Source organism: Rhinoraja longicauda, chromosome 32 (assembly GCF_053455715.1).
Source record: "Rhinoraja longicauda isolate Sanriku21f chromosome 32, sRhiLon1.1, whole genome shotgun sequence".
Taxonomy (NCBI): Eukaryota; Metazoa; Chordata; class Chondrichthyes; order Rajiformes; family Arhynchobatidae; genus Rhinoraja; species Rhinoraja longicauda.
The window spans coordinates 442381-586559 of record NC_135984.1 but is presented as its reverse complement, the minus strand read 5'-3'; the positions used below and the strand labels follow the sequence as shown (position 1 = coordinate 586559).

The following is a 144179-nucleotide window of genomic DNA, read 5'->3' as shown; positions in this document are numbered from 1 at the left end:
CACAGATGGAGCAGCAGGACACCAGGCGCTTTGGCAGGGGCTACGGACTATAACTAGCTACAGGTCCAGCACCCCCTCAACCGGAAGTGCCGGCTCCTCCTTAGCTGATGACCTGAACTCTTTTTATGCACGGTTTGAGACGGGTAACACCACCAGCTCATCGCTGTCTAAAAACAGCACCGAAGGGGCGCTGGCTAGCGAGGCTGGAGGGGGATCCACCCCCGGGGATGTGCACACATTCTCGGTGTCCGAGCATGAGGTGAGGTGGGCTCTGACGCGTGTGAACACGAGGAAAGCTGGAGGCCCAGATGGTATATCTGGGCGAGTACTAAAGTCTTGTGCTACTCAGCTTGCTCCAGTGCTCACCACAATATTCAACCTCTCCTTGGTAAAGTCCGTGGTCCCTGCATGCTTCAAAAGATCCATCATTGTACCGGTGCCAAAGAATGCCTCTCCAGCGTGTTTAAATGACTACCGACCGGTGGCCCTCACCTCGGTTGTCATGAAATGCTTTGAGAGGCTAGTCAAGAAGCACATCTGCGCCCTCCTTCCTCGCAACATGGACCCACTACAGTTCGCATACCGTCCGAACAGGTCCACGGATGATGCGGTCTCCCAGGTTCTACACACCGCTCTCTCTCATCTGGACAGCCAGGGGGGCTATGTGAGGATGCTGTTCATTGACTTTAGTTCAGCATTCAACACAATAGTCCTCAGCAGACTGGTTGAGAAGCTGCTGGAACTGGGGCTTAGCACCCCTCTGTGTGCCTGGGTCCTGGACTTTCTCACTGCCAGGCACCAAGTGGTCAGGATGGGGGAACACACATCTAGCTCCCTCACCCTGAACATAGGATCCCCCCAGGGCTGCGTCCTTAGCCCCCTACTGTACTCCCTGTACACACATGACTGTGGAACCAGGTTCAGCTCAAACTCCATCATCAAGTTTGCTGATGACACTGTGGTGGTGGGCCGGATCTCCAACAACGATGAGGCCTACCGGGAGGAGGTGGCTGATCTGGCACTCTGGTGTCAGGACAATAGCCTCCTCTTGAATGTCACTAAAACAAAGGAGCTGATTGTGGACTTCAGAAGGGCTAAACATCCAAGGACGTACACGCCACTGGAGATAAATGGGTCTACTGTGGATAGGGTGAGCAGTTTTAAATACTTGGGAGTCCGCATCACAGAGGATCTGACGTGGGCAACGCACATTGCCGCACTGGTGGGTAAGGCTAAGCAGATCCAGAGCAAGCAAGATCATGAGGGACCCCTGCCACCCCAGTAACGGACTGTTCCAGATGCTACGATCAGGCAAACGCCTCCGCTGTCACGCTGCGAAAACGGAGAGGATGAGACGGAGTTTCTTCCCACAGGCCATCAGGACTGTCAACTTTTATAACCCCAGAGACAAAATTTTTGTCGACACTAATAGTAACTTATTAACTTTATTTATATGCTGTAACTGTAATTCTTTTTTGTGCACAACCCGCAGGCATTGCCAATTTCATTTCACTGCACATCGTGTATGTGTATGTGACAAATAAATTTGACTTGACTTGATTTTGTAGGGTTTTTTTTGCTTTATGCGGCGAGTTCCCCTCATCTCTCCCCAACACTTTAAGCTGCCGGCGAAGGTTCACCGGAGAGCAGATCGCCACCGACCCAGAGCCAGGACAAGGCGAGAGATCGCAGCGCCCCCTCGCAAACAACAAACTCGAGGAAACGTCCCTCCTCGCCGCCGCCAATCACCCCGGGGATGCAGGGCTTCCGAACTACAACTACAACACTTGTGTCTGTTCTTATTTTGCTGCATTAGAGGGAGACGGGGCTGGAGAAGAGAGTGGAGGAGTGGCGCAGATTTCGCTGACGCTGGGAGAGAGAATGAGAGGGAGAGAGGGAGGGAGCAGCCCCCGCAAGTGGTGGCGTTCCTTCACCGGACCCTCTAACAGCCTCTCCCTCCCCGCGCTCCAGCTCTCACCCTCTGCTCCCTCTACCCCAACTCTCCTCCTCCCACTCTCTCTCTCTACCCCCTCTCTCTCTCCTCCACTCTCTTCTCCGGCCCCTCTCCCTCTAACACTGCAAAATAAGAACAAACACAAATGTTGTAGTTGTTGTTCAGAAGCCCCGCATCCCCGCGGTGATTGGCGGTGGCGAGGAGGGAAGTTTCCTTGGGTTTGTTGTTTGTGAGGGGGCACTGCGATCTCTCACCTTGTCCCGGCTCTGGGTCGTGGCGATCCGCTCTCCGGTGAACCTTCGCTGGCAGCTTCTGGCTCCAGTCCCTGCCGCGGTTCCACGCCTCTGGGTCAAGATAAACTATCCAATTTATTGGTGATATATTTCAAAGTTTTATTCATTTAATGAAAATGCATGCCTAGTTTTATTACAGTTAATTTGCCTAATTTGTGATTTTCTGTGGTAAATGTTTATGGCCCCAAATTTGTATTTCCAGGCTTACAATAAACTGGGAAAATATGAGGACGCAATCACTGATTGTGAATGGGCCTTAAAGGTGAGGATAATTCTATCTGAAGATGGGATTATGATTCTTTGTGCTTCAATTGTCATAGTATTGATTAGACATTTCAATTTTTGCCACTTCTGTAACTTCTTTTCACAATTTGGCGATAATTTTGGTGAATGTACATTGGATCCAGTATTCAGGATCTTTCTGTTGCTAAGCCATGAGAGGGTGAAGGTTAACATTTAGAGACACAAGAGATTGCAGATGCTGGAATCTGGAGTAACAAACAAACTGCTGCAGGAACTCAGTAGGTCGAGCATCATCTATGTGGAGATCCTGCATCTGAGCTGAGAATGGAGAGAGACGATGGCCAGTATAAAGAGAAGAGTGGGAGGGTTCAGGAGGTGACAGATGGACAGAGGAGGGATTAAAGATAATGGGCAGATATAGCTCATCTTCTTGAGATGGGCTTCGTGGTGGATGAGAGGATGATGGGGAAGTGTTGCTGGAAGATAATATGCAAGGACACAAAGGATTCCAGTGCTGGAATCTGACAAATAAAGGTGACATGTCCCTTGCAATAAATATGGGAACTCTCCCCTGTCTCTCACATCCTCTGTCCCCTTCATGGACTGTTCTTGTCCAGTAATTATTTCTCGGTGTGACGCACCCAATGCTGTTATTCATGTTAATTAATCTACTTTGTAATTCTTGTGCAGGTGACCTGATCAGGAGTTAGTGCTTAAATTGAACTATATTTTAATGCACCATAAATAGTGCAATCCAATTTCTAAGCAGGGCAAGGAAGAATCATGTTGCCTTTTCAGTATGACCATGGAAACGTTCATGTCTACAGCACCGTTTCAACTTGTGAACGAGGCTGTATTTGATGGAATCACAGACGGCACAGTGCTGGGGGATCAGTCTCATTTTTGGCTTTCAAAATATGCTGCAACCTACAAGCTAATGGATGACAGGCAATCAAACTGATTCAAGTGGAGTACAGTTACATTATTTTTGGTCATTTAACCTGCTACTCTTTATTTTATGATTTCAGTGCAATGAAAATTGTGTGAAGGCCTATGTCCATATGGGAAAAGCCAACGTAGGTTTAAAGAAATATGAGGAGGTAAGATGGCTTCAGTCAGTTACATTTTCAATTACATCTTTGATTTGATAAATTTGTTATCAGTCATCTTTCAAATGTAAGATGTTCAATTAATTAAATGGAAAGTATGATGGCCAATACAAATAATTTGCTGCTGCTTTTGCCATTTTCCTCCTTTGGTCAAGTAGAGATTGAGTTTGTAATAGATTAAAACCAGTTAACCATTTTTTATTTATTTCTACTTTGGGGTATTCCATAACAGTCTAATCGGTTAATATTCAATTAACCTTTTTTGCTTAATTATTTCACTGGCGATGCATTCATAATACTTTGCTGAAGTGTTAAAGCCTAAACTAGAGGGGAAAAAAGTTTGTTTTTAAGGCCGATTTTTAAATGAAATCAGCAGGGAAGCTGTAGGGCAGATAAATCTTTGATTAAAATTACAGGTTTTTAATGATTCGAGATATAATTAAAACTGCACCGAAGCCTAGATGTTTTCATAATTTAAGTTAGCTTTTTATATCACAACTTTTTATAAAAAATGAGAAGGGAAAAATTCTGATCAGTCAAATTCACGCATGGGTAGTGTTTAAGTGATTACAATTAGACTTTAGTATTTAAGTGTAACTTCACCTGAGCAGCAGAATACTTTGCTTTTTTCCTCCTCTGTTCCCTTTTCCCCCCCGGAATAGGCATCCATTTCTCCCACTAGGCCACCCCGCTTTTCTCCTTCCCCTATCTCCTCCATCTATTTCCCTTCCACTGGCTTCACATTTCATGCTTCTCTCCTTATCTCATGACCTTATGCCATCTTCCCATCTCTGGCCTTTGCTCACTCGTCTGCAAATCAAAAACCTTCCTCATTTGTATCCACCTATCACATGCCTGGCTTTGTCAAACTTCCACCTCTCTTCTGGCTTTCTTTCCCCTACTACAGTCAGTCTGAGGAAGGGTCCTGACCCAAAATGTCACCTATCCATATTCTCCAGAGATGCTGCCTGATATGCTGAGTTACTCCAGTCATTGCATTTTCTTGTGTCTGCAGAATACTTTGTCTACAACATGATATAGTATTCCCATTCTTATAAAATAATGTTATTTTATTTGAGAAACAACAGGCTGTTCAACTAATTTCTGAACTTATAAGGAATGTAGGAAAATAACTGCAGATCCTGGTACAAATCGAAGGTATCACAAAATGCTGGAGCAACTCAGCGAGTCAGGCAGCATCTCAGGAGAGAAGGAATGAGTGATGTTTCGGGTCGAGACCCTTCTTCGGTCTGAAGAAAGGTCTTGACCCGAAACGTCACCCATTCCTTCTCTCCTGAGATGCTGCCTGACCCGCTGAGTTACTCCAGCATTTTGTGATACCTTTGATCTGTACTAATAAGGAAGATTTTTCAAGGCTGTTTTGGGGGGGGGGGTTACCGATAACTATCAACCTTGCTGTCACAGTTGCTGAGTTTCAATATGGTGTTTCACTGGAATGATCACTGAAGTGATCAGAGTAAGTAATTATGACTGTTGCAGAAAATCTCTGATTCAAATGGGCTTTTTTTCCCTACCAGGCTCGACGGTGTTATCAGAAGATAATCACAATTGATCCAAGTCGGGAGATGCTAGCTAGAGGTATGAGAAACATTGGATGTAAGAAGGATCAAATAATCACTTAGGTCCAATTAAAAGAATAGTGTGTGCCTATTTATGTGTTAATTAAGCTGTGCTATTTAAACCTGTGGTTTAGAGATGGTAGAGCTTCCCCATGATAAGATGCCTGATGTGGTCCTAACTCAGAGTTGGTTGTTCTTAGGGAGGATGGCATTTGGGATGCTACATTTGGACTTGGGATCTCAGACTATGGATGAGGAAATTAAGCTCTAATCATTATCCAATAATTTTTGTTATTATATTCAATTACATATTTTAAATTCATGAATCCAGATATTCTGTAAGTGAGCCTTTTAAAATTTAGTACATGGGATTTATTATATTCTTTAAAGAAACAGAATAACCCTTAGTTTAATATCTCATTAGAAAGAGTCTATCCTCACTGTGTAGCACTATTTTGATACAGTACAGGTGTGAGCTTTGTTTTTTGTGTTCAAGTCTCTGGCATGGGATTTTATCTTGCACTAAATTTTGTTCACATTCTTCCTTTCATCATGTATTTGTGAGTGTGGATGGCTTGAGTATAATCATGTATTGTCTTTCAGCTGACAGGTTAGCACACAACAAAAGCTTTTCACTGTACCTCTGGACACATGACAATAAACTAAACTCAAAATGAACTTAGGAGTTGCATTAAGATTCTAGTAATGTTTATGATATTTGTTTTTTAAATGCTGACAAATATGTCATTTAAATTTAGAATATATAAATTTACTGGAACTAGCCCAAAAAAAGGAAGAACAAGAGAAAAAAGTAATAGAAGAATTTGAACGAGGGAATTTGAATACTACAACTGCTCATGAAGTACTAAAGAAATTATCCAGTCCTAATAAGATTCCATTCTTCTATCTCGGTGGTGTGAGGGTTCTGACTGAACTGATGAAGGAGAGTAAGTAAATGAAAAAGATTTTTGTTTAGTTGTCAGAGCTACCCAGAGGCATATGTTTTTGCAATGTTGGTTTACTGCAGTTGTGTTATTGTTGAATAAATTATCTATCTATGAACCTATGTTGTGTATGAGCATATTCAATAAACCAGGCAAAACTGGAGCCTCAGGGGAGTTTAGGATGCTGAGCCTCTGTGTTAAACGAAGTGCTAGAATCAACATTTGGTGAGCCAATGTTGAAATATTCTAATTTCCAAATAGTTGGATAGAGGATTATCAGAATGTTGACACAAAATGCTGGAGTAACTCAGTGGGACATCTCTGGAGAGAAGGAATGGGTGATGTTTCTGTTCGAGACCCTTCTTCAGACTGTTATTCAGATTATCAGAGTTATTGTATAACATAGAAACAGATTAATAGGAATAGAGGTTTGGGCACTTTGAGCCCACTCCATTTTTCAATATGATCAAGGCTGGTCCTATCACATGAACATATTCCAGCATCTTCCCTACACTCCTGGAAGCTTTTAGTGTCTAGAAATCTATCACCCTCTTAAATAGATTCAGTGCCTTAGCTTCCACAGTCTTTTGTGGAATAGAACACCACACATTCACCATTTTTGTACCCTTGAAATTGGATTAGAAAAGAATATTAGCTTTTTTTTACATTTGATGAACATACCAGCTGCAATTTTGGGAATAATTGAAATGTTTGTGCTCTCCTGTTGAATCTCTCCCCCTTCAAATCAGGAACTTAGACTGGATGTACACTCCCTCGTACAATTCATGTTGCAAAATTCACAAGAGATTGTCTATATATGATGGATTAATCATCATGCGTGGCACCAACTAAACACTTTCTGATAGAAATTAGATCAAAAGGTCAAGGCTAATATTAACTGACATTCAACAAGATTTATCGCATGTAGGTGGAGTGCAACTTGAATGATTTAAAGTGTCCCCAGGATAATGCTCTTGTGGAACTGTGTGTATATTATATATGAAAGCCTGTTGGAGACAGTCCTTTATACAAGTTGAAGCATCTATCAACTGATAACTGCAATCCATGGCTGCCTTGAACTTGGGCCAGGTGCTTGATGCTGATTGAGCCATCGACCCAGGGACATACAGCACCGAGTAGACCCGTGACCCCCGTCCACATAGACCCCCCCCCCATGCAAATCAGACATTTAATCCTTGATTTTATCCTCTGCATATTGTCCCTCTTGCTCTTCTTTTCTTACTCTATTGTGCTGGGATGATTTTTCTTGGTATTTGGTACCCTTAGATGTCCTACACAAGTGGGTTTATTAATTGGCATCAAAAGAAGATAACGGTGGGAAAACAGCACAGGCAGCAACAGTGGAAACATTGACATTTCGGGTATGAGACCTCTTCATCAGAAGCGAGAAAGAGAGAAACATTAGTTTAGATAGCAGGAATGTTGGGGAGAGTATTGGGTGGAACAAACCCCTGTTAGAGTTAAATATTATAGCCAATAAAAAGCAGCTAGGCCTTTATGTGTGTGTAATGTATTGCTAATGTTGTAAAGTCCATGTCATTTTGTTTATGAATATTTGTCTCTGTTGCATTTGCTCTGATGATGAGACATATCACACAGGCCTCAGAACCATCTCTGACTTTCCCTTTCCACAAAGTTACCTGATCAGCTGAGCTTTCCCGCATTTGCTGTTTTTATTTCAGATTTCCAATGCTTGCATTTTGTTTCTGATTTTCATTGTGAAATTATGTTTACTTAGTGAATTAGCAACACACTTACCTTTAAGTCACCTCTCTTCCTCCAGAAGTGTTTTAAAAGCTACTCAGCATTTCCTTTATTAGCCTAATGGAACAAGTTACTTATCTCCTTGTTTCAGGTGTTGAAAAATTTGAAACATTAATTCAACTTTTATTTACGTGCATTGATAGATCTCCTGAGTATTCATCAATCGGATCCATTTTCATTTGTAGTAAAAGCTGATAGGGTTAGTGTATTTTTAAACTTCAGTATAATTGACCTTAAACATTGTTGCAGGTACTGAACAGACATTATTCAGAACTAATGGTGGATTCAGTGTTGTCAATGACAATGAGATTATAAGAAGGTAAGGTTGCTAGCATCTACATCAGATAATACCAATACTGAAACCAGCTGAAGGTTTGGAAAATATAGATAAAATAGAAACATATTGAAATACATTTGCATCCATTAACCTTTATGGCAGGCCCTTGAATAGGCACCGTAATTCCTGCTGTTTCATAAATGACTGCTCAAATATGCCATGATAGTAATGTGTGTTTTGATTTGCAGCAGTAAAATAAGTATCGGACGAAAGGTCACATTTTGGCATACAGTAGAGATTATTGTGAGCAGTTAAACTCCACACACCTGTCGGGCTCCATGAAAGGAATGAAACTTCCAACCTCCACACATTAGATTCAGCTTGCACTGAAAGATGTACATCACCAGACATGTGACAGAAACTATCTCCTGACCAATGTGTAATTCACATTGTTTATTGCATATGGAGTCACTGTAGAAGTTGTATTTTAATGTATAAAACTGCTGCATTAGATAGCAAACATTTATATTTTTAATAATGTAAAAGTGCATGTGGCTGTATTCTTTATGACATTAAATATTTTTGTCCTTTTGAAAAGTGCCCAGTTTTATAATTTATATCATTTTGGAAGGGCCGGAAATATTATTTTTGACAGTTCATGTCTTTAACAGGAGCCTTGTGAGTTCAGAGAAGGAATCACATGAGGTGGAACTTTGTGCTTCTGTCCTTGCACTGTGGAAGGCTGTCTGCTATGCAAATGGTAATTACATATACCTGTACTGATGGACTGAAAGGTTATTCTTTTATAACTATTTATAACCTTGTTTCCTTTAATCGATGGAATTAGTGGGCTTGGCAGCGAGGAGTGACGGTGGAAAAATAAAGTCTTTAATTGCAAACATTAGATGACATACTGATCATTGGGGACCTTAAAGAATGCAATCTATTAAACAAAAGTTGATTCAGGTGGGACCCACGGGTGGGTTACCAGTTATCACATAAACCCAAAATAATATCTGGTAATTAAGTCAAATAGTAGGCCCTGACAATATCATTTAAAAGTAAGATTACATTTTTAAAATGGTGAATTGCATTAATGGGTCATAGTCAGCGCTTTAAATAAATTAGAAATCGGGAGAGTTTCAGTAACAAGATGGTAAAAAAAGAATTGAGGATAATGGTTGGTTATGGGGCAATGGACAATCAAAGAGGCAGAAAATATGGGCAAATGTATGCATCAGAAATTGAATCTGGAGTAAGTAAGAATGGAATAAAAAATCAAAGTTCGGCTCTTTATTTCAATGCACATGGCACTTGCACCCAGATGGATTGGTTGCAGCACAAACAGTAACATACACGCATGGTTTAATGGCTTTCTTTGTGACATGATTGCAGGATGCCCAGGACTGTGTGCTCAATCTTTTGGGTTATACAATAATCAGCTAGACGAATGAGGAGGTGATGTTATTAATCAAGGAATGATCAGAGCTGTGCTGTGATGTAGATGTGGGTGCAATGTGGATCAGTATAGGTGGAAGTATTGAATGCCTGGGGACAGACGACATGGGCCCTCAAAATAACACCATGTGGCAAACCATAAATGGGGAAATATCAAATGCAGCTGAAGAGAATTGTGGTTATCACAAGATATTTTCATTTGCATATTAATTGGACAAACCAAACCAATTTATGGAATGTCAAAGATTGCTTCTTGGTCCTATTGTACATTGTAGTTCCTATCTAGGGACAGGCTATGGGTCCTGTGGAGCTCCATCAGGCCTTGGCGGACAGTATACAAGTGTTCCACACATCGGTCTCACCGCTGGAATACCCGGTTGCTATCCACTTCCACTCCCATTTACATGCCGACCTTTCTGTCCTTGGCCTTCTCCAGAGTGAGGTCAGGCTCAAAACGGAAGAACAACACTCCATATTCTGCTTGGATACTGAATACAGAACATTGAATTCTCCAATCTCACATAAGCCTCCTGACTCCTCCCCACCTGGTTGGTCTCTTCCACCCCCACTGCACATACTTTTTTCCCCACTACGCCATCACCCAATTTATTTTTGCCGCTCCTTCTGCTCATCTCCCACCTATCACGAGTCCCTCGTGTTTCTTTTAGCCCTCTTTTCCCCTCTTCTCCCCTCTACCCCCCCCCCCCCCCACCCCAGCTTTACATTTCACTCTCCTCCTTATCCGGTACCCTTTCCTCTCGATTCACGTCTAACTTTGTTGCAATCTGCACTCATCTGTTCATCACCCCCCTCTCACCTGAATCCTCCTGTTACAAGCCTGTTTTCACCCCACCCCCTCAACCCCTCTCTACAACTTCCACCCCTCTACCCCATCAATCAGTAGAAAACTCCCAACCTGAAACTGACCATTTCCCTCCACAGATTCTGCCTGACCCACTGAGTTCCTCCAGCACTGTTCTTTGCTTGTGATTATCTCTTGTGACTCTTTAATATCCTTTTAGCTCCTTAGCTCTTTCCTCATAATGTAATGAACTGAATATTCAAATTAAGGCCTCTGGGGGCAAAATTAGATTATAAACTAATTCTTCCAGTTAACAAAGTGTGAGACTAAAACATTGCAAATCCTTTCTGCAGAAAGAAGACGCCGATTATGTATAATAAGGTATAATTATGTATAATAGTTAATGCATAATGTGTAGTAATAATGTATAATAGTTTGTTAATTCATAATAATGTGCAGTAATAATGCATAATTTGGCATTCATTTCAGTGGTTTCTATTTGGATTGATAACTGCCTGGTTACTTTTGTTTCCTTTTTTAAACTTTGTTCTGTTCGTAGAGGAAAACCAGCGAATACTTATCACATCTTCTGATACAAATGAACTATTACTGAATCTGTTGTGCTGCAAGGAGAGTGAGATACATAATGAGTGCCTGGCTCTCCTGTCCTTTTTCCTATTGACTGAATATGGCAGAGGTCTACTGCTATGCAATCTCAATTTAACCAGGTAAGCCCTCTATCACACATGTGGGAACGTAAATACAAGTCTCCCTTTTGTGCTAAAGTCTTTTTTTTTTTAAAGTGAAAAATCCACATTGTGACCAGTTCAGAAAAAACTTCATAGGAAATCAGCCATAAATAATCATGAAATGAGATATATAATTTACGTACACATCTACCATATGACAAATGAATAGATTGATGTTTACATTGGTTCAAGAATCCTCAGCACTGTATAACTAAAGTCGCACATTGATAAAGTTAGTTGACCTTTACTGCTGATCAAGAGTTTTCTTTTAATGGAATCTAATTAATATTATTATTCTATTCACCACCACTGAAAATAAACCTGAATCTCGCCTGCCTTGAAGCAGAATGACGTGTTGGGCAGGGCATGGGGATGTGACCATTGCCACCTGCTTCTAAAGTCGGAAAAGATTAATTTGATCCTCTATTTTATCCATGGTGTCTACTCTTCAGCACGGCACTATTTCCCTAATTAATACATTAGATCTCTTTTTCTTTTCCCAAATTTTCTGAATACATTGTATGCAGGCATATTTCGAGCCTGTTCCTGTCCTTTTTCAAATGCTGGTTTCTCATATTGTCAGAGCATCATAATCACAGCTGATTCTTTGCACCTACAGATCACCAGCTTTAATTCATGCACTTCCTTGCCTACGTACATGTGACACTAGCTGTGTGTTTTGTGTGGGTGGCTGATTGATGAAGAAATATGTTCAAGTAGTTAATGTAAAGGGAATATGCCTGAGTTGTATTCTCAGAACCAAGCAAGGACCTGCTCATGGTGACCCCCGTTAAATCATGCTGCTGCAGAGAATAAAATGCATTGGAAATATTGACTATTCCAAGATTTGTGCACACCTGTTTTGTGGCAACTAAGTGAAATGATTTCTCCAGCAGTGCTGTACAGGGATGGTTTAATTAGGTTGGAATCTGAGTCGCTAGCACAAGGACTTTATGTGATTAGATGAACCTGGTCATACTGTTGAGTAGACGATGGGCCGAATGGCCTAATTCTACTCCTATCACTTATGATTACTGGAGTGGCGTGGTATGATAGAGAGGTCATTGTAGTCGGATTCCACTTGGAACAAATGTCAACACGTGTATGATGCCAAAATGCTGCACATCTGCATTTCTTGTGCACCATATCATTGATTTCATGAGTAGTTTTGGTTAACAGTAAAGCGGAAGTGTATAAGAAGTATGACTGCAACTTTAAAAATATTCTTGGTTTTTAAAGTACATAATGTTTCTAAGTTTCTTATGTAACATCAGTTCTTTTTGTACAGATTGATGAAGATCCTGATAGGATTTGTCAATTACTCTGATGAAACCAGTGGCCGTGCCATGAATATCCTTACCAACTTAATTTCAGAGCAAAAGTAATCTATTTTTTCACTTAATGCTTCACTTAAAGTATTGTATTTTTTTGTACTATGTAGTGTAACTCAGCCATTTTCATCAATTACAACAAAGAAGGAAGCCATTACTCTTTCACCTTAGACATTAGAGATACAACGCGGAAACGGGCACCTTGGCCCACTGAGCTTATGCTGGCTGACCAGCGATCACCCTGCACACCACCATCCCTACACACCACCACCATCCCTACACACCACCACCATCCCTACACACCACCACCATCCCTACACACCACCACCATCCCTACACACCACCACCATCCCTACACACCAGCACCATCCCTACACACCACCACCATCCCTACACACCAGCACCATCCCTACACACCACCACCATCCCTACACACCACCACCATCCCTACACACCACCACCATCCCTACACACCACCACCATCCCTACACACCACCACCATCCCTACACACCACCACCATCCCTACACACCACCACCATCCCTACACACCACCACCATCCCTACACACCACCACCATCCCTACACACCACCACCATCCCTACACACCACCACCATCCCTACACACCAGCACCATCCCTACACACCACCACCATCCCTACACACCACCACCATCCCTACACACCACCACCATCCCTACACACTACCACCATCCCTACACACCACCACCATCCCTACACACCACCACCATCCCTACACACCACCACCATCCCTACACACCACCACCATCCCTACACACCACCACCATCCCTACACACCACCACCATCCCTACACACCACCACCATCCCTACACACCACCACCATCCCTACACACCACCACCATCCCTACACACCACCACCATCCCTACACACCACCACCATCCCTACACACCACCACCATCCCTACACACCACCACCATCCCTACACACCACCACCATCCCTGCACACCACCACCATCCCTACACACCACCACCATCCCTGCACACCACCACCATCCCTGCACACCACCACCATCCCTACACACCACCACCATCCCTACACACCACCACCATCCCTACACACCACCACCATCCCTACACACCAGCACTATCCTATATCCTTACAATTTTACCAAAGCCAATTAACCTACAAATCAGTACATCTTTGGAGTGTGGGAGGGAGTGCGCCACAGGGAGAACGTACACACTCCGTACAGACACCACCCATAGTCAGGATTGAACCGGGTCTCTGGCGCTGTAAGGCAGCAGCTCTACCACTGCGCCACCGTGCTATCCCAAGGAGACCTGTTTTCTCAAGCAATCATATCCAGACTCACTATTAACAGCACCACAGGAATCATTCCAGCATTCATTTGGGTTATTTTCCAAGAGAACAAGAAATGAAGGGAATTCCTATACAGTGCAATTGGCTAATAGTCCCCTGTCAGTAATGTATGAAAAGCAACATAAAGCATATGAAACTAATTTGACTAAAGTCTGCAAGACAGAAGAGAATGGGAACCAAAATGGTTAAACTGGATAGAAGGAATGCGTGATAGACTGAAGAAGGGTCTCGACCCGAAAAATCACCCATTCGTTCTATCCAGAGATGCTGCCTGTTCCACTGAGTTACTCCAGCATTTCCACAAGTGATAGGAGTAGAATTAGGCCATTTGGCCCATCAAGTCTACTCTGCCATTCAATCGTGGCTGATCTATCTCTCCCTCCTAACCCCATTCTCCTGCCTTCTCCCCATAACCCCTGACAGCTGTGTTATGTCTTCTTTGGGTCTATCCTTGGTGTAAACCAGCATCTGCAGTTCCCTCTTAAACAAAATGGTTAAACCCGGTATACTCTGACAGTTCATAAAGACATTTGGCTATTAACTTTATTAAAAATAGTAAGAATGTGGAAAAGGATCTGAAGGTTCTTTCTAAGGTGAGTTTGTTCCTGATTCCTCAAGTTTTGATCATTAAAAGCCTGTCTAGAGTACACTCCTGATCTGACAGACAGTTATTGGCATGGACATCCAACTTTGTTTACTAAGATGGTAATAATGTTTTTAGTTTTTATGACAATAACATCTCATCTTTCCTCCCTATTAGGTTTAGAAAACATTGTCAGAATGATTTTATAATTTACGTAATACCATCATTTGAAATCCTCCTGGTAAGGAACTAATTATTAATAAGGTTTTCTCTGCACATGTGGGAGCGGGTGTATTGAAGGGGACAGATGAGTTTTGCTTTTTATATTCTTGCATGCTCTAAATGTTATCATGAAATCTTAGCATAAAAGCATTTGCTATATTTTTTCTTCAAATATTTGGTTTAATAATGCTAATGCATGTTTTAACTTTGCAGAAAAACTTGAAATTGGTGAATAAACAGATCCTTCCACAATGTATTTCAATCATAGGGAACTTAGCAACTGACAAGACAACTTCGAGGCAAATAGCAGGACGAGATGAATTTTGGGAGTCATGCCTAATTTGTATGGTAAATCTTTTTAGGATATGTAAATGTGCGTGCTTTCCTTTAAATGTACTGATTTCCGATGTCAGAGTATGAATTGTGAGATTAATGCGTATACGTGCTGCATTAAAATCCGTCACACACACATGAGTGTGGGATACTGAATATTCTGAAATACTGAGTGTCAGATTAATGAGAATTGATTAAATATGTATTACTATTTTAGGAGCAATTTAATGTATTTGGTGCAACTCAAAGCCTTTGGGAAAAAAAATCAGGATGGGGTCTGGAGCTGATCTCACAGTTGCAGATTAAGGATAGATAACGATGAGTGATTGTGGATAAAATAGCAAATGAATAACAGGTGGCTGGTTAGTTTATTGGCATTGTGAAATGAATGTCAGCTTTGTCTTCGTGCTCGATTCTTAGTTCTGACACAGGTGTCTTTATCATATCATATCATAATCATATATATACAGCGCGGAAACAGGCCTTTTCGGCCCACCAAGTCCGCGCCGCCCAGCGACCCCCGCACATTAACACTATCCTACACCCACTAGGGACAATTTTTTACATTTACCCAGTCAATTAACCTACATACCTGTACGTCTTTTTTACTCTGATACAGGTGAAAAAATGAGCACGGCAGAACCCAGGCCAATAGTTACTATGTGTAACTGGCTGGGTATTGTATGGTTATCCAGTGTGGTGACATGAAATCATGGCGAGGCTCCCAATGTATGCAAGAAAAATTATCCATTGTGGCAAATCACCAAATCAATTTTGCACTTCTCGGTTTATGTTCTTGGCATAGACCAGCCAAATCAAAGTTCTTTAACGAGAATGCTGGATTGCAACATTCTTCCTAATGTATAATAATAATAATAATAAACATTTATTTTTTATAGCGCTTTTCCAAATGCTCAAAGACGCTTTACAAAAACAGTCAAGACATAAAAACAAACAAACGAACTGTCCTGACGGAGAAGCCCAGCTGCTCCCAATTGCTTCTTTTCTAAGTCTCCAATGCCTAATCCTACTGCCCCCCCCCTTTTGACTTTTCCCCTTTTGACTTTAATACACGATCCTGTGAGTTACCTCTTCTGAAATAACTCCCATCTTTTCTGACACTTGCAAATTGCAAGAATATTATTAATCAGTGTTTTCATGGAATTATTCCAGGATAAACCGTAATACAATTTGTCCAGAAATCCTGATGGTTTGGCCTGTGGTTCAATGGTTGCAGGTTCCCACGTGGGTCTAACAAACACGCGCCACCGTTCTACACTGCTTTTTCAGCTCACTGAGTTTGCTGGAAAATTATACCCTGTGTAACATCTTAAGCATGTATTGGCATATAAATTCCAATATCATCCATCAATCAGTGTGTGTTAGTCTGGCACCACAAGCTGTGAGCTTGCCAGATGAACAGCTGCACTGTAGTTAGGTGTAGTGTGCACCAATGTCTAGCCAAGATCATGAAAGGCTACAATGTTTGGATTCACTTTGAATTTTGTTAGACGAGTTGTTGAAGGCTATAACAGGGTTATATTTTGATGTGGGCTATATAATTAAGGTAAATTGGTGTCACTTTTTTCTATATATAAATTTCTGATTGTTACATCTCAAATATTTGATGATCCCCATCATTTAGTAGGAAAGAGATTGAGAGCCTTGTGTCATGATGTCAGGACAACAACGTAACCCATGACACCAGCAAAATTAGAGTTAGTTATGAAGCAAAGGGGTTAACACAACCCTGTCCTTATCAATGGAGTTACTGTAGAGATGGTCACCAGCTTCCAGTTCTGAGGCAACCAAGTTACCAGCAACCTAACCTGGATTCTTCAGAATGAAACGATGATCAAGAAAGTATATCCGCATATTTGCTTTCTTAGTTATCCAAGAAGATTAGTTTGTCCATGAAGGTTCTCTGGAATCTCTGCAGATGTACCACTGAAAGTATTCTGATGGGATACATCTCAACATAGTATGGCAACTGCTTCATTCTTGACCTCCTGAACCTGCAGAGCGAGTGTGGACACTCTTTCCGTTCCGCTCTTTCCGTCCAGTGCATCGTCATGGTGCAAGGCTGGAGGAGGCATTCATCAAAGCAGCGTGTTACTATCCATTCCCTTTACTCTACCTTCTGGGAGAAGATACAGGAGCTTGAAGGCTGTTCGTCCAGACTTAAGATAAGAACAGCTTCTTCCTCAGACTGTGTAAGAAGGAACTGCAGATTCTAATTCACACCAAAGGTAGACACAAAATGCTGGAGTAACTCAGTAGGTCAGGCAGCATCTCCGGAGAAAAGGAATGGGTGACATTTTGGGTCAAGACCCTTCATCAGTCTGATGAAGGGTCTCGACCCGAAATGTCACTTGTTCCTTTTCTCCAAAGATGCTGCCTGACCCGCTGAGATCTTTCCCATATTCAGATTCCTGAAGCAAATAACTCTTTCACACCCCCTTCCTAGAGCTGCCACACACATTCCTACTATTAATTCTGCCTTATTCAGTTACACTTTTTTGTGGTTGTTGAGATTACGTGACAGTCTTACACGATTGTGCTGTTTTGCACTTTTAGTTGTGTTGTTGTATTAATCATTACTCTATGAGGACCCTGGTGCATTTGACAATAAACTAACCCTGAATATGCACCACCATCTTCCAATTTGCACAGGATGCCACTATGATGCCAATCACCATGGCAGAGTACAGAGAAGTCCTGTACACCCTTCTAGGCCTGATGGTAAACCTATCCATAGACCAATGCACCACCATCCAGGTAGGAGGTCAATGACAGGAACAGCAAGAGATCAACTTTAAGTAATATTTTTGATTTTCATTTTCCTTCTAATTATAGAAAGAGGCCATTCAGCCCTTCACGCCCATTCCTGCTCTCGGACCAATCCCACTGCCCCATTTTTATTATTTGTAACCTATTCTCTCACGCATGCCCGTTAACAGCCCCTTGATGATCTTGCCACCTATGCAAGGTGTAATGATCCTGCCACCCATCTATGCAAGGTGTAATGTACAGTCGTCAATTAACCTTGGAGGAACACAAAGGTAACCTAAGTGCCTGTGGAAGAAAATGCAAATTTACCGTACACAGCAGCAGAGGTCTGCTTTGAAGCTGTGTCACCAGAACTGAGTTAACAGCTTTACTAGCTATGCCTCCATGCTGCTCCACTCTGCTGCCCTGTAGCACCACCAACTTGTCTCTAAAGGTAGCAGCTGTATGACTCTTTTTTTGGCTTCTGTGTTGTTAGGCAGGTGAGCTTGACTAACATTGCAATGCAAGGAAGTCGAGAGTGGCTTGGATGATATCTCCACCTCATATCCACTCATGTAGTTGGAGCGAGTTTCATCAGACAACTATATGATGAGAACATGCTGAGATTATCACATCCATCATTTATTGGAAATTGTATAGACATTCAGTTCCCAGGATAATTGGTGTTCTTTAAAGTTAAAGGTGAGGCTGTTCCCTGCTGCGATACTACGACCTATGCATCTCCCATTGCATAATTACATTTTATCAGCAAACTTTAATTTTATAATTACCACTATGGAAAATCTGTACACATGGGAGAATCTGTACAACTTTATCGATAATCTGTCCATATACTGACAGAGACACTAATTATGGAGCTACAGCCTGATTGAATTAATATATTAATAAGCAATGCTGGAAATATGGAAATCGTCGAGGTCTAGCAGCATCAGTGGAGAGATAAACATAGATATTATGGCAGTTTCATACATTTTTAAAGTGCTTTTTTCAATTTAATGTTCTTAATTATAAAAAAATAGAGCAATTATTTATTCACAAGGCTAGACTGACCACAGCTCAACTGATAGAAGGGATCTTGAATTTTGGATAAAGCTATGTTAATAGTATCTAGATTTTCCAAACTTATTGTCTATTAATGTACTTTTAGGTAAAAACTCCAGCTATTACAGAACGATGCATCTCTCTACTTGCCAGCACAGATGGTGGGATCCTAACAGTAAGTCTGATCACCAACTCAAACTAGATAATTAAACAAGGATTCATGTCAGTGAGGTCAAGGTGATTTAAGTGGCTTAATGAATCAGTTGTTTCATGTTGTTTTTGCATTTTACAGAGAACAGCGGGGCTTCTGAGTCATGTGCTCCCTCAGTCTGAGGAAGCAGTGGAAAAGGCAGTAAAAGCTGGAATGGTGAAGACCATGCTCAGATTTATAAAAGTAAGAAGCACAGATATCCAATGTTTAGTCTACTGTAAGTAGTCTTCAATGCCCCACAAAAGGGATGAGGCTAGAAATCCAGACCGTTGCTCGTTCTACTTGCACAACAGTGCAGTACAGTACTGACTGCGAAGCGACTCTGCAAACTTGAATTTGCAGTTAACCTGAGAGGAATGTGCATGATAGTAGCAGCTGTGCAGTCTGCTGTAATTGCAATCACAGCAAAACACACAGCTGCTGCGAGAATACACATTTGCCACATGCAATTGAGCACTAATTACTGCTATATGAGCTTGTAGTCTGTGTTCCTCCTGACAATGTGAGACATATTAAAACAATTTTAAATTGAGCAACACAAAGGAGAATTCACAATTTTGCTGTTTCTACTAGATAATTTATCTTAACCAGAACAATGAAAATTTTAGTTCTTGCTCTCCTGTTACCCTTGGCCAGGATGTATGTGCTTGGATATTGAGTGGGATTAATGTTGGGTTTGCTGCTGTTGCCTCTACTTCCACAAGCTGCGTACACTGAGTGCTGGCGCCAGTAATACTATACCTGAGCATGAAGGACATCTTTTCTAGGAAGAGGAAACTTAGGAAATGAGAAAATGATGGCTTCATAGGTGATGGGAGCAAAATGAGGCCATTCGGCCCATAAGATCTACTCTGCCATTCAATCATGGCTGATCTATCTCTCCCTCCTCACCCCATTCTCCTGCCTTCTCCCACAACCCCTGACACCTGTACTAATCAAAAACGTACCTATCTCCGCCTTAAAAAAATCCATTGCCTGGTCTCCACAGCCTTCTATGGCTTGTTGAAACTTTCAGCCACCTTATGTGATCCCCAATGTGTGCACGTTTACATTTGCTTTTATATTTGTTTCAGGCAAATGGGAAGACAACTACACGATACGCGGCAAAGATCTTGGCAATCTGTAGTGGTAGAAGTGAAGACGCTCGAGAGCAGATTGTCAGATGTGATAAAAGTATGTGATAATTAGCTTCTGAATTAAGCAATCATTTAGAATTAATTTGTCATTGATCATGAACAGTACAGGCGTCACTCAGTAGAGTGCCGATGCCGCGCAATCTAATTAAATTAATTAATAATTACACACAGTGTAGCTGGAAAATTTTCCATCACTGATCATAGATAGTTCTTCATTATATATATGGCACCAATATTAATGAGTTATTGCCTAATTATGATTTAAAAATAAACTCAAGAAATTAGAAATAAAAACACTATGCAGGAGGAAGAAAAGTGACACCTAAATGATAAACACAGCTTGTTATGAAGCATAATCTTATTTGTTGTGGTTGGAACTGGCAAAATCTACAGATACTCATTCCTTGTGCCCTTGACAACCATTGATGGCATTGCAGGCAAGGCCATTATGGCTGCACTCCATGTACCAATGATGCTGCCACGAGTTTGAATCTGTTATGAAATGCTGGCCAGTGTTGTTCGAGCAGAATAGTATGTGACTGGCAGGTTAATATTTCAGTTATGTTTCCATTATTTTCTCTTGTGGTGCTGACAGACCTCACGTGCATTTGATGTTGTTTATGCTTTTTGTAACGCAATATGTACTTGAAAGTAATAACAACATATATTTAAGCTCACTCCCAAAATTTTGTTACAAAAGCCACATCCACAATTGTTGTCAAAGGCTCAGGATGGTGCTGAGAAACCTCTTGTGCCATATGTCTCACCTTCACTTTGATCGATGTTGATGTTCCCCCCCCCCCTGTTGTTGTGCACTTCAAACAGTGCTGTTCAGAAAACAGTTGGTCATAGGTTTCCTGTATTTTATAATGTCTAAGCAGCAGTTTTCCTCATGACTTGCCTTGTCTTTCGAAATAATTTTAAATCTACTCACCTGTGCTATTGTATATCTGTTAATTCCAGACTGGTGCTGATGGAAAAAATCCTTTGTTTTATCTGACTAATTTGTTGGTAAATTTTGTAAATTCACATTTGCTAATTTTTCAGTTTTCGTCCATTATTCTCTGGCCAGAGTTCGGTGTTCTCAGAAAGCTGCTGACTCTAGATGATGAGCAAGTGGTGGGCAATGCTGCTCTTTACCTTTCACACTGTGTTGAAATCCCAGGAGCTGCTGCATCTCTGCTCAAAACTGACATTGTCAAAGTGTTGTTAAAGCATGCTGGTGGTGATGCAAAGGAAAACTCCCTCCTACAGAATGCAGCAATTGCCCTGGGTAAACTCTGCTTGGCAGAACCCAGGTAAGACTTCATTTTAATTCACAGCAGAACAAGATTATTGGATGTCTGCAGTTATTGCAGCCTGTAGAATGTATGGAATTAATAGGTTGTGACTTTAGAAAATTCTCAGGTACAGGACCTACCTGAACCTTGTATGTTATCTGAGATTTAAAAATGTTGTTTTACCTGCAAATATTAGTGTCAACTATCCTTTAACCAGAAGGTGACATTCTGTATCACTGAAAATTTACTTTGTTTTAATAAATGCAGGAATAGGTCATTGACCCAAATGGTCTTTGCAGATGTTTATTGCCAACAGGTATTACCTCCCATCGTCATCCATATAATAATAACCTCTTTAGTGCTAGCACTCAGAGCATTAGCTCATTATTACCAAGGCCCTCCAGCCCAAACACTTATGCTCTCTGTAACTGTGCTCTGCTGTTCTGGTAACTTGGTGAGAATCTGTGCTCTCTCAGCAGTAAATTGGGTCAGTAAGGAGAGGCTTATGTGAGGGGTGGTGTGGGGCTGTGGGGCTGTGGCGAGAGATGCAGCTACTAGGGCTGAGATGTGGACCTCCGAGCTGCAGCCTGACCAGCAGAGACAATATAGGCCAGGGTCTGGCAGTATCAGCTCTCTGTTAGACATTGCCCTTTGGAATCCCTCATCACCTACTTTTGCATGATGTTTGTAGCTGCTGTCGCTCCTGTTCTTTGTTTGGCCACATGGCTTCCCCCAGTCCAGAACTTTCATTACGGTGGTGGCTGGCCACCATTTCAAATGTCGGATGAAGTTCCTAGGTTAGGAAGAGCTGTGCAGCCAAAGAGAGGTTGAGGCAACAGCTTCTATCACCCCTTTAGCTTGGATTCCATTATGCTGTTGTTCCTGGGCTTGAATCCTGAGTGTTCAATGAGGTACCCGTGCACATGAAGAGAGTACAGATGTTTCCAGTTATGTGTCTGCATTGTTCGAATCATGCATCATCCGAAAACCTAGAGGTTCATCTAATCTCTCTCAAAGAGTATAAAATTCCTGAAGTCTGATTTAAAACAAAGTTGTTGCCTTCTCATGAGAATTAACACTCGTTAAAAATGGCAAAATGAGCTCCCTTTCTGAATGTGTTTCTAACATTTCTCTTACTGTACTCAGGCATAAGATTGAACTCCGTGAACTCCATGGATTGGAAATTCTGTCGTCCTGCATGAAGTACATAAAGTGAGGGTGTAATGCTGTTTGGAGAAGAGGTGTCAGACCCTGTGTTCTGGAACAAACAACAAATCGCTCAAAGATCTCAGCAGGTCAAGCAGCATCTGCGGAGGCAAAGAGATGGTCGACATTGTGATTCTAGACCCTGCAACAGGAATGAAGAGTGTAGAGAGGAGATAACTAAGAACTCGCCTGTCTCACTCCTTCCTCTCACGTCTCCAAACTCACTATCCTCTACACTCTTCAGTCTTCATGCAGTGTCTCAATTTGAAAGGTCAACCATTCCCTGCAATGCTCCCAGCTGTGGCTTAGGGATTATACAGTAATGCCTCATGTGAAATTATCAATAGACCGGTAGTTTTACAGATGTTTACATGTAGTTTTATACAATTTATAAACAATACGTCAATGAAACAAATTTAAAGAAGACCATTAAGCTTCATAATCTTCCTTATTTTTAATATGTTATCATCTCATTTATTATATTCTGGCCTTGTCCTTCATTCCCCTCTCTGTAGAAATGAGTTTAATTATTCATTTAATTATTTGTGTTGTTCATTTCAATGACCTTTCCTTGTAATTTAATTCCACAAGTCTGGCTAAATACTTAATGCTATTTTACTATAAAAGTTAATCCCTTTAAAATAAGATTTACGGTTCCATCAAAAAGAAAATGATAAAAATATGATGCTTTCAGAGGCAGCATGCTTGGATTTGCAACACTGTTTGGTAAAATATAACCAAGTACTGAAGTGCAGATTAGTACAAATAATGGGCCTCCTGCTTGGCATTTCTAACTAGCATTAGGTGGCCAACCTTCAGGATTAATACAGGATATTTTAATATTATAAAATTACTGTAATCTTGTACCTCAGTAGAATAAAAATGTAATTCCTGCAGTTCTTTGCATTTTCACGTTGGAACACTTTTGTAAACTGTTAATATTTTCAATATTAACTGTTAGTATTTTTGCAAGCTGTTCTTTATTATTTTATGGTGGTTTTCATCTCAATTCAACTCAAGACAAAGGACATTATCCGTTTAAATGGCTAGTAATAAATATTTTGGAACAAATTTTATTTTGACTATTTAAGATAATTTGTATTTGCAAAATAAATATGACCCATTGTTTATTTTTCAAAATACCACAGGTGATTAAAGTGTTCCACTGTCATGGTTATTTTAAAAAAGGTAATTACAGTTATTGTGCAGACAAACAACAATGGGTTTTCCACAGCAAAATCCAATAAACCACACATATTATTGAATGTCCAATTATTGTTGGTGATGCTGTTTAAAGGACCATAGTTGGATAGGGCCAGAATATCCCTCATTACTATTCTCAAATCATGTATTTGAGATTTTTTCTCACACCTGTCTGAATTGGCTGTGATGACATCAGTTTGTCATTGGATATGAAGAGCTGCAAACTAGGCAAATAATTCCGTTGTATCACTCCCCCCCCCCACTCCCATTTCCCCACACTTCCACTCCCCCTCCCACTCCCCCTCCCACTCCCCCTAATCCTCCACTCCCCCCCCCCCCAACACTTCCACTCCACCCAAGCACTCCCCCTTCCCTCCCACTCTCCCTCGCCCCCCCCCCCACACTCCCACTCCCCCCCTCCTCCCCTCCCCCCCCCCCCTTCGAGGCAAGTGGGCACAGAGCTTTAAGCAAGCAGCTCAAAATGGATGAACTAGATAGTTTGGCTCAGTGGGCTGTTTGTGTAACTAAGTAAGCTGGTGGGGATGGTGTGTGCACAACAGAAGACACAGAAACGAACATTAGAATTCCAAAGGTCAGTCTGTCCTTGATAGTAAAGAACAATCTGCTAAATTAAATCAAATTATTTGTTGATTGTCTGGAGACCGCCTTGCTGATGTTGAATATGAGCCCAGCACTGATTGCTGCAATCATCGTATCAATTTATTCTCAACAAAACCCAATATGCAATTATGGAATTATATGTATGCCGATTTCACTGGGTTATATAAAACTAAGAAAATTTTCAAATTAAAAATGCATTTTGCATTACAATTATTACATATTATAACTTTATCAAGTTGTATAGCAGTTTATGTTGGTAAATAACACTGGAATCTGCATCAGAATTGGACTGTACATCTTGCCTGTTACAGATGAGTTTGTAATTTCCTTGACAGATGGTTTAGGTTAGGAAAGCTGCGGCCAAATAGTTAGCTCAAAAGTATCTAGTTATTACTTTTCACAATGGATCTGCATCTCTAACCGTTGAGAAATTAATTGCTCCTAACTTGAATATAAAAGTTAAAGAAAAACCTTGTCTTCTGTTTCAATGGATTTCCCTTTCACTTATTTTCTTTGTGGCTCTTTTTCACTCATGATTCCATCTCCTGCCTGCCCGGTTCTGTATGCATTGGGGGTAACAGGCATTTAAAATGTTCCTCAGGAAGAGATGCAGGTCACAGAGTCATAGTTTTGCAGTTATGCAGCACAGAAATGGTCCTTCTTGCCCATGTGCATGCTGACCATCTAGTAACATCTACCTAAACCCATTCCTCAGTGCTTGCTTGGTCTGTCGCCTGGTGATGCAAGTGCACATTGTGAGAGTGCATATCTCCACCACTCCTTTGGTGGTGAATTCCAAATCCCAGCTACCTCTGCATAAAAGAAAAATCCCCCTCCATTTCCTCTAATCCTCTTGATCCTTACGCTGTTATGGGGAACAGTTTCCTATTATCTACCCTATCCATGCTCCTCATAATTGTATGTATCACTATTAGGTCACTGTTGAGCAGTTTCCATTCGTGAGAATGCCAATGGTTTCTATAAGTCTCATAACGGAAACACTATTCCAGTAAATCTGCACTCTCCAATGTAATCCCATCCATCCTATAATGTGTTGACCATAATTGCACATACCACAATCTGTAATATGGTGACTAGAAGTATCATGGACACATTCACCAAGTTATTTTCTTTGTTATTTTACAAGGATGTTTAAAGAAACACCATGTGCTATTAGGGTGGTGTTGGCTCAGGCAGATGTGAATTGGTCATTGTTTTTAAAGTCAATGTTAAATTAACTCCTGGAGTTTGTGATACATGATGTTGGAAGAGTGCTGAATTGTGGGTCTGTGGGTATATTGAGTATACATAGTGTGTGTATTGAGTATACATAGTGTGTGTGTTGACCATGTTACGCTGCGAAAACGGAGAGGATGAGACGGAGCTTCTTCCCACAGGCCATCAGGACTGTCAACTTTTATAACCCCAGAGACTAAATTTTTGTCGACACTAATAGTAACTTATTAACTTTATTTATATGCTGTAACTGTAATTCTTTTTTGTGCACAACCCGCAGGCATTGCCACTTTCATTTCACTGCACAGTATGTGTATGTGACAAATAAATTTGACTTGACTTGACTTGACATACACAGTGTGTGTATTGACCATACACAGTGTGTGTATTGACCATACACAGTGTGTGTATTGACCATACACAGTGTGTGTATTGAGTACACAGTGTGTGTATTGACCATACACAGTGTGTGTATTGAGTACACAGTGTGAGTATTGGGTCTGATAATGACACCTGAGGAAAAGTAAGTTAATGCAAGAGGAGTAATGGGTTCTGATAAGATAAATGTTGGTTCCTATATCTGCAAGGATGGAAAATATTTTGAGGAGAATGAAGGGAAATGTACATGAATGAAGAAGAAAGATGTAAATATGATTTTCCTGAGCATTTCATTGAAGTGTGTCACCAACAAAGAATTGAAACTTCAAGAAAGTAGGAATGATTAAATTCACTTAAAACATAAATTGTGTTACATTAAAGTATATAAAGTTGCCTACAAACCCCTGGTGCAGGAGTAGCTATAAGCTGCTGCTTTACCACAATCGAGTTGGATGAGTACACAAAGACAATAGTGTGGTGGGATATGCTGATAGATTTACCTGAACGATCGTTTCAGTACGATCGTGGCACTACAACTCAGTCAAAACCATTCAAGCAGGAGTATAATTATTAGATCATCAGGCATGACATTTTAATGTTGGTATTTTGCATTTTCTGCAATTTTGTTCAGTCTCCAGTGCGAAGTCTGTCACTTAAAAACCTCAACCTCACAAACCTCAAACTGATAAATATGTTTGTTTTCCATCTCAGGAAGCAGGCTACAATGACACAATTATAATGGAAATTATAGGGTTAAATGCCTCTCAGTGTGGGAGAGAAGCACTATCGATTTTATTGATGCACAACTGGAAGATGTCTAATTTGGAATTATACTTTGTATAATGGCACATTCAGGATATACAGTGCACTCCATAATGTTTGGGACAAAGACCCTCATTTTTTTATTTGCCTCTGTACTCCACAATTTGAGATTTGCAATAGCAAAAAATCACATGTGGTTAAAGTGCACGTTGTCAGATTTTATTAAAGGCCATTTTCATACATTTTAGTTTCACCATGTAGAAATTACAGGTGTGTTTATACATAGTCCCCCAATGTCAGGGCACCATAATGTTTGGGACACAGCAATGTCATGTAAATGAAAGTAGTCATGTTTAGTATTTTGTTGCATATCCTTTGCAAGCATATAGTAAGGCATTTGACAAGGTTTCACATGGAAGGTTGATTAAGAAGGTTAAATCGTTGGGTATTAATAATGAGGCTGCAAGATGGATTCAACAATGGCTGAATGGGAGATACCAGAGGGTAATGGTTGACAACTGTATGTCAGGTTGGAGGCCAGTGTCTAGTGGGGTACCCCAAGGATCTATGTTGGGTCCACTGTTGTTTGTCATTTACATTAATGATCTGGATGATGGTGTGGCAAATTGGATTAGTAAGTATGCAGATGATACTAAGATAGGTGGTGTAGTTAATAATGAAGTAGATTTTCAAAGTCTACAGAGAGACTTGGGCCTTTTGGAAGGGTGGGCTGAAAGATGGCAGATGGAGTTTAATGCTGATAAGTGTGAGGTGCTGCATTTTGGTAGGGCAAATCAAAATAGGACGTACAGGGTAAATGGTAGGGAATTGAGGAATGCAGTGGAACAGAGGGATCTGGGAATAACTGTGCATTGTTCCCTGAAGGTGGAATCTCATGTGGATAGGGTGGTGAAGAAGGCGTTTGGTATGCTTGCCTTTATAAATCAGAGCATCAAATATAGAAGTTGGGATGTAATGTTGAAATTGTACAGGGCATTGGTGAGGCCGAATCTGGAGTATGGTGTGCAGTTCTGGTCGCCAAATTATAGGAAGGATGTCGACAAAATGGAGAGGGTACAGAGGAGATTTACTAGAATGTTGCCTGGGTTTCAGCACTTAAGCTACAGAGAGAGGTTGAACAGGTTGGGTCTTTATTCTTTGGAGCGTAGAAGGTTGAGGGGGGACTTGATAGAGGTTTTTTTAATTTTAAGAGGGACGGACAGAGTTGACGTGGGTAGGCTTTTCCCTTTGAGAGTGGGGAAGATTCCAACAAGGGGACATAACTTCAGAATTAAGGGACAAAAGTTTAGGGGTAACATGAGGGGTAACTTCTTTACTCAGAGGGTGGCGGCTGTGTGGAATGTGCTTCCGGTGGAAGTGGTGGAGACTGGCTCGATTTTATTATTTAAGAGTAAATTGGATAGGTATATGGATGGGAGGGGATAGGAGGGTTATGGTCTGAGAGCAGGTAGATGAGAATAGGTCAGAGAAAGTGGTCGGCGTGGACTGGTAGGGCCGAACGGGCCTGTTTCCGTGCTGTAATTGTTATATGGTTATATGGTTATATAAGCAATGACTGCTTGAAGTCTGCGATTCATGGACATCACTATTTGCTGGGTGTCTTCTCTGATAATGCTCTGCCAGGCCTGTATTGCAGCCATCTTTAGCTTATGCTTGTATTGGGGGCTTTTCAGATTTCTCTTCAGCATATAAAAGGCATACTCAATTGGATTCAGATCGGGTGATTGACTTGGCCACTCAAGAATTGACCGTTTTTTAGCTTTGAAAAACGTCTTTGTTGCTTTGGTAGTATGTTTCATTGTCTTGCTGTAGAATGAACATTGGCCATTATTTCATCATTACGGATTCAAAATCGTGGCAGCATCATTGCTACATGGAGTGCAGCCATAATGGCCTTGCCTGCAAAGCCAACAATGGTTGTCAAGGGCACATGGAATGAGTATCTGTAGATTTTGCCATTTCCAACCACAAATAAGATTATGCTTCATAGCAAGCTGCCTTTATCATTTAGGTGTCACTTTTCTTACTCCTTCATAATGTTTTTATTTCTAATTTCTTGAGTTTATCTTTAAATCATAATTAGGCAGTAACTCATTAATATTGGTGCCATATGTATAATGAAGAACTATCTATGATCAGTGATGGAAATTTTTCCAGCTACACTGTGTAATTATTAATTAATTTAATTAGATTGCGCGGCATCGGCACTCTACTGAGTGACGCCTGTACTGTTCATGATCAATGACAAATTAATTCTAAATGATTGCTTAATTCAGAAGCTAATTATCACATACTTTTATCACATCTGACAATCTGCTCTCGAGCGTCTTCACTTCTACCACTACAGATTGCCAAGATCTTTGCCGCGTATCGTGTGGTTGTCTTCCCATTTGCCTGAAACAAATATAAAAGCAAATGTAAACGTGCACACATTGGGGATCACATAAGGTGGCTGAAAGTTTCAACAAGCCATAGAAGGCTGTGGACAATCCATTGTCCAGGCAATGGATATTTTTAAGGCGGAGATGGGTACGTTCTAGATTAGTACGGGTGTCAGGGGTTATGGGAGAAGGCAGGAGAATGGGGTCAGGAGGGAGATATAGATCAGCCATGATTGAATGGCAGAGTAGATCTTATGGGCCGAATGGCCTAATTCTGCTTCAATCACTTACGAATCCTTAATTTTCTCATTTCCCAATTTTCCACTTCCTAGAAAAGATGTCCTTCATGCTCAGGTATAGTTTTACTGGTGCCAGCACTCCGTGTACACAGCTTGTGGAAGTAGAGGCAACAGCAGCAAACCCAACATTAATCCCACTCAATATCCAAGCACATACATCCTGGCCAAGGGTAACAGGAAAGCAAGAACAGGAATACCACAGACTAACATTTTCATTGTTCTGGTTTAGATAAATTATCTGGTAGAAACAGCAAAATTGTGAATTCTTTTTTGTGTTGCTTAATTTAAAATTGTTTTAATATGTCTCACATTGTCAGAAGGAACACAGACTACAAGCTCATATAGCGGTAATTAGTGCTCAATTGCATGTGGCAAATGTGTATTCTCGCAGCAGCTGTGTGTTTTGCTGTGATTGCAATTACAGCAGACTGCACAGCTGCTACTATCATGCACATTCCTCTCAGGTTAACTGCAAATTGAAGTCTGCAGATTTGCTTCGCAGTCAGTACTGTACTGCACTGTTGTGCAAGTAGAACGAGCAACCAAGTCTGGATTTCTAGCCTCATCCCTTTTGTGGGGCATTGAAGACTACTTACAGTAGACTAAACATTGGATATCTGTGCTTCTTACTTTTATAAATCTGAGCATGGTCTTCACCATTCCAGCTTTTACTGCCTTTTCCACTGCTTCCTCAGACTGAGGGAGCACATGACTCAGAAGCCCTGTTGTTCTCTGTAAAATGCAAAAACAACATGAAACAACCTACAACGGGACCCCACCACTGGCCACATCTCCCCATCCCCTCCCCTTTCTGCGTTCCGCAGAGACCGTTCCCTCCGTAACTCCCTGGCCCACTCGTCCCTTTCTACCCAAACCACCCCATCCCCGGGCACTTTCCCCTGCAACCGCAGGAGATGTAACACCTGTCCCTTTACCTCCCCCCTCAACTCCATCCAAGGATCCAGTCTTTCCAGGTGAGACAGAGATTCACCTGCACCTCCTCCAACCTCATCTATTGTATCCGCTGCTCTAGATGTCAACTTCTTTACATCGGCGAAACCAAACACAGGCTCGGCAATCGCTTTGCTCAACACCTTCGCTCAGTTCGCCGTAACCAACCTGCTCTCCCGGTGGCTGAGCACTTCAACTCCCCCTCCCACTCCCAGTCTGACCTTTCTGTCATGGGCCTCCTCCAGTGCCATAGTGAGGACCACCGGAAATTGGAGGAACAGCACCTCATATTTCGCTTGGGCAGCTTGCAGCCCAGTGGTATGAACATTGACTTCTCCAACTTTAGATAGTTCCTCTGTCCCTCTCTTCTCCTCCCCCTTCCCAGATCTCCCTCTATCTTCCTGTCATGATCTTATACAAGTTAGAGCACCTCTCATGCGTTTAAAATCTAAGGTAAACATCATGGGTTGTTGGGTTGTAAATATTCAGTGGATGTACAGATAATGGATTCTTGGGCTGTGGCCTTGCAAAATTCCGTACATTTCAAAAAAGAGCAGAAAAGGTTACTGGTATCTTTTCTTAATTCCAGATTTACTTAGCTGCTTGCATTTAATTCTCTCGCTGCCAGCTGAGGGGCTGCCAAATCTGTTGCAGCCAAATTTTCTGATGACATGCAAGGGGGACACAAAGAGTTTGCAAAAGGATTTAGAAAGATTATATGAGAGCCGATTTTGGCTAAATGTGGTTAAATGTAAATGAATCAATTTCAGCAGGGAGAATACAATGGCAGTGTATGGTTTAAATGGAAAGAGATTAAAAAGATGTTAAGATGGAAAGGGTGCACAGAAGATTTACGAGTAAGTTGCCAGGGCTCGATGGTCTGCACTACAGGGAGAGGCTGGGCAGGCGAGGAATTTATTCCCTGGAGCGCAGGAGGATGACGTGGGATCTTATAGAGGTGTATAAGATCATGAGAGGAATATAAAGGGAAAATACACTGAGTCTTTTATCCAGAGTAGGGGAATCGAGAACCAGGTCGTAGGTTAAAGGCGAGGGAGGGGCTGGGGGAAGGTATATGGGACGAGCTGCCAGAGGAGGTAGTTAAGGCAGGTACTATCGCAACATTTACAAAACATTTGGGCAGTACATGGGTAGGACAGGTTTAGAGGGATATGGGCCAAATGCGGGCAGGTGGGATTAGACATCTTGCTAACTCTAGATGGGGTACATTGGTGGGACCACATCTGCAGAGGGAGTACCATTGGGGGCAGGTCAGAGAAGGTTATTTATGCTTAACTCTGGGAATTAAGTTGTCTAATGAGTAATAATTAAGCAAGTTGAGGATGTTTACATTAAATTTTATTCGCGTGAGAGGAGTTCTAACTTGCAACAAGATTCTTAAGAGGTATTGGCAGTGTGGATGCTAAGAAATTAGTTCCTTCCATGGTGGAATCTAGAACTAGGGAGCGAAGGAAAATATAATGAATAATTTCTTCATTCAAACCCTTATGAATCTTGGAATTCTCTTCACTAATAACAATCATGGTCATTTAATGTATCCAAACCTGAGATGGCCAGATTTATGAATCACATGAGTAAATGGGATTAGCTGCTTAGTGGAGCTGAGGCCAAGATCAGATCAGCCAAAATCTTAGTGAATACGGAAGTAGGCTCAAGAAATATAAAGAAGTCCTTTGTTCCTCACACTTACATTCTTGTTCTTTGCTGCAGTGAATAGACCTTTGAAAAAGTACTGTGAGATTTCCATTCGTGGAGATGTGAAGATCACCGTACCAATGGAAATTTTTAGATTGTGCAAAAAGTGATGCAAGTTTCTGAGGGGTGTATTGATGAAAGATTGCCACAACTTAGTTTTGCACCCTGATAACTTGAGTAGATAGGCTGCAGCAAGTGAGGGGCCTTGTGATTATCTTGTGATCTGTCAGCTGAAATCATTGCCACTGGTTTGCTTCCCTGTTACGCTGTTCCTAATCTTTAATTGTTTTAAGTGATTGGTAATGGTAAATACAAGTGAGAGTTATCCTGAGTGAGAACATTGGCTCCTTGTATTACCTGGTGCAGGAGGAAATGGATGCTGTGATACTCATTAATATTAAGCTTCTTCTTCAGATACAAGTACTTCTGGTATTAAAATAAATCAATCGGTATTGTGAGGCTTCAGGCATGACAGTATATTGACAGAAGGACTTAGCATGCCTCATTGGACTCAGAAACCCACATTACTTTCAGCATTACTGCCCTCTGCAGCTCCTGTTAATGAAGCCTGCAACAGTTGGTTGATAGAACCACTTTTCAGCTCAGCTAACAACACAGCTTCATCATCTGACCGCAGGCACGCTTGGGATGAGAGAAAAGCATTGCCCAGTCCTTCCTTGAAAAGGATGTTTTCAAAGGATACAGCACAACACAGCATGACACAACACAGCACGGGATTTAACTCTTTACCTGCAAATTTGAATGGAACTATTTTCAAATGTGTACATCAAGTTATTCTGAAGCAAAACAAAGTAAATGACTAGGAAATTGCCAAGATATTTGATGGGTTTTTAACTGCCAGTTTCAGGTGGCAAGTTTATGTAAAAGAAAGTGTAGAATAATCTGTGAAAAATGTAAAAGCTAGTTCTGAAACCTTTTCAATTCATCTTTCACAATTTTTTTTTGTTCAGCAAGACTCCAACAACAAAATTTGTTTCAGTACTTCCCCAAATGGAACACTTGACCTGGCTGAAGAATCTCTGACAGGTGAAGGCTCTAGCAACTCAGCATAAATATTTAATAAGGACAGGGAATAATTAACATTCATGTAACCATCGCTTGCAAATCCCACGTGATGTGGGAAGAAGTTTCAGGCGGTGAATGAAGGGACATAATTCTTCACCATTGAAATGCACTATCTGTAGCAAAATAATAAACACACATTCCAACATCCCTTGGAACTGATTGAAAACATTCCATTATTACACACAATAATATAATTTGGAAAGTGGAAGTTAAGGAGGCTATGACAATATAGATCAAATAACAAATACAGTTATTTTCTTATTAAGGCCGCAAAAAAAGAACTGAATTTGGCTTCTGAGAGCAATTCACTCAGCGACTTGGCAGAAGTTTATTCCAATCAAAATACACCCCCCTCCACAAATGTCTCTAATCAAAATAATATTCAGTTATCCAGTTCTGTTTTATTCCCTTTAACAACATTGACTGGAGTTTCTTCAGAATCAACATTGTTGATTAACCACTTTGTTAAAAATGTGTAACTGCCTCCAATGTTCTCACTTCTATCACTGGTTTAGAAGTCTGACTGAAGTGAACCAATTTCAAGCAGAAGTGATTACATCCTCACACAAAACCATGACTTTAGTCCTGGCCTTTTATTATGGGCCATTCTGTTCCAACAGTCATTGTATTTTTCAAGGGGAAACTCTTGATCTAAGAATGTGCAACTGACAGTAACTTGGGCTTCCTCTTGACTCAGGTACATTGATACTCAGAATACCTTGTGCAGCATCTCCTGAAACAGCACAAGCAATCAAGCTGCAGTTAGTGTATTGTAACTACTTACTCCTATTAACTGAACATATTACCAACGATTTAATATGATCAGTAATGTTTCAGAATCAGAATCAGAATCAGAATAACCTTTATTGTCATCCAAAAAAACAAGTCTTTTGGACGAAATTCCGTTACCCACAGTCCAACAATAAGAGCAATAAAAATATGCAATAACACACGCAATCACAAACCAACACAAAACAAAAAAAGGAAACATCCATCACAGTGCGTCTCCTCCAGTCCCCTCCTCACTGTGATGGAAGGCCAGAATGTCTTTTCTCTTCCCCTGCCGTCTTCTCCAGCGGTCAGGCTGTTGCAGTTGCCACGTTCCAGGCCGCGCCGGATGGTGAAAGGTCCGCAGTGGGCTGACCCAAGCCCCGCGATCTGGGGTGGGCGAAGACGCTGCCGCTGCCGGAGCTCCCGATGTCGGCCCCCACCCAGGGCAGGGTCTGCGAGCTTCCGATATCCACGCGGCCTGTGGCCGAAGCCTCCGAAGGCGTGTCGTAGCTGCTCCCACAACGCCACCACAGCCTCCAAAGGCAGCCAGCTCCGCAGATGGTAAGTCCGGTCCGCAGGCTCTGCGAACCAGAGCCCAGGTGGTCCCAGCTGGAGGCTGCCAGCTCCAGGTGCATGGCCGATGGTAGGTGGAGGCCACCAGCTCCAGGTGCATGGCCGATGGTAGGTGGAGGCCACCAGCTCCAGGTGCATGGCCGATGGTAGGTGGAGGCCGCCAGCTCCAGGTGCATGGCCGATGGTAGGTGGAGGCCACCAGCTCCAGGTGCATGGCCGATGGTAGGTGGAGGCCACCAGCTCCAGGTGCATGGCCGATGGTAGGTGGAGGCCACCAGCTCCAGGTGCATGGCCGATGGTAGGTGGAGGCCGCCAGCTCCAGGTGCATGGCCGATGGTAGGTGGAGGCCACCAGCTCCAGGTGCATGGCCGATGGTAGGTGGAGGCCACCAGCTCCAGGTGCATGACCGATGGTAGGCCGTAGCGGGAACGGAGACACCACCCAGAAACAAAGGTCGCGTCTCCGTTCGGAAGAGACAATTTTACAGTCCCCCCCACATCCTCCCCCCCATATCCTTCCCTCCCCACACATCCTCTCCCCCCCACACCCTCCCCCCCCCCCCCCCCACACACATAGTACACAACCACAAAAAACACTACATCACATCTAAACACTACAATTAAGACAAAAAACAACAAAAAACACAAAAGGCAAACGGACCGCAGGTGGGCCACAGCTGCTGGGCAGAGCTGACCGCAGGTGGGCCACAGCTGCTGGGCAGTGTTGACCGCAGGTGGGCCACAGCTGCTGAGCAGTGCTGACCGCAGGTGGGCCACAGCTGCTGGGCAGAGCTGACCGCAGGTGGGCCACAGCTGCTGGGCAGTGCTGACCGCAGGTGGGCCACAGCTGCTGGGCAGAGCTGACCGCAGGTGGGCCACAGCTGCTGGGCAGTGCTGACCGCAGGTGGGCCACAGCTGCTGGGCAGAGCTGACACTTCCCATTAATTCAAATTCTCTATGAAATCATAGATTGTAGATATTGTAGAATTGTCAAAACTAGGATGGTTTCTAACTATAATTTTGAAAGAATTGGCGACATAAATCACAGAGCAAATATCAAACACACCAACAACAAAAACACCTTTGGCAGGGCTCAATATTCCCTGATTTCAGAACCGTTTTCATCAGATCAATAAACAGGACCATAAATCGTCGGTGGTTGATATTTGTACAATACAAATGAAATACTTAAGTGAACTCCAGTTTGTTCCACACTTGCAGCATTCAATGACAATTAACCAGAAAGCTCTGATGTTGCTGTTGTGCCAGTCTCATTACATTGTTGCTCAATAAGCCTTTAATACATCAGTTATACTTTGACAGTTCAAGGTGAAGATGTCTCACTCAAAGACAAAGTATATTCATAAAACCAGTCAGATCTCAATGAGCAACTAAGTCGCAAACTGCATTTATCAATTAATGAAACTGAAAATATTCAGATACCGTAATCCCAAGATAGAGAAACCTTCCTTGAATCTCACACTGTCGATCTACATTTCATAGGTGGAAGGCATGTAATAAATAAAGGAATGGATCCTCTTGTAAAGAATACTATTGCTCTTTCGATTGCTCAAGATATTAAAGAGACCCTTTTTTCTCAAAGAACAGACAAACTTACATCACAGTAATCTATTGAATAGCCCTACATATGCCAGCAACTTCTTTGCAAACATCTCCAAATTTTGACAGTGCATGTTTCCAAAGTTAAGCCTATTTGTAAAAGAGGGCCAATGAGGTATTTTACAACAGTATAGATATTATTAACATCAACGTTAAATATAAGAATTGTCTGCATCTAATAATTCTTTCCCCTTAGTTGCCACGTTGCCCAATTCCACTATTTCTGAATTGGCGAATAATAGTTCACTTAGTGTCACACCATTGTGCTATGTTATTTTAACAATGGCAGAACGAGTTGAGAAAGATCTCCCGGAAGTTCACAGAAACAGCGAGCCATCCATCCCCAGGTTACCTTCAGCACACATTGCCGCATTAACAGATTACTGAGAACTTGGAAGAGATTTTTCAAGGCAACTGTCTTCCATTTTTCAGACCTACTTCTTCTCTAAATGCATTTCTGTTGATAAGTTATTTTTGCACCATTCTGCTATTTTAAATTCATTGGTGTGTTTACTGTTGTATCTATTACTGCAGCTTACTGATCTATCTATCAGTGTATACTGTTTACTCTGAGCTTCATGTGGTCAAGGAATTTCATTGCACACTGGTGCATATGATGATAAGCTAAGCTGAATCACTAGACAGATCTTTGAGCTTTGTATCATTTGTTTATTTCTCTTTATCGAGCAGTACCTCGTGTGACATGAGGCCCACTTTCAGCACCAAGATTATTTCCAACAGATAGAACGCTCCCTGTATGAAAGTCCCAATCTGGAGAACACTATATCTGAAACTTTTTGTTGAAAGGTGATGTGACCCAGTTTGCTGCAACTTCTTATTTGTCACTAAATAACCTCCAAAGTGGACCTGGAACTAAACTCTGCACAGACAATTGCAGCATTTAAGGTGGATGAGACTGAAGAGGGAACTATTACGAGCAGAGGCGCATCTGATAGTATTTTATCAAGAATTTGAGCAGTGAGAAAAGCAGAAAAAGTCACAATGACCTCCAGGGACTTATTTTTCAAGGGAGGTTGTGTAAATAATAATGTTACAGCAAAAGAGATTTGAGGATAAAAACCCAATCTATAGCTATGATATAAGACAGTCAATCTTTTGGCTGCCTGAACAGAGAATAGCTTTTCTTAAAATTCATAGAAAAGCATGAGTATATTTTCTGCCTGAAACTGTATTTTTTAGAACTTCTCAAATTGATCGAATAATGTGAAATGCTGACCTATTCTGGGTCAAATACACACACTGGAATCACTCCTGTAAATGCACAATGGGCTCAAAGAGATGAACAGACAGATGAACTCACAAAGCGTTGGGGGTTTCTTACGTACAGTCATGGATGTCCAAGACAACTCATTGAAGCAATGAAGCCACTTGGAGCTACCTCTATTCAATCGGCTACACCCACTATCTGCAAAGCTGTAAACAGTGGTGGTGCTGGTTGTCCAATGATCTTTGACCTTCCAGGAATAATGAATTGGTTAGATTTGCAATTTCTCATTATCAACTCTGAATGTGAGCCATTTTGCTTTATTTGCAACTTTGAGACCTCCCAAGTGCCTCTGTTTTTGGACCCATTTAACACCATTAATCCATAGACTGGAGCTGACCAGTCTATGGATTCATGGCAATAGTTTCTTCAGAAGCTAATTCAGTGACTCCAAGAGGCTAGAACTATTCATGTGCCACTACCTGCTAAGGTTCTACCTGTCCCCGGTGTTGCGAAGGATGGGCCTGGTGCAGATGCCATGCAATGTGCCAGTCAGCTGGACATTGCCGCACTATCTGTCGCTCGTGGAAAGGTTCTTCCGGACCAACACCTTTGACCACAAGTCCATCGGGCAGTGGTCAGCACGGAACGTCCTGCAGGCACTGCAGGGGAATGACTCCATGGATCCTGTGGCGTGGTTCCCAGAGCAGACTGCCCAGCTTGTCTGGCAAAATGCCTCATCGCCAGAACTAACCAACAAGCACCAAGACCTGGCTTGGCTGACGGTGAGGGGAGCCCTCCCAGTCAGATCCTTCCTGCACCGCCGGAACCTCACTACCAGCGCATGCTGCCCTCGGGACGGCTGCTACGGAGAGGAGACGGTGGCCCACCTCTTCACAGAGTGTGGATTTGCCAAGAGAGTCTGGAGAGGTCTGCAGGGGTCCCTGTCACGATTTATTCTGAGCAGCTCCGTCACAGAGGACTCTGTGATTTACGGACTGTTCCCAGGGATGCATTCAGAGACTGACATCGAGTGCTGCTGGAAGGTCATCAACTCGGTGAAAGACGCTCTTTGGTCTGCCCGATCCTTGTTGACCTCCCAGCGGAGCGAGCTGTCCGTCAGGGAATGTTGCCGACTGGCCCACTGCAGACTGCAGGAGTACGTGCTGAAGCTTGGTGCCGCCAACGCCAAGGCCCTGTGGGGGACGACCACAGTCTAGGGTCCTTCCGCTGCTGGACATGGGGGGCAGGGTGTGGTGGAGACGCCCCTCAATATAAGGGAGGGATTCTACGCCAGTGGGCCACATGAGTGGCAAGGGTGGGGGGTAATTTTGTGTAATTGGGGTATTGAATGCATGTATTGAATGTATGTATAGCCTCCGAGAATGTTGGATGGAGTTTTGGAAGGAATATGTTTTGTATATATTTATTTATTTCTTGAATAAAGTATTTTTTGATTAAAAAACAAATTTCATGTTAACTTTCAGTGCAGCTTTTAATGTTTGATTTCTTTTGTTAACAGAGAAAATGTTAGGGGAAGATGGAGGATTGCAAAGCACTCTTGATCTCAATGTCATTTTGACGTCCCCCATAATGCAATGTTTTGAGAGGCTAGTTATGGAATGCAGTAAATCCAATCTACCCAGCACCTTGATCCACAGCAGTTTGCCTACTGCCACAACAGGCCTTTGCCCTGGCCCTACACTCATCCCTGGAACACCTGGATAAGAGAGACACCTACGTCAGACTCCTATTCATGGACTACAGCTCTGCCTTTAATACCATTGTACCATCCAAACTCATCACCAAACTCGCGGGACTTGGTGTCAGCACTCATCTCTGTAACCGGATCCTCAACCTCCTGACCAATAGACCCTGATCAGTAACGATAGGGGACAAATCACCCTCTACGATAATCCTCAATGCAGGTGCTCTGCAAGGATGCGTTCTCAGCCCCTTTCTTTACTCCTGGTGCCCCCATGACTGTGCATCCATGTACACATCTATCTCATTCAATTTGCAGAAGCTAATTAACCTACAAGCCTGCACTTGGGAATGTGGGAAGAATTTGGAACATTTAGAGAAACCCCACATGGTCACAGGGAGAACGTACAAACTCCGCACAGACAGCACCCATAGTCAGGATCAAACCCGTGTCTCTGGTAATGTTCGGCAGCAGTATTACCGCTGTGCCACCGTCTTGTCCCCATTGCCTAAGGCCTTTGAATTCAACCATATCAAATACCTTTTTTATACCCTATCTGAACTGAGATGAGGAAAAACTTTTTCTTAGAACTGAGATGAGGAAAAACTTTTTCAGTCAGAGTTGTGAATCTGTGGAATTCTCTGCCTCAGAAGGCAGTGGAGGCCAATTCTCTGAATGCATTCAAGAGAGAGCTAGATAGAGCTCTTAAGGATAGCGGAGTCAGGGGGTATGGGGAGAAGGCAGGAACGGGGTACTGATTGAGAATGATCAGCCATGATCACATTGAATGGCGGTGCTGGCTCGAAGGGCCGAATGGCCCCCTCCTGCACCTATTGTCTATTGTCTATTGTCTATCCATCTTTATCATCATTTTCAATGAGCTATGCACCTGAACATCGTCCTACTGTACATCTATGCACCTAACCATTTACTCTATATCTTCCACCAGAATTTGCCCCTCCAAAGAGCATAACAGACAGAATCAAGCCTGACAAAATAATAGAAGAGACAAAGGAATTGTGTCATCTGCTATTGTTGCGTAAGGGGAGGAGTTGGAAACATCAGTGATCTCCACCTGTGTGGATAGACAATCACCCTTCTCTGACACTTAGACCAACAAAGCAGGCCTTCCGTCTAAGGCACAGAGGGAAGAATCATTTGTCATTCCTTCAACAGTTCAATAACTCCATAATTTATTATATCACCTCCACACTATGCCTTTGAGAATGATTACTGCACTGAATGCTGAAATGTAGCTCCCCAAGTAATGGTATTAATCAAACAGAAATCCAAAAATATATCTGAGGGGAAAAAAATATTCTGTGAAATGTAGTGTGCTTATGGACAGTAACTTGAATTACTGGGTTAGCACGCAGGAATGTGGCTTAGCAGTAATGAGTGAATTAAAACAGCGCTCTCTTCACCTGCTGCTAGCTGATGTTATGTGAATCCTGCCCAGCCAGATTTCTTCTTCTTTGAACTTGCCTGAAAAGAGAGAGAATTTTTAAAGAACTGGTTGCTCATGTGCTTGACACAGTGAATCGAGGGTGGGGCAGAAATTAAATTCAAATTTACTCAAATTTGGAGCAGCATTTGCAGCAAACTCTTGAGCGTGCAGAGAAACTATCTGCCAGTGACATACAGGGAGTAGGTTAGTTATGGCTTTTTAATTGTGTAGAAACAATCCCTGTCCATTATTATCATGGACGTTAGTCAAGATTGATGATGAAATAACCCAATTATTTCCATTCTACCTGGATATATATGTGTCAGTACAGTATAGGACTGTTCTTTAACCAGTAGTAGTACAGAGAAGCCAAGGTACATGCCAGTGTACGGACTGGAGGAAGGAACTCATCTTTTCAAAGGTTCAGAAGTTGTAGGAGCAGAATTGGCCCATCGAGTCTTCTCCGCCATTCCAATCATGGCTGATCTATCTTTCCCTCTCAACCCCATTCTCCTGCCTTCCCGTAACCCCTGACACCCATACTAATCAAGAATCTATCAATCTCCACCTTAAAACTATCCATTGACTTTGCCTCTAGAGCCCTCCATGGCAATGAATTCCACAGATTCACCACCCTCTGAGTAAAATAAATTCCTCCTCATCTCCTTTCTAAAGGTACGTCCTTTAATTCTGAGGCTATGGCTTCTGGTCCTAGACTCTCCCACTAGTGGAAACATCCTCTCCACATCCACTCTATCTAGGCCTTTCACTATTCAGTAAGTTTCAATGAGTTTTAAAGGAGATGTTAAGATAGTCAAAGAGAGAGAAGGGTAAATCTGCAACACAGATTAAATCAGAGAAACAGAAGTGCCACTCAGTTCAATGTTCTTACCCAGGCACTCTGAAGAAACTAGGTTCAAATTAACAAAATGAAAACTAGAACTCTTCTTCATAATTTCTTTTCTCAAGGCATGGAATGGAGTGGAATTTGGAACAGCCCAATCTCCAACCTTCCTTCGAAGATAGACACAAAAAGCTAGAGTAACTCAACGGGTCAGACAACATCTCTGGAGAAAAGGAATAGGTAATGTTTTGGGTTGAAATGTCACCTATTCTTTCTCTCCATAAATGCTGTGTAACCCGTTGAGTTTCTCCAGCTTTTTGTGTCTATCTTTGGTTTAAACAAGCATTTGCAGTTTCAACCTTCTTTCTCTCGAAGTAGTCCTTAAAAATATTTCAGCTTTCTAAATTTATGCCTGTTGGTAGTTTTGAATAATTCCAATTAATGAACTACTTTATGAATGATTGTACCTGTCGTGATTGTGGCAAATACCATCTATCCCTACCTTTACACAGCCATTGATGTGGATGGCAACATGGCCCTCTTCTAAAGCTCTCCGTTGACATTTAATTGAGAGTAACCATGATTGCCTGCGTGTATTTTTATCCCTGACTACAACATTACTCATATCACTGGCATTTTCCCCTCTACATTGTCATCTAAATGCAGACTATTAGTTCTCATGAATATACTGATGGCATCCAGCCCAATTTAACCAAGTATTTTTCTCTCGCAATGTTGTCTGCTTGTATGCTTCACATTCAGAACTGGATATTCAAAAGTTTTCTCTAACTACAATCTCTCTCCCTGATATCTGAAAATAAGCTAGATGATTTGAGTTCTGTATTTGATACCTGAAGTGAATTTAAGATTGTATATCCATAACATTATCTGAACTCCCCTGGTTCCAAAATAAAGATAAATGCTGGGAACACTAAGCTGGCTGGGCAGCATCAGTGGAGATTGGTCCAGAGTTAATTGCACAGATGAGCATAAATTGAGAAAATGGTGAAAGCATGTTAACAAAAACAGCTGTCTGGAAGATGTATAAATGGAGGGAATACTGAGGAAAACCAAACAATGTTTCTCTCCATTAATGCTACCTGGTCCATTGAGTATTTCCAGCATTTTCTGTGCTTATTTTGATCATTCAACATCTGCAGTTCCTTTGGTTCCACTGCCCCAGGACAGGAAAACCAGCATGGGAGTTAAAATGGCTGACAACCAGGAGATCCCGTAGGTCTTGGCGAATTGAGCACGTGTTCAGTGAAAAGGTTGCCACGTCTACGCTTGGTCTCACTGATGTTCTTGACTGATGTGAGGCTCACTGTATTAGCCCAGTTCTCATATACTGGAGAATATCTGAGAAAGGGTCTCGACCCATAACGTCACCCGTTCCTTCTCTCCAGAGATGCTGCCTGTCCCACTGTTCTCCAGCACTTTGTGTCTAACTCATACACTGGACACTCACTCATTCCCAAAACTCTCAAATTCTTTCTATAAGCTTCTCACCTCCCTGATAAAGCATTTGATTATCTGCCTTGAAATTCTTTGTGCATTCTTGTTCAGTTTTGTGTGATAACATAACATTCCTGAGAGGCAGCTTGCTATGTTAAAAGTTGAAATTTAGGGTGTGGTGTACAAGAGTAATGCAGTTGAAAAGCCTACTACTTTGTAACACTTCAATGTTGGGGATTCATCCCAACTAGATAAGTCAAGGTGTTCTCATCTAACCAGTTAGTAGCAACAGGCTGCCTGTGGCTTATACAAATCCAGCAAATTGATTCAGATGCAAGTCAATCTCCAAGGTATGCCGAATCAGTTGGTCTAGCTTTGGCAGTGACTGGTGGAATGTTGACCTTGGCCTCAGTCCATTCAATCCATGGATATTTATTGACTAAGGCAGGGCTCAGTTTTAACTTCATTGCACGATATTGATATGTGGATGCCAAGTGATCATGTGATAGGACTCACTTATTCCCTTCACATGTTGTCAGACTGCTGGTACTGTACAGGTTCAACAGAAATAAACTTAGAGAACACACCCCCAAAAAACTACCAGTCTTTTTAGCATTTAAAAACAAAGCAGACAGGTGAAATTAGGACCCATTTCCATGAAGAATAGATAATGGTTGGCAAATTTTCAAACAATAATTTGTAAACTCTGCGAGTCTCTATGATTTATTGAATGTGCACTTGTATATTCATTTGCACTTCATTTGAACTGTAAAACAATATTTTTTCTGACACTATATTTAATATTTATTTTCTAGCTGCTCTAGTCTAACTATTATAGAAGCAGATTTTAAACTAGATATTTTATCATTCACAGAGTTTCAGAATAAATTGCGTTGCAATCCTCTTACAATGTACCAAAAATGTCATTGACCTCACTGAATTTATTCCAAAGACTACTGGAGCACACTGCATTTTTCCTGCACCAACCTTTGAAATGAATGATAAATGCTTAATAGAAGTTCATCCTGCACTAAATGAAATGTTCAAGTTCATAGATAGCTCATACTTTGGTCCTTATCTCCCCAACAAAGATGTTGAGTGGGATTAATCAGCCTTACATGCTCCCTTTATTTAACTAACAAGCTCTGTTTGAGTAGTTTGGATATTACTGATGGATGGAAAGGATTGTTTTAAAGATTGGAGAAAAAGTAGGAAGTGTCTGGCCAGTTTTGCTCATTTTGCCCACATCACCGTTAGAAAGAATAAACCAGACATTTGTTTATTGTATCTTGCTATACTTGAAGGTGAGTGTTACGTTTGCCTACAAATGGTGTCAGGATTTCAAATTGTGCATAAAACTAAAATGCAGAACATTTTGCCATCCTTGTAAAACACGTGAAGTCAGTGGATTTTTATGACAATTGGCTGTTTTGAAGCAATTTTTATTTCTGTTTCAGTTAATTAAATCTCTAGTTGATGAAAAGGTGAGGTGGTGTATAAAAACAAGTCTCTTTTCCTAAATGGTGTACAGCTCTGCAGCATAATTTGAATATATTCATTTTATGAAGAAAGTCAAAGTGTTTCATTGCCGCAGCCCAACAGGTGATCTTTCCACTTGCTTACACTAGTAATGTCCATATAATCTGGGTGGAATGTCCATATAATCTGGGTGGAATCAGCAGGACCAGTGCAAAGAATCAGGGAATTTAAAACAAAATTAAATCACAAATAAAACGGTGATTATCCACAGTCTTTTACTGGCTCACAGTTCAATTTAATCAAATTGGATCCCAACCATCAAACTGGCCATGTTTCCATTGCAAAATGAGCAGATCGTGCCCAGACCTGTTCTACCACAATAACCCTGCTACTTGTCTCTCTGGAATAGAAATTAAATAACATTGAACCAAAAAATTATGTGTTTATTTCATTTGCTGCACCTGCATCAAATCCCCATACTGTATGTGATTCAAGTCCCATACTGTATGTGATTCAAGTCCCATACTGTATGTGATTCAAGTCCCATACTGTATGTGATTCAAGTCCCCATACTGTATGTGATTCAAGTGCCCATACTGTATGTGATTCAAGTCCCATACTGTATGTGATTCAAGTCCCATACTGTATGTGATTCAAGTCCCATACTGTACGTGATTTGAGTCCCCATACTGTACGTGATTTGAGTTCCCGTACTGTACGTGATTTGAGTCCCCATACTGTACGTGATTCAAGTCCCATACTGTACATGATTCAAGTGCCCATACTTATACTGTACTTGAGTAATTTAAACTGGAAGCTTTTAGACTTGAACAATTTCAGGTCAGAAATGCTGGGGAGGAATGTTGGGCTCATGGAGCAAGCCGACTGGACCATTGATGCTCCCCAGGGCAACCGAGGAATTTGAATTAATCAAAACTGAAATATAAGTTGCAACGAAACCACTGGATTGTCAAAAAATTCACTGACTGCTTGTGTTCATCAAGGAAGGAAATCTGTCATCCTTACCTGGCCTCATAGATGCCTCCAGCTCCACCAATACCATTGATTCTTAACTTCCCCTTCAGTTCAGGGGAAATTAAGGAAGGTCAATAAATGCTGGTCACGTCATGATTTTTTAAGCACTGGGAAATAAAGATTCGAACACTTCAACTGAAGTCTGTGCCTTGATTCTCTGGCCTAAATAAGGCAGGGTGAACAAAGGGCCATTGACACGACGAGCTCAGAAGAAATTAATGTTTCCAATACTTCAATTTTGTAGGTTCACAATTCTCCCGTAGGTTCCAATATGTTGCCAGATGGTTCAAGGGTAATGCTGTGTTCTGGGACCTTGAGGATAATTAATGTCTGAGCCTTGGCAATTGTTGCTGTTTCGTATGAAGGTCAAGGAGGCTTCATTATATGTTCTCAGCCAGACGGCATATAACAGTGTAGGAAAGAACTGCAGATGCTGGTTTAAATTGAAGGTAGACACAAAGTGCTGGAGTAACTCAGTGGGACTGGCGGCATTTCTGGAGAGAAGGAATGTGTGACGTTTCGGGTCGATCAGTCTGAAGGAGGGTCTCGACCCTTCTCTCCTGTCCCGCTGAGTTACTCCAGCATTTTGTGTCTACCTTCATATAACAGTGCCGGAGTGGAGCAACCTGCTTCATTTCCACCCAGCCACAGAACCTGAGGCAAGGCACAGTCCCCAAACTCAGTGGTGGCAGAGTTTGTTGATGCTCGAAAAACTAATGCTTCCACCAGAGATACTGGTGAGAACTGTTGCTGAGAACTGTTCTGCATTCAGTGTGTTCTTGGAGTATTCAACTTCATGTTCTATCTTACAAGACAATTACGTCCTTCTACTTCCAGTGCCCAGAAGGGTTTATGTATCATTGAACCCCTGTGGTTTGTAGAATTGAGATGTTTTACTTGCAGATGTACAGTATGTTAAGCTCATGAAGTCAGGCGAAGGTCCTGTACCAGGCATTCCACAGTTTCACATGTAGCCTTGGGTCTGCAGAATTTCATCTTGCATCGTTATAATTGTGTTATTTTCAAGAGATACTGCCACAGGACATAATTTTATATCCCAAACCTTTCTGGTTTTTTTATGACTTCCAGCATGGCTCTTGTCTTGAGTCAGAAAGCTGTGGGTATGAGTCTCTGAATATTTCAGAAATAATGAAAATTGTACAGTAGTTAACTTAGTGCCGGCCTTTGATGGTGAGTCGTCTTCATCATTACGATGGGTCACAGTAAACCAATCTGAGTGCAATATTACTCAGCATGGCTGGTTGGTGTGCAGGGTGATGTGTATTCAAAGCCACTGTAATTGCATTAGTAGTGCAATGTTATAGCATTATACACCCAGCATAGTCTGAAGAAGGATCCTGACCTGAAACATCGCCAATCCATTCCCTCCACAGATGCCTGACTCACTGAGTTCCTGCACCATGTTGTGTTTTCCTCCAGATTCCTTGCATCAGCACAGTCATTGTGGGTGACAGCATTCCTCTTTTTGTTTTGATTTGCACTCGGCTCTCCGCCCCTGACTGTGAACAGGAAGTACAGGGCCAGTGGATTCTCCTTTCCCCAAAGCTGTCTTCTCCTCGTGCCATGGCAGGTGAACCAGAGGGCTCTCTCCTTCAGCGGTCTACCACCTCTCCAGGTGTGTTTACCGAGGCTGACTTTGTGTCTTTCAACAAGATCGCTTCAGGAAAGTTCGCAAATATCTTCAAAATAAAACACAAACTGTGGAGAGTGAACTTGGCCCTAAAGTGCTGCCATTTGTTACGTGAGGAATCGTCATCATTTGAAAGGTGGGTGTCAGAGATTATAGTTACAGTTAGAGATGCATTCACTTTTCAACAAAATATAAATTGATAATTAAAACTGCAGTAAGCCATTTATAGGAATTAAACTTGGATGAGATGATTTATATCCACCAGTCGATTACTGTGTGATGGAAATTGCTGCAGGCTAGTTTTTGCTTTTTTCTATAATCTGCAAAGATTGAGCATTTGGATGGCACAGTGATGGAGGTGGTAGAACTGCTGCCTCACAGTGCCAGATGACTGGGTTCAATCCTGACCCTGGGTGCTGTCTACCTGGAGTTCTCTCTCTGACCGTGTGGGTTTCCTCTGGGTGAGATGGTTTCCTCCTACATCCCAAAGATGTAGGTTTATTGGCCACTGTAAATTGCACCTGGTTTGTGTGTGGTGGACAGGAAAGTAGGATAACATAGACTAGTGTAAATGGTGATCAATGACCTCGGTAGGCCACGCTCTGTCTTTCAATCAATCAGTTTATATAATTGGTTAGTTCTTGACGTATTGATAAGTACAGTATGCTTTGGGTGGTGGGACCTGATGAGTTATGACAATAGACAACAGACAATAGGTGCAGGAGGAGGCCATTCGGCCCTTCGAGCCAGCACCGCCATTCAATGTGATCATGGCTGATCCATTTCCAGTTCCAGTAAAACGCTCTGCCGTAGTTCATTATAGAAACACATGGAAGACTCTGGCATTCTACACTCAATGGCATGTAGACACAAAATGCTGGAGTAACTCAGCGGGTCAGGCAGCATCTCTGGAGAGAAGGAATGGGTGACGTTTCGGGTCGAGAACCTTCTTCAGAGTCTGAGGAAGGGTCTCGATCCGAAACGTCACCAGAAACGCCAGAGATGCTGTCTGACCTGCTGAGTTACTCCAGCATTTTGTGTCTACCTTCGATTTAAACCAGCATCTGCAGTTCTTTCCTACACAATGCAGTGGCCTAAGTTGTTTAGTAGTCAGGCAGTTCCTCTAGTCGCAGAGAGGAGAACCCATAAAACAGATGGCCAAATGGTGAATACTGATTTACTGTGTGTAAAAAAAACCGAAAGATTAAAACAGCAGATGCTGAAAACATGAAATTAGAAAGATGTTTGAAATGCTCAGCAATCAGGCACTGCCTGTGCAGAGAGGAGCAGACAGAATGGCAGCTCCACAATCTAACAGCTTCTGATTCTGTTGTATTTCTATGTGAGCACCTGTAGTGGTCCTGCCTAGAGAGGGGACTAACATGCTTATTTAGATAAACCAAAGTCAATTAGATATAGACTGAATTCAATTCAATGAGAGGGAAAACGACTTTTTAAAAAACTTTTAATATTTAAATGTTAATAATGAGGTGGCACTGTGGTGCAGCGGTAGAGTTGCTGCCTTACAGCGCCAGAGATCCAGGTTCGATCCTGACTACAGGTGCTGTCCATACGGAGTTTGTACATTCTCCCTGTGACCTGCATGTGTTTTCTCCGGGCGCTCCGGTTTCCTTCCACACTCCAAAGGCGTGCAGATTTGTAGATTAATTAGCTTCGGTAAAGATTGTAAATTGTCCCTGTTGTGCAGGATAGTGCTAATATACAGGGCTCGCTGGTCGGCACGGACTTGGTGGGCTGAAGGGCCTGTTTCCGTGCTGTAACTCTAAACTAAACAAAACTAAATGTTATTTTAAATTTGAGTGTCCTCGATCAATAGATGAAAGGATCTGGGTGAAGTGGGTGGATCTGCGCTGAGGATTGCAGCTGAGCCTATCGGAACCACTGGCTGGTCACCATTCATAAATGTATAGGCCCGAGGAATCTCCCTGTATGGAGACTGTAGATGTTGGAGTTATGGTCTCAGGATAAGGGGCAGGTATTTTAGACTGGAGTAAGGGGAATTTTCTGCAATCAGACGGCTGTGAATCTTTGGAATTCTCTACTCCATTAGGATGTGGATGCACATATACTGTGTACAATTAAATCTGCTCAATAGATTCTTAGGTGCAAGAGCCACAAAGGAATATAGGGCAAAACAAAAACAAATGGAAGTGACATCGATGTTCAGCTGACCTTATTGAAACGTGGAGAATATGAGATGTCAGAGTTTACTCCTGAGTCTATTTCTTACGTTCTTACGTTTGAATGGTCAGGTTAGTATAAAGTACACACACACACACACACACACACACACATATATATCTATATAGGGATATATACATATATATCTGCAGAGAAAGTGCAGATAAAAATTGTGTAAGTACTGTAACAAGATAGATAAGTCTAAAGATTGGAGGAGATAAAAACTAAATCTGCAAAAGAATGTTATGGCAGGTAGTTTGGGACATTACCTTTCTTCTTCAACGTTACAGGGACATGAACTATCTGATGGAGGTGGCAGGGAAGATGCTGAGAGTAAAGTTTCAGCACATTGTGCCAATATATGGAATTTGTACGCGGCCAGCTGGAATTGTAATGGAATACTTGGAAAATGGATCCCTGGATAAATTGCTCATCAAAGATACTTTACCTTGGCCAATGAAATTCCAGATTATTCATGAGATATCTTTGGGAATGAACTTCTTGCATAGTATGAAGCCACCACTACTTCACTTGGAGTTGAAAGCTGGAAACGTGCTCCTGGATGAAAACCTTCACATCAAGGTTGCTGTGTTGATTGTCTGATCAGAACTCTCATAACTGACAGGGTTAAGGCAGCTGGTGTAAGATCGATTAGTTTCCAGCCTTGGTTCAGTGATAGCTCTCATCTCTGCATTGGCTATTTGCGGTTTCAACTTTCATTTCAACGTACAATGCAGTCTGACACCCTAGTGAGTGCAGAACCATCATCAAGATTTAAAAACTAAATCAAATTTTTTTTTGCTAATGTCCAAGAGATAGATTGCATTACAGATTAAAGCAGTATAATGATATTAATTCCATTTATCATAAGAGATAAGCTACAGAATATCATTGCAGCACTGTGCTAAATCAATCAGTTAACAGCACAATCCCTAGCAAGTGGTGAGAGTTCATTAGTTGTACCAGCTGGTGAGACAGTTCATTGTCACTCTGGTGAGGGTACCAACACTGGTCCAACCAAGGTGAAGCCATGAAGTCGTGGTGTACCTCGACTTTCAGAAAGCCTTCGACAAGGTCCCACATAGGAGATTGGTGAGCAAAATTAGAGCACATGGTATTGGAGGTAGGGTACTGACATGGATAGAAAGTTGGTTGACAGACAGAAAGCAAAGAGTGGGGATAAATGGGTCCCTTTCAGAATGGCAGGCAGTGACTAGTGGGGTACCGCAAGGCTCGGTGTTGGGACCGCAGCTATTTACAATATACATCAATGACTTGGATGAAGGGATTAAAAGTACCATTAGCAAATTTGCCGATGATACAAAGCTAGGTGGCAGTGTGAACTGTGAGGAAGATGCTATGAGGTTGCAGGGTGACTTGGACAGGTTGTGTGAGTGGGCGGATGCATGGCAGATGCAGTTTAATGTGGATAAGTGTGAGGTTATCCACTTTGGTGGTAAGAATAGGGTGGCAGATTATTATTTGGATGGTGTCAAGTTAGGAAAAGGGGATGTACAATGTGATCTGGGTGTCTTAGTGCATCAGTCACTGAAAGGAAGCATGCAGGTACAGCAGGCAGTGAAGAAAGCCAATGGAATGTTGGCATTCATAACAAGAGGAGTTGAGTATAGGAGCAAAGAGGTCCTTCTGCAGTTGTACAGGGACCTAGTGAGACCGCACCTGGAGTACTGTGTGCAGTTTTGGTCTCCAAATTTGAGGAAGGATATTCTTGCTATTGAGGGCGTGCAGCGTAGGTTTACTAGGTTAATTCCCGGAATGGCGGGACTGTCATATGTTGAAAGACTGGAGCGACTAGGTTTGTATACACTGGAATTTAGAAGGATGAGAGGGGATCTTATCGAAACGTATAAGATTATTAAGGGGTTGGACATGTTAGAGGCAGGAAACATGTTCCCAATGTTGGGGGAGTCCAGAACCAGGGGCCACAGTTTAAGAATAAGGGGTAGGCCATTTAGAACAGAGATGAGGAAAAACATTTTTAGTCAGAGAGTTGTGAATCTGTGGAATTCTCTGCCTCAGAGGGTAGTGGAGGCCAATTCTCTGAATACATTCAAGAGAGAGCTAGATAGAGCTCTTAAGGATAGCGGAGTCAGGGGGTATGGGGAGAAAGCAGGAACGGGGTACTGATTGAGAATGATCAGCCATGATCACATTGAATGGCGGTGCTGGCTCAAAGGGCCGAATGGCCTACTCCTGCACCTATTGTCTATTGTCTATTGTCTTACTATGAAATGTTGGAAAGACACAGCAGGTCAGGCTACATCTGTGGGAAGAGAAATAGAGTGAAAGTTTCATGTCACTGACTCTTTATTTGAGCAGACAAAGAGAGAATATATGCAGTCAAATGCAGTGGAAATAGGGGGAGGATTATTCGGAAGCACCAAGATCGCGTGGAAGGTAGTTGAGATAAAATGAGCAAAATGGTGATAATGTGAGGTGAAAGGGGTGACAGTCAAACAAGAATATACGGTTGAGAAGATTTATAAATGAGATTAAACAACATCATTATCCCAAACTTTTGAAGTTTGGTGCAATGGGCCCAGTAAAAAGATGAGAAGATAGATTTCTATTGTGTAGTACTTTTCAAAGCTGAACATTGTATTGAAAAGTATTTGGTGAAAATAAGGCAGATACTGTGAAATTCATTTGAGTGTGTGATGTGCCGTGAAGGCCATTCTACAACAGTTATCACACGTATGTATCAAAGTGAAGTGGAAAAAACAAGTCTCTGCAGGAAGGAGTCTTGTCCAAAGTAAGTTAGAGAGCAATTCCTCATGGTCAGGGTGTCTGTTGCTGCAGGCAGCTGAGGAATCTCCTGCAACCTTGAATCTGCAACTCTGCAGGTTAGACAGGCAATACTGGTGAGCTGTTTGTGTGGTGTTGGGCACCATTCCAGTGTTTCTCGTCCACATTGACCTCCAGCACAATGTCTAGCCATCTGTCAAAGATGTGGGAGCCCACTCCTGCTTCCTCCCTGCCAATGCTGCAGAAGGCAAGGCTGGCATTTGGCCATCTGATGTGAGACAGTGCCATCTGTTGAGGATTGCTAGCAGCACTCACCAAGGTGCAAGGGACTCTTGCTAATTCACCTTCCTGCATATCATTTGAAATGACACGCAGTTACCATGTGTAAATGTATTGAAGGTCTGAGAATACCACAGCTTACATACACAATTGTTTATGTGTCAGGCATGTCTCTCTGCCACTGCCCTGGAATAAACTTGCCATGTCCATTATATGTTCCCATTTCTAAGGTCCAGGTGGTGGTCTTTATTGGCTTGCATTGAACGTCATTAAACCAAATAGAGTGGGATAGAGAAGTAATGTGACAGGATCTCTCTTTAAATGGCGTCCAGCATAATGGCTTGCCCAGTGGAGTGTGGCGTCCAGCATAATGGCTTGCCCAGTGGAGTGTGGCGTCCAGCATAATGGCATAATGGCTTGCCCAGTGGAGTGTGGACTCCAGCATAATGGCTTGCCCAGTGGAGTGTGGCGTCCAGCATAATGGCTTGCCCAGTGGAGTGTGGCGTCCAGCATAATGGCTTGCCCAGTGGAGTGTGGACTTCAGTATATCGACCTTTGTGCTACACTTAATTGTTAAACCAATGCATGCACATAACACCATAATGATTTTTAATCATCAAAGAGACACTTGCGTGAAAGAAAATGTTAGTGCTCACTAACAAGCGTATTTTTATATTATATAGATAGCAGATGTCGGATTATCAAAATGGGAAGATATCATGAGTAACATGGAACAAATTGAAAGGTCTGCTATGAAAGGAACTATCATCTACATGCCACCAGAATTGTCAAATAAACCTTCTGGAGTCAAGCATGATGTTTACAGGTCAGATTTCATTGAGTTACATGATCTGGTTATGTCTTCAAGTTTAATTCCAACGACTTTTAGTAGCAGTCTTACCGGTATTATTGAAATGCAGCATAGTCAGAATTGCTGTTGCTTAGATGTGAAGTTAAAGGAGACTCATTGTTAAAGGTTGCTGCATTAATTACTTGCTATGATTTCTACATTACAATGATAGCTGAATTCAAAAGAGCCTCATTGACTATAAATTGCTTCTGGAAATGCTGGGATCGTTTGAGGGGCCACATGGATGCTCTGATGAAGCATCAACAACCTGAACTGTTGCCTAGATCTCGTTCGTGCTGGGATCGTGCCTGTCCTGAGAGGTTCCACATTTTGTTTTTGTTTCAGATTTCCAGCATTCACATTTATTTTGTAATTCTCATTTACTATATGGGTGTGCAATGTTTGTCTTTGTTCTTTGTTCTTTCCACTTTCTTCCAAATGTGCAGTCTGTGGATGTGTGCTTTATGCTGCTTCTTTGGGCCCTTGCTCTTTGGTTGGTCACACCTCCATGAACACAGCACTATCTCTGAATAGAAAACCTAATCTTAGGAAATCATTAGCATGCTACTATCCTGAAAGTTACGCTGTCATGCACTACCTTTTCTGAGATCTGTCAACAGCTGGTAGCTGATGCAATGAGGTGAATGCCAAATGGTCCCTAAGTTCTGAAAACGAAGTTACTTCCTGAAGCAATAGTTTTTCACATCACACTAAAATAAACTGCTGGAAGAACTCAGTAGGCCTGGCAGCATCTGCTGAGAGGAATGGACAGCCATTTTGGGTCTTGCCCTTCTTCAGAAGAAGGGTCCCAACCCAATACATTGTCTCCAAAGATGCTGCCTGGCCTGCTGAGTTCTTCCAGCAGTTTGTTTTTTGCTCTGGGTTCCAGCATCTGCAGTACCCTATGTCCCTAGTTATTCCTCTTGGATTGTTCACTGATTCAAGCCATGTCTGAGATGTTTTATATTGTTTTATATCTAAATATTATTATTACATTGAAAATGATTTGTGATGGAGATGATTGAAGCATTTAACCTCATTGATTACATTTGAATGAAAGTAGATAATAGGAAATCTGCAATTGTCTCAGTGTTCTTGCCTCTTTGATAAGTAACACCTTTCCCATTAGTAACTGCGGGACAGATTTCATATTCAATTTTGAAGAAATTGTTTATTTCAATTTATAACAGCCTTCTATATAGTTCCTGAACTGCATCCCATTTAATTGTCCACCAAGCACCTGAGGAAAGAAATATAGTTATTCCAGCATCTGTGACGTTTTGATGGGACAGAATATTTCTGGGACTGAAGTGATGCGACATAAATTCAATGGAAATTCATGCATTTTTTTATTACTCTATACCACGAGGATAACAAAGTCTATAGCTCCCATATGTCAAGGTGTGTCAATGTACCGCTCACTGAAGTACCACCTGTGAGGCACAGCCATGTAGGTATTGTGTCAGACTCTTTGTGGCCATGAAGATCATACAAACAGACATATGATCAGCCAAATGATCAAATAAGTTTTGGTTGTGTTAATTGAATGATAAATGCTGACTAGGACTGAAGGACAGATTCCTCTGCTCTTTAGATTAACCCTTGAGAAGATCTAATGAAAAGGAACTGCAGATGCTGGTTTATACCAAAGATAGACAAAAAATGCTGGATTAGGGTCAGGCAGCATCTTTGGAGAAAATGAATAGGTGACGTTTCACATTATGCTGGAGTAACTCAACGGGCCAGGCAGCATCTTTGGAGAACATGGATAGGTGACGTTGTGTGACGAGGCCCTTCAGACTGAAGAAGGGTCCCGACCTGAAACTTCACTGATCCATTTTCTCCAGAGATGCTGTCTGATCCACTGAGTTACTCCAGCACTCTGGAAGAAGGCACCTTCAAAGTTGCAGAATCCCTAAAATAGTGTTGTGGAATTCCTGGCCATTTATACGCAAGCCTATGGATATCCCTGCCTTCCAACCCAGGGTCAGAGAGCTTCTCCCTAGCCACAGTAAACACATCAAGGAGTACCTGAATAAATCAGCACCAGGGAAAGGAAGGAAGGAAGGAACCATATGAAAGAGAAAGGAATAAAAGAAAAGATTAATAAAGTTGGATGAAATCGGATTAGGCAATTGGTAACAGCCACCCTCATGCTGATGGATAAAGCGAGTGGGAATAAATATTGATTTCCTCGTTCATCTTTGCTACACGGTCCATGTTTGTTAAACTCCATGCTGGGAACAATAACATTGCCACGACACTAACTTACATAACATTATTATTTGGGGTGAAACAAATCTTAAAAACCTGCAAACAAACAGATTTTGTCACTAATATTCATGGAAACTAGTCATATTTCAATGAATTAGAGCAGCTGTATCATTTAGCAGTCAGAATTTAGCACTAATGGAAATTAATATTAAAGCTTTCAGTGCCCTGTAACCATTTAACGTGATACAAAGGTATGGAACTTGCATCAATACTTGTTTACCCAACATGCCTCTGCTCTGACACCTACATAACCCACTAGTCTGACAACTATTTTATTTTAAAATCTCTATTTTTTTTCCCAAAAAGGTTCTTCCACGGTCCCACTCTTCCCTACCTCTGTAATCTTTAGCTGCTGAGATCTTTGCTGCCCTCCCAATCGATTCACCATCGGTTGTTAAGGAAAGAAAACTGCAGATGCTGGTCTAAATCAGTCTGAAGAAGGGTCTCGACCCGAAATGTCACGCATTCCTTCTCTCCAAGGATGTTGCCTGACCCGCTGAGTTACTCCAGCATCTTGTGTCTTCCCACCATAGGTTGTTATTCCTTCAGCCTCCGAGGTATAAAGGTTTAGAATTCCCTTCTTGCACTACATACTCCTCAATATTCCCCTACATCCTCCACTCTCTATCCCACTCAATATTCCCCTTGAAAGCCTACCTCTACGATACGATAGTGACATTCGAGAGACTTTTGGATAGGCAAATGGATATGCAGGGAATGGAGGAATATGGATTATGTGCAGGTAGGTAAGATAAGGTCTTGGCATCATGTTCAGCACTGACTTTGTGGTCTGAAGGGCCTGTTCTAGTGTACTATGTTCTATAACCAAGATTTTGAGTCTCTTTTAAGATCTCATTTTGTTCAATGTGAACGTTTGTTTCAGAATACTCTTGTAAAGTATACTGAGAGATTTTTGTATTGATGCTTTAGTTGATTTGTACCAGTGTCATTTCTTTGTCCGGTTAAAAAAGACCAGCATTTGAGTTATGCTGGACAACTATGCTGTCGTGAAGAAACTTACTGTGAATGTTTTTTCCAGCTTCTCCATTCTTGTGTGGGAGGTTGTGACGCAGCAGAAGCCTTATGCTGGTAAGACATCACTAACTCCCTGCAAACACACCCCCACAGTCATCGCGGCAACTGCTAATCCCTTTATCAATGGGATTTATCATTTACTTTAAGAAGGATTATCTAAAGTGCGATCTTACAATGATAGATGTATTATTATTATTACAGCATTTAATTATGAGCACTAACATTAATTTTGTTCAAGAGTTTTGTGGTCGATGTAGATGGATGTGTTTGAATACAATTAAGTTATCTGCTTGCTTTTCAACCTCATTGCAGTGGTACTTAGTTATCCCTGTAGAAATCATACAATATTGCTCCTCAGAAAATAATTCAGTTGTTTACCTGATTCATCATGACATTAAATCATTTTACTTCCTCTGAGACTGCACTGGTGAACATGTTTATTGATCTGTTTAGGAAAACTAGTTTAGCAGTTGCATCTTATATTAATGCAAAAGAAACATTAACACAAATGGTACCTGAGCAGTGAAAGCTATATCAAGCAAAACACACTTCTGAATGCATTCTAAATTACTCTGGCCAATGTCATCTGTTTATTCCTGCCTATTTTTCTCAAATTACTGAGAGGTAATGTATTTATAATTAATTCTGCCTTTGTTTATGAAGAGGAGATTTGATATGTGATTCAAGTCACGTTGTGCTCCGGCAGGTTAAAGAGTCAAGCAGTTTCCATTAGCTATGATTCAGAGGCCAAGAGACAGTGGTGATGATCTAGACTGTCTCTAGGGGTAGTTTAGTTTAGTTTAGTTTAGAGATACAACGCTGAAACAGGTTTATCGTCCCACCGAGTCCGTGCCGACCAGCGATCCCTGCAGACTAACGCTATCCGACACACAGTAGGGACAATTTACAATTTTACCAAGCCAATTAGCCTACCAACCTGTACGTCTTTGGAGTGTGGGAGGAAACCGGAGCTCCCAGAGAAAACCCACGCAGGTCACGGGGAAGTCGTACAAACTCCGTGCAGACAGCACCAGTAGTCGGGATCGATCCCAGGTCTCTGCTGCTGTCAGGCAGCAACTTTATCGCTGAGCCATCGTGCGGCAGGTAGTAGAAACAAGGAGTGCTAGAGCTTCCAAAAGGGAAATGGATGGGTAGAAGAGAAATAATGTGCAAGGCTGTGGAGAAAAAAGAGGGAATAGAACTAAATAGATTGCTCTACAGTGAGCAGGCATGGACTCGGTGAGACGAACACTTTCCTTCTCTGTAACAACTCTCTGATTATCATTTAACAACAGTGTGTGTGTGTGTGTGTGTGTGTGTGTGTGTGTGTGTGTGTGTGTGTGTGTGTGTGTGTGTGTGTGTGTGTGTGCGCGCGTGCGATGGGACTCCATCTTGGGTCGTACACAGCTTTAATTAAGACAAGATCTGGTGTATTTCAGTATCTAGATGCTTCTATTTGCCGTTCTATCTATATTTCAGGGACTGATGTACTGGCTGTATATGTGAAAGTTGTGGCAGGAGAGAGACCGTGCCTCAAAATAATCCCAGAAGATGGCCCTCCAGGATGCGCGCAGGTGGTTGAACTGATACAAAGATGTTGGAATCAGGAACCAACGAGACGACCTGTGTTCTCAGGCAAGCTGCTTATTGACGATGGGGCCAACACTTTACATGGAACTGTGGTGCTTGTTTACAGATCGTTCTAAACTAGGTGTTGGCAAAAAGTCTGAAGAAGGGTCCTGACCTAAAACAACATCTTGTTTGGAGAGAGAATCAGAGTTAATGTTTCGGTTTATGGTCTTTCATCAGAGCACCCTGATGAAAGATCACCAACCTAAAATATTAGAGAGTAGAAACAAGGAACTGCAGATGTTGGATTACAAAAAAAGACAAAAAGTGGTGGGGTAACTCATTGGCTCAGGCAGCATCTCTGGAGTACATGAATAGGTGACGTTTAGGGACAGGACCCTTCTTCAGACTGATCAGTCTGAGTTACTCCAGCACTTTGTGTCTTCTTTACTGTAAAGTATTAACTCTCTATCTTCATCCAATGCTACCTGGCCTGCTGAATATTTCCAGTATTATCTGCTTCAATTAAAACCAATAATATTTTTTTTATCATTTTCTTTTCTAGAAATCGTTGTGGAAACTGAGATATTGTGTGGCCTTTTACAGTTTCCAGATATTGACGGCAGTAGGACAATTGAGAAAGCAAGGATGTGTCTGCCTTCACCACGCAGTAGCTTTCACGTATGCTGATCTCCTGTGATAGCCTTTATCTTCAAAACAAATGGTGTTAAATAGAAAAAGAACTAACATTAATCTAGAGAAGCTGCAGAACAGATTGAGAAGGATGGATGGAGTAGGGAGTTGCAAGATCTAGAGGGCATAGGTTCAAGGGAAGGAAAAGAGTTAAATTGGATCCGAGGGTCAAGTTCTTTCACACGGAGGAACTTGTGAAAGAACTGCAGGAGGAAGTGGTTGAGTTGGGTCCAATGACAACATTTTAAAGGCATTTGGACAGGTACAAGCCTTTTCCATGGATTGGAACATTTTAGAGAGATATGGGCCAAACGCAGGCAAATGGGACTAGTATAGACAGGCATCTTGGTCAGTATTGATGGGTTGGGCCCCAGGGTCTGTTTCCATGCTGAGTCACTCTTTGAATCTAACACAAGTACCCCTTTCACAACTCAGATTAAGCCGTAGTAATTTATAGGAGATGAAATAATTTTAAACAGTAGTTTCTCTTTTAATGGATGAAAATGGGCAGTTAATTTGTATACAATATGACCCTCAAAACATATGAGGGCAGTCATTTTTTTGATATGTTGAATGTGGATAAATGTCAGTAATGACAAGATGAACCTCAAAATATGGAAATAGTAATTTCCATATCTGCCTGAGGGACTATTAAAGCAGTTTTCAAATGCCCCTTGTGAATGGTAGCATCTTTAACAATGCAACGCTCCTTATTAGAACAATGAAGTATTCACCAATATGTTTACGCTCAATTATTCACAATGATCTGATTCAGAATCTAGAGTGCCAGTCACAATAATGCAGCCGAGACAAGGATAGGTTGTCTTTACATCTGCAGGTACAATGTGCTGACAGTGAGATGAAATAAAGTAAGAAAGTGTGGCTAATTTACTCATTGATGTTCAAAACATGCATACCCTGGCAAGGCAAGAACTGTTGACCATCTTTAACGGCCCTTGAGGAGGTGGCTTTACCTTGCACTAAACGTTATTCCCTTATCATGTGTCGGTACACTGTAAATGACTCGATTGTAATCATGTATTGTCTTTCCGCTGACTGGATAGCACGCAACAAAAGCTTTTCGCTGTACCTCGATACACGTGACAATAAACTCAACTTAACTGAACTGGTGCTGAGCCACGAGCTCTTCTGACAGACGTACTCTGAGAGTCCTACTTTTGTCGGGAGTTTCAGGATCTACGCTAGCTAAATACTTAGTGGTGCATTGCAAAACCCCTTTTGTGCTGTACATTCTGCCATCATTTTTACCCAAATGAACTTCAGGAATTTAAACGAGACATTGTTCCTCAGGGTTTATTTTGTGCTGCACCCTTATCACAGCATCTCAAAGGAGAAACAATTATAGTTCCCAGTCACTAAAATTTAAAAAATAAAAGTTAAAAAAATCTTTTAATAGCTATAGGCTTTATTGACACCAGTGCAATGATGGTGTATTAAACCATATTATGCAGCCTTCAGTGTTTTTAACATGCAGTAACAAAAATAAACTTATAGCCATTAAAAGAATAAAATATACCTTTGATTCTGTTCTACCTCTGGGGAAATTGACCAGGTAGAGATTGCAGATAGTGGACAGTGTGAATTAGATGGTTGCACACATCAACATTGATGTGTAACTGTGATGTGCAACTTAGACAGCAAACATCCATCACTTACAAAATTACACTGGACTTACTGAGTTGCTACAGAAGGCTGTGGAGACCAAGTCAATAGATATATTTAAGGCAGAGATAGATAGATTCTTAATTAGTACGGGTGTCAGGGGTTATGGGGAGTAGGCAGGAGAATGGGGTTAGGAGGGAGAGATAGATCAGCTGTGATTGAGTGGTGGAGTAAACTTGATGGGCCGAATGGCCTAATTCTGCTCCTATCACTTATGTCTTGTGACCTTATGACTAAGTAGTTTTTGAGAAAATCAAATGAACAAAGATTTAGAATTTCCTGACAACTAATCAGCATTCTTATTTTTTTCCTTTCTGCTAGAATGGAACAATAATTTCAGAGATTGCAAGTTATGAATTGCAGAAGTTAAGTCTGTTGTCAGAGGCTGAAACCAACGGTGAGTGTGTGCATGTTCCCCAGAGTTAGACCGGACCATATTCATAGAAACATAGAAACATAGAAAATAGGTGCAGGAGTAGGCCATTCGGCCCTTCGAGCCTGTACCGCCATTCAATATGATCATGGCTGATCATCCAACTCAGTATCCCGTACCTGCCTTCTCTCCATACCCCCTGATCCCTTTAGCCACAAGGGCCATATCTAACTCAGTGGTGTTTGGAAGCCGTAGAGATACAGGACTGCCCTTCGTTCCAAACACCTGATTTATGAACAACCTACACATATAAACAAGCATTTGAGAGACCGGTGGGATGGAAGTGAATGGATCTGCTGGCTGTTGCGGGTCTGTAGGCATCTTCTGCCGGTGGGAACGAGGCATTTCCCTGAGCTTTCTCTCCGCACAACTCCTCCCTGAGCCCTCCCTCGGGGTTGGGATGAGCAGAGCAGAGTTGTGTGCACTGAATGGACTCACTCACTCACTCACACTCTCACTCACACTCACTCACTCACTCACTCGCTCACTCACTCACTCACTCACTCACTCACTCACTCACTCACTCACTCACTCACTCACTCACTCACTCACTCACTCACTCACTCACTCACTCACTCACTCACTCACTCAGTGACTCAGTGAGGCTGGCTGGCGGCTGATCTCTCTGGACCTGTGCTCTCTCCCATCACCGCTGTCTCTAGCATCCTCTCCCACATTTCCAATCTGTGAACGGTTCGGGTTCTGAAGGGAACGAGAATCCTGTTGTAACCTGGTAACTGTTTGCAATCTAAATGAAGTATGGACAATTGTGGCTGGAATTAACAGGGTAGATAGTGTTTCCTCAGACCGGGGAGTGCAGAATGAGGGGGCTTGCTTTGGAGAGGGGGTCAGATAGATATGGTTGGAGGAGAACATCGAGGGGTTTTTAATCTCCAGGGCTGTGCATGCTGAGTTGTTCAATTCGTTTAAGGCTGAGGTGCCAAAAGAAAAGGATTCTGTAGATTCTGGAAATCTGAGAAAAAAACAGAAATTGTTTAGCAGGTCAGGCAGCATCTGGAGAGAGAGAGAAGCAGAGAGGAATGTTGCAACTAATTCCAGGAACTAATTACCACTGTGTATTTCATGGGTTTATCATTGGTTTCCAGTTGAGTTCTGCTTGACAGATTATCTGTGTTTGCTGGAGCCTTGAGCAAAACACAATCTGTTGGAGGAGCTCAATGGGTCAGGCAGCATCTGGGGAAGAAATGGACAGGCAACATTTCAGGTCAGGAACCTTCTCAAGAGGGTCCCAACCCAAAACATTGCCTTCCCATATTCTACATAGATGTTGCCTGACCTGAGTTCCTCCAACACTCCTTCAAAACTCTGATTTGAAATACAGAGTTTTAGTTTCTTATTCAGAATCTTGTTCACAGATAACAAGAACTGTGGGAAATGATGGAAAATGAAATAAAAATACAGAATGCTGTAAATACTCAGCCAGCCAAGCTGCGTCTCTAGAGGGACAAGCAATTACAGTTTCACCGATGCATGTTCTCCACTGATGTTGCCTGTCCCGTTGAGTTACTCCAGCACTCTGTGAAACGTCACCTATCCATGTTCTCCAGAGATGCTGCCTGACCCGCTGAGTTACTCCAGCACTCTGTGAAACGTCACCTATCCATGTTCTCCACAGATGCTGCCTGTCCTGCTAAGTTACTCCAGCACTCTGTGAAATGTCACCTATCCATGTTCCCCACGGATGGTGTCTGACCTGCTGAGTTATTCCAACACTCTGTGTCTTGCCTTGCTAGTAAGACTTGAACCTGTGTTTTGCTTGTCATCTCTGAGAATCTGGCGAGAATAGATACAAAATGGTTCATGGATTAATGTTGCAAAAATCAGGTCAGTCACTGTTCTCTCATGAAGGGTCATTGACCAGAAATATTTATTCTATTTCCCTCTCCACAGATGCTGTCTGACCTGCTAACTATCCTCAGCATTTTACATCTTTGTGAAAGATCATATTGAATGACGTTCTTATTCATGATGTTGTCTACTTATTGCAGGTGAAGTCTCCATTGATTCTAGAAGGGAACTGTTGAACTCTCTACTAGAAAGTGACCTCAGTAATTTGAAGAGGACATTCACAAAAGAGCATGTTCGCTGGAACTTTGTGGAAGACTACACTTTGATGCACTTGTCCGTTCTGACTGGAGATGTGGAGTTTGTTCAGCTGGTTCTGGAGTCTGGGGGGTGTGTAAATGATCAGACATCCAGAGGGGCTACACCTCTGATACTGGCTGTGCAATACCACTTTGTGCATCTGTGTAAGTTGCTGATCCAGGAGGGAGCCAAAGTCAACCTAGTGGATGAAGACAAATGGGCACCTCTGCATTTTGCATCTCAGAATGGGGATGACCACATTGCCCGGCTGCTCTTGGACAAGGATGCCCAGGTGAATGTGAAGGAGTGCGATGGATGGACACCTCTCCACTTGGCCTCTCAGAACAGCCATGAGAACGTGATCCGAGTGCTGTTCACTCGAGGTGCAGACATCAGCTCACAGGACCATGAACATTCCACCTGTCTCCACCTTGCAGCATATTACGGCTACTACAGCATCACCAAGCTACTGATTACTCAAGGGGCCAATTTAAATGAAGCACAGACTAGCCTAAAGACACCGCTCCATCTCGCGGCTACAAGGGGTTTCTTCAGAGTGGCGAGGTTACTGGTGAACAGTGGAGCCGATGTCAATAGTCAGGACCACTTTCATTACACCCCTCTGCATTTGGCAGCACTGAGTGGCTACACTGGCATCTGCAGGCATCTGTTGAAGCATGGGGCTGATGTCCAGCAAAAGTCCTTGCAGAATTGGACCCCGTTGCACCTTGCTGCTCTGAAAGGTCACACAACAATTGTACGTCTTCTGATTGAACATTTCTCTGATCTTAATGTTGGTGGAGACCTTGAATGGACTTCACTGCACCTGGCAACATGCTACAACCAAGAGGATGTTGTCTCCGAGCTCCTTGAGAGAGGTGCCAATCCCAATGCCAGTGAAGCATCAGGGTGGACACCACTGCATCTGGCTGCCCACAGAGGCAGATTCCGCTGCCTGGTCAAGCTGCTTGACCACAAAGCCAATGTGAACGCTGTCAGTCAGATCGGGTGGACATCACTGCATCTGGCAGCCATAAATGGTGAGGTGAACATCGTGAGGATGTTGATCATGCAGGGAGCTGACCTGAAGGCCCGAGACCAGTATCACAACACTCCCCTACAGTTGGCAACGAAGCATCGGAACCACAACGTGGTCAACATACTCTCAGCTGAAGAAACGGCAAAGCAGGATTCCAGACTTACCTTGTGATGGGCTGTTCGCAAACTCCAAACACTTGATGTTGGGGATTTAAAATCTGTTAAGGACTGGACCTTCCTCATCTGAATTTCTGCTTGAATTGAGACCAGAGTGTTGAATGTAATCTTCCTCAGAATGGCAGCGTGCCCAGAGGAAGAACAATGGAAGACCGGGGGGGGTGGGGGGGGGGAGAACACTGGACCCGGCGTAGGGACCGCCCAGAGGGGGGAGGGGGAGAACCATGGAGGGCGTGGGGACAGGGGGGAGGGGGAGAACCATGGAGGGCGTGGGGACAGGGGGACAATGGACCCGGCGTGTGGGGACCGCAACAAGGGGGGGGGGACAATGGAGCGGCCGTGGGGACCGCAACGAGGGGGGGGGGGGGAACAATGGAGCGGCCGTAGGGACCGCCGCGAGGGGATGGGGGGGAGAACAACGGACCCGGCGCGTGGGGACCGCAACCAGGGGGGAGGGGGGAACAATGGACCGGGTGTGTGGACCGCCGCGAGGGGATGGGGGGGATGAGGGGGGGACGGGGACAATAGAGGATTTCATTAAAAAAAATATATATATTTAAAATCTAATATTTTCCATTTTATCACTCAGTGTTCTTTTACTAAATTATTTTTCTGCTTGATAGACACAAAGTACTGGAGTAACTCAGTGACTCAGTGCATCACTGGAGAACATGGATAGGTGATGTTTTGGATCGGGACTCTTCTTCAGTTTGAATAAAGATCCCGGCCCAGAACTTCACCCATCTCTTTTCTCCAGAGATGCTGACTGACCTGCTGAGTTACTCCAGCATTTTGTGTCTATCTTTGGTGTAAACCAGTATCTGTAGTTTCTTGTTATTACATCTTCTGTGTGCTTAGTTGATGCAGTAATTAGCCCAAAAAACGTTGAGCAATGTGAAATTTGTCATAGAGACAAAGAGTGATACAGCGTGGATCCAGGCCTGTTGGCCCAACTTGCCCACACCGGCCAACAATCTCCCAGCTACACTCGTACCACCTGCCTGTGCTTGGCCCATATCCTTCCAAACCTGTCCTATCCATAAATTTGTCTTTTTACTTGCAGTGTGTTGTAAAGAGTTGCTGATAAATATCAGCTGAGTCTGGGTATCATCCATCTTTGGACTGTCCCCATTACAATAGATTAATCTCCACCAATCCATCAACTGTAGACTGAGTGGGAAAACTGATATGGCTATCAAACAGAAATAGGTCTGTATCTCAATTTTTCAATCTCTTTTGTCTTTCCCGGTAATAAAGAAACTTGGAAAATAAAATAACTGGTTCCAAGGGGTGACAAGGCAGATGAAACTGCCTAGATATATACTCAACAAGTTGAATATGTCTCTCATGAACAAGGCAGTTTGAAAAACAATGTTTAATTTGCCAGCGAGCACCTCTTTGCAGCAAGACCCATCATTGCAGCACTCCAAATGAAGTGAAATATAAGCTAAAAAGATCATTTATGTTGGCATGTTGAACATTTTCACTGAACCTGATCATCAGCTATTGTGGCCAAAGTGGTTTGAGAACAGCTCATCTTATTATTTGTGTCAAAACAGATGCAGATTCTCAAACAGTGGATTGAAGAAGTGTACAAAACATCGAAGTGCACAGTGGCACACCTTTAGATCCATGATGTTGGTATTTCATGAGGGAAACGCCTTTTTTGTAAGAGTCAATGATGCAGAGTTAATGAACCGACAAGAAAGTCCACTGATGTCCATTTGGGAAAACCAGGTCTCTGAGCTTTGTCTGAGGCAAGCACGATGGTTCTCACTCAGTGGGTCTCATCCAACAGTTACCGTTAACCTTCTTTACACTGAGGATTGTTCCATTCTGCTTCTATGCAAAGTATTCTTCTTGTTACTCCAGTAGATTGTTGAATGCTTTCTGAATCATTGGGCTGTGCTATCCCTAAGAAAGAGGACACGTTACAGAATTAAATTGATGGTCATTTAGGCACAAGGAAACAGGTGTAGCTTTTAGCTGCTGTTTATGGGAAATATGAGCTAGAATGGGCCTGATCAGACATGGAACAAGGTAATAATTTCCTTGATCTCTGTCCTCCACAGTCCTTCATGGTCCCAATACTGTTGATTGTCCTACAGTGTAAACATCTGTCTCTGCTTGAGTATATTCAATGACAACACCTACAACCTTCTGTGAAAATAAATTCCTGCTAATCTTAAATGGCTGACCTCTTCCTCCAGCACTGCGTTGAGTTTCTAGTTTCTCCCACCGTAGGAAACACCCTTGCAGTATCGACCCATCACGATTCCTTGCACTCTAATATCTTTCCGTGAAATCAATAAGAAGAATAACGGTGATGCAGCGGGTAAAGCATCTGCTCCCAGACTCAGAGACCGACCGGGGTTCATGGCTGTTTGTGTGTGGACCTTCCACGCTCTCCCTGTGACTGGATGGCATTCCCACACATTTGAAAAGCAAATTGTTTAAGTTAGATACAAAACGCTAGTGTTACTCTGAGGGACTGGCAGGGTATCTTCACCTGATAATGGCTTTTGTAAATTGTCCCTCGTGTTAGGATGTGAAACTGGGCTAACAGAAATGTACGGGTGATTGCTGGCCGGCGTGGACCTGCTGGGCCCAGGGACCTTTTTCCAAACGGTATCTCTAAAAACTAGTCTCTTATTTGGTTCAGGGTCAATTTTGTCTGCTTCCACTTCTGTGATATGCTTTGCAATGTTCCATAATGTTAAAGTTCCACAATGTTCCACAATGTTACAATACAAGTTGTTGCTATTTGCATGAACTTTTCTTGGATTTCATGCATCTGTGAAGTGTGAATTCATGCAAGCACAGCTATTTGTTTTGGATTCACAGACCAATGAAGACAATATTACTGAAGTTCTGAAGATGAGTAGTAATATCACTCCTCAGCAAGTCCAGTGTGTGTGACCTTGTAAATATGTAACTCATGGAGACTGTGTTAGAAAGCTAAATGTTGCTCATTTGATCATGGATAGATGGGGGAAATAAAACTAGGTACATCTGAATTTATCCTTTTATTACTAAAAGATAAAATTTATAGTACTTTATATTAATTCTGTAGACATGTGTCCTTACCTCAATAACACTGTATATCCATTCTCTGAATTCTGAAACCTTTGTGTAGACTCCAGGGTGATTAGCTTCAGCGCAACCGAGACCCCAACTGATCACCCCGATGAGATGCCAGGCGTTCATCCCCTCACACACGAGTGGTCCACCGCTGTCACCCTGTAACCATCCACAGGCTCAGCCTAGCTCTCACACAATGGCATCACCCAGTCCACATGCCCAAGCCTCCACCGCTGTCACCCTGTAACTATCCTTAGCTCAGCCCGGCCCTCACACAATGGCATCACCCAGTCCACATGCCCAAGCCTCCACCGCTGTCACCCTGTAACTATCCTTAGCTCAGCCCGGCCCTCACACAATGGCATCACCCAGTCCACATGCCCAAGCCTCCACCATCTGCCCTCACCTGGCACGCATCCACCTTGCCCTCCCTGTAGCCAGCACACAGCATTCTTGGTGTTAAGGCCCCGTTGTACATACAGCTGCTGTTACATCGCTCGGTGCTGATGAGAGGCACAGATGCCTCCTTTAATATATTTTCTGTATCGTCTGAAAGAAGCAAAGCGTTGGTGAGTTACACGCCTACATCCTCTGCTGCTAACCTCCCGTTATCCCAACGTGCTTCACACTTACAGGCATCTGCACTTGCAAAGCCCCAGCCTGATATCCAGCACTTCCTACCCGGTACGATCTGCTGATTGAATCTGGGCAAACAGATCGCCCTCACCATATCTGGAAAAGAAACGAGTATTTGAAGATGCGTTGAAGTGCTGGGAATGTAAAATGAAGAAAAGAAAGGAAGAGTGATCAGTTGGCACGAGTAGAGGGGAAGGGGGCATGAGTAGAGGGGAAGGGGGCATGAGTAGAGGGGAAGGCATGAGTAGAGGGGAAGGGGGCATGAGTAGAGGGGAAGGGGGCATGAGTAGAGGGGAAGGCAGGAGTAGAGGGGAAGGCATGAGTAGAGGAGAAGGGGGCATGAGTAGAGGGGAAGGGGGCACGAGTAGAGGGGAAGGGGGCATGAGTAGAGGAGATGGCAGGAGTAGAGGGGGGGGCAGACAGACCAGTGCCAGTGAAGCTACAACTGAACACTGACAGCTATCGGTTTCTGGATACAGGCAACTCCTGTGTAAACCTCTCTGCTCCACTAAAAGAATGAAGTTTGTGGGCCATTTGAACGGTTATCTTGTCAGTAGTTCAATTGATTTCATTGGGAAGGCTGAGCAATGGGTGCATGTTAATGACATTGACTGAGGGAAGACCTTTGTCCAGGGTGTGCTGCTCTTGGAAAAGCCCAACCACTGCAAGAGTCTGCATCTTTTGGAATGTGGAGGTAAGGCAGGTCGAGGAGAAATAGGAAGAACGAAAGGAATTTTGCATTTACAGATCTGTCTTCTTTTGCTAGGAATCCATCGTACAGAGTAAAGGAAAAACAGGGATTAAAAATCATCCTCATTTAAAAACTCTGGATCACACACATTTTACTTTACAATTAAAATTAAGTCCCATTGTACAGAAAGCACAGCAGATAGTACATGACATCTTTAGCACTTGTTCAAACAAAGTTCCTACTTGAAAATGTAATTGGTCTTGTCAGCTTCATCAGGGCAATGTCATAGTCGTGGGTTTCGTGGTTGTAGCTGTTGCTGTAGATTATTTTCTCCACCGCGAAAGTGGGATGGCCGGTGAATAGAATGACTTCTCTGTCCAAAATCCCAACATACACCCGCCAGTAGCGTGCCAGTGGTGACCTGAAATGGAAGGAGCTCCTTAACAGTGATCGGTGGATTTGGACGAGGGGATTGAAGGCTGTGTGGCCAAGTTTGCAGATAGGTGGAGGGGCAGGCAGTGTAGAGGTAGCAAGGTACTCTGTAGAAGGACTTGGACAGGTTAGGAGATTGGGCAGAAAAGTGGCAGATCAAATAGTTGTGCGGAGTCACGCATTTTGGTAATACGAATAAAGGTGTAGATTTTTTTCTAAATGGAGAGAGAATCCAGAAATTGGAGGTGCAAAGGGACTTGGGAGCGCTGGTGCAGGATTCCCAAAAAGTTAATCTGCAAGTCGAATCGGTAGTAAGGTAAGCAAATTCAATGCTAGCATTTATTTCAAGAGTGCTTGAATACAAAAACAGGGATGTAATGCTGAGGTTCTATAAGGCTCTGGTCAGGACGTATTTGAAGTACTGTGAGCAAACTTGGGCCCCATATTTGAGGGAGGATGTGTTGGCTCTGGAGAGGGTCCAGAGGAGGTTTACAAGAATGATTCCAGGAATGATTGGGTTAGCATATGATGAGCATTTCAAAGCACTGGGCCTGTACTCGCTGGAGTTTAGAAGGTTGAGGGAGACCTCTTTGAAACTTAAAGAATAATGAAAGGCATAGATAGAGTGAATGTGGAAAGGATGTTTCCATTGGTGGGAGAGTCTAAGACCAGAGGTCACAGCCTCGAAATTAAAGGACACTCTTTTAGAAAGGAGGTGAGGAGGAATTTCTTTAGTCAGAGGGTAGTTAATCTGCAGAACACATTGCCACAGAGGGCTGTGGAGGCCAAGTCAGTGAATATTTTTAAGGCAGAGATAGACAGATACTTGATTCTTGGGTGTCAAGGGTTATGGGGAGAAGGCAGGAAAATGGGATTAGGAGGCAGAGATCAGCCATGATTGAATGGCGGAGTCGACCCGATGGGCCAAATGGCCCAATGCTACTCTTATAACTAGTGAACTTGTGAACACCGGAAGGAATGGAATCATAAGTATTCCACAGGTCATTGAGTTTAGCCTTTGTTCAATAGGTTGTGGTTGATCCTGTAGGCTCTCCTCCCTACACCCACCTCACCTCCATATCTGCTGATCTCCCCGAACCTAGACTGCACCCAGCGCCCAAACATCCATGCCATGTTGGGAGAGAATTCCCAAGATTTGTAACTCTGCATAAATAGAAAACCAGTACTACATGAAAAGCCAGGTCTTAGACAATGTCCCTTGTCCTCGATGCAGCATTTGGAGCAACTGGCTGTTTACGCCCCACACTGTTTACGCCCCACATTGTTTACACCCCACACTGTTTACACCCCACACTGTTTACACCCCACACTGTTTACACCCCACACTGTTTACACCCCACACTGTTTACACCCCACACTGTTTATGCCCCACACTGTTTACACCCCACACTGTTTACACCCCACACTGTTTACACCCCACACTGTTTATGCCCCACATTGTTTACACCCCACACTGTTTATGCCCCACATTGTTTACACCCCACACTGTTTATGCCCCACATTGTTTACGCCCCACACTGTTTACGCCCCACACTGTTTACACCCCACACTCCCACTCCCATTTGGAGCAACTGGCTGTTTACGCCCCACACTGTTTACACCCCACACTGTTTACACCCCACACTGTTTATGCCCCACACTGTTTACGCCCCACACTGTTTACACCCCACACTGTTTATGCCCCACACTGTTTACGCCCCACACTGTTTACACCCCACACTGTTTATGCCCCACACTGTTTACGCCCCACACTGTTTACACCCCACACTGTTTATGCCCCACACTGTTTACGCCCCACACTGTTTACACCCCACACTGTTTATGCCCCACACTGTTTACGCCCCACACTGTTTACGCCCCACACTGTTTACGCCCCACACTGTTTACACCCCACATTGTTTACGCCCCACACTGTTTACGCCCCACACTGTTTACACCCCACATTGTTTACGCCCCACACTGTTTACACCCCACATTGTTTATGCCCCACACTGTTTACACCCCACACTGTTTACGCCCCACACTGTTTACGCCCCACACTGTTTACGCCCCACATTGTTTACACCCCACACTGCCACTCCCTTTCAGAAACCTGTGAGAAAAAACTCTAATTTTCCTCGACCTCCAAGTGGTGAAGCAACAGGTCAATGAGACCAAAACTTCTCATATTGCTCATATTGTTATCATGAGCAGATTCTTATTCTAACAGGATGTAGAGGGAGGAAGGTAGGTCACTGAAAGTTACAGAGAACTGCTTAAACGTGCATGTTGTTGATTGCGTTTGCTCTGCCCTTATGGTGAATATAATCACACTCTGCATGTCTGTGCAAGTCACACACGTCCATCATTCAGTGAACCACCAATGGGTGGATCCCATATTTCTAAGGCAGTTGTCTTAATGAGGTTAAATAAAAATAAAACGATGAGACACAGATTGAGACCCTCATGTCCTGATGCCGAGACAACTTTCTATTGTCTATTGTCTAACAGCCTTTCTCTCAATGTCAGCAAGACAAAGGAGATAGAGATGGGCTTCAGGAGTGAAGCGGTCCACACTCCCCAGTCTGCATTAACGGCGCCAAAGAGGAGATGGTCGCAAACCTCAAATTCCTAGGAGTCAATATCACCAACAACTTCTCCTGGACCACCAGATTGGAGCAAGGACCAAGCTGGCACACCAACGGCACTTCTTCCTTAGAAAGCTTAGGAAATTCGGCATGTCCCCTACAACGCTCACCAAGTTCTACAGATGCACCATGGAAAGCATCTTATCAGGATGCATCACAGCTTGGTTTGGGAACAGCTCCATCCAAGCTGCAAGAAATTGCAGTGAATTGTGGACGCAGCCCAGACCATCAGACAAACCAACCTCCCTTCTATTGACTCCATTTATACCTCACACTTCCTCGGCAAGGCCAGCAGCATAATCAAGGACCAGTCTCACCCCGGTCACTCCCTCTTCTCCTCTTCCATCAGGCAAAAAGTACAGAATTGTGAAAACGCACACCTCCAGATTCAGGGACAGTTTCTTCCCAGCTGTTATCAGGCAACTGAATCATCCCACCACAACCAGAGAGCAGTGCTGAACTACTATCTACCTACCTCTTTGGTGACCCTCGGACTATCCTTGATCAGACTTTGCTGGCTTTACTTTGCACTAAACATTATTCCCTTATCATGCATCTATACACTGTAAATGGCTCAATTGTAATCATGTATTTCTGTCTGACTGGATAGCGCGCAACAAAAGCTTTTCACTGTACCCTGGTACATGTGACAATAAACTAAAATGAACTAAAAAATTCTCTTAGGTCTTGCAATGTCCTTGGAGTAAGCTTGTTTCCGATTCAGTAATTTTCCATTAGAACAAATATGGATGGGTTGTATGCCTGAGTGTGATAATGGAATGTGAATTTGTGGAGAAAAAAAATATTCAGGCATTAAAGCAAAGGTGCATTGCTGAAGTACCATAACCAAACAACTATTACGTTGTGCTAAAACTGAAGAGGTTTGCTAACTGAGACTGAGTGATTGAGAGATTATTCTTATTGTTTCACTCTATGCTCAAGCACTTTGCATTGATGCGAAAGAGAAATAAATAACAGAGGAAATAAATATTGCCAATCAAAATACATGGTATCGATATTTGAATGTGATTGTTTTAGCAGGGATGATGGCATTAGACACCAGCCTCCCCAGAGTTGAATAACGAAAACTGGTTAGCAGCAACAACTAAGGACAAATACTATCCCATGGTGACTACTGACATCACAGTGTTAGCTGACATGTTGAAAGTGAAAATTCACAGCAAGCAATCTATCTGTCCCACTGCAAATGATGCCTGGTAACTCTGTAAAATGGACACTGCAGCAAACCGTCTACAGAGTCCCATTAAAAAAGAGATACAATCAACGAGAGCAATGAGATACAGGATCCTTGAGCCAAGTTAGAACTACTGGTAAAAGTAAAGAGATTTTACCAGAGAAATGTAGAGTATAGGATAGTTACAGGTTACAATTTGTACATCGTGAATCCTCAGTCACTTGTAACAATGCGAGTTCCATGTGTAATTAATGTGATGATCACTTTCACCCCAGCTGAATCTGTCTAAACATTAAACTATCAGATTTGCTCTAGAATAGGTAACGAGGAAATGCTTATCCAGAGAGCTGCGATGTTGCGGATGAAAGGCGGACTGACCTGTACACACAGTGGGCAGCGGTGATGAGCCAGTACTGGTTGAGGATGGAGGCTCCACATGTGTGCTTGTAGTTCTGGTACAGGGTGGCCTGCCAGGGCCAGCTGCCCTTCGCTGCCTCATGCCCTCCAACAATCATGGAGAAGTCATGTTTCTCTCCGCAAACTCCATGTTGAAAGAGAAAGCAGAGTTAAGGTTAGGCAGCCCGCGTAATGATGCTTGACTTAAACTTTGGGTGCACTAGAAGTGAAGAGAAACCAATGCTTTGGTTGTTGGTCTCATGGAATCAATACTCAGGAGTATTGATTCGCAACAGTCAGTATTGTTCCAGTACTTAATACCCACCCAGCATTAGTACTTCAGTGTCCTTTCTCAACAGAGGGGCCGAGTGGGGGAAGGAGAGGGAGGGGTTTGCTTTCTTTGTAAAGGAAGGGGTATCAGACAATGAGCCCGAAGAATACATAGAGTCCTGACACAAAAGGGTACACTTGGCTCAAACTAATCTCTGACAGCATCACATGGTGCAGCAGGTAGAGCTGCTGCTTCACAGCGCCATAGACTCAGGATCAATCCTGACCTGTCTGTGTGGAGTTTGCACGTCGTGCCTATGATGGCATGGATTTCCTCCGGGTGCTCCGGTTTCCTCCCACATCACAAGGACGTGCAGGTTTGTAGGTTTATTGGTCTCTGTAATGTTGCCCCTAGTGTGTGGGGAGTGGATGAGAAAATGGCACGACATAGAACTAATATATGTGTCTCTTTTTGCTAAATGTCATTGCTTAATAATGAGCAGAATGTTATCAGTTTATGCACATGTAGGATTCTTAATGACATGACTGTAAGGCTGACTCTCACTCTGGTGAATGAAGTTAATAGACACAGAATTGTGGGAGGTGGTTACAATGTGGGGTCATTCCAGTATAGTCGGAGCATGCATGGCAGCATGGCAGATGATAGTTCAACAGCTGAAACATTAACCTTACCCGCACACAAACCTGCTTGCAGGTCGCCAAATTGAAAGAGTGATTGTAACGTTGTATTTTGAGCAGATGCACTTACCAGAACACTTCAATGCGATTACGCTTCCAGATTTACAGCTGGTCCTGGCAAGAAAGAAAACAAGGAAGCATTTTCATGCAGATGCCACAAGGAATGGAAATACCTTGCATCAACGACAACTAATGAGTGAGTGGAAAGTGGGTATTATGGATCTGCTTGTTCTAGTGACTTAGGAAGAAGGAAGGCAGGCATTTTTATAAAGTACTCCCACAGGCCTGTGCTTTCCCAATGTGTTTGGCATTGAGTTAGACACTTTGGGCGGATCAGCTCTGTTGTAAAGACGACAACGTGACCACACATGCACAGTGGCGTGATAATAACTGGAGAACCTGTTTTAATGAGAATGTTTTGGAGATAAATATTGGCCATGAGTTGAGAGAGAATTCTACTTCCCTCTCCCTTACGATTGCATGCAGATGAGGCTGAGGTTAGCATTGTATCCCAATCCCAGAGTATCCCGTGATAGACACAGCACTGCCTGACTTCACCGGGCCTGGTTCCACTGGGCGAGTTTGAGACTGACTGGCACTGTCAGTGCCACCAGTACTTTGGGGCATCGAAGATCAACATCTACCTCTAGAGGCTGGTGGGTGATTGCTTCAGACTCCTGTTCAAACTTTTATTATACCGCTAGACTGAAGCAGTTAAAAAGATAAAAGAAATGTTGACGTTATATCATTTATCACAGAGTGTAAAATAGATCGGTTACTAAATATATAAGTGACTAGTAAGAATGTTAGTCATTACTGAAGTTTATTTTAACTTTGGAAAGGCAGCACACTTGGGCAATGGTAGAGCTGCTGCCTCACAGCTCCAGGGACCCGGGTTCCATCCTGTTCTTGGCTGTTGTCTGTGTGGAGTTTGCATGTTTTCCCTGTGACTTGGTAGGTTTCTTCTGGGTTCTCCGGTTTCATCCCACATCCCAAAGATCTGTGGGTTTGTAGGATAATTGGCCTCTGTAAATTGCCCCTACAGTCAAAGGAGTGGATGAGTAAGTGGGATAACATAGAACTAGTGTGAACAGGTGATCAATGATCAGTGTGGACTCGGTGGGCCGAGGGGCCTGTTTCTATGCTGTATCTCCAAAGTGATCTAAATTCTGGTAAATAGACATGCCCTGTCATGGTTTGCTATTATACAACCTCCTAATTACCTCTGGTGTTCCCTCACTGACAGCGACATGCACTGCTGTGTCTACGACATGCACTGCTGTGTCTACGACATGCACTGCTGTGTCTACGACATGCACTGCTGTGTCTAAAGCACATGTGGTTGTGATGGACCTGATGTCGGTCAAAAAAGAATCACATTTTTAGGAAAAGGCACAACAAGACTGTTCGCTTTCAAGCAGTCAATTCCAACACATTGGTTTTCTGAATGTTTCTTATAATTCCCCCTTTCTGCAGACACACGTGTAATTATACAGACGCACGTTAGAGGAAATGTGAACAACCTGTGGCTCCAGATGTTTTCCAAATCGCTGTCCAGCTCATCAGTAATCTCAGCGAAACCCTGTGTGTAATTACTCTCAATCTCACTCACATTAATTACACTCCAGTTCAGGTATCTGTGGAATAAAAGAACAAATGACAGGATTTCCATTTCACTGTTGGTACTGTCAACATATAATCAGGCCCTGCAAACATAAGTGCTGCACATCTTCAAATCCACTTTCTTTTTGCATTTAACACATTGTAAATATGGAAAGTGAATTTCTTTGAAGCTCTCCCAGTGAACATTTTACATTTCTGCTGTGAGATTGTTAAACCGATGTACAAAGTGGGGTCTGCTCATTGCCTCTAGTCGTTGAATACAGTAATACCTTGGACTATTAGTTGTGCCATAGCTGCAAGAGCTGCTGCCTCACAGCACCAAAGACCTGGCCTCGATCCTGACCACAGATGCTGTCTGTGTGAAGTTTGCACATTCTCCCTTTGACTGCGTGGGTTTCTTTAGAATGCTCTGGTTTCCCAAAGATGAGTGGGTTTGTAGGATAATTGACTTCTGCAAAATGCTCCATCCTTGCAGTTGATAAGTAGGTGGGATAATGTGGAACTAGAGTGAGGGGTGATGAATGGTCGGCGTGGACGCGGTAGGTTAAAGGGCCTATTTCCATGCTCTATCTTTCAATCTTTGGGCATTGCTGGCAAGGTTAGCATTTAGCTGCATCCTGGAAGGTGGTGCTGAGCCAGCTTTATCAACTGCTTCAGTTATGGAGGTGCAGGAATTCCCATTAGGTTGTTGGGTTGGAAGTTCCAGCATGGTGAAGAGATGGTCTTATATTTCCTGGTCACAGCAGGCTGTGATGTGGATGGGAAAGTGGTGGTGGTGACATGTTTATACATCCTCTGACCTTGTCCGTTAGTGGGCAGTGGTCATTGGTTTGTGATGTGCTAGTTTTGGTGAGATAGAGCAGCGTTCCCTATCAGTAACCTCACAGTGCACGCACAATGTTCCAGTGTGGGGAGAGGGAATATTTAAGCTGGTGGATTAGGTGCTGGTGAACTAGCCCGCTATCTCATCGCGTGCCTGGCTTCTTGTGTTTATGCTGCGACTTCCTTCCAGAAAAGTGGAAGTATTTCAGGCTGCATCAAAATATTTTGATTTTCTCAATCAAAACCTATTTGTAATATCCATGAGGCTTTGAAGATATGTGGTACGCTTCACAATGTGTGCATAACATCATACAAATTATTAATTGCCCTTCATTATGACATTCTGTAACTGAATGGTATCCCATAAGCACACAGTAGATTTGTATGGTTCTCGTTATGCCGCAGTTATGTTACTAGAATAACAACATTGCGATTGATTCCTGGCCAAGGACAACCTTGTTTCACCTTTTCCAATCTTCACAAAGTGATTGCCATTCTGTCCCAGTGCAAGGCAAAGGATGGCAACACTGGAGTTGTTGACGTTCTGTGGGTTGGTGGTTGGGTCAGTTCCAGCTCGTAACCCTCCACTGGAGACAGGGATCAGGTGTGAGTGGGCAGAGGGGTACGGGCAACCTGACCAGCTCCATATACCTACTACCCTCTGTATGTGTTTAAAACAAATGGAAATGGAGCAGACTTTAGGCACTCTTCTGATGGAGTAGATGCTGGCTAATGGGTGATGGTGGAGTTGTCCTGTGACACAGTGGCACAGTGGTAGTGTTGCTGCCCCCTAGTGCCAGGGACCTGGGTTTGATCCTATCTACGGGTGCTGTCTGTTCTCCCTGTGACCATGTGGGTTTTCTCCAGGTGCTCCAAAGATGTGCAGGTTTGTAGGTTAATTGGCTTTGATAAAATTGTAATTGTCCCTTGTGTGAAGGATAGTGCTAGTGTACGGGGTGATCGCTGCCTGGCATGGACTCAGCCGGCTGATGGCCCTGTTTCCACGCTGTATCTCCAATGTAAAGTTTAAAGAGGGCACCTTATTTAATATAATATTAAAACATTGTACGCTGTTCTTGGGCAAGGATGACTGAGGCGGTTCTAGTTTTGTTATTTTGGTGATGGGGGAGTGAAATTTATGAGAGGAAGAACCTTATTTGTAAAAGCTAGATCCTTTTCTCTCTTTTTCTCTCTCTCTCTCTCTCTCTCTCTCTCTCTCTCTCTCTCTCTCTCTCTCTCTCTCTCTCTCTCTCTCTCTCTCTCTCTCTCTCTCTCTCTCTCTCTCTCTCTCTCTCTCTCTCTCTCTCTCTCTCTCTCTCTCTCTCTCTCTCTCTCTCTCTCTCTCTCTCTCTCTCTCTCTCTCTCTCTCTTGTTTTACATATTATAAGGTAAATGAATGGGGTTATTTAACAATAAGATCAGGGTTCACCCCAAAATAACCACTCCCGTTTAATCTCTAAAACTCAAGTTAGAATGGCAAATTAAAGATGCACACGACCATTGCTGGGGTTTATTTCTAAAGAGGTTAAACTGAAAGTTAAACGTCAGATTGAACCAATACTGGAGATTGATGAGACCCTGTGAAGTGATTATGAATTCCGTGGATGACAGGAAAACAGGTAAATTACAACATAAGAAAGTCTGAGAATCCTTGAGCAATTGCAGTCTTTAAAACGATGTAGGGTTTTAATGGGGGAGAGATTCTCTTCACTGGTCTCTGAAATGGCCCAACAAACTGTTTTGTTCAAAGATAATTTAAGATGCCTGACAACTAAAACAACCGAATACACAAAGAAAAAGCAGGAAACATGTCTGGAAAGAGAATAACGTAGTGGAAAGAAATACTAACAAAGAACAGTTGGACCAAAAATCTAATGTCTGCTGTAAATTTTGTTAAAATCTAGTGTCTGCTGAAATTTCTCTGTAATTTTCTAATGAATTGATTCTGACATTTTGTTAAAAGGTTTAACTCTCCGATGGGAGAATAAGAAGCTCTTAATGAGTAGAGTGAGAATGACAGCATACTCAATATGTCCCATGTATCTGCACATCTGTTTACCCAGCGAGGAATTCCACTTGGTGTCACATGCAGGAAGCCAGCCTTGCCACGATTGGTTATGTATCTCCAATAGCGAATTCACAGAATTAATTCTGAAAGAAACTGAAAGCTAAATATTTACAATCTAGGAAGACATTAGGTCAAAGTTGGTCCACTTTATCAAGGAACATTCTCAGAACATTTTAGCTTTAGGTCCAGACTAATGCAGGTCAATATCAGAAGTACATTCCTGGGGTTCACTGGCTGTAGAGGCAGATTCACTGCAGGGCCAACTAACACCAGGTTAAAGCCAGATGCATGATTTTAGGGCAAATTAAGTCCGGGTGCAGATGAGAACCACACACCAGCACCAGAAACAGATTTACAAAAAACCAAAGAACTGCATGAGCAGATGAATAATTGGAGTCTAGGAACAGAATCTAGTGGCAGAATGTAGAATATCGTTGCAGTCTGACTCCGATGTTTACAAGGACAGAACCTCAATGGCTGAGCTACAGGGAGAGGTTGGGAAGGCTGGAACTCTATTCCTTGCAGCACAGGAGGCTGAGGGGTGATCTTATAGAGGTGTATAATATCATGAGGGGAATAGATCAGGTAAATGCAGAGTCTTTTACTTAGAGTTGGGGAATCAAAAACCTAGGGACATAGGTTTATGGTGAAAGGGGAAAGATTTAATAGGAATCGGAGTGGCAACCTTATCACACAGAGGGTGGTGGGTAAATGGAACGAGCTGTCAGAGGTGGTAGTTGAGGCAGGTACTGTGACAATATTTAAAAGACATTTGAAAAGTACATAGATAGGAATGGTTTAGCGGGATATGGGCCAAACGTGGGCAGGTGGGACTAGTGTAGATGGGGCATCTTGGTTGGCATGGGGAAGTTGGGCCGAAGGGCCTGTTTCCATGCTGCATGACTCCATGATTAAATGACTCTAAAGGTGTAACAAGAAGAATTGATCAAAAACAGAAATTGATTAACTCCAGAGAGAGAGATTAAGTCTAGGATGAGATTAACACCATGAGTCATTTAACTCCAGGAGTAGACTAACTCTGACCGTAGTCCTTCCTGAGATCAATATGGATCAAGTATTGATCCAGTATTGGTTGAGCAATGCCTTGACTGTGTGTTTATAAAGTAAGCTCACGATGTGGACCAGGAGTACAGTGCGTCACCAACCTGTGAGTGGATGGCTGCTGCTGGAGTTTTGCTCAGTAGTGTTGCAGTCCATGGTGGGGTGATTGCCCCCAGTTGGTATCAAGTTTTTCTTTTCAATCGGCCTCTCCAAATGTCTCACTAATGTAAAACAAATAATTAAAGTAAAACTGACTTCCATTTAAGATGTCACCATGTCCATTTCTTTCTGATGCACATGGACCATTGATGGAAAATCGGGAATACAACATGTACAGGAGGATATTGTCAAATCACAAAGATTATATTTTGGATTCTGTAGGGTGTTTGGAACATTCCCCGTGCCTCGGGCAATTATCCTCAAGGAACAGCTACCAATAGCGGGAAACTGGGATCCAGTGGATACTTGTGAGAATTACAGTGTTGTATTGCAATTCCGTGTGGGTTCAGGGGACATGAAGGCAATGGCAATGGAGACAATAAGGTCAATATGGGAATGGGAAGGAGGGCGAGAATGGTTATCAATCGGGAGATCCAACAAAATGGTCATCACGTCTACGCTTGGTCTCGCCAATGTAAAGGATGGCACATTAGGAGCAGGGAATGCAGTGCACTAGGTTTGTAAATGTACACGTGATCCTTTGTCTCACCGGGAAGTGCTGCTGAGTTCCCTGTTTGGAAGTTAAAGAGGAGGTAGGGTGCAGGAGTTGTATCTCCTGATGTTGTTGGGGAAGTAGCTGGCGAGGGAATGGGTTGGGTGAGAAGTGGCGAGTGAATCGAGGGAGTTGTCTTACACAAAGTGGGAAGGGGTGGGAACAGGAAGATGTGACTGGTATGGGAACTCTGTCCTGCTCTGTCTGGGAGGAGGAGGAGCAAGAGCAGAGGTGTGGTGCACACTGGGACATGCAGGAGATATTTGAGCGTTGTTCTTTTAGTGGCCAATTCTCTCCAACAGTCTTGTCACTGCTTTGAACCCTCCAAACAATCTATCAATAATTATCATTTATTTCTCATTTGAAATTTGAAACATGCTTTTCTCCTAGGGCTAAGGATACTATTATAAAATGTTGTAGTAACTTTCAAAGCTTGATGTCTGAAAATAGGTTTAATCAGTTTATAATTATGATAAATTACATTTTATGGTAGACCACATTAGTCACTACTTTACATCAGAATGCAAGTAATTCCTTTTCTACCTGCCCGTGTACGACTGCCTTTCCTGGTGCTGTCCTAAGCCGAACACTTAGAATGTGATGTTAACTTCCTGTCTTTGCCTTGTAATGAGCAACATCACAGACATGAGGGTATCTGGGGCAGCTTCAAACACTCATCTGGGTTGATAGTACGTTTAATAAATAACGTAATTATTCATGCTTAGTCACCAAGAAGGAAGAATTCAGTGTCCATCACACCTGTTTGTGGGCATAAAATAGGTGCCCGTGAAGGAGTTTAAAGGCGGGCTTGATCTGTGAAGGCTTTGCGCTTCTTTCTAAATTGTGGGCCCTTTGAAGTCCTTCCCCTCCTTGAGGGATCAGAGGAACGGCATGGATGTGCTTGGTCTAACAGGAGCCAGCATAAACTCAATGGGCTGAATGGCCTCTGACCTAAAATATTCTTTCATTCAATAAATTATCCTTTGGCTGTTAAATACATAGGGATATCTTGAGATTGTGAATGGCACAAAACATTTTTGTTTTTGTAATTCACCCAGCTGCAGAATTGATATCAGTTTTCTTGACTGAACTAAGGAGTGGTTCCTCCCAGCAGGTTTGGCTTCCAGCACAAAGTACTTTCCTCCCACATGAGTCTGTGCAATTATTGATAGTTCTTTTTGCTTTTGGGCGATGCCTCAATCTTTAATAGTTTGGTGACTGACATCAGGTCAGATTCACTTGAATCACCTTTCCCAACCAAGTTTCAGTATTAGATCAACAATTTCAAAATTCATTCTCTGGGTGCAGGTGTTTATACCAAAGCCAGGCTCTCAGTGCAGAGTGAACAGTGCCAATACCTGCACATTCCCGTTTACAAGGAATCTCTTTCTATGTTCTTGCACATAATTAATTACTGACTATTTAAGGCAAGCAGAGATATCAATGTAAAGGAAATCTTGCACCTTGCTTTTTACATTGCTGAATGGTGTGGACCAGAGGTGTGGACAATGGACCTGGGGACTTGAGTCTGAACCCCTACACACTGGATGCACAATAATGCCACGTGATGAATAACTTGTCCAGGTTCATTGAGTCCATGCTGATCCCTAATGGAACAATCCCGTCAGACCCCACAGAGTGTTTACGACCAACCGCAGGACCTTCGACCATCCCGACACAGGGACTGTGGATGGTTCGACTGCCCCGACTGTGAAGGAATAAAGAGGGAAGAAGGCTGGACTTCCATCACAGTGAGGAATGTGGGGAATCCACTGTCGTGGATGTTTATGGTAACTTTTATGTAGTTGTGTGTCTTGTTGCTTTTGTTTTAGTATGGCTGAATGGTAATTTGAATATCGCTGTACCTTAATTGGTGCACGTGACAATAAAAGACCTATTGAATCATCAGGTCATTCTGAACTGAGATGAGACATTTCTCTCAGAGGGCAAAGAATCTTTAAAATTCCCTTCGCCTGAGGGGTGTGAAGACAGCCGCTGAGGACATTCAAGGTGGATATCAATGGATATTTGGATCTTGAGAGAGTTGAGGGATGGGAAGCTGATGAGGAAAGGAGCACTGAGATTAAAGAACAGCCATGTTATTGAATGATGGAACAGTGGTGCAGCAGGTAGAGCTGCTGCCTCACGGCACCAGAGACCTGGGTTCAATCCTGACCTCAGGTGCTGCTGGTGTGAAGTTTACACGTTCTCCTATGGATGCCAGTGTTGTGGTGGTGTAAACATACATGGGGAGCAAGGGCACTTGGATGTTCAGTATGGGAGGAACCAATGCCCAGTGTGTGCTGATGAAATCATTCACCAGTTATTAGCCATTTTAATGAAATGAAAGATGATAAATTCCTACATGTTGCAGCATTAATGAGACAAGAAGATAGATACAAAATGCTGGAGTAACTCAGCAGGACAGGCAGCATCTCTGGAGAGAAGGAATGGGTGACGTTTCTTCAGGCTGAAGAAGGATCACAACCCAAAATGTCACCCATTCCTTCTCTCCAGAGATGCTGCCTGACCCGCTGAGTTACTCCAGCATTTTGTGTCCATCTTTGGTTTAAACCGGCATCTGCAGTTCCTTCCTGCACATTAATGAGACAAAACTTTAAGTTGCCTTACCAATGAAGTAAATGCCGACCACAATGAAGGAAAGGATGGTGACTGCACACAGGAGGGCCAGGATCCTCTTGGTGGCTCGCGGTGGTCGTCTGCGTGGTCCTGTGGGACAGGAGGCAGAGTGGAGTTACTGATGCCTTCCCTTCTCACTAACCTCTGCTCAACACAACAAGTGGTACGTCTGGAGAGCGCTTTGGGGCAGAACACAGCCCGAGGGGCATTATCAGACTCGATTAGACATCGATCTACAGGAGGAGGAGATCAAACACATGGTCAAAGGCAGACACACAACCTTGGAGTAACTCGGCGGGTCAGGCAGCATCTCTGGACAGAAGGATTGGTGACGTTTTGCATCGAGACCCTTTGTCAAAGAGGTCGGTTTTGAGGAGTGTGTTAAAGGAAGATAGTGAGGGTGTATCTTTATTAGAGCTGATGAGAGGCCATTAGTGAGAGGTGTTGAGTGAAGTCCAAGAGCTCAGGGTCTTGGGCTAAAGATATGGTCACCAATACTAGAGCAACTGAGGAGGCATGATTCTAGCGTGTCTGGAGAAAGCTACCGTTTTGGACCAATGATTTCCTGCGGTTCACATTATGTCCTGTCGTTATATCAAAGGGTTGCCAGCGCAGGGCGTGCTTGCTGGGCCAGTGTCCAGTGCAGGGCAGGCTTGCTGGGCCAGTGTCCAGTGCAGGGCATGCTTGCTGGGCCAGTGTCCAGTGCAGGGCGTGCTTGCTGGGCCAGTGTCCAGTGCAGGGCATGCTTGCTGGGCCAGTGTCCAGTGCAGGGCATGCTTGCTGGGCCAGTGTCCAGTGCAGGGCATGCTTGCTGGGCCAGTGTCCAGTGCAGGGCGTGCTTGCTGGGCCAGTGTCCAGTGCAGGGCGTGCTTGCTGGGCCAGTGTCCAGTGCAGGGCATGCTTGCTGGGCCAGTGTCCAGTGCAGGGCATGCTTGCTGGGCCAGTGTCCAGTGCAGGGTGTGCTTGCTGGGCTTGTTTTCATGTCCAGTGTTTTTTATGTACCCTTTTGTTCAATTTCTTAATCTTAATGAAGAAAGTAGATAAAAGTGTAATGTGGGAAGCATTGTTGGCAAGTTTAGAAGCTGTGGTAGAGTCACTGACTGACCCATTGTGATGGGGACCGTGGGTATCTCGTGGTGTATGGGCTGGCGTGCGCGGTACGGAACACAGTGTTAGCTTTATCCACTTACTGAACCTCCGGCGCCACCGTCTACGACGCACAGACATGGGGGCCGCTGCTCCTGATGCTGTGGGTGTTGTGGCCTCTAACAGAGGTACCACCTCATTGGTTTCAGCAGGTTTGATGCTATGGGGATCATCATCCTTTGAATCTAACAATATTGATTCGGATCCAGGGGTGATGTTTCCTGAGCTAATTTCGGGGGGTGCTTCTACTTTTGTCTCATCGATTGTGTGCAGTTCCACCACTGGAGCCTCAGTGGGTTTGACAATGTGGGGAGAACCATCCTGTGAATCCAACAAGATTGATTCGGAACCCAGGGAGGTATTTTCTAAGTAAACGTCTACAGGTGCCTCTGAACCTGTTCCTTCTAATGTGGACAACTCCAGCCCTTCAGTCTCGGTGGGTTTGACACTGTGGGAATAATCATCGTTTGGATCCATTGGTGTTGATTCAGAAGCCTGGGTGTGATCCGCTGAGGACTGTGCTGTTAATGCTTTAGTCTTTAACTCCAGTAGAGGTCCATCTGCTTGCTCTGGTCTCACAGCCCATGATGTTCCAGAGGACACCAGCTTCAAATCCTGCAGCCAGAAATGAGAACTTCAGAAATTAGCAAGTGCAGTAGACTTTACTAATGATCTATTTGAATGAGAAATATTTCAACAACACCTAGCATTAAGTGTCTGTAAACTACAAACATGTTTCAAGGCATTTCAAAAGAGTGATGTGTATGAAGGAACTGCAGATGCTGGTTTAAACCATAGACACAAAGATAGACATAAGATAAACACAAAGTGCTGGAGTAACTCAGCAGGTCAGGCAGCATCTCTGGAGAGAAGGAATGGGTGTCGTTTCGGGTTGAGACCCTTCTTCAAAACAAACAAACAGAGTCCTAGAGTTAAATAGCCCAAAGCCAGGCATGTTGTACCACCACATCCATGCCGATGATCAGATACCCGTTTATACTTATCCTGTATGCTTTGTCCATGGCCTACAATGCCTTAGCAATTCAAGTACTCATCCAAAGATAGATACAAAAAGCTGGAGTAACTCAGCAGGTCAGGCAGCATGTCTGGAGAGAAGGAATTGGTGACGTTTCGGGCCAAGACCCTTCTTCAAGATCTCTCCAATACTTGATGGTCCATGAAGTCAAATAAAGTCAATCAACAAAAATATAAGGTCTTAAGTATATAAGGTTTTAAGATGGAAAGAATGCATAGAAGACTTACAGGGATGTTACCTGGACCTGCATGGGCTTTCTCAGGCAGCTCCAGTTTCTTCCCACATCCCAAAGATGTGCAGGTTTGTAGATTAATTGGCTTCTCTAAATTGTCCCTCGTGTTAGGATACGAAACCAGGATGACGTAGAACTGGTGAACGGGTGATCGGTGGTCAGCACGAACTTGGTGGGCTGAAGGGCCTGTTGCCACGATGTGTCTTTAAACATAAACATTACATGGTCGGGGAGTCGGGCTGTCGGGGAAGATTTAAACTAATGTGGCAGGGGGATGGGAGCATGAGCAGAGAGACAGAGGGGTGTAAAATGAGGGTAGAAGCAACAGGTAGCAAGGTGAAAAGTAAAAGTGGTAGGCAGACAAATCCAGGGCAAAAATCAAAAAGGACCACTTTTCAACATAATTGTATAAGGGGTAAGAGTGTTGTAAAAACAAGCCTGAAGGCTTTGTGTCTCAATGCAAGGAGTATACGTAATAAGGTGGATGAATTAAATGTGGAGATAGTTATTAATGATTATGATATAGTTGGGATTACGGAGACATGGCTCCAGGGTGACCAAGGCTGGGAGCTCAACATCCAGGGATATTCTATATTCAGGCGGGATAGACAGAAAGATGGCGGCGCGCACGGACGCAGCGGCTCACAGCTCTCCCTTTCGGTGCGTTTTATGTGTGTTATCTGTGTTATGTCTGTTAGTCAAATTTAGTCATTCAAACCAGGAAAATCAGGCAAATCCTACCTACAACCGAAAGGACCTTCTGATCATCGGATTCCAGTGCAATCGGGACCTTGTGCGCGAATTTCCACACCCGCGAAATATACCGGAAGAGATTGCCAGGACACCGGGCGCTCCGTGGATAGTTGTCGGCGCGAACAGGCGTCGCAGACGGAGGAGAAACAGGAAGCAAAAGCGAGGATGCCGGTCCGGTATACTTGCCAAGCTAAAGAGACAGCCACACAAACCACCGCTACCCAGCATGTTCCTCACCAACGCCAGATCCATCATCAACAAAATGGACGAACTTAAACTACAGATATCAGCAAACAAACTCGTGGAGGACTGTTGCATTCTCTTAGTAACAGAGACATGGCTTCATCCACTTATCCCAGACGGAGCCATTGAGCTAGCCGGGCGCACAGCGTTTCGTTGGGACAGAAACATCGACTCCGGTAAGAGCAAGGGGGGGGGGTTATGCATTTATGTGCACAACAGCTGGTGCACTAATATCCAAACCATAGATAGCCACTGTTCTCCTGATCTGGAGTCCCTAACAGTTAAATGCAGGCCTTTTTACCTTCCTCGCGAATTTACAGGGGTTATAGTAACAGCAGTCTACATCCCACCGAATGCTAACGCTAGCACAGCTTTAGGCTACCTGCTAGGTGCAATAAACTCACAACAGAGCACATATCCAGAAGCAGCCCACATCATAGCCGGGGACTTCAACCATGCAGACCTAAAGTCAGTTCTCCCGAAACTTGAACAACACATAAGATGTGCTACCAGGGGGAAAAACACACTAGACAAGGTTTACTCAAATATTAAGAAGGGGTTCAGGTCAGCACCACTACCACACCTGGGGCAGTCAGATCACCTGTCCATATTCCTAACCCCAGCATACACCCCACTCAGGAGGAAAGCTCCAGTCACCATAAAGACTGTGAAGACATGGCCTGAAGGAGCTTCCTCGCAGCTGCAGGATTGCTTCGAAAGGACCAACTGGGATATTTTTGAGGATCAGGACTTGGAGGAGTACACATCAACTGTACTTTGCTACATCAAAAACTGCGTTGACAATGTCACCGTCGACAAACGCATCCGGTTGTACCCCAATCAAAAACCCTGGATGACAAAGGATGTCAGGTCTCTCCTCAAGGACCGTAACACCGCCTTCAGGTCTAGTGACAGAGCTCTATACAGTGCTGCTAGAACCAACCTGAAGAGAGGCATCAAGGATGCCAAAGCGTCCTACAAGAGGAAGATTGAGGACCACTTTTCCAACAATGACCCACGGCGGGTATGGCAAGGCATCCAGCACATCACCAATTACAAGACCAGCAACCGCACGACTGCCGACGGCGACGCCTCGTTGGCTGAGGAACTTAACTGTTTCTTTGCTCGTTTCGAGGTGAAAGCTACAGTGGCAGACATTACACCCTCTCCAGCACCTGAGAGCAACACCTTCACTGTGCAGGAGTATGACGTTAAGCGAGTGCTCAGAGCAATGAATCCCAGGAAAGCTGCAGGCCCCGATGGTGTGACGGGCAGAGTGCTGAGGGAATGTGCAGACCAATTATCTGAGGTCTTCACAAAAATCTTCAACCTGTCCCTTTTAAAATCCACCATCCCTCCCTGCCTGAAGTCCGCCATAATCATCCCACTGCCGAAAAAGCCTGTCATCAGCGGTCTTAACGACTACCGTCCGGTAGCACTCACACCGGTCATCACAAAGTGCTTCGAGAGACTGGTCCTGCAGCACATCAAAGCCAGCCTCCCACCCACCTTCGACCCATACCAGTTTGCCTACAGAGCAAATAGGTCTACAGGGGATGCCATCGACACTGCTCTTCACACTGCACTGACCCACCTTGAACACCAGGGGAGCTATGTGAGGATGCTCTTTCTCGACTTCAGCTCTGCCTTTAACACGGTCATCCCGAGCAGACTGGTCACCAAACTTTCCGACCTTGGATTTTCCCTAACCATCTGCAAATGGATCAAGGACTTCCTGACCAACCGCCCCCAGACAGTCAAAATAGGCCCTCACCTCTCCTCCACCATTACACTGAGCACCGGCTCACCACAGGGCTGTGTGTTGAGCCCCATCCTTTACTCCCTCTACACTCACGACTGCGCCCCCACCCATCCCACCAACACCATCATCAAGTTCGCGGATGACACGACTGTGGTTGGACTTATCTCAGAAGGAGATGAGACAGCCTATAGGGATGAAATCCAAAGGCTGGCAGCATGGTGTTCAGTGAACAATCTGGTCCTGAACTCCTCCAAAACAAAGGAACTTATAATTGACTTTAGAAAAACCAGTGGAGATTACGACCCACTCTACATCAATGGGGTCTGCGTGGAAAGGGTACCAGCTTTCAGGTTCCTGGGTACGCACATCGCAGAGGATCTCACCTGGTCTACCAACACCATCACCACAGTAAAGAAGGCACAGCAGAGACTCCACTTCCTGAGGATCCTCAGGAAAACCAACCTGCAGGAGAAGCTCATGTTGTCCTTCTATCGCTGCTCCATCGAGAGTGTGCTGGCATACTGTATAACCACATGGTATGCCAGCTGCTCAGAAAAGGACAGGAAGGCCCTTCAGAGGGTCATCACGACGGCCCAGAAAATCATCGGCTGCTCACTGCCCTCCCTGGAGCACCTGTTCAGCCTGCGCTGCCTCAGTAGAGCAGGCAAAATAATAAAAGATCCATCCCACCCCGGCCACCGTCTGTTTGTTCATCTGCCCTCTGGTCGACGTTTCAGGTCAATCAAATCCCGAACAAACAGACTTAAGAACAGTTTTTACCCCAGGGCCATACGAGAACTGAACACTACCTGTGCACTAGGCAACACCGTTAAAAAATCTTGTACTTAATTTAATTGTATTTATGTATTTATTTGTTTTTGCATTTATTGCATATATGTTTGTACGCACCGTCAGGATTGGCTGTTTTTTAATTTCGTTGTACTCGTTGCAATGACAATAAATGAATATTATTATTATTATTATTATTATTATTATTATTATTATTAAAGGAAAAGGAGGTGGGGTAGCATTGCTGGTTAGAGAGGAGATTAAAGCAGTGGAAAGGAAGGACATTAGCTTGGAGGATGTGGAATCGATATGGGTAGAGCTGCGAAACACTAAGGGGCAGAAAACGCTAGTGGGAGTTGTGTACAGGCCACCTAACAGCAGTAGTGAGGTTGGGGATGGCATCAAACAGGAAATTAGAAATGCGTGCACTAAAGGTGCAGCAGTTATAATGGGTGACTTCAATCTACATATAGATTGGGTGAACCAAATTGGCAGGGGTGCTGAGAAAGAGGATTTCTTGGAATGTTTGCGAGATGGTTTTCTAAACCAACATGTCGAGGAACCAACGAGAGAGCAGGCCATTCTAGACTGGGTATTGAGTAATGAGGAAGGGTTAGTTAGCAGTCTTGTTGTGCGAGGCCCCTTGGGCAAGAGTGATCATAATATGGTAGAGTTCTTCATTAGGATGGAGAATGGCAAAGTCAATTCAGAAACAAGTGTTCTGAACTTAAAGAAAGGTAACTTTGAGGGCATGAGACGTGAATTGTCCAAGATAGACTGGCAATTTATACTTAAAGGGTTGACGGTGGACATGCAATGGAAGGCATTTAAAGATTGCATGGATGAACTACAACAATTGTTCATCCCAGTTTGGCAAAAGAACAAACCAGGAAAGGTAGTGCATCCGTGGCTAACAAGGGAAATCAAGGATAGTATTAAAACAAAAGATGAAGCATATAAATTAGCCAGAAAAAGTATCATACCAGAGGACTGGGAGAAATTCAGAGTCTAGCAGAGGAGGACAAAGGGCTTAATTAGGAAAGGGAAGATAGATTATGAGAGAAAACTGGCAGGGAACATAAAAACTGACTGCAAAAGCTTTTATAGATATGTGAAGAGAAAAAGACTAGTTAAGACAAATGTAGGTCTCTTGCAGTCGGAAACAGGTGAATTGATCATAGGGAACAAGGAGATGGCAGACCAATTGAACAACTACTTTGGTTCTGTCTTCACTAGGGAAGACATAAACAGTCTGCCGGAAATAGCAGGGGACCGGGGGTCTAACGAGATGGAGGAACTGAAGGTAATCCAGGTTAGTCGGGAAGTGGTGTTAGGTAAATTAAATGGATTAAAGGCAGATAAATCCCCAGGGCCAGATAGGCTGCATCCCAGAGTGCTTAAGGAAGTAGCCTCAGAAATAGTGGATGCATTAGTGATAATTTTTCAAAACTCTTTAGATTCTGGAGTAGTTCCTGAGGATTGGAGGGTAGCTAATGTAACCCCACTTTTTAAAAAGGGAGGGAGAGAGAAAACGGGGAATTATAGACCAGTTAGCCTAACGTCGGTAGTGGGGAAAATGCTAGAGTCCGTTATTAAAGATGTGATAGCATCACATTTGGAAAGTGGTGAAATCATCGGACAAAGTCAGCATGGATTTATGAAAGGCAAATCATGCCTGACGAATCTTATAGAATTTTTCGAGGATGTAACTAGTAGAGTGGATAAGGGAGAACCAGTCGATGTGTTATATCTGGACTTTCAGAAGGCCTTCGACAAGGTCCCACATAGGAGATTGGGGTACAAACTTAAAGCACACGGTATTGGGGGTTCAGTGTTGAGGTGGATAGAGAATTGGTTGGCGGACAGGAAGCAAAGAGTAGGAATAAACGGGTCCTTTTCGGAATGGCAGGCAGCTGGGTGGCAGTGTTAGCTGCGAGGAGGATGCTAGGAGGCTGCAGAGTGACTTGGATAGATTAGGCGAGTGGGCAAATGCATGGCAGATGCAATATAATGTGGATAAATGTGAGGTTATCCACTTTGGCGGCAAGAACAGGAAAGCAGAGTATTACCTGAATGGTGACCGATTGGGAGAAGGGGAGATGCAACGTGACCTGGCTGTCATGGTGCACCAGTCATTGAAAGCAAGCATGCAGGTGCAGCAGGCAGTGAAGAAAGCGAATGGTATGTGGCATTCATAGCAAGAGGATTTGAGTGTAGGAGCAGGGAGGTTCTGCTGTAGTTGTACAGGGCCTTGGTGAGACCGCACCTGGAGTATTGTGTACAGTTTTGGTCTCCTAATCTGAGGAAAGACATTCTAGCCTTAGAGGGAGTACAGAGAAGGTTCACCAGATTGATCCCTGGGATGGCAGGACTTTCTTATGAAGAAAGACTGGATAGACTAGGCTTATACTCGCTGGAATTTAGAAGACTGAGGGGGGATCTTATTGAAACATAAAAAATTCTTAAGGGGTTGGAGAGGCTAGATGCGGGAAGATTGTTCCCGATGTTGGGGAAGTCCAGAACCAGGGGTCACAGCTTAAGGATAAGGGGGAAGTCTTTTAGGACCCAGATGAGAAAACATTTCTTCACACAGAGAGTGGTGAGTCTGTGGAATTCTCTGCCACAGAAGGTAGTTGAGGCCAATTCATTGGCTATATTTAAGAGGGAGTTCGATGTGGACCTTGTGGCTAAAGGGATCAGGGGGTATGGAGAGAAGGCAGGTACAGGTTACTGAGCTGGATGATCAGCCATGATCATATTGAATGGCGGTGCAGGCTCGAAGGGCCGAATGGCCTACTCCTGCACCTATTTTCTATGTTTCTATGTTTCTATGGCTTCTTCAGTTTAATCCATTCTCTGCTTCCTGCAGCTGGCTGCTGCAGTAAATGGCACTGGAAAGAAATGGATTGGATCCTTTGCTTCAGGCAAGTGACAGGGCTTTGCTAATTTGCAAATGGGGAGTGTCTGGTAGTTAAAGTAAATGTTTTCCCAGTGTTGCACATTATGCAAAATGTTGAACATCTTTACCCATCTCAGTGAAGTGCACACCGTACAGCAGCAGCCTTTAATGCAGTGAGACATCCCAGATAACGTACCTTCCCTTTCACGTGAATTAAACACGTTTATGGACTATTCTTTACAAATGGCGCTCTGTCCTGTGGATGTACAAGTGTCCATGCTTCACATAATCCTCCTCCCACACCTTCCCTCGACCAACTTGACCCCTCATGTCTGGCCTAGCTAAATGCTTCTACGTTTTTACACGAGATTCTCCTTCAACAATAAATCCCACATAATAAAATACAACTATAATATTTCATAAGATAAATAAAAGTTATAGTTAGCATATTAGATTGAATGCCCATCACATTTTAGAATATCAGCTGTTTAACCATATTTGAAATGGATCCAAGTATAAAATCATAATCATAATAGTGCTTTATTAGCCAAGTATGTTTTGCAACATACGAGGAATTTGATTTGCCATACAGTCATAGCATTGAGTACTTATGCCCTGGGTTGGTGAGAAACATTCTGACAAATTCCACCAGGGCCGGGTCGTGAGCTGTTTCCTGGGATCTGGCTGGATTTCAGTCACGCCCATACAAATCTAACCCTTATACAATCACGTACAGTAAAACCAATGCTTTGCTGTAAAACATAATTCCATTTATGGAGCACCATTCATGGTCACAGGATCCACCAAACTGTTTTAAACCAACAGAAAGCCTCAAGATAATCTATTTTAATGACAGATTTTGAGAGATATACGTTGCCCAGGTGCTTATTCAAAGTGGCCACAAAGATCACCCCCAGCATCGACTTTACTGATCAGAATGACCCGTATAGCACCACACCGAATGCATTTGAGTAGATTCTGTCCCTAACTCTCTGGAAGGGACATTGGGCTTCAACACACAACCGTTTAAGTCACAAGGACAGGTTTTATTCATTGTAGGCAGCATCTTTGACCTGAACCAAAAGCACTGTACAGTACTGGAAGCACAAAATGCATCCAATGCACCAGCTAAACATTGTGTAAAAAAATCAAACATGGGGTAGCATCTGGTTGAAAAGATGGCTTGTCCAGTCCCTTTCATTAACTATTCTGCAAATCCAGCACTTTATATTTCAGTCACCACAAAAAAAAGTATTTTTGACAAATAATGTAGTTAACATTTCGTAACGTTCTAGTGAGGTTTCTAATTATAGATTCTTACCGACACTGAAGGTTTTCACGGGACGTGGGTCCTGCCAGTCAGCTGCTCATGTGTGGCGGTTACTGAATGAGTTTCTGTTGGTGATTATGAACTAAGTGTCCCGTCCTGTGACACCCTGAGAGATAATGATTTCAGCATTACAATTCAGGATGGGTCTTTGTTTTTATAGAGCAATCACAAGAGTTACTCAGCTGGTAAAACTAGTTTCCAAATATCATGTTGTAGACACATTCCATGCAGCTATAGTTTAACTACTGCTAGGCAACGTTGCTTTTACTTCTGGCATCCAACATAATTTAAAAAAAATTAAAAGTAGTGAAATGGCAATAAAGACGTACAGTACCCAGCATCTACCGTAGATTATAATCCAAGGCGTATGACAAGCTGTGATGGGTTCTAGGAAGGAACTGCAGATGCTGGTTTAAACTGAAGATTTCCCCGACTGAGACTCTAAAGAAGGGTCTCGACCCGAAACGTCAAATATTCCTTTCCTCCAGAGATGCTGTCTGACCCGCTGAGTTACTCCAGCATTTTGTGCCTGAGCAACGATGTATGTTTGAGGTGTCGTCACTGCTGTAATGCAAAGTGAATGATTTGCTTCAGAACTTGGCCATGAAATAAGGGCGTTGGTTGAAATCCACAGATTATAATCACAAAATCTAATTTGCAAATAGGGAGTTTGCTCCAGCATCTGTAGTCCCCCATGTCTCTGTAATCATGTAGCTCACCAGAAGTTACAGTGAACAGTGGAGGATGGGACAAGATTTAACAGAACTGAGAGAGGATTCGATGCAGTACCCAGTGAGTCATCACCTGCCATTTGTTCCACCATTGTGTTTAGCAAATAAACTCCAAAACATTCTTTGCAGGAGTGCTCAGTGGAAGCAATTGTAGAGCTCTAGAGATGAAGTACTGATTGAGAATGATCAGCCATGATCACATTGAATGGTGGTGCTGGCTCGAAAGGCCGAATGGCCTCCTCCTGCACCTATTGTCTATTGTTTAAATAATAGGTGGAGGAGAGCGTGTTATTTGTTTCAAAGAGGTGGGCAGATTGGGGCAATGTCCTTCAGTGGTGTGTAATTTTATAGACCATCTTGGAGCCTAACTAGCCTGACCTCACTACAAGAGAGGATGTAAATGGTTGGCGTTACAACTGCTGCCTGGTTCTGGGATTTGCTCATTATTGCAGCTGCTGCAGGAAGTGTACAAGGATGGAGTGACATAAGGATTGAACAGCACCCTTGCAGCTAAGGGCATGGTCTTCCTGAGGTGAATTCCAATGACCACCAGGATTGAAGTGAACTTGGGAGGATATCTTTTGTTTAATAATCGTGGTAAATTTGTTAACGATTTTACTCATACAACATAGAAGAGTACAGCACAAGAATAGACCTATTGGTTAACAATATCTGTGCTGAACATGATGCCAAAACCAACTCTCATCTGCCTGCATATAATCCATGCCCTCCATAATCCATGCCCTCCATAATCCATGCCCTCCATTTGTAAGATTTGAGAAGTTTTCCCTCATTGAAAAGCAACGCAATACCAAAGAGCTGCAGTTTGGACATTTTAAACGGGAGACTGGGGCTGATAGCGGAGAAAGGCTGCGGTCAGATTAACAAAGGATGTCACAATCTGTGGGTCCTAAAATGGCCGCAGGACCTCGTGACCAGCCACAAAAAGGTAAAAACCTTACATCCCAGTCTCGAGGTTTTCTGCAAAGCCATGGCCAGAACAAAGGATGGGTATTGGCCATGCAGAAACCTACGAAACCAGGTCGGAGTCCAGACACTGGGGCGCTGACATCAGCATACTCACAATGCCCCAAACCGACCTAAATAGTTCATCTCAGTGAGAGGGCACATAGCCCATAGAAAACTACCTGGTAGGTGATGGGAAACCAGTTAACACCCATCACCTCACAATGAAATCCCAATTTACACCTTCTGGCCATCCCCGGTATCCCCGAACATAAGCGCAGATCAGAAGAAAACCTCATACATATCTTTTTGAACAAAGGGATTCCAAGATCTGGCGGGAGATAGGACGGGTCAGAAACAGTATAACTGGGCACTACTTTTGGGTTTTAAACTCAAGAAGAAATACTGGAAGAAGAAGCTGAAGCTAGAAGAAAACCTGCAAGAAACGCAAGCAGGCAAGAAGACGGACAGGAGGCAAGAAGCGCAGAGAAAACCGGGTTCGAAGTCTGAAGTCAAGAAGAAAGTCGGAAAGAAGAACGGATGCGAGAGAGAGGAACAGGCACGCAACTCGAAAAGAAATACTGCAAAACCGAACAGCCAGTAACCCCAGTAATAACCCCATGGTGAGCATGCACTTCAAATCCTACATATCCTGGACATAGTTTAGTGTAGAGAGGAGGGTGGTTGTGAATAAACGTTGGGTGTGTATTAAAAATAGGGTTTGGTCAAGGTTGCGATGCGTCGTGCGTTCCCCATCTGACAGTCGTGTATGTGTCTTGCAGAACTGTGTTTAAGAATTCATAAGTAAAAGGGTATTCGTGTATACGTTTTGTGTAACTGTGTGTGTTTCAAGGATTCAGCGAAGAAGGTATTCGGATATATGTCTCGTGGAACTGTGTGCTTTTAAGTTTTCAGCGAAAAGGGTATTCGGGTATATGTCTTGTGAACTGTGCGTTTTGTGATTAATAAATAAAAGATATTCATGTATTCGGTATGTGTATTATAGATATGTCTTATCGAACTGTATAATAAGTATTTATGGACAATAGTCCCAAGTGCTGAATAAAAGCCCTTTTCATTTAAACCCTGGTTTTAAAATCTGGTCTGGTTGAATTTTTTCTGCACTATAAGAGCTCCTGCACCTAAGCCCAGTGTCTAGAACCGTAAGGGGTGAGTGGGTCGAACCACTCACGGGGAACCAGTGTGCACGGCCTGGTCAAGGGATCAGAGCAAGGCACGGGGACCTTAGGTCGGGCGAAAGCTCGGCGCAGAAACCCCTTACAGATAATGGCGACCACGAAGGGACACTGGCAGCAGGATGATAGTGTACCAGAAAAGGATTTTAAACCTAGGGACATAATGGATGAGCGCATTGCGGACTATGTTTTTAGTAAGGTGAATATCACCAAACAATGGATGTGTGCGTTACTAGATAACAAGCGCCCACTGGATGCAGCAATCCGGTGGACGGCCAGTACAGCCCATAAGAAATCTGTAGAGAAGGCGGTCTGGCTGACCTGCTATAAAAAGCAGGTCCAGCTTTTGGACCGTGTGGTTGTGGCACAGGCAGCCCAGATCAGGGACCTTCAGGAGGAGGTAGAGGAGAAGGCTGCGGGTGGGAACCAGCTGATTGAGGCTCTGGACTCTTTAAACAAAGAGCGCCGGGTCGTGACCAACCGCCACGAAGCTAGGGTAGAACTCATGGAATGTCAGGCTACTGAGGCTATGCTCAGTGAGGGCAGGCTCCGGGAGCAGTGCGCTTCCCTGAGCCACCAGCTGGAGACCCAGGAAGAAAACCTCAAGGGGGTTAGGGCAGCCTACAAAATGATTTTAGAGGACAGGTCGGAAGGGGCTGACCACGGGGCATGCCTGCAGGAGATAGAGGGTCTGCGGAGTGCTTTAAATAAAGCAAGCGGGCTGGTTTGTTTAATGAACCCCTCAGCGGGCCAGTCACTAGCGGGTGTGAAGGTCCCGGTTCCGATCCTTAGAAAGACCATGGTGGTTTCAGCCCCCAAACTCCGCGATCCCCCTAGCTACGAGGCATACTGGGAAAGGGGTAGTGTAGGGGAGAGAGAGAGAGAGGAGCTCCCGGTAGAATACTCGGCACCGGCACCCATGTGCCCGGTCCTGGAAACCAGACGGGGACCCCCCCTGGACAATGGGGACACAGGACCCATTCAGAGCGAGATCGTGGTGCCCCACAACTCCCAGCATTTAAGAGCCATGATCGGGCATGTTACAAAATTGTCCGGATCAGGGGACCCCTCAATACATTTCAGGGAGATCGAGCAAACCGCCGCAATCAACGGTTGCGACGAGGGAGAACGGGCAAAATTGTTGCTGTTCTCCCTAGACAGCTCGATCCTCCAATGCCTCTCAGATGAGAGTAAAAGAGGGACCAGGACCTACGATCTCCTGCGGGACGAGGTCCTGGAAGTCTTGGGGGTGGGGGATGAGGGTCCTTTTGCCCGATTAGGGAAGACCCTCCAGATGGAGGGAGAACCCCCAAGAGTTTTTGCGGCGCGTCTATGGACGGTATATCAGAGTAGTTGCCCGCACGTCCCCGCGCGGGATGACCTGGCCGGGAATGGGAGAGCCCAGTGGCTCCGATGTTTGGTATCAAACAGCCTGGCGGCCGTCAGGGAACAGGCGAAAGCCTGGTTTGATCCCACAAATAGCACGGAGGAGGCGGTTTTGGACCGTCTCACGGTTGGGTATAGGAATACCCGGAGTACGACCACCCGGTTAGTAAAAGGGAAGGTGCACGTAGCGGAGGCTACTGCACCGGCCCAAAAGGGGTGGCGACAGGAGGGTAACCCTACCGCACAGTCCAAGTGTTTTAAGTGCGGTAAGGTGGGGCACTGGCGAAAGGATTGCAGGGTCCACATTAAGGGGGATAGGGTTGGCACCACCCAGCGAGCCGATGTCCCAGTTAAGCCCGAGATCATCGAGACAATGATCGAGGTGATGCGGTCCCTCATGACAGCACAGGGGAAGGTGGCAGTCGCTACCGGCTCCCAGGGTACGGGAGGGACACTGGAGATTCCCCAATGACATCAGCCCGCACAGCCCGCCTATCTGTGTCCTCTCCGCTACGATGCGTGGAAGAGGCCGCTTGTGGAGATGGTAGTGGAGAAGCAAAGGGGCAATTATCTGTTGGACACGGGGGCTTCATGCACCGTGGTCCACACAGAGGAACCCTTTGACTCTCCCCTGTCCACAGGGGTCCCTTTCGCACTGGCGGGGTTCACAGGGAAGGAACAGGCTGGCGCGCGTTCCATCCCGCTGTCCGTTCATTTGGGGACACTCCGCACCACATGGGAGTGTATCCTAATGAAGTGGACAGAAGGGGGTGGAAAGGGAATCATTGGTTCCGATTTTCTAGTAAGCCATGGGATCCTTATGGACTTACGGAACCACTGCCTTTGGGTGGACAAGGGCGGTAAAGGGGAGATAATAGTGATTAGGGGAAAGGAGGGGAAAGGGACTCTGTGCACCATGAAGCCGCCCGAGGGTTACGATCTCGAGCGCATGGTGGCAGAGGTCCCGGCCGAATTACAAGAGTGTGTGGGAAGCAACCTGAACGCGTTTGCGACCCACAAACACGAGTGTGGTAGGGTAGTGGGGTTGGAGGTCAGCATAGACGGGGACCCCATGATCAGACCCCAGAAGCAGTACAATTTCCCCAAGGAGGCAGAACCCGATCTGGAGATAGCCATATCTTCACTGGTGCAGCAGGGCGTACTGAGGCCTATAGCCACACACGTAAACTCTCCATTGTGGCCGGTTAGGAAACCGGATAACTCATGGAGGGCTACGGTGGACTACCGGGTCCTCAACAGTAACATCCCCGCCTGCGCACCCACGGTGGCAGCAGTTGCCGACCTCATCGGAAGTATCCCAGCATCCGCGACCACGTTCACGGTGCTGGATATTTCCAATGGGTTTTGGTCCATTCCGCTGCGGCGGGAGGACCAGTACAAGTTTGCCTTTACTTTTAAAGGGCAACAGTATACCTGGAACTGCTTGCCACAGGGTTTCCACAACAGCCCCAGCATTTTTCATCAGTGTATGGCGGATAGCCTGAGAGAGTTTAGCCAGCGCCACCAGGTCGTGCAGTATGTGGATGACCTCCTTTTGTTCACAGACACAAAGGAGGAGCACGGTCCACTGCTGACCAAGTTGTTGGAGCTGATGGCTAGGAAGGGTTTTAAAATAAATCCGAAAAAGGCACGGATCGGTCTGCCAGAAGTAAAATTCTTGGGTCTGACCATCCGTGCCGGGGAAAGAGCCATAGATCAGGCTAGGAGGGAGTCAGTGCAGGAGTTGCCGATTCCCTATACAGTAACGGGTGTGAGGTCTTTCCTGGGACTAACCGGGTATTGCAGAGACTTCATCGAGGACTACGCGGCCACCGCAGCCCCGCTACTCCGACTCCTACACAAGGGAGTGGAGTGGGCTTGGGATGAGGGTTGCCAGGCCGCGTTCGAGAAGTTAAAAGGAGATCTGCAAACCGCACCAGCCTTAGGAGCCGTAGATGGGGAGAAAGGGTTTTCTCTGGAAGTGGCAGCCAGTGGGGACAGCCTGAGTGCCGTGCTGCTGCAGGAACGGCACGGTAGGCTGCGACCAGTGATGTACTCCTCCAGGGTGCTCACCGATGTGGAGAGGAGTTTCTCCAATTGCGAGAGGCACCTTTTAGCCACGCATTGGGCTGTGAAGAGGGCTTTAATCTTCACAGGTACCTCTCCAATCACTCTCCTCACCCATCACACACCCACCCAGATGCTTCTGGATGGAAGGATCAAGGATGGGACTGTCAGCAGCGCCCGCATCGCGCGCTGGACCCTCCTCCTGTCACAGATGAATCTGAGAATTGAAGGTCTGTGCGAGCCCAAGCTCGCGGCAAATTTAATATATCCCGGAACGGCCCATCGGTGTTCCGTGGAGGGGGTCTGGGACGTCGACATAGGTTTACGGGCTGGGATCCATCCCACAGGCCGGGAGATCTATGTGGACGGCTCCAGCACGGTGTCAGCTGGCGAACGACTCACGGGATGTGGAGTTTATGACCCCAAGGCAGGCATTGCCTTGGCAATTAAGCTCCCCAGTCTCATGAGCGCGCAGCAGGCTGAGCTGTCCGCGGTGGCGTACGTAATTACCCACCCAGAGAGGTTCCCAACCCCGTACACGATCTGCTCGGACAGTATGTTCACATGCAATTCGTGTACAGAGTACCTGGCCATCTGGTCCCGTCGCGGATACACTTCCTCAGACGGGAGGCCTTTAACTGTCAAACCCCTGCTAGAGCAGATTTTAGCAGCAGTAGGGGAGAAAAGGGAGGTTTACATCCATAAGGTGAAGGCTCATTCCGCTACAGAGCCCCGGTGGGAGGGCAACAAGCAGGCGGACGTCCTGGCCAAGGAGGGCGCCCGCAGTGGCATTTTTTGGGACCCCTATGGGCACAGGCAGATAGCAGTGATCCAGGGTAAGGAGGGTAACGTCGGGACCCCAAAGGTCACATTACCTCTGGACCTGAGGACCGTCCAAACTCAGGATCCTGTTTTAAAAGCCGTCCTCAGAGCAGTTAGCGAGGGCAAGCAGGTAGAGGGTCTCTACGGTAAGGAGACCCTCTCTGTAAAAGAAGGCATGCTCTTCCATGCCGAACAGTGGGTTGTGCCACAGCAGCACAGGAGGGAGTTCCTCCAGCTGGCACATGAGGGTCCAGGGGCAGGGCACCCCGGACCGGAGGTTACTTGGCAGCGGGTAGAGCAGGCGGGATGGTGGCCGGGGCTTAGGGACGAGGTCCGTGAGTTCTGTGCCAGCTGCCTCGTCTGTGCTGCCAATAACCCAGACCCCCAGAAAAGGAAAGTGCCCATGGGACACGTCAGGAGGGTGGAGGGACCATGGCAGTCGATCCAGATCGACTACATCGGGCCCTTGCCCACCACCCAAGGAGGTTATAAGTACTGCCTCGTCCTCGTTGACGTGTTCACTAAGTGGGTGGAGGCTTTCCCCTGCAAGGCAGCTACGGCATTGGGTACTGCCAAGATCCTGGTCCGGGAGGTGTTCTCACGGTGGGGGCTCCCTCGTTTTGTGGAGTCCGACCAAGGGAGTCATTTCACAGGGCAGGTAATGCAGAACACCCTCATGCTCCTGGGCATTGAGGGGAAGTGGCACGTAGCCCACAATCCCCAGTCATCAGGGATTGTGGAGCGTATGAACAGGACCCTGAAGGAAAGGCTGAGGAAGGAGGCTACGGGCTCGCCCCAAAAATGGGCGGAGGTCCTGCCCCTAGTCCTCATGGGGATCAGGGCCAGCCAGTCTAAGAGCACGGGGTATTCCCCGTACGAGCTGATGACTGGCAGGGTTATGCGCACTCCCACTCATGTTCTGGCCCCAGTGCTCACGGAGGGTCAGCTCGAAGAGGTTAAGAGGGACAGGTTTGTCCAGAACCTCTTCGAGCATCTAAAACAGGTCCACGGGCAGGCGGCTGGGAACATGGGTAGGCAGCACCTGGGTAACAAGCTGTTGCTGGAGCCGCGCAAGCTGCAGGAGTGGGAGGTAGGAGAACTAGTGATGGTTCGGAACTACGCTAGGGTAGGTAGTTTCGAACCACTCTACACGGGGCCCTACAGCATTGTAGATAAAGCCAGCCCCATGGTTTACGCCGTGAAGATGCCCCGGCGGAGTAAGTGGTTCCATGTCAACCAATGTAAATTGTACAGACCAGGGGCACAGGGGTCAACCACAGGGGCCAGCCCTGTGAGTGGGGACTCAGAGCCAAGAATGAGGCAGGCCACGCAGACAGGTAAGGCTGCCTGCGTGAGGGGGGAGGACATTCTCCAGGAATGGAGGGTCTCCCGTTTTGGGTGGGATTCAGGTGAGGAAGAGCCTGATCAGCTCGACCAGGGGCTGGATCCCATTACAGAGGAAGAGGAGTCGGAGGGGGACGACAGTAACGTCCCCGACTCATGCACCAGGAAGGCGGGGGTAGCGAGCGAAGGCTCACCACCTGTAGGTACAGGTAGAGTGAGACCGGATGCCGCGGGTATACCCAGCACCAAGGGGGCAGAGCTGGATGAGGAAGGGCCAGGGTCGGCAGCTGCGGGGGGTACCCGAGCTGCGGCACGGCAGGAACCGGTCCTCAGCCAGGCTGTCCAGGGGGCAGTGCCTAAGGTGATCCTCCGTAGATCCAGCAGGAAACCCCAACTTAGAAAGTTTTGGCCAGAGGTCGATCACGCCCCGAGGGAAGGGAGCCAAGTAGGGAGGAGGGAGCTTACGTTTCAGCGGAGGTTTAGCCCCCGACAGGCAGCGACAGGCTGCGGTGGATCAAAGGTGGGAGACAGCGTGGTGCAGCCGCAGGAGAAGAACCGCTGCAGCCCTGACAGGGATTAGCGGAGCCGCCCTGGGAAGGCGGCACTGTATTATATTTTAGATAATATAAGAATAGGTATTTTAGATAAGGATAAGCTATTTTAGATAAGTTTTGTGGGGATAGTTAGCGTTTAAATAAAGATGATGCGTCCAGGATGTGTGGGTGTGGGGTGCAGGCTGGGGGTCAAGAGACCCGCCCGCAGAGGCGTTTAACAAAGCCAAGCGCTCCCCAAGAGGCTGGCTATACCATTCTCCTTTATCTGTTTTCTGGAGTGGAAGGAGGCACTCGTGTGGTGGATCTTTGCCACGGCGATCGGATGTGGGTGGACCTATCGGGGCCACACCAAGGACATCATCGTCTACGGCTGCTCCGGGGACACGGCTCCCATCACGACCGATGGGACTGGAAGGAGAGAAGCGGAGGAGACCGCAGTTTACTTCCATGAAGGCCGGTGGCCGGGGTGGCTGGGATCGAACTCTTCAGAGTATTCCAGCGCCCCAGGTTTTGCTTATCGGGACGCTTCATTATTGTGCCCGAGGATCAAGATCATCGCCCAAAAGATCAGCGCCACCGTTGGCAAAAGGATCTGCCTGGTATGCACGGGGAAGGTCCCCGCGAGCAGGCGGTGGTGGCTGAGGAAAACGAGCAGGACAATGGCCAACTCCACTGTTGAGTGGGAGAGACTCAACAACAACACTCACAGAACTATTTCTGGGACTACAGAACAGTTGAGTGTGTGTTGGGACAAATGGTGGGAACCGGATGAGGGGATTTATATGTGTATGTGGGGTTCAAGGTATCGCTGCCCCACGGGCAACAGCATATTTTTCCAGAGACAGTGGCAGGATGACGGTAAGGGGATGAGGTGGGAAGTTAGCTCGCGGGCTTGTGGGGTCCCCCTTTCCCCGATCCCGGTAAACGCCACTGAACTCATCACCAGACCACGCATGACACCTCCCACAGTTCCACTGGCAGTAGCACAGGAGGGTGATTGCCCACAAACCACTAAGGGGCCCGGGAATGGCCTGGTACTGATACCGACTGACCAGGTATTGTACCAGGGGGTGCACTACGCGGTAGCCTCGGTGATCTTAAACCTCACCGAGGTGCGGTTGCCGGGGTGGTGCCCCAGGGAAACTGAAAAACTGTACCAGGTGCTACTAGCCAACATGTTCCGGCAATTTTACGAGTTCGACCTTGCCAGTGTGGACAAGGAGAGCTTGTATAGCCAAGAGCCGGAGGACTGGAGTCAGACGGGGAGGCATAGGAGGGGTGTAGTAAATGATGTATTTACAGGCTTTAACACCGGGACATCTGTGGTCAACGCTCTAGATACCGTGGAGCTGCAGACCCAGATTAACAGGTTAAAGGCGCAGTTAAAAGACATCCTCACAGATGAGAACAAGGTCGTGGGGTCCGAGCTACATGAGGACCAGGCAATGACACTACACCTGCGCGAGATAATTGCCGAGCTGGAAAGGCATGCCGGCACGGTGAACGCACTGATCAGGGAAGATCGGAACGCGTCCGATCAGGCAGCGCAAAATGAGGTGTGTATACTGTACGGGGCATGGTTGCTGGGCGAGGGCCGCAGCAACCTCGAGGACCTAAAGGGAGGATTGGTCCCGTCCTGGATCAGTAACAAGCACCTACAGGCGCTGCTACCCTTTCAGAACGCGCTCACCCCGTGCCAGCTCAGGTTAGCATCGGAGGCATACCCTGTTCCCGTAGATTGTGGCCAGTCAAACCACACAGTCATGGGAATAGTGGTGCGGATGCCAGTGTTGGGCAAGACGACAAGGCCCGCACCAGTGTACAGGGTGGAGAACATTGGAGTCATTCAGGGGGGAGCCCATATTCGCTATGCAGCGGTCCCATCGCACGTCATCCGCTGGGAGCAGTCGATGACGGGCACTGACCTCTCGGGGTGTCGGAGCCGGGGAGCACATATCATATTGTGTCCTCAGCACTTGAATGCTTTTTCAGAACAGCAATGCGGGTTCAGGACTGCTGGCGCGAAGCCTATGAATTGTACCATGGAGGCAATGGCAGAGAGCCATGTGCCCCCACAGGTGGCATACATAGGGGGTGGTACCTATTGTGTTACCACGGCAGCGCAGTACTATCGACACGGACAGCACGGTTCGTGTCCGGTAAGAGACAGCAGCTTCTGTTTTAAACCCAGGGCAGAGGTTCAAGTGGCACAGCAGCGAATTGTCCCCATTCCTGAACCCTCCACGGTTCACCTAACTGTACAGGAAAACTTCACTGACCTGCAGCGATTTGTAGCGCATTTCGGGTACGCCATTCCCCCTCTTCCCGAACATCTCACAACCCTGTTAAAGGCAGTCGCCGTGTCGCAAAGACATTTTTACACCCTGGAGCAAAAGACCGTAGAGATAGGGTCCGAAATATTGGACATCGTGATCCCACCATGGTGGGACCTGTTCACCAATATCGAGGTCCCGTCTTGGGTTAGGATAGCGTCACACGCATTAGTTGTGATACAAGCGGGTATAGTCTTATATTTGATATGCGTAAAATGTAAAAGAGGGCAGCACCTCAATAACCGAGTACATCAAGGGGAATGGAAAGACCGTTACGTGCGGGTGGGCGAGCAGGACCCAGCCGCAAGCTGCTAGGAGGACGTGCCCCCCCCTCCGCACCGAGTAGACTGTGATTTATATTGTCCCCTTTTAAAAATTTGTATAAACTAGGTTTTTGTATTCGAATTTGTGAAGGAATGTAAAAAAAAAATGTATCGTTTTACTGTTGTATTGTTTTCATGTCCTACATTGCAGCTGACACCAGTAGGAGGATGGCGGAGGCATCGGCCTGGGACAAGGTGTAGGTGTATATGTCCGATATGAAAATGTACATGTAATATAGTTTTGCCCGGGACACGGGCAGTAAAGATCAGCCTAAGAGATGGGGACTGTACGTTCGCAATGAAACACTAGTTTAGTTAAAACCTCAGGGGTCTGGATATGGAGAATCGGGAAAACATTGCTCAACCACTTTATTTAATTGATTCAATAAGCTGGGGTTATGCAAATCAACAGGAGGGACTGTAAGATTTGAGAAGTTTTCCCTCATTGAAAAGCAACGCAATACCAAAGAGCTGCAGTTTGGACATTTTAAACGGGAGACTGGGGCTGATAGCGGAGAAAGGCTGCGGTCAGATTAACAAAGGATGTCACAATCTGTGGGTCCTAAAATGGCCGCAGGACCTCGTGACCAGCCACAAAAAGGTAAAAACCTTACATCCCAGTCTCGAGGTTTTCTGCAAAGCCATGGCCAGAACAAAGGATGGGTATTGGCCATGCAGAAACCTACGAAACCAGGTCGGAGTCCAGACACTGGGGCGCTGACATCAGCATACTCACAATGCCCCAAACCGACCTAAATAGTTCATCTCAGTGAGAGGGCACATAGCCCATAGAAAACTACCTGGTAGGTGATGGGAAACCAGTTAACACCCATCACCTCACAATGAAATCCCAATTTACACCTTCTGGCCATCCCCGGTATCCCCGAACATAAGCGCAGATCAGAAGAAAACCTCATACATATCTTTTTGAACAAAGGGATTCCAAGATCTGGCGGGAGATAGGACGGGTCAGAAACAGTATAACTGGGCACTACTTTTGGGTTTTAAACTCAAGAAGAAATACTGGAAGAAGAAGCTGAAGCTAGAAGAAAACCTGCAAGAAACGCAAGCAGGCAAGAAGACGGACAGGAGGCAAGAAGCGCAGAGAAAACCGGGTTCGAAGTCTGAAGTCAAGAAGAAAGTCGGAAAGAAGAACGGATGCGAGAGAGAGGAACAGGCACGCAACTCGAAAAGAAATACTGCAAAACCGAACAGCCAGTAACCCCAGTAATAACCCCATGGTGAGCATGCACTTCAAATCCTACATATCCTGGACATAGTTTAGTGTAGAGAGGAGGGTGGTTGTGAATAAACGTTGGGTGTGTATTAAAAATAGGGTTTGGTCAAGGTTGCGATGCGTCGTGCGTTCCCCATCTGACAGTCGTGTATGTGTCTTGCAGAACTGTGTTTAAGAATTCATAAGTAAAAGGGTATTCGTGTATACGTTTTGTGTAACTGTGTGTGTTTCAAGGATTCAGCGAAGAAGGTATTCGGATATATGTCTCGTGGAACTGTGTGCTTTTAAGTTTTCAGCGAAAAGGGTATTCGGGTATATGTCTTGTGAACTGTGCGTTTTGTGATTAATAAATAAAAGATATTCATGTATTCGGTATGTGTATTATAGATATGTCTTATCGAACTGTATAATAAGTATTTATGGACAATAGTCCCAAGTGCTGAATAAAAGCCTTTTTCATTTAAACCCTGGTTTTAAAATCTGGTCTGGTTGAATTTTTTTCTGCACTATAAGAGCTCCTGCATCTAAGCCCAGTGTCTAGAACCGTAAGGGGTGAGTGGGTCGAACCACTCACGGGGAACCAGTGTGCACGGCCTGGTCAAGGGATCAGAGCAAGGCACGGGGACCTTAGGTCGGGCGAAAGCTCGGCGCAGAAACCCCTTACACATTACTTGCATATACACATGGCTATCCCAAATCCTTCAATGTCACTGTTGTATCTGCCTCAACCACCACCCTCAGCAGAACGTTCCAGGCACCCACCACCCTCTGTGTAAAAACACTGTGACCTGTAGCGCGCTACTGGGGGTGATGATGGAGGCAGATATGTTAGTGACATTTAGGACCTTTGGATAGGGACATGGATATCGAGGGAATGGAGGGATATGGGTTATGTGCAGGTAGATAAGCGATGGTCTTGGCTTCATGTTTGACACAGACATTGTGGGCCGAAGGGCCTGTTCTTGTGCCGTGCTGTTCTACGCTCCTCAAGAGAAAGTATTGAAGAAGTCCCGATATCACTTTCTTTTTTTCACTAGTTAGAACAAAATTGCAGATTGTCTGTTTATCTTTGCGATGTGGGAGAAAACTGGAGCATCCCTAGGAAACCCACACGGTCACAGGGAGAACATGCAAACTCCACACAGACGGCACCGAAGGTCAGGACTAAACACGGGCCTCTCACGCTGTAAGGCAGCTACTCCACCACTACGCCACAGTGCCACATTTCCATCTATGCGATCAACATAATTATTTGCATTTATCATAATAATGTTATTAGTAATTACCATCAATATAATTAGAGTATGGTAGAGGGAGCAGTGACAGAGAGAGATCCCTTCTATGTTTCCAGTGAAGAATGTCTGCTCTTGGATATTGGAAAGTGCAGCTCATCTTAAGCGAGGTTGACAACAGACTCCACAAATGGCAAAGAAAATGAACTGAAAACCAAAGCTATCTGAATCCCTGTGGGACAATATGATCTTTACCATCAGGAAAGATTGAAGCATCTAATCTCCTTCTCATGGCTATACTTAGCTTTGATAGATTATAATGGTGATGGATGTGATGTTGTGCTGAGGCTGTAGTTGTAAGAGTTACTTAAACGGAAGACAGACAAATTTACTATTGTCGGGAAAGTTCCCCTCTCGGACAATGTCCATCCTGTTCTGGAGGTTTGTCAACCATTCTCTCAGTACCTGGTCAGACACTGGAATAACATAGATAGCAGAGCAATCAGAGGATGAATACAACTTCAGTGTTAAACTTCATCCACCTCAAATTGCACATTTAGTATTCTTGTTCAGTTATAGGTTATTCATCGTGGACTGTTCAGCCCCACGCTGTGCCTTGCTTGTTCTCAGCATGGTTCTCTAGCTGCTCAACTAAACTTGAAAGATCGATTTAATTGTAAATCTTGAAGTGATTCTCAGTTAAACACAATCTCTTCCCTGCGGCAACTCCCTTGGCCTTTCATCCGTTTCCTTAGCCAATTTTCCACTGCCATATACCTCCAAGGATGTCATTGACGTGAGAACATTAGTCAAGGGCGGTTGATTGTGGTTCTTCTGCCTATTGCCCATCCAATCATGTAGCACATGACAGGGCCAATTATCTTGGCTCAGTTGATGTCCTCTGTCCTCTGGGCAGGCAGCTGCTTTCCCTTTGAAGTGTGAATTAATTAGCTTTGTGCCTTTCCAATGCTTAATCAAAATATTTATGAGACTACATTATTTTTCACGAAGGCTTTGGGCAATCAGCAAAAAAAGATATAGTCATAGGGAAAAATAGCCTTTCTATTGAGCTGGCATAGGGGCCTGTTGATTCATCAGGTATTTATGGTCACACATGCACCTCCTCACCACTGAGGTCCATCAGGAAACCCTATTCCCTTTTTTCTCGTGTATTTATCTTACTTCAACAGAAAGGCATGCTCCCTATGTTTGCCACGAGTTCACATACTAATAAATCCCATATTTTCTTCCTGGGATAAGAAAGTTCTCCTCACGGTTGCATTTTCCATTCGAGACTGCCTTGAATTTATCATCCCAAGTGTCTTAAATTTATGATCCATTCTCCACATCCTGCCTGACAATTCCAAGAGGTAAACGATTTGTTGAGTTACATTGTACCTGTTTCAATGACTTCATCTGGTAACTTATTCCATAGACTCACCTTCTGTGTGAAAACGTTGCCCATCAGGTGCCCCTTAAATCCTTCCCCTCTCACCATAACCCTGCATCATTTAGGTTTAAGTCTCTCCAATTTCTCCTCAACACCATGCCCTGTCATGTCAGGAATCAGTTCAGTGAATAATAATTAACTGTCTCTATTTTTCTATTAACCTACAATTTCAGAATGTTCTTGCTGCTTTGAGCTCATCTTCTCACTTCAAATTATTTTCTGAGCAAATCCAAGATTCCACAATTGCTGTGTACATAATTAAACTTTAATAGTTTGAATGGGAGTCGATGAAGGCGTTGGTTTCACCCAATGGAACCATGTGTCGATCACAAGGAGAATGAAATTAAAATAAAGTGGCACAAATGTATTTTGAGAGTGACAGTGAGGCACTCATTGTTTTATAGAGTGTATCAGACAGGGATTGTTGAAGTATCCAAGAATCTAGATATCGTTAGTGCTGCCCCATGACTCAGTGGGCAGTGTGATATAGAGCTCACTGATCAATTGAATGCACTGTCAGACTTGCACTAAAAGCAAATCAATATATTAAGATTTTGCATTCAGGATTTTGATTTTAGCTGAAAAATCGTTATTTAATGCTGCTGAATAACCTCTCGGCCCTGAAAACTTATGTTCCATGTTCATCAAAAAAGTTAGTGTTGGAGATTGTAAAAGTTCCAGCGTTCATTGCTGTTTTCTGCCTGTATCTTTTAACCGTCTCTCTCTAAATCCCACCTACATTTTCGTCTTGATGAAGATTATTTACAGTAATGTACATTTATGCTTCATGGTTTTTGCTTGTTACGTCTACATCATTAATGATCCTTGCTGTTTTTTGTCCGGCTGCTCACCAATGCTGGACCCGAAACATCACCTATTCCTTTTCTCCAGAGATGCTTCCTGATCCACTGAGTTACTCCAGCTTTTTGTGTCAGCCTTTGGTGTAAACCAGCATCCACAGTTCCTTCCTGCACACCGATGCTCCATGTTCTTTAGGGACCATGCTGTTCTTGATCAAATGTCCAACGACAGGGAACCCTGTTCTAAAGCCAATCAAACCTTTGTGTGTTACAAAGTGGACTCAGAGTATTGCCCCTCTCTTTACCAGAAAACCCAGTGCAATATTTTCAGTTTTGTGTTTGGAGGCAAATTAAAGGGGGAAGTATTACTTTCTGGTTATTTAGGAGAATTCTCTTCCCAGAGAAAACAAAATAAATTTTACATCTTCCATTTTCCAACTGTTGATTCTCACTCCGTGTTGATGCAAATATCTGCTGACTGAAGGATTTAAAAGTCTACCTAAAAAGGATTGGAGGAAGCCCTAACAAGATTCACCAGGCTAATTCCTGGGATGAGGAAGTTGTCCTATGAAGAGAGGCTACATCATTTTGGGACAGTGTGTCATGGAGTTCAGATGAATGAGGGCTGATCTTATTTACATCTATAAGATCATACGGAGCTTGACAGGACCGATGTTGGGATGTTTTCACTGGTCAGAGAGATCACAAACAGAACATAGAACAGGAACAAACCTTTTGGCCCACTATGTCTAGCCTGCCTGCACATGATCCATATCCCTCCAATACCTGCATATTCATGTAGTGGACAAACAATGGGACAAAGTGGCAACTTAATGGGCCGATAGACACAAAGTACTGGAGTAACTCAGCGGGTCAGGCAGCATCTCAGGATAGAAGGAATGGGTGACATTTCGGGTCGAGGCCATTCTTCAGACTGATGTCAGGGGAGGGGGCCGGACAGAGGTAGGATGTAGTGGGAGACAGGAAGACAGTGGGAGAAATGGGCCGCTCATTTTGAGCAAAACTGTATAGGAATTTGTCTACAAGAGGATGGTGAATCTTTGGAATTCTCTGCCCCTGGGGTTGGTGGAGGTCAGATTATTAGATAGATTTCAGATTGCTAAAGGTAAATATTGAAAAGATCAAGGAGTTAAGGGTTATGAGGGGACTGGCAGAGCTGAGGCCAGTGTAGACCAGCCGTGATCATATTGAATGTGGGCCTGGTGGCCAAAGTCTGCTCCATTTTCTTGTGTCCTTCCTTCATCTGCTGTAGGTTGTTGGGTCAGATTTGGATACAGTCCTCATTGTAAGATATTTGAGATTATTAGAACAAGAGCAAATATCCTCATAGGCACCAAGCAACAAAGGTAATTTACATTGTAAAGTGAACCAGTGTCAATATAATAACATCTTACATAGTCTTATGAGAGTTATGTCATCCTGCACTAAATATGTATAATTCTTGCACTCGTTGTTTGAGCTGACTACATTGTAAGCTAATAGACAATAGACAATAGGTGCATGAGTAGGCCATTCGGCCCTTCGAGCCAGCACCGCCATTCAATGTGATCATGGCTGATCAATAGTGTTGCATGGAATGGTGGTGCGCAGGTTTTCAGTCAGTTTATGGTGACTTTTGCAGATTGTTTGTATCAGATCACAAGCTCTCACCTCTCGATGTGATCAGCTTGAGTAGGACTTTCTCAATGCAAATGGAAGGTAGATTTATAAAGCTGCATTCACTGCCCAGCTGATCCTGATTTAATTCAAAACAAAACTATTTTCTAACTGATGCAATGTTCGTCATTTGAAAGAAAACAATGAGTTAGACTCTGGCAGAAATGAAAGATAGGATGACTTACAGTGCTGACCTGACTTGTACTGTCTTCATGAAGATCTGATCCACTCCGGCACCCTCCTTACATGTCCACAAGGATTCGAGGATTGGGCTTGAAGCTGTACATCTGGGGCAGACCAGGGTTTGGCTGGGTAGCGACTCCCTGCAGTCATATGGTGACAGGCAAGAGTACCCACTAATGTGTGAGTGGCATTTCTGCCCACGTGATTGGTCTGCTGCTGATTCTGAAGGGCGTTTACAAAATCTACAACTGTTTGATGCTGATATTATCGTTTATATGGAGGTTTAATATTTAACCTTGGAGATATTTTATTTCAGCAAGTCTCCTTGTGGCTAAACTCAAATACTACCTTTAATTAATCGGTAAGTTTATCTGCAGAACAGTGACGTTCAGCTGTGTGTGTGCTCACAGTGAACTGTTTGTCCTGCATCCCCTGGTAACAAAACTCCAGACTCTGGGCAGCTCAACACTGTTGCCTGTCACCATTTTATGGAGGCCAATTAACCCATTAACCTGCAAGCCCTTGGCATATGAGAGGAGACTGGGACACACACTGTCACAGGGAGAATGTGTAAACTGCACCCAGATAGCAGCTGAGGTAAGGATCGAACCCGGGTCTCTGGTGCTGTGAGGCTGCACCACTGTGCTGCCCTTGTTGGCTGTGATAATGTTTTTGCATGTAGCTCCTGCTGAAGTTACGTGGGATTTGATTAACTTTAAGCTGCTTTACGAGTACATGTTGTTGATTATTATGCCCTGATTATTTTTCCCATTCATAGAGACATATTGAAGGAAAACTTTATCAAAATGTCTTTGTTGTGGACTTGTCCTTGTTTTGACTGTGTGGATACGACGGTGTGGGTATTCACAGCTCACCACCCTGGGAGAATAATCGCACCATGATGTCTCTCAGACGGGTAGCTCTATGTCAGGGCTGCTGATGTTGTTGGGAGGCAGCACCAAAGGGAACTAACCAGTAACATGAGGATTACTTGGACATGGGAAAGGTTTACAGGGATGTGGGCCAAATGTGGGCAGGTGCGACTAGTGTATGGGACATCGTGGTTGGCATGGCTAAGTTGGGCCGAAGAGCCTGTTTCCGTGGTGTATGACTATGATGACAGAGCCAGTAGAGGTGTAGGAAAGAACTGCAGATGCTGGTTTAAATTGAAGGTAGACACAAAATGCTGGGGCAACTCAGTGGGACAGGCAGCATCTCTGGAGAGAAAGAATGGGTGACGTTTCAGGTCGAGACCCTACTTCAGACTGATGTCAGGAGAGGGGTGGGACAAAGATAGAATGTAGTCGGAGACAGTAAGACTAGTCTTACTTGACCCAAAACATCACCCATTCCTTCTCTCCAGAGATGCTGCCTGACCCGCTGAGTTACTCCGGCAGTTTGTGTCTACCTTCAAGCCAGTAGAGTCCTTTGATTCTGGTATAAGAAAATAACTGCAGATGCTGGTACAAATCGAAGGTATTTATTCACAAAATGCTGAAGTAACTCAGCAGGTCAGGCAGCATCTCGGGAGAGAAGGAATGGGTGACGTTTTGGGTCGAGACCCTTTGATTCTGGTGTTCTCTGGTATAATTACATTTCTGGAGGTCCACATTGCTTTTTTTCAAGCATGTAATACAGAAGGTGTTTTAGTTTCAGTGGCATTTCACAGTCTGGAATCTACTGTCTGCAGTTATGGAAACTGTTTTAATAGCAACTTTCAAAAGAGAATTGAACAAAATATTTGACCATGGAAATGTTAAAGATTTATGGAGCTTTTGGAAAGGGTAGAGAATAATTGGCTCCATCAATGAGCCAGTATAGGCACCAGGGAACGAATGGTCTCCTCTGTGCCCATCATAAGTCAATGCCTGGGACATAACAACAGCAAATACAGCAAACGTCTGCAGCCTGACAACATTCTTTAATAATGCATGAAGTAACTCAAGTTAATCATGATCCCAATGTCATACCGCTGGGAAGATGATATCGCCAGTTATTTCAGAGTGACCCTGAGCACTGAAACATGTCGATGTCCACATCACTCACTTGGCCCGACCCATGTAGTCAGAGTTTATTTTATATACCTGGCTGTTCTCTACTCACATTTCTCGGCTGCTTTTCACAGGCCCTGCAAGTGAACCACAGCCTGCAAATGTGTCTACCTGACATGTACTTTGTCTCCTACTGCTTGAACGATTAATTCACTAATTGGTGGTTAAAGCTAGTTGTGGCTGCTGTTGAGACGTGACATTGAAGTCTACACTCTGCACGTGCCACACATTGCATTGGAATCTTTGCTTTGGCTGCATGTTATGTTAAGGCAGCATGCTGCATACGAAGATTAAAAGCAAACTTAGTTGCTTTTTTAGATTGCACTGTTCCTTTGTAACTTGCTCCTTAACCAAGGGATTACTTTTGAGACGTGGTCACACTTTGTGCTGCTTGATACGTGGGGATCAATATATTCACAGCTAGGCCCGCACCAATGTGAACATTTCCTTTCATTGTGGTCACAACACTTATTGAGGGAGAAATACTGATGCAAACATCATGGGGAACTCGTTTACATCCATGTTGATGAAGCAGATGGAACGTTTTTTTTACTGTCTCACATGAAAGGCTGGACTGCCCACATCAAGAAGCTTTGCGGGAAGAGTCTGTTATTCCACATGTACATGGAGTGTGTGAGGTTGCAGCCCCTGGTCCAATATCTAAAGGGGCTGTTCCTTGCCTTCTGGCTGCACTTTACACCCACCACCCTCATCTTTGGACTCCCTGTGCGTAGGGGAGAGGGTGGGGCTGAAGATGTCCTGGTTGGGTTGCTCCTGGGCCTGGTGACGGGTGACGGCGCCAGGCAGGAGGGCTCTGCCCGAGCCAGCTGCCTGCCCCTTTTCCGGGGTTACGTCCGCGCCCGGGTGGGTTTGGAAGGGGCTACGCGCTGTCCACGGGCACCCTGGGGGATTTGCGGGACCGTTGGGCACCGCGTGGGGTGGAAGTCATCCTTGATGGGGATTGTAACATAGCTGTATAGTTGTTCATTTGTTTGACTCGCATTATGGTGGTGGATTCTGTTTTGTTTTATTGTACACTGTAAATATTATTTTTAATAATTGATTAAATTAATTTTGGTTAATAATTTTTTTTAAAGCTTTACTAATTGGGAGACAATGTGTCAAGTGGCAAGTGGGCCATTCTAATAATAATAATATAATAATAATAATATATTCCTTTATTTGTCCCCCATCGGGGAAATTTACAGTGTTACAGCAGCAAAGTGGATAGCAAGAGAAAAAGAGATCATTCATTATAAATAAAAGATACATAAATTGTCATCAGTTTTCTGTGTGTTCTTAGCTGTTATTGTTGACTCATCTGCTGGGAGCAGTGCTGGTTGTGCAGTCTCATGGCAGCGGGAAGAAAGGACCTCCTATATCTCTCCTTCACGCATTTGGGGTGAAGGAGTCTGTCACTGAAGGAGCTACTCAGTGCAGTGACTGTCCTGCATGGAATGGGAGTCGTTGTCCAGCAGCGATGTTAGCTTTGCCATTATCCTCCTCTCTCCCACCACCTGCACTGAGTCGAGGGGGCAACCCAGGACAGAGCTGGCCTTCCTGACCAGCTTGTCGAGTCTCTTCCCTTCCACCGCTGAGATGCTGCTGCTCCAGCAGACCACTCCATAGAAAACTGGGAGACAATGTGTCAAGTTCTCACTTTAATACCTGATCTTTTTTCCAAAAACATTAAATAGGCAGCATTGCTGATTGCAGAAAGAAAGATAGCTGAGTCTGCCCCCTTTATACAGAACCTAATTCACACAATGAAGATTGTAGCCTCCGTATTGTTTTGCAGCACAACAATATCTCTTGGCGTCAAGACCAAGTGGGCAGACCTGGTTGACAATGGGTGAAGGGTAAAGATCTTGTCCATTCTACTGGCTGCACTGGTACACATGAAATGGGAGAGATTATCATCAACAACGTTTCCCTGTGGCCCTGTGAAGGTATTGTGGGCAGTTGCGTGGAACCGCAATAGATGTTCCATTACTATGACCCCTCCAGTCTGATGAAGGGTCTCAACCTGAAACATCACCGATTCCTTCTCTCCACAGATGCTGCCTGACCCGCTGTGTTACTCCAGCTGTTTGTGTCTATCTGGATGTGTATTGGGCAGAGAGTTCCATAAGGATATAAGCCCAAATCACACAAAGGCACGGGTTCTGTCTGTATGGAGTTTGCATGTCCTCCCTGAGACTGTGGGATTCCTCCGAGTGTTTTGTTTCCTCCTACATCCCAAATGAGCAGGTTGGTACATGATTTGTAGTAGGTTGTCCCCAGTGTTTAGGTAATAGGTGGAATCTAGGTGGAACTGATGGGACTGTGGCGAGTTCACACACCACCCTCTACGTGAAAAAGTTGTCCCTCAGATTTCTAATACATCTTTTTAATGTGTGATGTGGTATGAACACAATGGGCCGAAGAGCCTGTTACAATGCAATGCCTCTCTAAATCAGGCTGGCATGCAATCTGAATCTGCTGGTGTTCACATGCTATGGTGTTCTTGTTTTTGTGGGTTTAGAGGTGGCTGTTCAACAGTTCAACAGTTAAACAGTTCAACAGAGTGGAATGACAATTGCTGTTGTCTATTGTCTATTGCTGTGGCTTGAAATGTGTTGTGTTTCTCGAATGAGTTCATTTCAGGTTTATTGAGAGTTTTCTGTCTCATTGCCACTTGAGCATGGTGGACAGATCTCAGGGGTTTCAAAGTGAGACATTCTTCCCCGTGTACCATGTATTGTACAGCAGGTATGGCAGGGTCAGCTTCACTTCTGGCCGATACTCAGGCCAAGATGTTGATGATGGGTCAGAACGCAATGAATCACCTTGGTGGACGGACAGAAGAACTTGTGAATTTCTAACAATGTTGATGGGGTTAAATAAAAATCATGGGGTTTTCAAAAGGGAAGCGGGGTTCTTTCAACATTGGCAAGTTAGTAATTATTGTGCACTCATTTTCAATCAGCACAAAGAAAGAACATTGTATTTCTTTAGCATCATCTGCAATCCCAAAACACTTTAAACCACCGACAGACTTGGGATCTGAGCCACGGAAGACATTATTAACACAGAGAGCGGGTACAGAGGTGTCAGCTTCCACAACAGCCAGCAACAGTTTTAGTGACTGTGGCATCAATATTTGAAGCAATGTGGCACTCACAAGTGTTTTCTACGAAAGTGGTGTTTATTTGAGTATTGTGTTCAGTTGCACTGACACTATCTAATGGCGTTCTTCCGAGAAACCGAAGATTCGTTGGATATTGTCACTGTTCTGCTTTTCCAGCCTGTGTTTGGATATGAAGTTGCCCAGCCCCATGGGTTCCATTCAAACTGATCATGACAGGCCTGAATCATCCCTCGATCTGCCAATCTTATAATCTTTTCCAACCTTGCTTAGTAAAAGCTTTTTTCTAGGTTTAGAATTAAATGACAATAAATTCTGGATTTTCTTTCATGTGCAGTGAAATGTGGGGATGGGAGAGCGAGTGGCGGATGTGGTTCACTCTGCTGCTGACGTCTCCATGGACTGAGGGATCTCATCGTCACTCGATGGTCACACTGAGCCATGGTCCCAGTGGTCACCAGGACAGCCATGGTCCCAGTGGTCACCAGGACAGCCATGGTCCCAGTGGTCACCAGGACAGCCATGGTCCCAGTGTCTCCAAAGGGAACAGCAGGCCAAGGCTCTGTGAGCAAACTGTGGGTAAGCAACGGACCGAAATGTGGAGGACCACAGTCACTTGTATCTCATGGAGGTAAGCTACTTTATTTAAACAAATGTGTGCTTTATTTTGATAACTTTAGTTGTATCGGATCAGTTTTTTCAGGTTTTTTTAAATAGTTTTAATTTCATCCATAAGATCGTAAGTGATAGGAGCAGAATTGGGCCATTCGGCCCTTCAAGTCTACTCTGCCATTCAATCATGGCTGATCCTCCAAATCCCATTCTTATGCCTTCTCACCTTAACCACTGATAGCCTTATGCCTATAAACATCTTTGAATGTCAAAACATTAAAATAATTTGCAGTTTTTCCAACAGGCAACACCTCAGTTCCTTTTTGCCAGGTGTCAGGGACTGTCTAGGTTCGAGCCTCCACACACTATGCCCAATACATATATAGATAATGACATAGAAGGCGGCCATTCAGCCCATCAAGTCCTTGCTGGCTCTCAGAGCAATCCTAATTCCCAGTAACATATTCTCTCTCATATTTCCATTAACATCCCACTATCCAACAACACAAGAAGTCATTCAAATGAGCTCATCTAACTACTAGGCAACATCTCTTTAAAATGTTGGAGGAAACTGGAGCACCCAGGAACACGCAGGGAGAACGTGCAAGCTCCACATGGATAGCACCCGAGGTCAGGATCGAACCTGGCTTGCTGGAGGTGTGAGACGACCTGCAGAACCATTCTGCCACACAGTGAGTGTCACCACCAGTGTCCTGGCCACTGGTACTGACCCTCCATCCCTGGAACAGAAAATGGTGGGTAGGGATAGAGTGTACCTGGTGACCTCAGGGTAGGTGGAGGTGATGGGGGAAACACTGACCATTCAATGAATTAATATCTCTATCTTTCTAATGTCCTTAATATGGAACATTTCCAGGCTTCCTTTCTGGATGTTGTGTCTTGTGTTAATTCCCCTGGTTCTAGACCCCAGTCAAGAAAACATGTTCCTCTCCAGTCCCTGTGTTGTTAGACAGTTGACAAAATGATCTTTTTGTAACTGCCAATTAAAATAATATAAAAGATTAGAAAAGGTGCAGCTGGTATTTGCTAAAGAGAAATCTGCACGGATGAGCTCGATAAATCAAGATTTGTACAAGAGTATATATTTCAAGATATTAACTTCCTACACATTTCATAAAACAGGGGGTGATATTTTTGCTTAATTTCCCTATTGTGCTTCGGTTCTGAGTGTACTTTATCTCGAGCAGCAACTTTGATTCGCTAGGGTTTTGACGTTTATTAATATTAATTAGACAGACCAAGTGCTGCAATAACAGTTTTTCCTGAAAAGACATCTTTTAATTAAATTCTAAAGCAAATGTAGATTTCTGTGTCATCTGAAGTAACTTGAAATTTAATGAATTTCCACATTAAATAAAGATTTGGTTAAGTTCAGGTTTTGCCACTTTCTCTCTTCCTTCCCCATACACACTCACAAGACAGACATTAACTCCAGAAACATTGGGTTGGAGACAAGGGTTCAGATTTTTTCATTCTTTCCACTTACCTGCTGCAATATCACCCATTGAAGATTGCTCTCCCCAATTATTGAAGAAAAAAACAGGACCATAAATAGGACATTGAACAGTGGTGCGTATTTTCTCATGGAAGATGGTGGAGGAGGGGAATTAAGAACTAGAGGGCATAGGTTAAGGTGAGAGGGGAAAGATTTAATAGGAATCTGAAGGGAATGGTGTGTTTATGGAACGAACTACCGGTGGAAGTAGTTCTACAAAGCATGGAATCAAGAGATGAAAAGTGGTTCGCAGTAACATCGGAGTTAAGTTAATGAGTAATATTCAGAAGCTTTGCCAATTGATCTACAAACATGACTTTGAATCTCATCACAGCTAATTGGGAGATGAAATCAGTAATGGTGAGTGCTAAATAGTGCCTTATTAAAAATCATCCGGGTTATTTAATGGGAAGAAAATGCCAGTCTAGTCTGTAAAGAACTTGAGAACCACTAATTAATTGGCTCCTAACTACTCTCAGAAGTGCCTAGCACGTTTCTCAGTCCGAGGAAGATCCCAGGACAATGACTGCTAATGCTGCCAGAGCCATCCATGTCCTGAAAACAATTGAAAGGGGGATGGTAGATAGCATTCCTGCAGCAGAACAGTCCCCTTTCTTTCCTCAACCAATTCATAATAGTTTGCAACCAATTCATAATCTAACTGGTTAAATGATTAAAAAAAGTAGATGTAATTCATTTCTTCAGACCAGAGAATGCAGAACAAGCAGGACATATCCTTAATAAGTGGTCGCCCTTTCATGCTAGGCAACATTTCTTCAGGCACCTGCTGACATCTTTGGAGAGTTGGATTTGGAAATGTAATGAAACTAATAGATTGTTATGATGTTTTGGGTTTATAGTGACGCATGTGACTTGTGCCATTCTGGATGTGTATCCACTTTAAGAATTGTTCTTGTGACAAGGGTTCTCCAGAGACATTGTTTCGGGTTGATTGGTCTATAACTGTCTTGCAGTTAGTACACAGGAAAGAGATTTTTCTTACCCCTGAAGTCCCTTATGCTCTCTCTGTCAGTTGTTTTGTCTAATAAAGCACATTGTTATTAATGGTTCGTTCTTCAGTGCTCTGGAGGGTAACAGTGATGCGGGGTGCCAGAAGTGCTGTTGATAAAGCTCTGAAGTTTAGATGCCATGCCTGGTCTGAACACAGAACTGCAGGCAACATCCTGCACCATGGAACACGTATACTTGTTCAAACTCCCGAGCTGCTGCATTTCTTGACAACCAACACCGGTTAAAGAATTGAGAAATCATGGGGAGGTCTTTACATTTGGGCGGCACATGGCACTGCTAGTTGCGACAGAGACCCGGGTTCGATCTTGACCTCGGGTGCTGTCTGTGTGGAGTTTGCATGTTTTCCCTGTGACCGCATGGGTTCTCTCCGGGTGCTCCGGTTCCCTCCCACATCCCAATAATGTGCGGGTTTGTTGGTTAATTGGCTCTGTAAATTGTCTCTACTGTGGAGGGAGTGGATGTGTAAACAGGATAGCAGAGAACTAGTACGAATGGCTGGGCGCTGGTCGATGTGGACTCGGTGGGCCAAAGAGCCTGTTTCCGTGCTGTATCTCTAAACTAAACCAAATGTTGAGCTGACTATGCCGGAACAGATGGTAATAAATTATCTTATTGGCCAAAGGGAAGTGGAATATTAACGTTTTATGGGCCTTCAGATGAAAACTTGGAAGAGACATTAGCTGCCTTAAATGCTCGTGACAATCCGAATGGAAAAGAAGCCGCCATCTGTCACCGGTTCTTTACTTGCAACCGGGAACAGGGAGAATCACACGTGTTTTTAACTCACAGACAATTCCAGTTTTGTGTATTTAGTGCTCGCTTAATGATGAGTGTGTGGATTGCAGGAGTCCAGTCTGAGTGAACAGCTGCTAGTTAGGACAGAGAGATCTCCAGGGACCTGCGTTCTGACATGCAAAGCAGTGGAGCTCTCCAAAGCCAAGGTAGAAGTGTTGATGTCCAACAGCAGAGTACACATGTGGAGAGGACTTTAGAGATACAGCGGGCAACCAGGCCTTTCAGCCCATGAGTCCACGCCGACCAGTGATCCCCGCACACTAACACAATCCTACACACGCTAGGACCAATTTACAATTTTGCCAAGCCAATTAGCCTAAAACCTGTTTGTCTTTGGAGTGCGGGAGGTCCTGGAGAAAACCCATGCAGTCACAGGGAGAACGTACAAACTCGGTAAATATTAGGAGAGATTTGCATTTTGTTTCTGAACAGCACCATGGAATGTTTTCACCTGAGTAGTTTACACATCAGTGTAAGGTGGCATCTGTGAGTACATCTGTGGCGGCATCACATTAGATGTGTGGCCTTACACATCAGTGTAAGGTGGCATCTGTGAGTACATCTGTGGCGGCATCACATTAGATGTGTGGCCTTACACATCAGTGTAAGGTGGCATCTGTGAGTACATTCATCCAACCTGGCCCTTGCCACATCAATGCAGCACCTCATCTTTACCAGCCTGAGACTGACAATATTAGTCCATATAATGGGCTCCCACTTTAGCACTGACTATGTAGCCCCTTGAAGTGACTGTCCCAACCGTGACCCATAGGGAAAAGAGAGATGTAGTTTGCCGAGGATGTCTGTTCTTCAGCCTGAGAACTGGAGGGATGTGTGAGCTAAATCGTCATTGTTCGCAAATGGCAGTGGTGAATATTAAGGGTAGAAGCTTCACTAATGTCCATTATATTTCTTATATTTATATATTATATATATCTCTTACATTATGTTCTTAAACTTATATTTCAAGGCTGCAGTTGTGATCATTGGGTGTCCCAGCATCCTGTCCTGTGCATTTTCTTTGCAGATATCAGTTTCAGGTGAACTTTGCCTTGGATCAGATCGTTTAGTGCAGTGAACAATATGGCGATCTTTGGTCAATTGATTCCAGGAACAATATGAACAGATAATCTCAAAGGGCACATTGTGAAATTGTTCCCCTTCACTCTTTGAGAAGTCTATTTTCTCTCTCAGCAGCTGTACGTTATAAACTTCACAATGCTGTTTCCCCTAGAAGCCAATGTTATGATTTTTAACCTTCATGCTCCTAGGTTAGTGATGAAGATTAATCACTCACTAACAATACAATACAATATATCTTTATTGTCATTGTACAGGGGTACAACGAGATTGGGAATGCACCTCCCATACGATGCAATAAATTAATTAGCTAGTCAGTATAAACCTAAATAACACAATGAAACAAATTGTAACAGTTTTAAAACAGAATAAAGTGCAAGTAGGTCTGTGCCGGATCACTGTGCGATGTGACCATCCGGCTCAGCAGGACCGGTTCATAGCAGCTATGGCCCTGGGGATGAAGCTGTTCCTGAGTCTGGAGGTGCGGGCGTAGAAGGTCTTGTATCGTCTGCCCGATGGGAGGAGTTCGAACAGACTGTTGCAGGGGTGTGGAGAGTCTTTGTGGATGCTGGTGGCTTTTCTGAGGCATCGTGTGTTGCAGATGCCCTCCAAGGCTGGTAGCTGTGTTCCGATGGTCCTCTGAGCTCTATGGACTACCCGCTGAAGAGCTTTCCTCTCTGCCTCTGAGCAGCTGAGGTACCACACAGGGATGCCATGTGTTAGGATGCTCTCTATGGTGCAGCGGTAGAAGGTCGTCAGCAGCTGTTGGGGTAGACCAGACTTTTTCAGTGTTCTTAGGTAGAACAGTCGTTGCTGTGCCTTCTTGACCAGCGCAGCAGTGTTATTGGACCATGTTAGGTCCTCCGAAATGTGAGTGCCCAGAAACTTGAAGCTGGACACTCTCTCCACACTGTCCCCATTGATAGAGATCGGGGCGTATTCCCCGTTATGTGACCTACGGAAGTTGATGATCAGCTCCTTGGTCTTGGTGGTATTTAGGGACAGGTTGTTATCAGAGCACCAGTCCGCCAGGTTCTGCACCTCCGCTCTGTAGTTTGTTTCATCCCCGTTGGTGATCAGCCCGATCACCGTTGTGTCATCTGCAAACTTGACAATGGTGTTGGTGGCGAATGCAGGAACACAGTCGTGTGTGAAGAGGGAGTAGAGCATGGGGCTCAGAACACAGCCCTGTGGTGTGCCGGTACTCAGGGTGATAGTGGAGGACAGGTGCGGGCCCATTCTCACTGCCTGCGGTCGCTCCAGCAGGAAGTCCAGGATCCAGTCACATAACGACGAGCTGAGGCCTAGCTGGTGGAGTTTGGTGATGAGCTTGGTGGGGATGACCGTGTTGAAGGCAGAGCTATAGTCAATGAATAGCATCCTCACGTACGTGCCCTGTCCCTCCAGGTGAGTCAGGACAGTGTGAAGAGCCAGAGAGATGGCGTCCTCTGTGGATCTATTTGCCCTGTATGCAAATTGATATGAGTCCAGTGAGTCAGGGATGCTGGATTTGATGTGTGAGAGGACCAGCCTTTCAAAGCACTTCTATATCTCCTGTTATTAAAGTGGATTAAAGATAACTAGTCCTCTATATGCACAGACGAAAATACAAATATTATACAAGTAGCAGGGAATATTCTGGAACAGTTCCTTGGAGATCAAGAACTGGCCTTTCTGTAAATGATTGTCAGTGTAATGTCCTTCACCAGGTGAGAATTTCTTAGCCAAAATTTCCAGAGAGCCATGACTCCAGGTGTTCATCTCATCAATCCCTAGTCTCAACTATGATTACTCCCATTTCAGGGGATATTTAATAATAATAATAATAATACGCATTTATTTTATATAGCGCCTTACCAGAAGCTCAAAGCGCTTTACAAAAACAATCATAACATAAAAACAAACAGACAAACTATCCTAACGGAGAAGCGGCGAATAAACAGCGCCAGCGTCCTCTCACGTCAGGGTCCGGCAGTAGACAACAAAAAGCACAGGACACACAGATACAATTTTTACACAAACAGCCATCACAGTGATTGCTCTAGGCACACCCTCACTGTGATGGAAGGCAAAGAAAAGTCTTATCTCCTCCTCATTCTTCTCCCGTGGTGCCACGAGGTGATCGAGGCTCCCAACTTTTTGAAGCCCCCACCGGGCGATGGAAAGTCCCAGGGCCAAGCCGAGCCGAGCAGGCCGATGAAGGTCCTGAGCCCCCACCGGGCGATGGAAAGTCCCAGGGCCGAGCCGAGCCGAGCAGGCCGATGAAGGTCCTGAGCCCCCACCGGGCGATGGAAAGTCCCAGGGCCAAGCCGAGCAGGCCGATGAAGGTCCTGAGCCCCCACCGGGCGATGGAAAGTCCCAGGGCCGAGCCGAGCCGAGCAGGCCGATGAAGATCCTGAGCCCCCACCGGGCAATGGAAAGTGTCGCGGCCAGGCCACGCAGGGCGATGAAGGGCCTGCGAGCGGGTCGATCGTACCTCGCGCTTCGGGGCGGTTGAAGTTGCTACGGCTGGAGCTCCCAAAAGCCGGTCGCCAGCCAGGGACCTGTGAGCTCCCGATGTTGCGGTCTGCAGGGCCCATGGCCGAAGCCTCCGAGATGGTAAGTCCAGGCCCTGCGACCAGTCTTCAAGGTCGATCCCAGCTGGAGGCCGCCGACTCCACGATGTTAGGCCGTAGCGCGAACGGAGATACGACACGGTAAAGGTCACATCTCCGTTGAGGAGGAGATTAGAAAAAAGGTTCCCCCCCCCCCCCCCCCCCCCCCCACCCCCCACCACCCCCACACATACACAGAGTTAAAAATAGAACAAAACGTACATTAAACGATGACAATAGACAAAAAAACAAAAAAAAGACAGAGAGACTGCCGGTGAGCCGCAGCTGCAGAACACAGCCAGTTACATGAAGTGACACGAGGTAGAACATGTCAGAAGAACCCCTGTCCAGTTGTTGGAGCAAGTAAGGCTTCCAAAGGGAGGTACATTCGAGCTGTGGCGTACTGCTGCCTTGTTTACACACAGTGTTGCAATTATTCATTTTGCATTTAAGTGTGAACGATGGTGTGTAAGTGTAAAAACCTCAACAGCAGGATCTGCTATTGCATGTTTGAAAATATCAACTTGTTTTTTGATGGTCTTCACCTTTAAATGTGATTGAATTGGCAGGTGATCAGAGTCTGCACTGTAGGAAATACTGCACTGTATAGGAAGGAGTCTGCACTGTGGGAAATACTGCACTGTATAGGAAGGAGTCTGCACTGTAGGAAATACTGCACTGTATAGGAAGGAGTCTGCACTGTAGGAAATACTGCACTGAATAGGAAGGAGTCTGCACTGTAGGAAAGAACTGCAGATGCTGGTTTAAATCAAAGATAGACACAAAATGCTGGAGTAACTCAGTGGGACAGGCAGCATCTCTGGAGAGAAGGAATGGGTGATGTTTCGGGTGGAGACGTCTCCAGAGATGCTGCCTGTCCCACTGAGTTACTCCAGCATTTTGTGTCTAACTTGATTGCAAATGTCTGTTACTTGTGTTTTCTGGCTGGGCTAGGTTAAATTTCATTTGCTACTCTTTCATAGGAGTATCAGCATTCCTATTTGATAAAAGTGTTTAAAATTACAAAGGGATAAGGGTAAGATGAAAGACTTGTCTATCCAGCTGGGAGCTAAACAGCGAGGAGATTAAAAGTAATTGATTTACAGCGAAGAACAGAGGAATCTTGTTACTTGATGATGTTCAGTTGGGGGATTCTGGCATCAAATTGAAATGTTGGAAATCTTCTAAATGCATTAAATATATTTGATATTTGTGATAAAAAGGCCATTTGAAGCATAGAGAACAGCTGGAATTAAGGCCAGTACTCATTTGGAAGATAAACATAGGCATTGATTAAATTGAACGTAACTTCCTACAAATACTGAAGAAAATCAAAAATTGAAAATAAAATGCTTCAGGATAGAAAATGAATTGGCAAAGCATTGTAGGTATTGTAAATCTCTTAATTTACTCTGTTGCCTCTTACCAATTTTAAAGAGCAGTTTTATATTGTGTTTTTAATAAAATTGAACATAAACTGGTTGATCAATTTGGACCTTTTCTTTGGAATGAAGAGAAATGGTTTGAGCAGTCTAGCTGCAGGCAGCTGGGCCATTAGCTCAGCTTAGTTTGTTAGTGAAGAATATTGGTCAATTCCCTCTGCTCTCTCCAAGCACATGCACAACGTTCACTCTTTCAGCCGTGCCTGAGGGTTGAAAACTGTTTACTTCCACTTCTCTGGAGTCTCAGGTGATGAAGAGTCTTGTGAGGAGCCTACAGAATCTGTGACAGGCTGGGCGGGGAGTGTTTGATGCAGTGGGTGGTTGGGGTGAGGGTGGTGGTGAAAGAAAGCATAGCATGTTGTGCATACCCTAACCCTCAGACTGACCTTCGGCCAACATTGACTCCTTGATGAATAGTTCTAAAGCTTATTAGCTGCTCATTAGCTCACTTATGTATGTGAGTTGATATGCTGAATGGTCTACTTTTGCTCCTATGGTCTTATATTCAACAATGCAGCACTCTGTCAACACTGCAATATGCTGCAGCCCAGGCATCATGCTCCAGTCCCTGAAGGTGTGACATTTGCACTCTGAGGTGAGAGTGCTACTAACCAAATCTTTGCCACCATCACCACCAGTCGGCACAGGAGAAACTGATTGCAACTTGATGCTGTCTTGTTACAAAGAGAGAGTTGAGGAGAACATTGTGACATTTGTAGACATGAGAACCACAACAGCATGGAGCCATTCGGTCCTTCGCACCTACTATCCCTTAAATAAACTCATGTCCAGCCATTAATCTCAGCCATGCTTTCCTGCACCAATCTCATCTTTGTTTATTCCCCCATTGTCTAAAGCCCAACATCTGAAAGATGGTGTAATGGTTCTGTAATCAAGAAGGGAGCGCATTAAATCATGTCGCTGATAATTAACAAGATCTGTCATGCTCAGTATGTAAAACCTCTCAATCTGAACCCAAATGCTCCAGTCTCACTGCCCTGGATTGCCTGTGGCATCTTTGTCAAAGTGATACAAGCCAATGTTCTGGGAGTTTTGATTCTGCAACAACCCAGTTCAGGGGATGTATTTGATGAATTCCATTCTGTCTGTCCGACTACATCAAGATCGCAATGAGTGTTCCAATTATCTGTCAGGGAAAATAAACTGACTGAAAATTGACGTATGGAAATCAAACTTGGGCTGTGATTTGAGTCTCTCTCAAGGATACAATCCAATTAACCACAACGTGATGTTTGAATCTCTGCTCTCCAGGTACAAACCATTCCCTCATTCGCTGCCCACAGGGAGGGGAGAGGATTAGATTACTGACCTTTACCAGTGACAGTTTCACCTGAACTCCAAGTCCCAAGGACTGGCAGCTGAGTGTAGTGTCGGTCAGTGTCTGTTTGCTCAGTCAGTCTCTACTGCAATCTGACTGGGAGAGGCTAGTATTGTCACAAACACACCAGGCAACTCAGTAAACAGAGAACTGCAGCCACAAGATCTCTCTCAATCTCAGAAGTTTTGTTTGACATAAAAAAACAACAAACTTCTCACCAGCCCCGTGACTGAAGACTTCAACTAACACAAACACAAGGCAGGCAGTTCTGAAGTGCATCAGCCTAGCGCACATGAATAGCAAATCCACGGATCAATGAGGCAGAGAAGAGTCGTGCAAAATGTGTAGGACGGAACTGCAGATGCTGGTTTAAACTGAAGATAGACACAAAATGCAAGAGTAACTTTACTCAGGGGACCAGGCAGCATCTCTGTAGGAGAGAGGAGGATTAGATTGCGTGCAAAGCAGCTGATGATCAAACAGTTGAATGTTTGTCAGACAAGGACCAGCAGAGGAGCAAGACAGTTCAGAGAAGAGGAGAGTGGATGGAGCGTAAAATAGTCTCACCCATCATGGCACAGTGAGAAGGGAGTTTCAAATAAATATTTTAGTCATAGATCAAATGCAGCTGCTATTCATTTAAGGTTTCAAATGTTTCAAAGGTCTGTTTATAGTCACATGTACCAGGTACAGTAAAATTCGACTTACTTGCAAGGTTAATGACTTTTCACTTAAATGAAATGCCTCCTCCTCATTGGTAGATCAGCGGCCATCTGTCTGGTTCACCTCTGTGGTTGGGACGTCTTCACTGGCTCCAGGCCCTGTGTTGACAGCACTGCCAACAGTACTCATGCCTTCACTGCAGAGGCTGTGAGTCTTACTCCAGGGGTATAGCAGAAAAAATCATTATAATTAGAATTGTGAACCATTAACTGCATGCATTTGTAGCCTACTGTGCCTAATTACTCAAGTAAATAAAAAAATATAGAAGTTAAAAGCAAAGCTATTCCCAGTGATGAGAACCATGGGCCACTGATTGTTGCATGCACTGATCTAAATCAGTAATGTGCTACAGAGAACGGAATCTATGTGACTGTGCTCACCAACAGTTGGACAAGACATGTGACTGTGCTCACCAACAGTTGGACAAGACATGTGACTGTGCTCACCAACAGTTGGACAAGACATGCGCGAGTACATTAGGTCTTCATCACATAATGTTGCAGCATCTCATGGCAAAAATCACCCCATTCAGTCCCCAGGTCTGTACTAACCGTAGGGTTGCCAACGGTCCCGTGTTAGCCGGGACATCTCGTATATTGGGCTAAATTGGTTTGTCCTGTATGGGCCCGCCCTTGTCCCGTATTAGGCCCGGGGGGTGCTGTAGGCCCGGGCGCTGTAGGCCCGGACACTGTAGGCCCGGACACTGTAGGCCCGGACACTGTAGGCCCGGACACTGTAGGTCCGGGCAGTGTAGGCCCGGACATTGTAGGCCCGGACATTGTAGGCCCGGACACTGTAGGCCCGGACACTGTAGGTCCGGGCAGTGTAGGCCCGGACATTGTAGGCCCGGACACTGTAGGCCCGGACACTGTAGGTCCGGGCAGTGTAGGCCCGGACATTGTAGGCCCGGACATTGTAGGCCCGGACAATGTAGGCCCGGACACTGTAGGTCCGGACAGTGTAGGCCCGGACACTGTAGGCCCGGACAGTGTAGGCCCGGACACTGTAGGCCCAGACATTGTAGGCCCGGACATTGTAGGCCCGGACATTGTAGGCTCGGACAATGTAGGCCCGGACACTGTCGGCCCGGACATTGTAGGCCCGGACACTGTAGGCCTGGACATTGTAGGCCCGGACATTGTAGGCTCGGACAATGTAGGCCCGGACATTGTAGGCCCGGACACTGTAGGCCCGGACATTGTAGGCTCGGACAATGTAGGTCCGGACAGTGTAGGTCCGGAGGGCACCTGATGGAGGCCCGGGCGGCCGCCATTGGTGGAATGGGAGCACGCGGCCGCTGGCTGGGTGAGGTCACGTAGGGCGCGGGGCAGTGACGTCACCTTGTCCCGTATTTGGGAGTGAGATAGTTGGCACCCCTGACTAACTGCTCATGTCCTCTCGCCCAATGTCCTTTCCTTTCCCCCTGTCAATTTCTCTTTCCTTTCCTTTAACTTTCTTGAACAGTGTTTAAGCATTTTACCACTGCAAAGCAGAGCTGTGCAGGTCACCATTGATTTTAGTTCCATAATTCCAATTATTAGCATTTTAAATATAGGATTAATCCACAGAAATAAGTGAGCTATTAAACATGGGTTATCCATGATTTTAAAAAATGTAAAGCAAATGAAAGTAAACATATGCTAAATGGAATACTTTTTCTTACATTTCCATTCCTCGTGTTTCTCACGACATATAGGGAAGCCGCTCGATCCATTGTCACAGTAGTTCTCAGAGCCATCTCATCTGTTTAATTCCCACACTTAACGCACCATAACCTGTTCTATCTCACTGCCATCCAACAGCCAATTAACCTTTCAACAAGATGGACACAAAATGCTGGAGTAACTCAAGGGGCCAGGCAGCATCTCTGGTGAGAAGGAATGGGTGACTTTTCAGGTTCGAGACCCTTCATTCTTTTCTAACCTTTCAACAAGATTTATGAGGATGTTGCCAGGACTAGAGGGTGAGCTATAGGGAGAGGTTGAGTAGGCTGGGTCTCTATTCCTTGAAGCACAGGAGGATGAAGGGCGATCTTACAAAGGTGTATAAAATCATTAGAGGAATAGATCGAGTAGATGCACAGAGTCTCTTGCCCAGAGTGGGGGAATCGAAGACCAGAGGACATAGGTTCAAGGTGAAGGGGAAAAGATTTAATAGGAATCTGAGGGGTAACTTTTTCACACAGAGGGCGGTGGTTGTATGGAACAAGCTGCCAGAGGAGGTAGTTGGGGTAGGGACTATCCCATTGTTTAAGAAACAGTTAGGCAGGTACATGGATAGGACAGGTTTGGGGGGGGATATGAACCAAGTGCAGGCAGGTGGGACTAGTGTAGCTGGGGCATGTTGACCGGTGTGGGCAAGATGGGCCGAAGGGCCTGTTTCCACACTGTATCACTATGACTCTATGACTCTACGTTTGTCGTTCGGATGTAGGAGATACCAGAGAGAACAGGCACATTCCTCCCGGATAGATTTTTATTCACATAATGCTGGAGTAACTCAGTAGGTCAGGCAGTATCTCAGGAGAGAAGGGATGGGTGACGTTTCAGGTCGAGACCCGTCTGAAGAAGGGCCTTAACTGCCTTAACTGGAGTGCAGTGAAAACATTGATTCTGGAGTTTGTTTTGAATAGCAGCACGTCCATCAGCTAGTACAACACACTTGTGAACCTAGCTTTCACTTTCCTTCATGTCAGTGCTCTGCCCTCTCTCTCACTCCCCTTGGTGTGCGATCCAGTTCCTAACACTAATGAAAACATATGGACCATATAGATGTTTATGCTGCAGGTCTTAATCTGCTGTGATCTTTCTGCTACTGAGCTTTGGATCATTAGAGAATCATTGACCCTGGCAGCATTGTCTCCACACTGGGTCTGACTACCCGAATAAAACACTTAGGAACGCCATTGGAATGATCATTTTAAAATGCAGTCTTGTCAATCATTTTTAATTAACGTAATCTTATCCTTGTTTAAGATCACTACTGAATACAGAGGGCAATGCAGGAAAGCAGAATTGGGTAAAATGTCATCTTTATTGTGTCGGAACACACCGAGCTGCCTACAGACATAAATAACCACATCTTGCATTCAGTGAGAAGATAATTACGGATTGGAATAATGTTCAAATGGTAGAATAAAGTGCCAGACTGGATCAAAGAAAGTCTACTGACTTTCAGAACCTTGGTGCCTTTAAAATCATTTTCCAGTCAATAAAGTAATTTTTGAACTGTGATCACTGTTGTAAGGTAGGAAACTCAGCAGCCAATGTGAACAGAGTGAACTCTCACAAACAGGAAATAAATAATGATCAAATAATTTGTTTTAGTGGTTAACTGAGCAATAAATTGGCAAGAACACTCCTTCAAGTGTAGTGACGTAGGAACATTTGCATCTGAGTCAGGGAGCAGTTTTAATGTTTCATCACACTGGCACCTCAGTGTTACATGTTCAGCTCTGCACTAAAGTGACATCCTGATATTCTGAAGTCTCTGGAGTGGGTTGTGAAACCTACAAACATGTATCTCAGGTGAGAGTGCCACAGTGATGTTGCGTTAGTGCTAAAGCCCCAGGAACGTGGGATCCACCCCGATCTTGGGACTCTCAGTGCAGACAAATACAGGCAGAGCAATGGAAGGAATGTGTTTGCTCATTTGGGAGCTGGCATTGACTCAATGGGGCAAACAGTCTCTTTCTGGGTCATTACATGTATGTGCTCTGATGTACACAAATGACTTGTGTAAATTGTCACTAGTCAGGCAGCATTGATAATTTTGTAAATAATCTGCAAAAAAACCAGTTATAAATCAAAGAGAAATTGCTCCAGTTGACAAATGATTACCGGGAATAATTGTACTTATACCGTGTTGCCCAAATCTCCACCCAAATGCATATTCTCACCATTTTAGTTTGTAGGTAGTTTTGCTATAAACTAAAGGTAGTTGCGTTCCTAAGAAACCTCATCTATTGAAAATTTGCATTTTGGGGTCCAAATGGGCAAGTTGGGAAGGGCCTGTTTCTGTGCTGTACGTCTGTAAAGACATGGAAACATAAAAACATAGAAAATAGGTGCAAGAGTAGGCCATTTGGCCCTTTGAGCCAGCACTACTATTCAATATGATTATGGCTGATCATCCACAATCAGTACCCCGTTCCTGATTTCCCCCCATATCCCTTGATTCCGTTAGACAATTGTGTCAACGGGAATTCGGGGCTAAAGAGTTATTTTTCCTGCATCATTTTCAAATACAAGGATCATTTCAAGAACATTTGTTTTGTTATTGCGAGCTAAACATGCTAATGTTGCACTGTTTGATGCACCTTTAACCATATATAACCATATAACAACTACAGCACGGAAACAGGCCCGTTCGGCCCTACCAGTCCATGCCGACCACTCTCTCTGACCTAGTCTCATCTACCTGCTCTTTGTATGTGTCAATAGGAGTGATTGCTTGTCAATTTCAATGTCTACCTATGATTCAATTAGCAACTGTGTTCATAAGCAACAATGGAGTTTGATTACTGCAGGGAGGTTAATGGAAGCAGTTTTTTCTGTCCACTATACTGTTTATATTCAAGACAGCTTTTTGTCTGCTTCTCAATTTCCAAACTAACTTTTAAGTGATTCTTTACTTCCTAATCAGAATACCATAACCAAATTGATCCATGTAAAACAAACAATGTTCCCTAATTCATCACTTGTGTTACATTCTGCGTTATTGGAACGTATTATTGCAGAATGAGCTGCACTTAATCACATGTAGCTAAACACAAGGTTGCTCCGTGGACAATCAGCTGTGACTGCTGGGACAATAGATCCAGCAGCCCAAATAATCAGGCTGGCAATAAAGAGAATTAATCACAAATATAGATGTGGCCCTCAGCCACCCACTGACACACCATTCTATGTCTAATCTACAACTCGTCTGCATCGGTGAAACCGGTCAGAGTTCATAAAACAGAGCAACTCGAGCTTGTAATAATGAGTGGCATGGCCACACGCTAATCAGCATGAAGAATGGCGCCGATGTGAAACATCACCGAACCGTGTTCTCCAGGGATGCTGCCTGATTTGATGCCCACTCCAGTACTCTACTGCCAAAACCTGTATCCTTGGCATGGCACACACATCACTACTGAGTACAGGGGACTACACCACTCACTCAGTATTGCTGTTATTCAGGCATCACTCTCTCTGCATGTAAAGTGTTTTAACCCTTTGTGCCACCGATCCCATTAGCGATCTCGTTCCAGCAGACATACCCTGATCGTTAACCCTCGGATGGTGTAGCAGTGATCGAGGGTGTTAACCCCTCGTGGTGTAGCTGTGATCGAGGGTGTTAACCCCTCATGGTGTAGCTGTGATCGAGGGTGTTAACCCCTCGGATGGTGTAGCAGTGATCGAGGGTGTTAACCCCTCGTGGTGTTGCAGTGATCGTGGGTGTTAACCCCTCGGGTGGTGTAGCAGTGATCGCGGGTGTTAACCCCTCGCGTGGTGCAGGCGACATGCTGATGGTACTTGGGGAGCACATTTCGTAAGTAGGTTTGGTTGAATGACCGGAGTAAATGAACGTGGTATCAGGGTTTGCTGTCTAAGGGAGGTGAAAACTGAATGCCAAGGGTGGCATGTAGAACTGACAAAGCGGTAGAGGTGAAGTCCATTGGTAGATAAAGTGTTCAAAGTCAATGGAGCAGAATTGAGCCAAGACCATCGCACCAGTGCATTGTCCAACAAACAGACACTGCAGCCTGTGGGCAGCGGATGGAGGATTGGGCCGGTGCTGGTGAGCGGGATGGCGGCTCACCTCTCACCTCTCACCTCTCACCTCTCACCTCTCACCTCTCACCTCTCACCTCCCACCTCTCACCTCTCACCGTTCACCTCTCACCTATCACCTATCACCTATCAGCTATCACCTCTCACCTCTCACCTCTCACCTCTCACCTCTCACCTCTCACCTCTCACCTCTCACCTCTCACCTCTCACCTCTCACCTCTCACCTCTCACCTCTCACCTCTCACCTATCACCTATCAGCTATCACCTCTCACCTCTCACCTCTCACCTCACACTGGGGTCAGCTGGTTCATGGGAGAAATGACTGCATATTGTTGAGGTAGTTCACAATCAACCACAGTCTGATATTTGACACTAAAAACAGGAAGTTAATTTGTTGCAAAAAATAGTTATAATTAATCCTTGTAAATTTGTTTGCTTTGTACATATTACTGACTTCCCACAGCATAATCTTCGATTTTACAGAAGACACAGTTAAGGACCACAAATGGTTTAATATTCACCATGTAGAACACATTCATCACATTTAATGTAGATGAATGGGAATCCATTTGTCAAGGCAGCATTGTGTTTGTAGCATGCAAATCATTTTAACTGCCTTTACCAGAGCGAAATATCGTCCTACTGTTTTTAAGCATGCATTGCTTGTTCATACAAATCAGCAGAATCAATTACAATCCTCCTGAGATGTTCAATACACTGAATCAGAAACTCTCCCTGAAATGTTTAATGTTGCATGGCTTAAGGCATCATTAAATATGAGATGCCATAACTTTTAAAGTGCAACAATTATAAAGTGCACATTGGCAAGCAAGTCCTGGGTCACACAGCAGGTTCCTTCACAACTCAGCCTGACACCTGTCCCCATGTTCAGAGAAGATAGACACAAAATGCTGGAGTAACTCTGTGGGACAGGCAGCATCTCTGGAGAGAAGGAATGGGTGATGTTTCAAGTGTCGACCCTTTCCTTCTCTCCAGAGATGCTGCCTGTCCCGCTGAGTTACTCCAGCATTTTGTGTCTGTCCTCCATTTAAACCAGCATCTGCAGTTCTTTCCTACACATCTTATATCAACCTGCATTTTTGACGATATTTTCACAACCCAGTTGATAAATATTTAACCTAAAGAAATGTTGTGAAGAAAGCATTGCTTTGAAGTCTGATACAATGGTGGTGGAAGCATTGAAATAAAGAACTTTAAAGAGGCCAGTTTGAAGATGCCAAGGCAATCTTCATGTATGCATGAAAGAGGTTTCCATGTCATAAGCACAAACTTCAGAAATGTGCTATTTCTGATTGCTTTAATAATCAACTTTATGATAGAATTCAGTTGCATTAAGCTATTTTTGCACATTATAATTTTTAGGCCTCTATTAAAACTTATTAAAGTCAAAAAGGTGTATGTACAGAAATTACCCGTTTGGCCCACCATATCCCATATAACGTCACTCCTTAGTTTAACTTGTCTGAATAACAACCCACACCTCAGCTCCAAGTCAGTTTGGAAGATATTAGCTGCTGACATGGAGGCCTAAAGTTATAAAGCAAGAAAACAGGCCCTCCGCTCCATCTTGTCCACGTTGGCCAAGTTGGCATCAGAGCTAGTCCTATTTACCAGTATTTGGCCCTTATTCCTCTAAACCCTTACTATCCAAAATTTGTCCAAAGGTCTTTTGAAAGATGGAAGTGTATCCACTTCTACAGATTCCTCTGACACCTTGTTCCAGATATAGACAACCCTCTGAGTGAGAAAGTTGCCCCGAGGTCACAACTAAATCTCCCCCCTCTCACCCTAAGCTAATGCTCTCTAGCTTTAGAACCCTTTACCGTGGGAAAAAGATTGTGTGTTCACCTTATCCATGCCCCACATGAGGTTGCAATTTCAACAAGGTTACTCAGTTCTCCAAGCTCTAAAGTAACGAGTCCCAGCGTGTCCAGCCTCTCCCTATAACCCAAGCTCGCTAATCCTAGTAACATCCCAGTGAAACATCATTGATGGGAACTGAGATGTAAACAGTACAACAGTTGGCTTCCAACTAATGTTTAATATGTTCGATTGTGCTGCGAGTAAGAAAGTCATTGTTCTATCTGGGACACGCGACCATAAAACACTTTTGACTCTCTTGAATATAATTTTTTTACAATTCTATCCCTCTTGAAATCTACACCAAACCCAAGCATATCAGGAGCAGACGAGGGCATTCAATTCAATTCGAGATACCAGCTACCAAGACAGATGTATATAGCAATTCATTCTTCCCTCCCACAATTAAAGCAATGGAATAGTCTTCACCCTACTATAGTTACTCAACCAGATGCAACTACATTTATGGTAGTTCTTCTTCTCCAAGAAGCCCTTCTTGCTTAAGTCCATACTCCGCCACCTCCAGTTTAAATTCCATTTGGAATATTTTGGAGGACCAAGAACCAAGAAATAAACACTAGTATTTCATTCGTTCTTGCTATGGCCTTATCAACCTCCATAACACCCATCAAATGATTTCCCAGAGTGGGGGAATCGAGGACCAGAGGACATCGGCTTAAGGTGAGGGGGGAAACATTTAATAGGAACCTGAGGGATAACTTTTTTAGACAAAGGGTGGTGGGTGTATGGAACGAGCTGCCAGAGGAGGTAGTTGAGGCAGGTGGTATTGCAAATTTTAAGAAACATTTGGACAGGTACATGGATAGGACAGGTTTAGAGGAATATGGGCCAAACACAGGCAAGTAGGAATAATGTAGATAAGACATGTTGGTGGTGTGGACAAGTTGGGCTGAAGGGCCTGTTCCCATGCTGTATGACTATGACTCTATTTTCTCATTTCACTTTTAGATCCATTTGATCCTATCCTTAGTTATATTTCTATACTTCAGCTAACACAATACTTATCAAAATGTAGTGCTATATACTTGATGTTGTAATTCATTTTTCAATTATAAGCTACTCTTTAACGTTATTAATTTCTGATGCTGGATCCTATTATCCAGGATTGAGAATGATCAGCCATGATCACATTGAATGGTGGTGCTGGCTCGAAGGGCCAAATGGCCTCCTCCTGCACCTATTGTCTATTGTCTATTGTCTATTGTCTATTGTCTATTGTCTATTGTCTATTGTCAGAAATCAGATGAAGTAAGAAAAATGACGAGGCCTGAAGTCAAAGATAATGGAGAGAAAACTATCAATCCTGTTGCGTCTCATTCAGCTGAAGTGCAGCTGCTTTCATTTGACCTGAAAAGGCACCATATTTTCATTTAATTCACAGTGAAACGAAATGAGGTTAGCATTTCGCTTCTCTTTACTGATCATACATCTAACACTTCTCACCATGATAACAATAGTGAGTTACTCACTAAAACATACAAGATGCAACAGGGGAAAGTAGACGGAGTCAGTAAATGGGGCTGGAAGTCTAGAGAAGGGTCCAGAAAAGGGTCCATTCTGTCCACAGATGCTGCCTGACCTGCTGTGTTCATCCAGCACTTTGTGTTCTGCTCAAGAATCACTAAACTCCCATTGAGGAGAGAAGCAACCAGGTGAGGTGTTGTGTGACTCATGGTATTAGTGTGGGTGGCTCAGCTGATGAAACCTACTGGAATTTGGCCAACTCAATTTGTCAGGTTTCAGGGTGGAGAATGAATAACAAGATAATTGGAAGAGGGCAAGAATGGGCAATAAAAGCAAAGCTGAAGAGGTTACAAAGGTGAAGATAGACACAAAATGCTGGGGTAACTCAGCGGGACAGGCAACATCTCAGGAGAGAAGGAATGGGTGACGTTTTGGGTCGAGATCCTTCTTCAGGGTGGGAAGGACTAATATAACTATTACTTACGTAACTCTTTAAACACGGGGAAACATTCCAAGATATCTCTCCGAGAAAACGTGATGTCAAGTCACATAACGGGACAAATGCTTCATTAAGAGAAAGAGAAAGGAGAAAGAGAAAGGAGAAAGAGAAAGGAGAAAGAGAAAGGAGAAAGCCAAACCAGCTGAATACATGGATTATAATCAGACATGGACCATCTAAAATGAACAAGCACAGATTTCTTGAAGGATGATATGATACATAAAACCATAAGAAATAGGAGCAGAAATTCAGGATGGCACAGTGTCACAGCAGTAGAGTTGCTGCCTTATAGCCCCAGAGACTCGGGTTTGATCCTAACTGCGGGTGCTGTCTGTACAGAGTTTATATGTTCTCCCCGTGACCGTGTGGGTTTCCCCCTGGTGTTCTGGTTTCCTCCCACACTCTAAAGACGTACAGATTTGTAGGAAAAAAAAACTGCAGATGCTGGTTTAAATCGAAGGTAGACACAAAATTCTGGAGTAACTCAGCGGGTCAGGCAGCATCTCGGGATAGAAGGAATGGGTGACATTTTAGGTCAAGACCTTTCTTCAGACTGACTACAGATTTATAGGTTCATTTGGCTTTGGTAAGAATAGTAAATTGTCCCTAGTATGTTTATTCTAGTGCTAGTGTACAGGGGTGATCGCTGGTCGGCATGGACTCAGTGGATCGAAAGGCCTGTTTCCATGCTGTATATCTAAACCCTAAATGTCAGGCCATTCATCCTACGGAGTCTACTCCGCCATTCAGTCATGGCTGATCTATTTTCCCCCCTGAAACCCATTCTCTTGACGTTGCCCCATAATCTTTGCCCCATAACCTTTGCCCCATAACCTTTGATGCCCTTCCTCATCAAGAACCTATGAATCTCCATCTTAAAAATACCCAATGTCTTGGCTTCCACAGCCATCTGTGGCAATGAATTCCACAGATGCGCCACCCTCTGACTAAAACATTTCCGCCTCATCTTTATTTTGAAGGTACATCCTTGTATTCTGCAGTGGTGCCTTCTGGTTCTAGACTCTCCCATTACTGTAAACATCTTCTCCATGTCCAGTCTATTCTAGGCCTTTCATTATCCGGTACAATAGACAATAGGTGCAGGAGTAGGCCATTCAGCCCTTCGAGCCAGCACCGCCATTCAATGCGATCATGGCTGATCACTCTCAATCAGTACCCCGTTCCTGCCTTCTCCCCATACCCCCTCACTCCGCTGTCCTTAAGAGCTCTATCCAGCTCTCTTTTGAAAGCATCCAACGAACTGGCCTCCACCGCCTTCTGAGGCAGAGAATTCCACACCTTCACCACTCTCTGACTGAAAAAGTTATTCCTCATCTCCGTTCTAAACGGCCTACCCCTTATTCTTAAACTGTGGCCCCTTGTTCTGGACTCCCCCAACATTGGGAACATGTTTCCTGCCTCTAATGTGTCCAATCCCCTAATTATCTTATATGTTTCAATAAGATCCCCCCACATCCTTCTAAATTCCAGTGTATACAAGCCTAATTGCTCCAGCCTTTCAACATACGACAGTCCCGCCATTCCGGGAATTAACCTAGTGAACCTACGCTGCACGCCCTCAATAGCAAGAATATCCTTCCTCAAATTTGTAGACCAAAACTGCACACAGTACTCCAGGTGCGGTCTTACCAGGGCCCGGTACAACTGTAGAAGGACCTCTTTGCTCCTATACTCAACTCCTCTTGTTATGAAGGCCAACATTCCATTGGCTTTCTTCACTGCCTGCTGTACCTGCATGCTTCCTTTCAGTGACTGATGCACTAGGACACCCAGATCTCGTTGAACATCCCCTCTTCCTAACTTGACACCATTCAGATAATAATCTGCCTTTCTATTCTTACTTCCAAAGTGAATAACCTCGCACTTATCTACATTAAACTGCATCTGCCATGTATCCGCCCACTCACACAACCTGTCCAAGTCGCCCTGCAACCTCATAGCATCTTCCTCACAGTTCACACTACCCCCCAGCTTAGTATCATCTGCAAATTTGCTAATGGTACTTTTAATCCCTTCATTTAAGTCATTAATGTATATCGTAAATAGCTGGGGTCCCAGCACCGAACCTTGCGGTACCCCACTGGTCACTGCCTGCCATTCCAAAAGGGACCCATTTATCCCCACTCTTTGCTTTCTGTCTGTCAACCAATTTTCTATCCATGTCAGTACCATACCCCCAATACCATGTGCTCTAATTTTGCCCACTAATCTCCAATGTGGGACCTTGTCGAAGGCTTTCTGAAAGTCGAGGTACACCACATCCACTGACTCTCCCCTGTCAATTTTCCTAGTTACATCCTCAAAAAATTCCAGTAGATTTGTCAAGCATGATTTCCCCTTCGTAAATCCATGCTGACTCGGAATGATCCTGTTACTGCTATCCAAATGCTCAGCAATTTCGTCTTTTATAATTGACTCCAGCATCTTCCCCACCACTGATGTCAGACTAACTGGTCTATAATTACCCGTTTTCTCTCTCCCTCCTTTCTTAAAAAGTGGGATAACATTTGCTATCCTCCAATCCACAGGAAATGATCCTGAATCTATAGAACGTTGAAAAATGATCTCCAATGCTTCCACTATTTCTAGAGCCACCTCCTTAAGTACCCTGGGATGCAGACCATCAGGCCCTGGGGATTTATCAGCCTTCAGTCCCATCAGTCTACCCAAAACCATTTCCTGCCTAATGTGGATTTCCTTCAGTTCCTCCATCACCCTAGGTTCTCCGGCCCCTAGAACATTTGGGAGATTGTGTGTATCTTCCTCAGTGAAGACAGATCCAAAGTAACGGTTTAACTTGTCTGCCATTTCTTTGTTCCCCATAATAAATTCCCCTGCTTCTGTCTTCAAGGGACCCACATTTGCCTTGACTATTTTTTTCCTCTTCACGTACCTAAAAAAACTTTTGCTATCCTCCTTTATATTATTGGCTAGTTTACCCTCATACCTCATCTTTTCTCCCCGTATTGCCTTTTTAGTTAACTTTTATTGCTCTTTAAAAGAGTCCCAATCCTCTGTCTTCCCACTCTTCTTTGCTATGTTATACTTCCTCTCCTTAATTTTTATGCTGTCCTTGACTTCCCTTGTCAGCCACAGGTGTCTCTTACTCCCCTTAGAGTCTTTCCGCCTCTTTGGGATAAATTGATCCTGCAACCTCTGCATTATTCCCAGGAATACCTGCCATTGCTGTTCTACCGTCTTCCCTGCTAGGGCCTCCTTCCAGTCAATTTTGGCCAGCTCCTGCCTCATGCCTCTGTAATCCCCTTTGCTATACTGTAATACTGACACTTCCGATTTTCCCTTCTGCCTTTCCATTTGCAGAGTAAAACTTATCATGTTGTGATCACTGCCTCCTAATGGCTCTTTTACCTCTAGTCCCCTTATCAGATCAGGATCATTACACAACACTAAATCCAGAATTGCCTTCTCCCTGGTAGGCTCCAGTACAAGCTGTTCTAAGAATCCATCTCGAAGGCACTCTACAAACTCTCTTTCCTGGGGTCCACTTCCAACCTGATTTTCCCAGTCTACCTGCATGTTGAAATCTCCCATAACCACCGTAGCATTACATTTTTGACACGCCAATTTTATCTCCTGATTCAACTTGCACCCTATGTCGAGGCTACTGTTTGGGGGCCTATAGATAACTCCCATTAGGGTCTTTTTACCCTTACAATTCCTCATTTCTATCCATACTGATTCAACATCTCCTGATTCTATGTCACCCCTTGCAAGGGAATGAATATCATTCCTTACCAGCAGAGCAACACCACCCCCTCTGCCCACCTGTCTGTCTTTTCTATACGTTGTGTACTCCTGAATATTCAGTTCCCAGCCCTGGTCCTCTTGTAGCCATGTCTCAGTGATCCCTACAACATCATACTTGCCCATGACTAACTGAGCCTCAAGCTCATCCACTTTATTTTTTATACTACGCGCATTTAAGTACAACACTTTAACTTCTGTATTTACCTCCCCTCTCACATCGGTCACAAATGGCCCTGCCCTTAATCTCTTTTCCCCTCTAGAACTTCTGTTCCCATTCTTCCGAGAGTCTTCTGCAATATCTCCTGTATTCCCTTTTACCTCATCTTCATATCCCCAATTTGTTAACCCCTCCCCCCCACTACTTAGTTTAAAGCCACAGGTGTCGCACTAGCAAACCTGCCTGCCAGAATGTTTGTCCCCCTGCTGTTAAGATGTAACCCGTCCCTTTTGTACAAGTCACCCCTAGCCCAGAAGAGATCCCAGTGGTCCAGAAATCTAAATCCCTGCTCTCTGCACCAGCCCCTCAGCCATAAATTCATACCCTCTATCTCTCTGTTCCTGGCCTCACCAGCACGAGGTACCGGTAGCAGTCCAGAGATAACCACCTTTGACGTCCTACTTCTCAGTCTTTTTCCTAACTCTCTAAACTCCCGCTGTAACACCTCCTTCCTCTTCCGCCCGACGTCATTCGTGCCCACGTGCACAACGACTTCAGGTTGATCGCCTTCCCTCACTAGGATTTTCTGAAGTACGTTTCAATGAGATCCCTCCTATGCTGAACTTAAATTAATCAAAGTCTTTTTGCCAACATTATGCAATGTTAATAAAACCAGAATGGAAGCAAGTGACCATTGATCCTGAGGGAGAAGCAGAAGTTGTTGTTGAGTTTATTGCCATATACACAGGAACAATCAGCTACAGCTTCACAGGCATATAGACTCAGACAACAGAGAAAAACATCAAAAATGCAAACGCTATGTATAAATACTAGAGGACAGAGACAAGAAAAGTCTGCAAAAACACAGCAGCTAAGTTAGCTCGTGTCTCACAGCTTCAGTGAATTGCTGTCTGTGTGGTGTTTGCATGTTCTCCCTGTAACTGTTTGGGTTTCCTCTGCGTGCTCTGGCTTTTTTCCAACAGGTGGCCAGATTAAGTGGCCATGAAAGATTGACCTTGATATGTAGATGAATTGTAGAATCTGTTGGGGAGTTGATGGGAATAAAATAAGTTACAGGATTAGTGAAAAAATGGGTCTTAGTCGTAGTTGTGTACATGTTGGACGAATGGCATGTTTCTCTGTTGTATCTCACTATGACTGTGTTACTCCATAACAGGTTTACATTTATTATTGTCACAACTGCCAAGGTACAGTGAAAGCTTGTTTAGCATTGAAGGTTTCACAAAATGCTGGAGTAACTCAGCAGGTCAGGCAGCATCTAGGAGAGAGGGAATGGGTGACATCTCGGGTCGACACCCTTCTTTTAGCATGCTATTCAATCAAATCAGATTATGCTGTACATAAATACAATTAAGCCAAACTCAAGTACAATAGGTGGAGCAAAGGGGAAGATACAAGTGCAGAATATAATTCTCAGCATTGTAGAGCACCAATTCCACAGACAAAGTCCAAAGTCCGCAATGGGGTAGAGGTGAATCGGACAGTAGCTTATGAAAGGACCATTCAGAAGCCTGATAATAAGCCTGATAGTTTGCAGGTAGTGTACGGTTTTGGTCAACTATCCACATTGTTTCTGTAACTGAGGCTGCCAATTAATGTTCACTGAGGACTTTAATATGACTTCTTTTCTTGCAGATTCACATCTGCCAGACTTGGTTTGGAAATGAGATTCAAATCCATCTGTGGGGAAATCAGTATGGAAATTCTTACACTGAGGATATTTGAAGCCAGAGACTTTCATTCCGTTAGTATAGGTTTGATATAAATCAAGATATTAGAAATGCAAGGAAGATAACTTCACCAATCTGTCTGCTTGGTTAACGGATCTGTTCCGTTTAATCAGCTGTGATGTTGCACAGGCAGGTATATAATGCTGACTTTGGAGACTTGCTGTCAAAATTAATACCTTCTCCATAGGAATTTCATGAATTCTTCAGCAGAGAGACAGATATGAAATTAAGTGCAAGGCAAATTTGAGGTCATGAAAAAAGACAAGGTATACAAAATGCTGGAGTAACTCAGCGGGACAGGCAGCATTTCTGGAGAGAAGGAATGGGTGACATTTCAGATCTAGACCCTGCTTCAGACTGAATTCAGACAGATCAATCTGGAGAAGGGTATCGACCTGAAACGTCACCCATTCTTTCTCTCCAGAGATGCTGCCTGTCCCGCTGGGTTACTCCAGCATTTTGTGTCTATCTTTGATTTAAACCAGCATCTGCAGTTCTTTCCTACACATGAAAAAAGACAAACTATCACAAAGGCATCCCGTTACTTAATTCATTTAGTGAAAGAGAACATGTGAATCACAAATAAGGATGTGAGCACCTGATGTTTCAGAAGCATATATCAGTTCGACACAACTGTTCAATGTAATTGTTTATTTTCCCAGGTTTTAGACTGTTGTTTCACAGAATCATTGCTCAACACACAACAGCTGCAGATTAAAGCCTTCCTTGGAAAGTAAAAGACTTTAGTTGTCAGTGGCTAAAAGTTTGTTGTTGATGTTATTGGTTCAGTAGCCTTTGAACATAGAACAG

The 144179-nt window shown here is 44.2% G+C and overlaps 3 protein-coding genes across 4 annotated transcripts in view; 2 read left to right on the top strand and 1 right to left on the bottom strand.

Annotated features, from left to right (window-relative positions):
* Positions 1-24194, top strand: part of ttc12 (tetratricopeptide repeat domain 12) — a 33602-nt gene extending 9408 nt beyond the window's left edge. For both annotated transcript variants that reach the window (XM_078426576.1, XM_078426577.1), the window contains exons 6-21: positions 2450-2509; positions 3519-3590; positions 5138-5198; positions 5938-6126; positions 8158-8227; positions 8857-8945; positions 11005-11173; positions 12483-12575; positions 14648-14711; positions 14906-15040; positions 17699-17803; positions 18963-19031; positions 19149-19250; positions 20141-20240; positions 21276-21501; positions 22630-24194. In XM_078426576.1, coding sequence (XP_078282702.1) covers positions 2450-2509; positions 3519-3590; positions 5138-5198; positions 5938-6126; positions 8158-8227; positions 8857-8945; positions 11005-11173; positions 12483-12575; positions 14648-14711; positions 14906-15040; positions 17699-17803; positions 18963-19031; positions 19149-19250; positions 20141-20240; positions 21276-21501; positions 22630-22699 — 1674 coding nt within the window. In that variant the 3' untranslated portion in view covers positions 22700-24194. The remainder of the gene's footprint in view (positions 1-2449; positions 2510-3518; positions 3591-5137; positions 5199-5937; positions 6127-8157; positions 8228-8856; positions 8946-11004; positions 11174-12482; positions 12576-14647; positions 14712-14905; positions 15041-17698; positions 17804-18962; positions 19032-19148; positions 19251-20140; positions 20241-21275; positions 21502-22629) is intronic.
* A 22886-nt stretch (positions 24195-47080) lies between these two features.
* On the top strand, positions 47081-64247 carry ankk1 (ankyrin repeat and kinase domain containing 1). The gene is made up of 8 exons (XM_078426594.1): positions 47081-47283; positions 49640-49931; positions 53078-53220; positions 56558-56607; positions 58033-58188; positions 58688-58803; positions 60820-60895; positions 62941-64247. Exons 1-8 carry the CDS (start codon positions 47081-47083, stop codon positions 64245-64247), a joined length of 2343 nt encoding a protein of 780 aa, XP_078282720.1.
* A 1395-nt stretch (positions 64248-65642) lies between these two features.
* On the bottom strand, positions 65643-85659 carry LOC144608620 (transmembrane protease serine 5-like). Its single transcript, XM_078426593.1, has 13 exons — positions 85648-85659; positions 84418-84988; positions 83219-83317; positions 79980-80096; positions 78771-78906; positions 75824-75937; positions 74371-74414; positions 73314-73476; positions 68903-69081; positions 67967-68065; positions 67740-67882; positions 67340-67492; positions 65643-66166 (listed from the first exon to the last, which is right to left on the bottom strand). Exons 1-13 carry the CDS (start codon positions 85657-85659, stop codon positions 66161-66163), a joined length of 1836 nt encoding a protein of 611 aa, XP_078282719.1. The 3' UTR covers positions 65643-66160.
* Positions 85660-144179: the final 58520 nt, after the last annotated feature.

Coding starts and splice junctions, on each gene's coding strand:
- ankk1 (XM_078426594.1), top strand. CDS start 47,081: ATGGCAGGTGAACCAGAGGGCTCTCTCCTTCAGCGGTCTACCACCTCT. Junction 56,608..58,032: donor GCAGCAGAAGCCTTATGCTG/GTAAGACATCAC, acceptor TCTATATTTCAG/GGACTGATGTACTGGCTGTA. Junction 58,804..60,819: donor CACCACGCAGTAGCTTTCAC/GTATGCTGATCT, acceptor CCTTTCTGCTAG/AATGGAACAATAATTTCAGA.
- LOC144608620 (XM_078426593.1), bottom strand. Junction 80,097..83,218: donor GGTCGGCATTTACTTCATTG/GTAAGGCAACTT, acceptor GTTTTACATTAG/TGAGACATTTGGAGAGGCCG. Junction 74,415..75,823: donor GAAAACATCTGGAGCCACAG/GTTGTTCACATT, acceptor CTTTCTTGCCAG/GACCAGCTGTAAATCTGGAA.